The sequence below is a fragment of the Triticum urartu genome, chromosome 2A, assembly GCF_056163025.1.
Source record: "Triticum urartu cultivar PI428250 chromosome 2A, HENAU_Tu73, whole genome shotgun sequence".
Classification (NCBI taxonomy): domain Eukaryota; kingdom Viridiplantae; phylum Streptophyta; class Magnoliopsida; order Poales; family Poaceae; genus Triticum; species Triticum urartu.
Window position 1 is genome coordinate 128014174 of NC_141874.1, and position 144179 is coordinate 128158352.

Below are 144179 nucleotides of genomic sequence, written 5' to 3' on the forward strand. Positions count from 1 at the left end.
ACGATACTTGCCCGAGATTCGATCGTCGGTATCCCGATACCTTGTTCAATCTCGTTGTCGGCAAGTCTCTTTACTCGTTCCATAACACATCATCCCATGATCAACTCCTTGATCACATTGTGCACATTATGATGATGTCCTACCGAGTGGGCCCAGAGATACCTCTCCGTCACACGGAGTGACAAATCCCAGTCTCGATTCGTGCCAACCCAACAGACACTTTCGGAGATACCTGTAATGTACCTTTATAGCCACCCAGTTACTTGTGACGTTTGGCACACCCAAAGCACTCCTACGGTATCCGAGAGTTGCACAATCTCATGGTCTAAGGAAATGATACTTGACATTAGAAAAGCTTTAGCATACGAACTACACGATCTTGTGCTAGGCTTAGGATTGGGTCTTGTCCATCACATCATTCTCCTAATGATGTGATCCCGTTATCAACGACATCCAATGTCCATGGTTAGGAAACCGTAACCATCTATTGATCAACGAGCTAGTCAACTAGAGGCTTACTAGGGACATGGTGTTGTCTATGTATCCACACATGTATCTGAGTTTCCTATCAATACAATTATAGCATGGATAATAAACGATTATCATGAACAAGGAAATATAATAATAATCAATTTATTATTGCCTCTAGGGCATATTTCCAATAGTCTCCCACTTGCACTAGAGTCAATAATCTAGTTCACATCGCCATGTGATTAACACTCACAGGTCACATCGCCATGTAACCAACATCCAAAGAGTTTACTAGAGTCAATAATCTAGTTCACATCACTATGTGATTAGCACTCAATGAATTCTAGGTTTGATCATGTTGCTTGTGAGAGAGGTTTTAGTCAACGGGTCTGAACCTTTCAGATCCGTGTGTGCTTTACAAATCTCTATGTCATCTCCTAGATGCAGCTACCACGCTCTATTTGGAGCTATTCCAAATAACTGTTCTACTATACTAATCTAGTTTACTACTCAGAATAATCTGGATTAGTGTCAAAGTTTGCATCAGCGTAACCCTTTACGACGAACTCTTTTACCACCTCCATAATCGAGAAAATTCCTTAGTCCACTAGTTACTAAGGATAACTTTGACCGCTGTCCTGTGATCCATTCTTGGATCACTCTTGTACCCCTTGACTGACTCATGGCAAGGCACATTTCAGGTGCGGTACACAACATAGCATACTGTAGAGCCTATGTCTTAAGCATAGGGGACGACCTTCGTCCTTTCTCTCTATTCTGCCATGGTCGAGCTTTAAGTCTTAACTTCATACCTTACAACTCAGGCAAGAACTCCTTCTTTGACTGATCCATCTTGAACACCTTCAAGATCATGTCAAGGTATGTGCTCATTTGAAAGTTCCATTAAGCGTTTTGATCTATCCTTATAGATCTTGATGCTCAATGCTCAAGCAGCTTAATCCAGGCTTTCCATTGAAAAAACACTTTCCAAATAACCCTATATGCTTTCCAGAAATTCTACGTCATTTCTGATCAACAATATGTCAACAACATATACTCATCAGAAATTCTATAGTGCTCCCACTCACTTCTTTGGAAATACAAGTTTCTCATAAACTTTGTATAAACCCAAAATCTTTGATCATCATCAAAGCATACATTCCAATTCCAAGATGCTTACTCCAGTCCTCAGAAGGATTGCTGGAGCTTTGCATACTTATTAGCATCTTTCAGGATTGACAAAACCTTCCGGTTGTATCACATACAACCTTTCCTCAAGAAAAACGTCGAGGAAACAATGTTTTGACATCCTATCTGCAAGATTTCATAAATAATGCAGTAATCGCTAATATAATTCCAACAGACTCTTAGCATCGCTACGAGTGAGAAAGTCTCATCGTAGTCAACTCCTTGAACTTGTCGGGAAACATCTTAACGACAAGTCGAGCTTTCTCAATGGTGACACTTACCATCATTGTCTGTCTTCCTTTTAAAATCCATATGTACCTAACAGCCTTACGACCATCAAGTAGCTCTTCCAAAGTCTACACTTTGTTTTCATATATGGATCCTCTCTCGGATTATATGGCCTCAAGCCATTTATCGGAATCCGGGCCCACCATCGCTTCTCCATAGCTCGTAGGTTTATTGTTGTCTAACAACATGACTTCCAAGACAGGATTACGTACCACTCTGAAGTAGCACGCATCCTTGTCATCCCACGAGGTTTGGGAGTGACTTGATCCGAAGTTTCATGATCAATATCATAAGCTTCCACTTCAAATGGTGTAGGTACCACAGGAACAACTCCCTGTGCCCTGTCACACACTAGTTGAAGAGACGGTTCAATAACCTCATCAAGCCTCCACCATCCTCCCACTCAATTCTTTCGAGAGAAACTTTTCCTCGAGAAAGGACCCGATTCTAGAAACAATCTCTTATTGTTTTCGGATCTGAGATAGGAGGTATACCCAACTGTTTTGGGTGTCCTATGAATATGCATTTATACGCTTTGGGTTCGAGCTTATCAGCTTGAAACTTTTTCACATAAGCGTCGCAGCCCCAAACTTTTAAGAAATGACAGCTTAGGTTTCTCTAAACCATAGTTCATACGGTGTCATCTCATCGGAATTACGTGGTGCCCTATTTAAAGTGAATGTGGTTGTCTCTAATGCCTAACCCATAAACTATCGTGGTAATTCGATAAGAGACATCATGGTATGCATCATATCCAATAGGGTGCAGTTATGATGTTCGGACACACCATCACACTATGGTGTTCCAGGCTGTATTAGTTTTGAAACAATATCCACAATGTCTTAATTCTGTGCCAAACTCGTAATTCAGATATTCATCTCTATGATCATATCATAGATATTTTTATCCTCTTATCACGACGATCTTCCAACTTCACACTGAAATTACTTGAACCTTTCAATAATTCAGACTCGTGATTCATCAAGTAAATATACTCATCATCTACTCAAGTCATCTGTGAAGTAAGAACATAACGATATCCACTACATGCCTCAGCACTCATTGGACTGCACACATCAAAATGTATTACTTCCAACAAGTTGCTTTCTACTTCCATTTTACTGAAACCGAGGCTTTCAGTCATCTTGCCCATGTGGTATGATTTGCATGCCTCAAGTGATTCAAAATCAAGTGAGTCCAAACGGTCCATTTGCATGGAGTTTCTTCATGCATACACACCAATAGACATGGTTTGCATGTCTCAAACTTTTCAAAAATGAGTGAGTCCAAAGATCCATCAACATGGAGCTTCTTCATGCGTTTTATACCGATATGACTTACGTGGATGTGCCACAAGTAGGTGGTACTATCATTACTATCTTTTGGCATGAACTTGTGTATCACTACGATCGAGATTCAATAAACCATTCATTTTAGGTGTAAGACTATTGAAGGTATTATTCAAATAAATAGAGTAACCATTATTCTCCTTAAATGAATAACCGTATTGCGTAGACATAATCCAATCATGTCTATGCTCAACACAAACACCAATCTCGATGGTAGAAGGAGCGTACGATATTTGATTATATCAACATTGGAAACACTTCCAACACATATCATCAGCTCACCTTTAGCTAGTCTCCGTTTATTCCGTAGCTTTTATTTCGAGTTACTAACACTTAGCAACCGAACCGGTATCTAATACCCTGGTGCTACTAGGAGTACTAGTAAAGTACACATCAACACAATGTATATCCAATATACTTCTATCGACCTCGCCAGCCTTCTCATCTACCAAGTATCTAGGGTAATTCTGCTCCAGTGGCTGTTCCCCTTATTACAGAAGCACTCAGTCTCGGGTTTGGGTTCAACCTTGGGTTTCTTCACTAGAGCAGCAGCTGAATTGCCGTTTCATGAAGTATCCCTTTGTTCCCTTGCCCTTCTTGAAACTAGTGGTTTCACCAACCATCAACAATTGATGCTCCTTCTTGATTTCTACTTTGGTGTAAAACATCGCGAATATCTCAAAGATCATCATATATGTCCCTGATATATTATAGTTCATCACGAAGCTCTAGCAGCTTGGTGGTAATGACTTCGGAGAAACATCACTGTCTCATCTGGAAGATCAACTCCTACTTGATTTGAATGATTGTTGTACTCAGACAATCTGAGCACAAGCTCAACAATTGAGCTTTTCTCCTTAGTTTGCAGGCTAAGAAAATCATCGGAGGTCTTATACCTCTTGACGTGGGCACGAGCCTGAAATCCCAATTTCAGCCCTCGAAACATCTCATATGTTTCGCGACGTTTCGAAACCGTCTATGGTGCCTCAACTCTAAACCGTTTAACTTTACGCACTGAACTATCATGTAGTCATCAAAACGTGTATGTCAGATGTTCACAACATCCACAGACAACGTTCGAGGTTCAGCACACTGAGCGGTGCATTAAGGACATAAGCCTTCTATGAAGCAATGAGGACAATCCTCAGTTTACGGACCTAGTCCGCATAATAGCTACTATCAACTTTCAACTAATTTTTCTCTAGGAACATATCTAAACAGTAGAACTATAGCGTGAGCTACGACATAATTTGCAAAATCCTTTTGACTATGTTCAGGATAATTAAGTTCATCTTATGAACTCCCACTCAGATAGACATCCCTCTAGTCATCTAAGTGATTACATGATCCGAGTCAACTAGGCCGTGTCCGATCATCACGTGAGACGGACTAGTCAACATCGGTGAACATCTTCATGTTGATCGTATCTGCCATACGACTCATGCTCGACCTTTCGGTCTTCTGTGTTCCGAGGCCATGTCTGTACATGCTAGGCTCGTCAAGTTAACCTAAGTGTTTTGCATGTGTTCCGAGGCCATGTCTGTACATGCTAGGCTCATCAACACCCGTTGTATATGAACGTATGAATCTAACACCCGATCATCACGTGGTGCTTCGAAACTACGAACTGTCACAACGGTGCACAGTTAGGGGGAACACTTTCTTGAAATTTTAATGAGGGATCATCTTATTTACTACCGTCGTTCTAAGCAAATAAGATGTATAAACATGATAAACATCACATGCAATCAAATAGTGACATGATATGGCCAATATCATATTGCTCCTTTTGATCTCCATCTTCGGGGCTCCATGATCATCATCGTCACCGGCATGACACCATGATCTCCATCATCATGATCTCCATCATCGTGTCTTCATGAAGTTGTCACATCATCTATTACTTCTACTACTACAGCTAACGGTTAGCAATAAAAGTAAAGTAATTACATGACGTTTAAGTTGACACGCAGGTCATAAATAAATAAAGACAACTCCTATGGCTCCTGTCGGTTGTCATATTCATCGACATGCAAGTCGTGATTCCTATTACAAGAACATGGTCAATCTCATACATCACATATATCATTCATCACATCCTTTGGACATATCACATCACATAGCATACCCTGCAAAAACAAGTTAGACGTCCTCTAATTGTTGTTTGCATGTTTTACGTGGCTGCTATGGGTTTCTAGCAAGAACGTTTCTTACCTACGCAAAGACCACAACGTGATATGCCAATTGCTATTTACCCTTCATAAGGACCCTTTTCATCGAATCCGATCCGACTAAAGTGGGAGAGACAGACACCCGCTAGCCACCTTATGCAACTAGTGCATGTCAGTCGGTGGAACCAGTCTCACGTAAGAGTACGTGTAAGGTCGGTCCGGGCCGCTTCATCCCACGATGCCGCCGAATCAAGATAAGACTAGTAACGGCAAGCATATTGAACAAAATCAACGCCCACAACTACTTTGTGTTCTACTCGTGCATAGAATCTACGCAATAGACCTAGCTCATGATGCCACTGTTGGGGAACGTAGCAGAAATTCAAAATTTTCTTACGTGTCATCAAGATCTATCTATGGAGAGACTAGCAACGAGGGGAAGGAGAGTGCATCTACATACCCTTGTAGATCGCTAAGCGGAAGCGTTCAAGTGAACGGGGTTGATGGAGTCGTACTCGTCGTGATCCAAATCATCGGAGATCCTAGTGCCGAACGGACGGCACCTCCGCGTTCAACACACGTGCAGCCCGGTGACGTCTCCCACGCCTTGATCCAGCAAGGAGAGAGGGAGAGGTTGAGGAAGACTCCATCCAGCAGCAGCACAACGGCGTGGTGGTGATGGAGGAGTGTGGCAATCCTGCAGGGCTTCGCCAAGCACCACAGAAGAGGAGGGAGAGAGAGATGCAGGGCTGCACCAACGAGAGATCGAATCGCGTGTTGTGGGCAGCCCTATGCCTCAATATATATAGGGAAGGGGAGGGGTTGCGCCCCCTCTAGGGTTCCCACCCCTAGGGGGGCGGCAGCCCTAGATGGGGAGCAAGGGGGCGGCCAAGAGGGGATGGGTGAGGGAGGCGCACCAATATGGGCCCTAAGGCCCATATCCCATTAGGGTTTGCCCCTCTCCATCTCTTAGGCACATGGGCCTTAGTGGGGCTGGTGCCCTTGGCTCATGTAGGCCAAGGAACACTCCCTACAGCCCATGTGGCCCCCCCGGGGCTGGTGGCCCCACTTGGTGGACCCCCGGGACCCTCCCGGTGGTCCCGGTACGTTACCGATAAACCCCGAAACTCTTCCGGTGACCAAAACAGGACTTCCCATATATAAATCTTTACCTCCGGACCATTTCGGAACTCCTCGTGACGTCCGGGATCTCATCCGGGACTCCGAACAACATTCGGTAACCACATACAAACTTCCTTTACAACCCTAGCGTCATCGAACCTTAAGTGTGTAGACCCTACGGGTTCGGGAGACATGCAGACATGACCGAGACGTTCTCCGGTCAATAACCAACAGCTGGATCTGGATACCCATGCTGGCTCCCACATGCTCCACGATGATCTCATCGGATGAACCACGATGTCAAGGACTTAATCAATCCCGTATACAATTCCCTTTGTCTATCGGTACGATGCTTGCCCGAGATTCGATCGGCGGTATCCCGATACCTTGTTCAATCTCGTTACCGGCAAGTCTCTTTACTCGTTCCGTAACACATCATCCCGTGATCAACTCCTTGATCACATTGTGCACATTATGATGATGTCCTACCGAGTGGGCCCAGAGATACCTCTCTGTTTACACGGAGTGACAAATCCCAGTCTCGATTCATGCCAACCCAACAGACACTTTCGGAGATACCTGTAATGTACCTTTATAGCCACCCAGTTATGTTGTGACGTTTGGCACACCCAAAGCACTCCTACGGTATCCGGGAGTTGCACAATCTCATGGTCTAAGGAAATGATACTTGACATTAGAAAAGCTTTAGCATACGAACTACACGATCTTGTGCTAGGCTTAGGATTGGGTCTTGTCCATCACATCATTCTCCTAATGATGTGATCCCGTTATCAACGACATCCAATGTCCATGGTTAGGAAACCGTAACCATCTATTGATCAACGAGCTAGTCAACTAGAGGCTTACTAGGGACATGGTGTTGTCTATGTATCCACACATGTATCTGAGTTTCCTATCAATACAATTATAGCATGGATAATAAACGATTATCATGAACAAGGAAATATAATAATAATCAATTTATTATTGCCTCTAGGGCATATTTCCAACAGGTTTCTCCATAGATAGATCTTGGTGACACGTAGGAAAATTTTGAATTTCTGCTACGTTCCCCAACAGTGGCATCATGAGCTAGGTCTATGCGTAGTTACTATGCACGAGTAGAATACAAAGTAGTTGTGGGCGTCGATATTGTCAATTATCTTGACGTTACTAGTCTTATCTTGATTCGGCGGCATCGTGGGATGAAGCGGCCCGGACCAACCTTACACGTACGCTTACGTGAGACCGGTTCCACCGACTGACATGCACTAGTTGCATAAGGTGGCTGTCGGGTGTCTGTCTCTCCCACTTTAGTCGGATCGGATTCGATGAAAAGGGTCCTTATGAAGGGTAAATAGCAATTGGCATATCACGTTGTGGTTTTTGCGTAGGTAAGAAACGTTCTTGCTAGAAACCCATAGCAGCCACGTAAAACATGCAAACAACAATTAGAGGATGTCTAACTTGTTTTTGCAGGGTATGCTATGTGATGTGATATGGCCAAGAAGAATGTGATGAATGATATGTGATGTATGAGATTGATCATGTTCTTGTAATAGGAATCACGACTTGCATGTCGATGAGTATGACAACCGGCAGGAGCCATAGGAGTTGTCTTTATTTATTGTATGACCTGCGTGTCATTGAACAACGCCATGTAATTACTTTACTTTATTGCTAACCGTTAGCTGTAGTAGTAGAAGTAATAGTTGGAGAGACAACTTCATGAAGACACGATGATGGAGATCATGGTGTCATGCCGGTGACAACGATGATCCTGGAGCCCCGAAGATGGAGATCAAAAGGAGCAAAATGATATTGGCAGTATCATGTCACTTTTTGATTGCATGTGATGTTTATCATGTTTTTGCATCTTATTTGCTTAGAACGACGGTAGTAAATAAGATGATCCTTCATTAAAATTTCAAGAAAGTGTTCCCCCTAACTGTGCACCGTTGCGGAAGTTCGTCGTTTCGAAGCACCACGTGATGATCGGGTGTGATAGATTCTTATGTTCGAATACAACGGGTGTTGACGAGCCTAGCATGTACAGACATGGCCTTGGAACACATGCGAAACACTTAGGTTGACTTGACGAGCCTAGCATGTACAGACATGGCCTCGGAACACAGAAGACCGAAATGTCGAACATGAGTCGTATAGAAGATACGATCAACATGAAGATGTTCACCGATGTTGACTAGTCCGTCTCACGTGATGATCGGACACGGCCTAGTTGACTCGGATCATGTAATCACTTAGATGACTAGAGGGATGTCTATCTGAGTGGGAGTTCATAAGATGAACTTAATTATCCTGAACATAGTCAAAAGGTCTTCGCAAATTATGTCGTAGCTCGCGCTTCAGTTCTACTGTTTAGATATGTTCCTAGAGAAAATTTAGTTGAAAGTTGATAGTAGCAATTATGCGGACTAGGTCCGTAAACTGAGGATTGTCCTCATTGCTTCATAGAAGGCTTATGTCCTTAATGCACCGCTCAGTGTGCTGAACCTCGAACGTCGTCTGTGGATGTTGCGAACATCTGACATACACATTTTGATAACTACGTGATAGTTCAGTTAAACGGTTTAGAGTTGAGGCACCGAAGACGTTTTGAAACGTCGCGAAACATATGAGATGTTTCGAGGGATGAAATTGGGATTTCAGGCTCATGCCCACGTCAAGAGGTATAAGACCTCCGACGAATTTTCTTAGCCTGCAAACTAAGGGAGAAAAGCTCAATTGTTGAGCTTGTGCTCAGATTGTCTGAGTACAACAATCATTTGAATCGAGTGGGAGTTGATCTTCCAGATGAGATAGTGATGTTTCTCCGAAGTCATTACCACCAAGCTGCTAGAGCTTCGTGATGAACTATAATATATCAGGGACATATATGATGATCCTTGAGATATTCGCGATGTTTGACACCCCAAAAGTAGAAATCAAGAAGGAGCATCAATTGTTGATGGTTGGTGAAACCACTACTTTCAAGAAGGGCAAGGGCAAAAAGGGATACTTCATGAAACGACAAATCAACTGCTGCTCTAGTGAAGAAACCCAAAGTTGAACCCAAGCTCGAGACTGAGTGCTTCTGTAATAAGGGGAACAGTCACTGAAGCAGAACCACCCTAGATACTTGGTAGATGAGAAGGCTGGCAAGGTCGATAGAAGTATATTGGATATGCATTATAATGTGTACTTTACTAGTACTCCTAGTAGCACCAGGGTATTAGATACCGGTTCGGTTGCTAAGTGTTAGTAACTCGAAACAAAAGGCTACGGAATAAACGGAGACTAGCTAAAAGGTGAGATGACGATATGTGTTGGAAGTATTTCCAAGGTTGATCAAATATCGTACGCTCCCTCTACCATCGAGATTGGTATTAAAACCTAAATAATTGTTATTTGGTGTTTGCGTTGAGCATAGACATGATTGGATTATGTCTATCGCGATATGGTTATTCATTTAAGGAGAATAATGGTTACTCTGTTTATTTGAATAATACCATCCCAATCGTAGTGATACACATTTTCATGCCAAAGGTATAAGATAGTAATGATAGTACCACACAAATGTGGCACTGCAATTTGAGTCATATTGATATAAAACGCATGAAGAAGCTCCATGTTGATGGATCTTTGGGCTCACTCGTTTTGAAAAGTTTGAGACATGTGAACCATGTCTATTGGTGTATATGCATGAAGAAACTCCGTGCAAATGGACCGTTTGGACTCACTTGATTTTGAATCACTTGAGACATGCAAATCATACCACATGGGCAAGATGACTGAAAGCCTCGTTTTTAGTAAAATGGAACTAGAAAGCAACTTGTTGGAAGTAATACATTTTGATGTGTGCAGTCCAATGAGTGCTGAGGCGTGTAGTGGATATCGTTATGTTCTTACTTCACAGATGATTTGAGTAGATGTTGAGTATATTTACTTGATGAATCACGAGTCTGAATTATTGAAAGGTTCAAGTAATTTCAGGGTGAAGTTGAAAGATCGTCGTGACAAGAGGATAAAAGATCTATGATATGATCATAGAGATGAATATCTGAATTACGAGTTTGACACAGAATTAAGACATTGTGGAAATTGTTTCACAACTAATACATCCTGGAACACCATAGTGTGATGGTGTGTCCGAACATCATAACTGCACCCTATTGGATATGATGCATACCATGATGTCTCTTATCGAATTACCACGATAGTTTATGGGTTAGGCATTAGAGACAACCACATTCACTTTAAATAGGGCACCATGTAATTTCGATGAGATGACACCGTATGAACTATGGTTTAGAGAAACCTAAGCTGTCATTTCTTAAAAGTTTGGGGCTGCGACGCTTATGTGAAACAGTTTCAGGCTGATAAGCTCGAACCCAAAGCGGATAAATGCATCTTCATAGGACACCCAAAACAGTTGGGTATACCTCCTGTCTCAGATCCGAAAGCAATAAGGGATTGTTTCTAGAATCGGGTCCTTCCTCGAGGAAAAGTTTCTCTCGAAAGAATTGAGTGGGAGGATGGTGGAGACTTGATGAGGTTATTGAACCGTCTCTTCAACTAGTGTGTGGCAGGGCACATGGAGTTGTTCCTGTGGCACCTACACCAATTGAAGTGGAAGCTTATGATAGTGATCATGAAATTTTAGATCAAGTCACTACCAAACCTCGTGGGATGACAAGGATGCGTACTACTTCAGAGTGGTACGTAATCCTGTCTTGGAAGTCATGTTGCTAGACAACAATGAACCTACGAGCTATGGAGAAGCGATGGTGGGCCTGGATTCCAGAATGACTCGAGGCCATATAATCCGAGAGAGGATCCATATATGAAAACAAAGTGTAGACTTTGGAAGAACTACTTGATGGTCGTAAGACTGTTAGGTACATATGGATTTTAAAAGGAAGACGGACAATGATGGTAAGTATCACCATTAGGAAAGCTCGACTTGTCGTTAAGATGTTTTCCGACAAGTTCAAGGAGTTGACTACGATGAGACTTTCTCACTCGTAGCGATGCTAAGAGTCTGTTGGAATTATATTAGCGATTACTGCATTATTTATGAAATCTTGCAGATAGGATGTCAAAACATTGTTTCCTCGACGATTTTCTTGAGGAAAGGTTGTATGTGATACAACCGGAAGGTTTTGTCAATCCTGAAAGATGCTAATAAGCATGCAAAGCTCCAGCAATCCTTCTAAGGACTGGAGTAAGCATCTTGGAGTTGGAGTGTATGCTTTGATGAGATGATCAAAGATTTTGGGTGTATACAAAGTTTATGAGAAACTTGTATTTCCAAAGAAGTGATTGGGAGCACTATAGAATTTCTGATGAATATATGTTGTTGACATGTTGTTGATCAGAAATGACATAGAATTTCTGGAAAGCATATAGGGTTATTTGGAAAGTGTTTTTCAGTGGAAAGCCTGGATTAAGCTACTTGAACATTGAGCATCAAGATCTATAAGGATAGACCAAAACGCTTAATGGTACTTTCAAATGAGCACATACCTTGACATGATTTTGAAGGAGTTCAAAATGGATCGGCAAAGAAGGAGTTCTTGGCTGTGTTATAAGGTGTGAACATTGAGTAAGACTCGAAACCTGACCGCGGCAGAATAGAGAGAAAGGACGAAGGTCGTCCCCTATGCTTTAGACGTAGGCTCTACAGTATGCTATGTTGTGTATCGCACCTGAAGTGTGCCTTGCCATGAGTCAGTCAAGGGGTACAAGAGTGATCCAAGAATGGATCACAGGACAACGGTCAAAGTTATCCTTAGTAACTGGTGGACTAAGGAATTTTCTCGATTATGGAGGTGGTAAAAGAATTCTTCGTACAAGGTTACACCGATGCAAACTTTGACACTAATCCAGATTATTCTGAGTAGTAAACTGGATTCGTATAGTGGAACAGTTATTTGGAATAGCTCCAAATAGAACGTGGTAGCTGCATCTGGGAGATGACATAGAGATTTGTAAAGCACACACGGATCTGAAAGATTCAGACCCGTTGACTATAACATCTCTCACAAGCATAACATGATCAAACCCAGAACTCATCGAGTGTTAATCACATGGTAATGTGAACTAGATTATTGACTCTAGTAAACTCTTTGGGTGTTAGTCACATGGGGATGTGACCTTGAGTGTTAGTCACATAGCGATGTGAACTGGATTATTGACTCTAGTGCAAGTGGGAGACTGTTGGAAATATGCCCTGGAGGCAATAATAAATTAGTTATTATTATATTTCCTTGTTCATGATAATTGTTTATTATCCATGCTAGAATTGTATTGATAGGAAACTCAGATACATGTGTGGATACATAGACAACACCATGTCCCTAGTAAGCCTCTAGTTTGACTAGCTCGTTGATCAATAGATGGTTACGGTTTCCTGACCATGGACATTGGATGTCATTGATAACGGGATCACATCATTAGAAGAATGATGTGATGGACAAGACCCAATCCTAAGCCTAGCACAAGATCATGTAGTTCGTATGCTAAAGCTTTTCTAAATGTCAAGTATCATTTCCTTAGACCATGAGATTGTGCAACTCCCGGATACCGTAGGAGTGCTTTGGGTGTGCCAAACGTCACAACGTAACTGGGTGGCTATAAAGGTACACTATAGGTATCTCCGAAAGTGTCTGTTGGGTTGGCACGAATCGAGACTGGGATTTGTCACTCCGTGTAAACGGAGAGGTATCTCTGGGCCCACTCGGTAGGACATCATCATAATGTGCACAATGTGATCAAGGAGTTGATCACGGGATGATGTGTTACGGAACGAGTAAAGAGACTTGCCGGTAACGAGATTGAACAAGGTATCAGGATACCGACGATCGAATCTCGGGCAAGCATCATACCAATAGACAAAGGGAATTGTATACGGGATTGATTAAGTCCTTGACATCGTGGTTCATCCGATGAGATCATCGTGGAGCATGTGGGAGCCAGCATGGGTATCCAGATCCCGCTGTTGGTTATTGATCGGAGAGGTGTCTCGGTCATGTCTGCATGTTTCCTGAACCCGTAGGGTCTACACACTTAAGGTTCGATGACGCTAGGGTTATAGGGAAAGTATGAACATGGTTATCGAATGTTGTTCGGAGTCTCGGATGAGATCCCGGACGTCACTTGGAGTTCCGGAATGGTCCGGAGGTAAAGATTTATATATGGGAAGTCCTGTTTTGGTCGTAGGAAAAGTTTCGGGTTTTATCGGTAATGTACCGGGACCACCGGGAGGGTCCCGGTGGTCCACCAAGTGGGGCCACCAGCCCCGGAGGGCTGCATGGGCCAAGTGTGGGAGGGGACCATCCCCAGGTGGGCTGGTGTGCCCCCCCCCCACCAAGGCCCAAGGCGCAAGGGAGAGTGGAAGGGGGCAAACCCTAGGCTCAGATGGGCCTAAGGCCCACCTAGTGGTGCGCCCCCCTCTCTCCCCCCTTGGCCGCCCCCCTAGATGGGATCTAGGGCTGGCCGCCACCCCTAGGGGTGGAAACCTAGGTGGGGGCACAGCCCCTCCCCTCCCCCTATATATACTTGAGGTTTTGGGCTGCCAAAGACACGATTGAATCTCCCTGTTGGTGCAGCCCTACCCCTCTTCCTCCTCGTCTCTCGTAGTGCTTGGCGAAGCCCTGCTGGAGTCCCGCGCTCCTCCACCACCACCACGCCGTTGTGCTGCTGTTGGATGGAGTCTTCCCCAACCTCTCCTTCTCCCCTTGCTGGATCAAGGCGTAGGAGACGTCACCGGGCTGTACGTGCGTTGAACACGGAGGTGCCGTCTGTTCGGCACTAGGATCATCGGTGATTTGGATCACGACGAGTACGAATCCATCAACCCCGTTCACTTGAACGCTTTCGCTTAGCGATCTACAAGGGTATGTAGATGCACTCTCCTTCCCCTCGTTGCTGGTTTCTCCATAGATAGATCTTGGTGACACGTAGGAAAATTTTGAATTTCTGCTACGTTCCCCAACAACTGGGTCCCTTAAACCATCATATATGTCGGATAAAACCATCATATATGTTGGATATGTTCAGCACCTCTCATAACAAGCTCATATGTAGGGCAGGTATGGGGACATCCAGACATGTTCGCCATGTCATACCCGGTCCACGTTAGGCCACCTCAACTTCACAAAAATGTGTCCATATTCGCATCCCGAGCCAAAATCTAGCTAATCCACTTTCATTCCACTCCCCCCCCACACACACCACCCCACCCCACTTTGCTCCTCTTTGACGATCTCTAGCCTTCTTCGACATGGCCGGCAGTCGGATACTTTTGATCCATCGACTGGGAACTCGTCCCATGCGGGGATGAGGAGTTAGCCAGCCGACTGACTCTCCCCGGGTCCCAGGAGGAAATCCAAGACCCGACGTTAGAGTCTCTCTAGTGGGAATCCATTGTACCCGTGCAAGTAGGGCTTGGATCCAACGGCGCTGACGGCTTGAGACGCGTGACCGCGGCGAAACCGTAGGCTGCGAGAATCGGGTGGAGGGACCACCATGCCCAACCGGACTGCCCCGGGCTGGCAGCGCAACCCATTCGGTGGAGCCTCGTCTCCACTACGTCGGGCTATGAGTCTAAGGTCAACACCGCCAGACAACACCACCACAGATGCGTCGAGTAGAGTAGTGTCTGCCGTGCGAGGAAGAAGTTGACTCACATCACGGAGGCTGTGATGCGCTGTGTTGAACAAGACCAAGGATGCCCTTCACGCGTGCCCGCATCCTGGCGAAGCGGCAAGTCTGGACGACGCGTGCCCTCGCAAAGGATTAAACCCTGGCAGTATGTGCCCTTGTCTCACTGTCCCCAAAAAGAGGAGGAGGATGTCGGTGATGGATCGGACAACTCCAGCAATGAGCATATTCAGCTCGACCCATATTGCCTCTTCGATCGCTATTTCCGCAACAAAGACGGCAAGGGCAAGGATGGTCGTGGGTGAATTTACTCCATAGCCATATTTTATAGCTAGTAGAACATGCCAATTTTTGGTAGTCAAGCCTATATGTTGCTATGTGTATTGACCTAGATGAATTATGTTTGTTGTTTTAATGTTGCATGATTGTAAGGGGTTCGAAATTTGCTAAATGAGGAAGACAGTTGTGGATGCAGACATTTTAGGGGATGATCCGGCGCGCTGTCCGTGGATGCTTAAGGGCCGGATTCGTGAATTGTGGTTGTAGACAATTTAATGGCATCTCTAACTGAAGTTTAAAAGGGCTTAACTTCTAAAAAAACGTTTTCGGGGAGTTAAGCTGTATTTTGTTGAACTCTCAACACCTTTAACTCCTTAAATATTTAAGAAGAATTGTTTATTCTCTTCTAAGTTTAAGGAGTCAAAACAAACTCTCGGCAAAATATTCCCTCTCTTGTGCAAGGCAGCCTCCCTCCCCCCTCTCTCTTGCTTGATCGTCTCCACTCCTCCGCTGCCTCCTCCTCCTAACGTTCCTTGCCTCCGACGACCACCTTGCATGTCGTCCGGCACCCCACATGGCCCTTCTCTCGAGGCAATGGCAATCGGCCATCGGGGTGAAGAAAGGAAAGCCAGAGCCGAAAGAAAAAGTCAGACTAAGACAACCCATGAAAATCTTGTTGAAGACATTGTCTCTGGGATGAGGTGTCATGAGGGCGTTTATCCCTTCCTGAAGGCTTGTCGCAGAAGAAGTCAACCTAGTCGTACGTGTTACATTCATATATTGTAATGGTTCTGTAATAGTTGTTTTTCTATGTACTCCCTCCGTTTTTATTTACTTCGCAAATTAGTTTTGTCTTAGGTCAAACTTTCTAAACTTTGAGCAAGTTTATACAAAAATAAATAACATCCACAATACCGAATCAATACCATTAGAATCATCATTCAACATTTTTTATTATATTTATTTATTTATTTATTTATTTATTGCAAAAGTTTAGATTATTTTCAATAAATTTGGTAAATATAAAGTTTGACTTAGGTCAAAACTAATATGCAGAGTAAATAAAAATGAGGAGTACTCCGCATATTGATGATTTTGGCCCTGTCGCCTGACATCAACATTAACAAGCATGGTTGTGTGAATAAATTGATGTAGAAGCCATGGTTTCCACCTTCTTTTCGGGGGGAAAAGCCCATGAAAATCGTTAGCTTATATAGCATCTCTCTTTACAACCAGAGATGCTAACCAAGTGCAACCTCCAAGCTGCATTTCTTCCCTATGGTGACAACTTTGTTCATTTCGAGCCCGTCTCTCTTGTCCTGTGGTTTCCGTCGCCTCTCTTTTGTTTCACTTCTGGCACTAGCAAATGCGCCTCGGCTTGAGCATAATGCGTATGCTGCAACCTCGCACGGCAATAATTGGCGATGCCATACATCTTATGATCCAAGCAAAGTTTAAGAAACCAACTGACATTTTTCCTTCCGAGCTTCGGTCCCCGTCGCTGTCTATCCATACCGAGCAAAATTTGCGTCGCATCTGCTGCCTTTCACGGAGCATTTAAGCGCCTTTGCCCAAACTTTTCCCCGTCTGCTTTTTCCTCCGAGGAAAAGAGGCGATGAGAAGGGCTAACAATGAAGCCTAGATGCAGTGGGTCAGTTACAGGTGACATCTCACTACTGTAATGCTCACTCCATGTTCGTAAACAGGCAGTGTTTTAGATATCAGCAGTCCTCTACCTGTACATTGGACTGTTTTAGCAAAAAATTCTACGAAATTTAACATTATGAATTTATGATACGTACTAGACACATCTCACCAATCTTACTACTGTAGTACTGTAGCATTCTTTTGGATAGGTAGTCGTCTGTTTACATATACGAAATCAGTGACTGGCATGTGTTCGAGATAGCCAGGACAGAGATTTGATGGCACGGGTGCCAGATTGCTCTCCGTCTCCGAACTGATTGCAGAATCCTTGCTCGAAAGTTGAATGAGATCTGGCGCGATCTTCTCTTCACAGATCGAGCATCACTTATCCTTGTGTCGCGGAAAGATAAGAGGCATTGATCGCCTGTCGTGACGAAAGTGGCGTGGTGTTGCTGCTAAGTTGGAGGATTAGGGATCGATTCTCGTGCCACTACACGTGATGAGTGGAGATTGTTAGCTATGCCTCTCGTGGGATGGCTTGCTGTGATTTGCTTCAGCTGCTTTGGTGACAGGTTTCATCTGTTTTGATACCGCCGGGTTATGCAAAATGAGAAGAATTAACAAGACGTGGAAAGAGGAGACATATTCTCAGCTCGAACCAAGCCCGTGGCTCAACTTTCCGCGGGAGCTATATATATATCACCCGTACCGATTCATTTTTTTTAATACGGTATAATCAAAATCGCTCACATACACGAGCATACACTCGTCCATATGAACGCACACACGCATACCTTACCTCTATAAGCACCTCCTAGAGACTGAGCCGTCATAGTATCTTGAGATTGACGAAATTCCCACCAACACCTTGTAGTCAACGGAACGTCACATCATCGGAAAGCGTGAAATAAATTCAGGAAAATGCAAGCACTAATGTCAAGTCTAGGACTTGAACTCTGATGGGCTGAGAATACCATTGTCCTACTAACCATCTAACCCCAGGTTGGTTCACTACCGGTTCCTAACTAGGCCGCGTCTCTGGCGTCCGCGCGTATATTTTTAATGTACATTTTTGTAATATCATGCAATGTAAATTAACGCTATCAACGTTTTAAAAAAGTCCAAACATTTTTTGTACATTGCGGTAACATTCTTTAAAAAAGGAATATATGAGTGTTAAATTTCTTGGAAATATGATTTAAAGAAAAATAATAATGACAAAACAAAGAAATACGAACTAAACCTTAAGATAATTGGGCCGTCCCAACTGGCCACTACGTTCCAACTCGCGTTAGGCGATATATAATTGGGCCGTCCCAACTTTTTCCTCTTACTTATTTTGCTTTTCTGTGTCGGTTTTCAACTGTTTTCTTTTGGGTTTTGGTGTTCTGGGTTTCTTCACCGGTTTCTTAGGGTTTACACATGATTAACAGTTTCTCCAAATACATTTTTAACATTTTTTGACTATGTGTCAAACATATTTCAAGTACAGCTTAGACCTTTTAAAACTATGAGAATATTTTTGTAGATTGCATAGACATTTTTGAAAAAAGTCATGATATAACTTTTTTAATGTAACATACATTTTTTGGAATCACACAAACTTTTTTACATTGTATATTTTTTTAGAAAATATCACGTATATTTGTTTTAAAAACTGGCGAACATTTTTAAAATGTCACAAACATTGTTTTAACGCTGCCATCATTTTTTGAACATCCTAACAATTTTTTTACAGTTTATTAACATTTTTAAAATTTGTTTTTATTTATATTTTTGGAATATAGGTGTTTTAAATTTCTTTGAAATATGATCAAAAGAAAAAAATGAATGAGAAAAAATGGGCAGGCCCAACTGGACACTACGTTCCAACTCGCGTGGCGATATATAGACACGCGTCGAACTATTTGTTCCTGGGTAATGTCCGAAATGACAGGCATGGCTCGTTGACTTTCATAGGGGTGTTTTTTCTTTCTCAACACTCTGTTTGAACTAAGGTTGTGTCAGTTTATTCAATTAAAAATGTTCTTATAGTTAAGCTAAATAAAAGTTGTTTCATTTTTCGTGTTCATTCCACCACTTGTCTTCGGGCATTGCTTAATTGAGGTTGGCATATATAGTTAGCATAGCACGATGTGTCTCCCACAATAATTGTCAATAAGATTAGTCAAGCACCACCTAATTTGGTTATTTATTTACATAGTTCTATAAGTGCATGTGTTAGCAATCCATAAACCTACGTAATGTTTTTTTCATCAGTGTGTTGTCTTCAGTTACGCTATCTTAGCACCACAATTTCATCTAGGATGACAAGGCATTCATTTCCCGCGAATACCAGTGCTTTCTAGAAAAGTGACCCTCGCAAGAAGCAATGGCTTGACAATAGTCATGTTTCCTATGATCATCACCGAAATTGCATACTTATGGTCAAATTGAATAGGTTTTTACTGAGTTTTTTTTAAAAAAAATCTATGTGTTTAATGTGATTCATTAGCGAAGGGGGGAGGGGGTCACCCTATATTTTTAGAAACGACTAGGGCCACATTTCGAACAAATGAATTTAAGAGGAATTTCATATGAATGAAAGTACATGGAATTTTTTCCTACGACATACTCTGGGTTGTAGGACTACTTGTGAAAATTCGTTCAAGACTCTTTCCTTTCCTTCACATTTTGGAAGAATCTAAACATTTGCTTAATGTTTTTAACCAGTGTTTGTCTGCAAGTATGTTATCTTATAAAATAGCACCACAACTTCTACGATGACGATGCATTCATTTCCAGCCAATATCAATGTTGTGCAAAAAGTGACTTTCGCAAGAAACAATGGTTAACAATAACCATGTCTCCTATAATCATCCCTAGAATTGCATACTTATGGTCAAAATGATAGGCTTTCGCCGAGTTTTCTTAAATAAATTCCATATGTGATACGTCCATTTTGCATCATGCTTTTATATCGGTATTTATTGCATCATAGGCTGTTATTACACATTATGTCATAATACTTATGACTATTCTCTCTTATTTTACAAGGTTTACATAAAGAGGGAGAATGCCGGCAGCTAGGATTCTGGGCTGGAAAAGGAGCAAATATTAGAGACCTATTCTGCACAGCTCCAAAAGTCCTGAAACTTCACGGAAGACGTTTTCAGAATATATAATAAATATTGGGCGCAAGAAGTTCACCAGGGGGCCACACCCTGCCCACGAGGGTGGGGCGCGCCCTACCACCCTGGGCGCGCCCCCTACCTCGTGGGCCCCCTGGTGGCCCTCCGGTGGCCATCTTCTACTATATGAAGTCTTTCGATGGGAAAAAATTATAAGCCATCTTCTCGGACGAAACTCCGCCGCCACGAGGCAGAACCTTGGCAGAACCAATCTAGGGCTCTGGCGGAGCTGTTCTGCCGGGGTAACTTCCCTCCGGGAGGGGGAAATCATCGCCATCGTCATTACCAACGCTCCTCTCATCGGGAGAGGGCAATCTCCATCAACATCTTCATCAGCACCATCTCCTCTCAAAACCCTAGTTCATCTCTTGTATCCAATTCTTGTCTCCAAGTCCGGGATTCGTACTAGTAGGTTGCTAGTAGTGTTAATTACTCCTTGTAGTTCATGCTAGTTGGTTTATTTGGTGGAAAGTTACGTTTGTTCCTAAGGACATGAGAGAAGTCTTGCTATTAGTAGTCATGTGAATTTGGTATTCGTTCGATATTTTGATGAGATGTATGTTGTCTCTCCTCTAGTGGTGTTATGTGAACATCGACTACATAACACTTCACCATTTTTTGGGCCTAGAGGAAGGCATTGGGAAGTAATAAGTAGATGATGGGTTGCTAGTGACAGAAGCTTAAACCCTAGTTTATGCATTGCTTCGTAAGGGGCTGATTTGGATCCATATGTTTCATGCTATGGTTAGGTTTACCTTAATACTTTTGTTGTAGTTGCGGATGCTTGCAATAGAGGTTAATCATAAGTGGGATGTTTGTCCAAGTAAGGACAGTACCCAAGCACCGGTCCACCCACATACCAAATTATCAAAGTACCGAACGCGAATCATATGAATGTGATGAAAACTAGCTTGACGATATTCCCATGTGTCCTCGGGAGCGCTTTTCTCTATATAAGAGTTTGTCCAGGCTTGTCCTTTGCTACAAAAAGGATTGGGCCACCTTGCTGCACTTTATTTACTTTTGTTACTTGTTGCTCGTTACAAATTATCCTATCACAAAACTATCTGTTACCACTTATTTCAGTACTTGCAGAGAATACCTTCCTGGAAACCGCTTATCATTTCCTTCTGCTCCTTGTTGGGTTCGACACTCTTACTTATCGAAAGGACTACGATAGATCCCCTATACTTGTGGGTCATCAAGACTCTTTTCTGGCGCTGTTGCCGGGGAGTGAAGCGCCTTTGGTAGGTGGAATTTGGTAAGAAAACATTTATATAGTGTGCTGAAATTTACTGTCACTTGTTACTATGGAAAGTAATCCTCTGAGAGGCTTGTTTGGGGTATCTTCACCCTGACCAGTAGAGTAAAGAGTTGCTCCTCAACCTACTGAAAATGAAAATGAAAATGTCTGCTTTGAAATTCCTTCGGGTATGATAGAAAAACTGCTAGATAATCATTTTGCAGGAGACAGAACAATGCATCCTGATAAACACCTAATATATGTGGATAAAGTTTGTGGATTATTTCAGCTTGCAGGTGTACCCGGAGATGTTGTTAAGAAGAAGGTCTTCCCTTTATCTTTGAAGGAAGATGCATTGACATGGTATAGGCTATGTGATGATACGGGGTCATGGAACTACAAATGATTGAAATTGGAATTTCATCAGAAGTTTTATCATATGCATCTTGTTCATCGTGATCGCAATTATATATATAATTTTTGGCCTCGCGAAGGAGAAAGCATCGCTCAAGCTTGGGGGAGGCTTAAATCAATGTTATATTCATGCCCCAATCATGAGCTCTCAAGAGAAATGATCGCACCATGCTCGATACTTCTTGTGTTGGCTCTTTTATTAAGAAGACTATTGAATTCAAATGGGATTTATTGGAAAGAATTAAACGCAACTCTGAAGATTGGGACCTCGACGAAGGTAAGGAGTCAGGTATGCCACCTAAGTTTGATTGTGTTAAATCTTTTATGGATACCGATGTTTTCCGTAAATTTAGCACTAAATATGGACTTGACTATGAGATAGTAGCTTCTTTCTGTGAATCTTTTGCTACTTATGTTGATCTCCTCAAGGAGAAGTGGTTTAAATATCATCCTCCCATAGAAGTAAAAGTAGTTGCACCTATTAAAGTTGAAGAAAAGACTATCACTTATAATGATCCTATTGTTCCTACTTCTTATGTTGAGAAACCACCTTTCCTTGTTAGGATAAAGGATCATGCTAAAGCTTCAACTGTGGTTCGTAAAAGCAACACTAAAACTTGTACACCTTCTGAGCAAATCAAAGTTGAACCTGATATTGTTATTGTTAAATATCTCTTGTCTGATAATATTGATGGGAATGTTATTCATTTCCTTGATGAGACTGCTAGAATTACTAAACCTTGTGCTAAAGATAAAAACAGACATGTGGTAGGCATGCCTGTTATTTCTGTTGAAATAGGAGATCATTGTTATCATGGCTTATGTGATATCGGTGCTAGTGCTAGTGCAATACCTTACGCCTTATACAAAGAAATTATGCATGATATTGCACCTGCTGAGATTGAAGATATTGATGTCACAATTAAACTTTCCAATAGAGATACCATTTCACCTATGGGAATTGTTAGAGATGTTGAAGTCTTGTGTGAGAAAACTAAATATCCTGCTGATTTTCTTGTTCTTGGTTCCCCACAAGATAGCTTTTGTCCCATTATATTTGGTAGACCATTCTTAAACACTGTTAATGCTAATATAGATTGTAAAAAGGTTGTTGTTACTATCAGTTTAGATGATATGTCTCATGAATTTAATTTCTCTAAATTTAGTAGACAACACCGTGAAGAAGAATTACCTAGTAAGGATGAAATTATTGCTCTTGCTTCTATTGCCATACGTTCTAGTGATCCTTTAGAACAATATTTGCTAGACCATGAAAATGATATGTTTATAAATGAAAGAAGAGAAATAAATGAAGTATTATTTAAACAGGAACCTATTCTGAAACACAATTTGCCTGTTGAAATCCTAGGGGATTGTGACGCCCCCGATTCAATCGTACACTAATCATACACGCAAACGTGTACGATCAAGATCAGGGACTCACGGGAAGATATCACAACACAACTCTACAAATAAAATAAGTCATACAAGCATCATATTACAAGCCAGGGGCCTCAAGGGCTCGAATACAAGAGCTCAATCATAGACGAGTCAGCGGAAGCAACAATATCTGAGTACAGACATAAGTTAAACAAGTTTGCCTTAAGAAGACTAGCACAAACTGGGATACAGATCGAAAGAGGCGCAGGCCTCCTGCCTGGGATCCTCCTAAACTACTCCTGGTCGTCGTCAGCGGGCTACACGTAGTAGTAGGCACCTCCCGAGTAGTAGTAGTCGTCGTCGACGGTGGTGTCTGGCTCCTGGGCTCCAACGTATGGTCGCAGCAATCGAGTATAGAAATGGGGGAAAGAGGGAGCAAGGCAACCGTGAGTACTCATCCAAAGTACTCGCAAGCAAGGAGCTACACTACATATGTATGCATTGGTATCAAATGGAATAAGGGTATCATATGTGGGCTGAACTGCAGAAAGCTGGAATAAGAGGGGGATAACTAGTCCTGTCGAAGACTACGCTTCTGGTAACCTCCATCTTGTAGCAGAAGAAGAGAGTAGATGGTAAGTTCACCAAGTAACATCGCATAGCATAATCCTACTCGATGATCCTCTCCTCGTCGCCCTGTTAGAGAGCGATCACCGAGTTGTATCTGGCACTTGAAAGGGTGTGTTTTATTAAGTAACCAGTTCTAGTTGTCATAAGGTCAAGGTACAACTCCAAGTCATCCTATTACCGAAGATCACGGCTATTCGAATAGATTAACTTCCCTGTAGGGGTGCACCACATTTCCCAACACGCTCGATCCCCTTTGTCCGGACACACTTTTCTGGGTCATGCCCGGCCTCGGAAGATCAACACGTCGCAGCCCTACCTAGGCACAATAGAGAGGTCAGCACGCTGGTCTAAATCCTATGGCGCAGGGGTCTGGGCCCATCGCCCATTGCACACCTGCACGTTGCGTACGCGGCAGGTGAGCAGACCTAGCCTCCCTTATACAAGAGTAGGCGTTCCAGTCCAACCCAGCGCGCGCCGCTCAGTCGCTAACGTCACGAAGGCTTCGGCTGATACCACGACGTCGAGTGCCCATAACTGTCCCCGCGTAGATGGTTAGTGCGTATAGGCCATTAGCCAGACTCAGATCAAATACCAAGATCTCGTTAAACGTGTTATTTTGAAATAACCGTGAACGCCGACCAGGGCTAGGCCCACCTCTCTCCTAGGTGGTCTCAACCTGCCCTGTCGCTTCGCCACAAAGATCCACACAGAGGGCTGTCAGGAAAGTATGTCCTTCCAGCCCCCAATTCGTGAATCAACCGCGGGTACTCCTCGAGCCGACCCGTCTTTAGTCATCACATGTATCATGTATAAAGTATGTAGTATATACCCGTGATCACCTCCCGAGTGATCACGGCCCGATAGTATAGCATGGCAGACGGACAAGAATGTAGGGCCACTGATGATAAACTAGCATCCTATACTAAGCATTTAGGATTGCAGGTAAGGTATCAACAGCTATAGCAACAATGACAGGCTATGCATCAGAATAGGATTAACGGAAAGCAGTAACATGCTACACTACTCTAATGCAAGCAGTAGAGAGAAGAGTAGGCGATATCTGGTGATCAAAAGGGGGGGCTTGCCTGGTTGCTCTGGCAAGAGAGAGGGGTCGTCAATCCCGTAGTCGTACTGGGTAGCTGCGGCGTTGGCCTCGGTGTCTAGCGAGAGAAGAGGGGGAAGAAACAATAAATATTAAGCAAACATATACATAACGATGCATGACATGACAATGAGCAGTGCTAGGTGTGCCCTAAGGCGGTAGGAGGTGATACCGATGAAGGTGGGGAAACATCTGAGAAAGTATTCCCGGTGTTTCGCGTTTGCGGACAGATGGACCGGAGGGGGAAAGTTGCGTGTTTGCTATGCTAGGGATGTGTGGAGGACGAAGTTTTTCCATCCGAGCTACGGTTTATTTTATATAAAAATTTAAAATGATTTTCTAATTTCAGGATTTAATTTAATTCAAAATTAAATTTGCATTTAAATGCTATGGGTACACAGGAAGTGTACCCACATTGTGTCTAAGGGGCTGACAGGTGGGGCCCTGGTCAAATGTCCAGTCAGCGTTTGATTGGACCTTTGACTGGTCAAAAGGGGCCCATGGGACCCGCATGTCATTTACTGGGTTATCCCAGTCAGCGGTTTGACTGGTCAATAGGACCAGTGGGACCCATGTGTCATTGATACATGTTTTACTAAACAACATTTGATTAACTAATCTGGTTGATTAGGTTATTAAGCAGGTTAATTAAGTTAACTAATTAAATTACTAATTAATTAACAATTATTATTTGATTAATCTCTTTCATTCTTTTTTTGAGCGTGGGCCCCATATGTCATTGTCTAGTTTATTAATTGGTTTGTTTTTAAAGCAGGGTTAGTTTAGCGGGTGGGCCCCCGACGTTAGTGAATGTTTAAGGGGGATTAGTGACTAACGACAGCACGTCACCAGATTAGCATCGGCGACGAGCTACAGAATGGCAGCGGCATAGGAGCTCGCCGAAAACGGCGTACGGGAGCCGTTCGCGGCGCGGATGGGTCCATTCGAATACCTACACGACGGTGCATCGCATGGTGGTGGTGGCACAGCCGGGGGTAGCCAGTGTCGACCGATACGACGATGGCCGATGGCAACAGAAGGCGGCCGAGACGGGAAGCAGCGGGCCATGGCACGCACGCGCGTGAGCGTGGCCCGGCGTGGCTGATTGCGTGTGCGCGCGCGGTCCAGGGATGGGTGAGCGTGGCTCGGCCGCGGTGATCGGGCGGAGAAAGGGGCGGGTCGAGAGGGGTCCTCACCCATGCAGTAGGGGAACGGGCAGCGTGGCTCGGAGAAGCGGCGCGAGGAGGGGACGGGGACGATGCAGTCCGGCGGGGAGGCGGCGCCGACGAGGTAGCGGGCGAGCCGGCGAATGGCAGCGAGGGTGATCCGGTGGCGGCGACATCGAGCGGCGACGGGGTGGGGGCGCCGAGCGCTGGGCGCTAGTCGGGAGGAGGTGAGGATGGGGCGGCGTCGATGTGGCGGTGGGGCGCCCGCATGAGGTGGGGCGGTCCGACGACGGTGTCGGGGGCGAGCGGCATGTGCCGCGGCCTCGTCTGGGTCGTGCCCCGATCTCGATCTAGATCGGGGGGCGGAGGGGGGGCGAGGTGAGTGGGGGGCGAAGTGGGGGCAACACGGGGGGTTAGGGTTACGGGAGTGGGGGTTATGGGGGAAGTGGGAGGCCGGTTGGGCCAGCCAGGCGGCCTGGTGGCTTGCTGGGCCGAAGCCCAATGAGGGGGGGGGTTCCTTTTATCTCTTTTTTTGGCATTTTGTTTGTCTTAATTTTTCCTTTTGTGTTTTATTTTTAGTTTCTCTCTATTTTAGTTTTTATAATTATGATCTTAGTTCCTAAAATAGTATCACTACTTATTATTCTAATGCCACTATATCTTGGGCACCCAAAAGAATTAGTTTAATATTTTATACTTTAAAAAAAGGCATGTAATTATTGGTTTTGGCTGATGTTCTATTTAACTTGGAGTATTTAAAAATTTCATAACAATGTGGTTTCACCACCATAACCATCCATGATTTATTTGCTACAATTTGAACATTTTAGATTTGACGGTTGAAAACTTTTATTGTTAGCTTGATTTTGATTTTGAATTTGAATCGGTTTCGAACTAACGCGAGATTAGCAACAGTAATCGAGGTGTCGTGACATCATTAGCAGAGGATCACTGTAGCTTAATTATCCGGGCGTCACAATTCTCCTCCACTACAAGAACTCTCGTCCCGAGATTTAAGAGGTGGAACAAGGGGAAAAGGTCTAATTACGAAATTCTAACGGATCTTCTTGGTCTTGGTTGTGATCCTCGAAGAGGTCGATCCATTACGTTGATGTCTTCATTTCTCTGTTGCAGGCCATCATGATGAAGTCGGCATCCTTTCTTCGGGAACTCCATCGTACTTACGAAAGAATAAAGGGGTGGGTATCCCAGGAGAATGGACCTCCACAAGGTTGACTATCTGGTCTATAACATCGGGGAAGGTGGCGGAAAGTAACTCTCGAATTGGAACTTAAGAAAACACCGAGAGCAAGTAAGACGGTGCAATAAGAAGTTTCGAGAGGATAGGCAATCGTTCATTGCCTGAAACAAAACATGATAGGGTTCATAGCAATGGGAATAAGTATTGTGTCTGATAACAGAATTGGTGATCTTTCGGAAGGTGGCTCATGGCTTTCGTACGATGCCACACGCGAGGAATAACCTTAAGAACAGGGGGTGTATAGGAGAGTCAGGTTTCGATCCTATGGAACTGTGGGTTATGGGCCCACCATGTGGGTTAAAAGTAGGAAGGTGGTGATGTCTTGCACGATCATGTTAGTAAGGCATGTCAGAGGGTAGCCTGTCAGTTATATGTCAGCAACAACGTCGGTACCAAGAGCGAGGGACAAACAGAACCATTTTCCTGCTCATTCAAACGAGGCGGACCAATAGGCAAAGTTCTCGTCCATCGTTGGTTACCGGAATGTCATCAACAATAGTAACAGGGTCTTACTGACAGAGTTGTACACCGATGTGTTTGCACAAGCAGGGAATTATTACTGCTTAAATCATATAGATCATAGAAAGGGTTTAAACAAACCAATGGAAAGGGAAAAGTGTCTATCAGATTAAACAGAACAATGGAAAGGAAAATGTGTTTAAACACATATTTCAAGGGTATATCCTTCCCAAGGACAAGCAGAGCATGATATCCATGACATGATACAAAGTAGAAAACTCTTTAGGTAAGGTGAGAGAAATTTCATGATATTACCCATACAGCGGTGTTTGGATAATTGAGCAGGAAACATTTAGCATTGGGCTTCAAATGTTCTTGTTGAAAATCGGAGTACCACAGACATGCTTCGAGATAGCATTGACATGGTCTTCAAGCAAAGGTTGGACTTGGATATACAAAGGATTCATCAGTAACAACTTATAGAATAAGTCTTACAATTTCCTCATGGAAGAATGGTTAGCCTTGCTAAAATGGAAACTATAACAATAGGTCCTCCGGCTAGTTGTGCTAGGCATGACATCACCTTATTGGGTCATATAAAGACCAATGTTATAACTCTTGGAAATATGTCCCAACCATCATATCTGACCGAGATTCCATTCCGATTGGTGTCTGGATACCTCAGACTCAGTATGCCTGAGAAGAAAAGGTGCAACACAAATTGATGAGATGACATTGTAAGATTCTCGGGAAATGAACTATGTAAGCAAGTTCCAAAACAAGAGTTCATCAGTAAACCAACAAGAGGATGAGGAGGTGGCTGATGGAATTAGCGACAATTCATCGAGATTTCTAAAAAGATAGGTCTCCACAATTATGTGATCAAGGAGGTAACAGTTGTCATATCAAACGATATAACGATGTATGCTGGAGGAGAAAAAAATACTTAATTAAACAATGGTTGAAAGGTGCACCCAAAATATGGGTTGGGTTGCACGTTCAATGTTAGAATGGTGACGGCGAGAAGCATCACTGTATCAAGAATTTCATAAGAGGTGGTGAAACTCTCACGATATTCTTGACATAAAAGATGGTAATACTTCCAAGGTAAAGAAGAACAAATGCAAGGTAGCAAGGATCTCAAGGTATAACACAAAACACGAACAAGTTTGTGTTGAACGGAAGGCAATAAAGTGGTTGATGATAACACGAATCATCGAGGGGCAAGGATGGTATTGCCCATCAAGAATTCGATATATATCTTGGAAGAGCTTAGGATGTTGATGATGATCCCGACACAGTTGTCGAGAGATTTCATGAAGATGTAATCGGTCGGCGATGCCATCAAGTCCAATGATGATGAAGCGAAAAGTTATGGGAACCAGGGGTATGACATGAACTCGAACTCAAGTTTGTTGTTCAAGGAGAAATGGTATGATGAGGAAGATCGACATAAGATTAGGTCATCGTCGAAAATTGTGCTCCGAGAAGAAGGACCAGGTCGCACAGTTAAGATCGGCACGACAAGGATATAGCCAACCAGGCTAGGAATGACTTGAAGGATTATTAAACTCATAAACAACGAAAATTACTTAGGGTTATCGAATCGGAATGCGGAATCGGTTCGCATATCGATGTCCTCGATTGACGACAACCCAGAACCCAGGAAAATTGGAATCAGTGAGAAATAATCAATTGATGAAGAACCCGTAAGATGTAACACAATTCTTAGATATTCTCGAGATACCAGAGGGTAATACTCGACGGTAGATCAAAGTAGAGGTTGGACTAGGGTATTGACTTGCAAAAGACAAGTGCTATAACTTGTTTGAGAAATGGTAGTTAAAGGAGAACATGGCCGGAACCACGATTGTAAAAGGCCGGATCCTAGATATAAGATGAACTTATACCAAGGGAATATTTAATTGAAGAGAAGCTTTAATGATACGATCTACATCGTGTCCATGGGCATGAACACAAGTTCAAGGTCGACTCTCACTTCTCCAATGCATAACCTTTCATTCACTTCTCATTTTCGAAGAGGTTGTAATGTTGAATTTTTATCTAGCAAAATACCACAAGAGTATGACTCGTGAAAGCTTTCGAGTTAACACATATTAAGGAAGGCATAGGTTCAACCCAGCGGGGCATCATGGAAACATATACCACAAACTTTCAGGAGTAATTAAGACAAGCTTGAAAGTAGAGCATGGTTGTCAAAGCAGAGGATACAATTTACCAAAGGTATTATGTATCAGGGAAAGAACTTCTCGAGGTCTTTGTATACGAAGGACACTGTTAGATGATAATTCAACAAAGGATCTAACGGTCCATAATAGAGCTGATGTGAGCATCGGCACACAACCAGAGGAAGGAACAATGCGACGGCATTGATCATAGAAACAACTGACTAATTCAAAGCTCAAATGCAAAGGAATTATGATTTCCCATTCAAGGGATCAAAAGCAAACGCTCTGATTAAGGATGGATAAGTTGAGTAGGTTTAGGGGTACAATCGATGGCAATTTGATTGCTTGAGATCCAGCTCATCTTTAAAATAACATCTGAGGTAGAAGGATGAATTATAGGATCTGATTGAGGATTGCGAGCATTCGCAACATATTGAATCAATGGACTCAAAATGGTAGTGACAAATGCTGCCAATAAGATTACTATACTTATGGGATTAACCATAATGTAAGTAAGCAAGAATTTCAAGAGCAAAAGGCTCCTGAGGATTTGCAGAAGATCGAATGGTATTTTGAAGACTTTTGTGAAACACATGAACAACTGGGGATGAGCGGATACTCGACAAGTGCGAGGATTTATCCGTAGGAGTATTAACGCAGAAAAGAGCTGCAAAGCGGTGGGCACAAAGGATTCTCGGATTATCAGTGAATTTTTTAGGGTATCAAGTAATAACAAGGGCAACTGGGAACGGATGCATGAACTACAAGTGTAAGCAGTTATCTATCAGGATTTATCGGTGGTCAGGGATAGCAAAAGTGGTGGGCACAAAGTCTCGAGAGAAAATCAAAGAGTGTCTTCAGAATCTTCTGGTGAAGCAAGCGATCGTTTGGACCGAGGGGCTCTTCGGAAGAAAGTATTTACGAGAACCTAGAGTTAGAGTTAGCAAATCATTTAACCCGAATAGGAGAGAGATCAGAGTCCCAGAGTAAAGATCAAGGAGTAAAAGATCCTAATACCACCCAAATGGCGACGTGGGCCCATAAGACACACAGCCATGTTAGTAAAAAGTTTTGCAATGTCTAGACTCGACTTCGGCCAAGGAGTGTGGAAGGGGAATTCATACAGGTAGTCGGCTCTGATACCAACTTGTGACGCCCCCGATTCAATCGTACACTAATCATACACGCAAACATGTACGATCAAGATCAGGGACTCACGGGAAGATATCACAACACAACTCTACAAATAAAATAAGTCATACAAGCATCATATTACAAGCCAGGGGCCTCAAGGGCTCGAATACAAGAGCTCAATCATAGACGAGTCAGCGGAAGCAACAATATCTGAGTACAGACATAAGTTAAACAAGTTTGCCTTAAGAAGACTAGCACAAACTGGGATACAGATCGAAAGAGGCGCAGGCCTCCTGCCTGGGATCCTCCTAAACTACTCCTGGTCGTCGTCAGCAGGCTACACGTACTAGTAGGCACCTCCCGAGTAGTAGTAGTCATCGTCGACAGTGGTGTCTGGCTCCTGGGCTCCAACGTCTGGTCGCAGCAACCGAGTATAGAAAGGGAGGAAAGAGGGAGCAAGGCAACCGTGAGTACTCATCCAAAGTACTCACAAGCAAGGAGCTACACTACATATGTATGCATTGGTATCAAATGGAATAAGGGTATCATATGTGGGCTGAACTGCAGAAAGCCGGAATAAGAGGAGGATAACTAGTCCTGTCGAAGACTACGCTTCTGGTAACCTCCATCTTGCAGCAGAAGAAGAGAGTAGATGGTAAGTTCACCAAGTAACATCGCATAGCATAATCCTACTCGATGATCCTCTCCTCGTCGCCCTGTTAGAGAGCGATCACCGAGTTGTATCTGGCACTTGAAAGGGTGTGTTTTATTAAGTAACCAGTTCTAGTTGTCATAAGGTCAAGGTACAACTCCAAGTCGTCCTGTTACCGAAGATCATGGCTATTCGAATAGATTAACTTCCCTGCAGGGGTGCACCACATTTCCCAACACGCTCGATCCCTTTTGTCCGGACACACTTTTCTGGGTCATGCCCGACCTCGGAAGATCAACACGTCGCAGCCCTACCTAGGCACAACAGAGAGGTCAACACGCCGGTCTAAATCCTATGGCACAGGGGTCTGGGCCCATCGCCCATTGCACACCTGCACGTTGCATACGCGGCCGATGAGCAGACCTAGCCTCCCTTATACAAGAGTAAGTGTTCCAGTCCAACCCAGCGCGCGCCGCTCAGTCGCTGATGTTACGAAGGCTTCGGCTGATACCACGACGTCGAGTGCCCATAACTATCCCTGCATAGATGGTTAGTGCATATAGGCCATTAGCCAGACTCAGATCAAATACCAAGATCTCGTTAAACGTGTTATTTTGAAATAACCGCGAACGCCGACCAGGGCCAGGCCCACCTCTCTCCTAGGTGGTCACAACCTACCCTGTCGCTTCGCCACAAAGATCCACACAGAGGGCTGACGGGAAAGTATGTCCTTCCAGCCCCCAATTCGTGAATCAACCGCAGGTACTCCTCGAGCCGACCCGTCTTTAGTAATCACATGTATCATGTATAAAGTATGTAGTATAACCTGTGATCACCTCCCGAGTGATCACGGCCCGATAGTATAGCATGGCAGACGGACAAGAATGTAGGGCCACTGATGATAAACTAGCATCCTATACTAAGCATTTAGGATTGCAGGTAAGGTATCAACAGCTGTAGCAACAATGACAGACTATGCATCAGAATAGGATTAACGGAAAGCAATAACATGCTACACTACTCTAATGCAAGCAGTAGAGAGAAGAGTAGGCGATATCTGGTGATCAAAGGGGGGGCTTGCCTGGTTGCTCTGGCAAGAGAGAGGGGTTGTCAATCCCGTAGTCGTACTGGGTAGTTGCGGCGGCGGTCTCGATGTCTAGCGAGAGAAGAGGGGGAAGAAACAATAAATATTAAGCAAACATATGCATAACGATGCATGACATGACAATGAGCGGTGCTAGGTGTGCCCTAACGCGGTAGGAGGTGATACCGATGAAGGGGGGAAACATCCGGGAAAGTATTCCCGGTGTTTCGCGTTTGCGAACAGATGGACCGGAGGTGGAAAGTTGCGTGTTTGCTATGCTAGGGATGTGTGGCGGACGAACGGGCTGCGTATCCGGATTCGTCTCGTTGTTCTGAGCAACTTTCATGTACAAAGTTTTTCCATCCGAGCTACGGTTTATTTTATATAAAAATTTAAAGATTTAAAATGATTTTCTAATTTCAGGATTTAATTTAATTCAAAATTAAATTTGCATTTAAATGCTATGGGTACACAGGAAGTGTACCCAGATTGTGTCTAAGGGGCTGACAGGTGGGGCCCTGGTCAAATGTCCAGTCAGCGTTTGACTAGACCGTTGATTGGTCAAAAGGGGCCCATGGGACCCGCATGTCATTTACTGGGTTATCCCAGTCAGCAGTTTGACTGGTCAATAGGACCAGTGGGACCCATGTGTCATTGATACATGTTTTACTAAACAACATTTGATTAACTAATCTGGTTGATTAGGTTATTAAGCAGGTTAATTAAGTTAACTAATTAAATTACTAATTAATTAATTAACAATTATTATTTAATTAATCTCTTTCTTTCTTTTTTTGAGCGTGGGCCCCATATGTCATAGTACAGATTATTAATTGGTTTGTTTTTAAAGCAGGGTTAGTTTAGCGGGTGGGCCCCCGGTGTTAGTGAATGTTTAAGGGGGATTAGTGACTAACGACAGCACGCCACCAGATTAGCGTCGGCGACGAGCTACAGAATGGCAGCGACATAGGAGCTCGCCGGAAACGGCGTACAAGAGCCGTTCGTGGCGCGGATGGGTCCATTCGAACACCTACACGACGGTGCATCGCATGGTGGTGGTGGCACAGCCGGGGTGGCCAGTGTCGACCGATACGACGACGGCCGACGGCAACAGAAGGCGGACGAGACGGGAAGCAGCGGGCCAGGGCACGCATGCGCGTGAGCGTGGCCCGGCGTGGCTGATTGCGTGTGCGCGCGCGGTCCAGGGATGGGTGAGCGTGGCTCGGCTGCGGTGATCGGGCGGGTCGAGAGGGTTCCTCACCCACGCAGTAGGGGAACGGGCAGCGTGGCTCGGAGAAGCGGCGTGAGGAGGGGACGGGGACGATGCAGTCCGGCAAGGAGGCGGCGCCGGCGAGGTAGCGGGTGAGCCGGCGAATGGCAACGAGGGCGATCCGATGGTGGCGGCATCGAGCGACGACGGGGTGCGGGCGCCGAGCGCTGGGCGCTAGTCGGGAGAAGGTGAGGACGGGGCGGCGTTGGTGTGGCGGTGGGGCGCCCGCGTGAGGTGGGGCGGTCCGACGACGGTGTCGGGGGCGAGCGGCATGCGCCGCGGCCTCGTATGGGTCGTGCCCCCGATCTCGATCTAGATCGGGGGGCAGAGGGGGGGCGAGGTGAGTGGGGGCGGATGGGGAGCGAGGTGAGTGGGGGGGGCGAAGTGGGGGCGACACGGGGGGTTAGGGTTACGGGAGTGGGGGTTATGGGGGGAGTGGGAGGCCGGTTGGGCCGGCCACGCGGCCTGGTGGCTTGCTGGGCTGAAGCCCAATGAGGGGGGGTTCCTTTTATCTCTTTTTTTGGCATTTCGTTTGTCTTAATTTTTCCTTTTGTGTTTTATTTTTAGTTTCTCTCTATTTTTGTTTTTATAATTATGATCTTAGTTCCTAAAATAGTATCACTACTTATTATTCTAATGCCACTATATCTTGGGCACCCAAAAGAATTAGTTTAATATTTTATACTTTAAAAAAGGAATGTAATTATTGGTTTTGGCTGATGTTCTATTTAACTTGGAGTATTTAAAAATTTCATAACAATGTGGTTTCACCACCATAACCATCCATGATTTATTTGCTACAATTTGAACATTTTAGATTTGACGGTTGAAAACTTTTATTGTTAGCTTGATTTTGATTTTGAATTTGAATCGGTTTCGAACTAACGCGAGATTAGCAACATCATTAGCAGAGGATCACTATAGCTTAATTATCCAGGCATCACAGGGATCCTCCTCCACCCAAGGGTGATCCCGTGTTTGAGCTTAAACAGTTGCCTGATACTCTTAAATATGCTTATCTTGATGAGAAAAAAGATATATCCTGTTATTATTAGTGCTAACCTTTCAGAGCGTGAGGAAGAGAGATTATTGAAAACTCTGAAGAAGCACCATGCTGCTATTGGGTATACTCTTGATGATCTTAAGGGCATTAGTCCCACTCTATGTTAACATAAAATAAATTTGGAAGAAGATGCTAAACCAGTCCGTGATCATCAACGACGGCTGAATCCTAAAATGAAAGAAGTGGTAAGAAAGGAAATACTAAAGCTCCTTGAGGCAGGTATAATCTATCCCGTTGCTGATAGTCAGTGGGTAAGTCTTGTCCGTTGTGTCCCTAAGAAGGGAGGTATTACTGTCGTTCCTAATGATAAAGATGAATTGATTCCTCAAAGAATTATTACAGGTTATAGGATGGTAATTGATTTCCGCAAACTAAATAAGACCACTAAAAATGATCATTACCCCTTACCTTTTATCGATCAAATGCTAGAAAGATTATCCAAACATACACATTTTTGTTTTCTAGATGGTTATTCTGGTTTCTCTCAAATACCTGTGTCAGCCAAGGATCAATCAAAGACTACTTTTACTTGTCCGTCTGGTACTTTTGCTTATAGACGTATGCCTTTTGGTTTATGTAATGCACATGCTACCTTTCAAAGATGCATGATGGCTATATTCTCTGACTTTTGTGAAAAGATTTGTGAGGTTTTCATGGATGATTTCTCCGTCTATGGATCTTCTTTTGATAATTGCTTGAGCAACCTTGATCGAGTTTTGCAGAGATGTGAAGAAACTAATCTTGTCTTGAATTGGGAAAAGTGTCACTTTATGGTTAATGAAGGTATTGTCTTGGGGCATAAAATTTCTGAAAGAGGTATTGAAGTTGATAAAGCCAAGGTTGATGCTATTGAAAAGATGCCATGTCCCAAGGACATAAAAGGTATAAGAAGTTTCCTTGGTCATGCTGGTTTTTATAGGAGGTTCATTAAGGACTTCTCAAAAAATTCTTGACCCCTGACTAATTTATTACAAAAAGATATACCATTTGTCTTTGATGATGATTGTGTAGAAGCATTTGAAATACTTAAGAAAGCATTGATATCTGCACCTATTGTTCATCCACATGATTGGAATTTACCCTTTGAAATTATGTGTGATGCTAGTTATTATGTTGTAGGTGTTGTTCTAGGGCAAAGAGTTGATAAGAAATTAAATGTTATTCAATATGCTAGTAAAACCCTAGACAATGCTCAAAGAAATGATGATACTACTGAAAAAGAATTCTTAGCAGTTGTATTTGCTTGTGATAAGTTCAGACCTTATATTGTTGATTCTAAAGTAACTATTCACACTAATCATGCTGCTATTAAATATCTTATGGAAAAGAAAGATGCTAAACCTAGACTTATTAGATGGGTTCTCTTGCTACAAGAATTTGACTTACATATTGTTGATAGAAAGGGAGCTGAGAACCCCGTTGCAGACAACTTGTCTAGGTTAGAAAATGTGCTTGATGACCCACTACCTATTGATGATAGCTTTCCTGATGAGCAATTAAATATGATAAATGCTTCTCATACTGCTCCATGGTATGCTGATTATGCTAATTACATTGTTGCCAAATTCATACCACCTAGTTTCACATACCAGCAAAAGAAAAAGTTCTTCTATGATTTGAGGCATTACTTTTGGGATGACCCACATCTTTATAAAGAAGGAGTAGATGGTGTTATTAGATGTTGTGTACCTGAGCATGAACAGGGACAGATCCTACGCAAGTGTCACTCCAAAGCTTATGGAGGACACCATGCTGGAGATAGAACTGCACATAAGGTATTGCAATCTGGTTTTTATTGGCCTACTCCCTTCAAGGATGCCCGTAAGTTTGTCTTATCTTGTGATGAATGTCAAAGAATTGGTAATATTAGTAGACGTTAAGAAATGCCTATGAACTATTCACTCGTTATTGAACCATTTGATGTTTGGGGCTTTGACTATATGGGACCTTTTCCTACCTCTAATGGATATACACATATTTTAGTTGCTGTTGATTACATTACTAAGTGGGTAGAAGCTATTCCAACTAGTAGTGCTGATCATAACACCTCTATTAAAATGCTTAAAGAAGTTATTTTTCCAAGATTTGGAGTCCCTAGATATTTAATGACTGATGGTGGTTCACATTTTATTCATGGTGCTTTTCGTAAAATGCTTGCTAAGTATGATGTTAATCATAGAATTGCATCCCCTTATCACCCACAATCTAGTGGTCAAGTAGAATTGAGCAATAGAGAACTCAAATTAATTTTTCAAAAGACTGTCAATAGGTCTAGAAAGAATTGGTCCAAGAAACTTGATGATGCATTATGGGCCTATAGAACTGCATATAAAAATCCTATGGGTATGTCTCCGTATAAAATGGTCTATGGAAAAGCATGTCACTTACCTCTCGAACTAGAACACAAGGCATATTGGGCTATTAAAGAGCTCAATTATGATTTTAAACTTGCCGGTGAGAAGAGGTTATTTGATATTAGCTCACTCGATGAATGGAGAACCCAAGCCTACGAAAATGCCTAGTTGTTTAAAAAAAGTTAAAAGATGGCATGATAAAAGGATACAAAAGTGGGAGTTTAATGTAGGTGATTATGTATTGCTATACAACTCTCGTTTAAGATTTTTTGCAGGAAAACTTCTCTCTAAATGGGAAGGTCCTTACGTTATTGAGGAGGTCTATCGTTCTGGTGCCATAAAAATCAACAACTGCGAAGGCACAAATCCGAAGGTGGTGAATGGTCAAAGAATCAAACATTATATCTCAGGTAATCCCATAAATGTTGAAACCAATGTTATTGAAACCGTAACCCTGGAGGAATACATAAGGGACACTTTTCGGAACGTTTCAGACTCCGAAAAGGAATAGGTATGTGGTACGGTAAGTAAACCGACTCCAAAACAGTTCTAAAGGCAATATTTCTCCGTTTTGGAATATTTAGAAAAATAGAAAAATAAGAAGCAGTCCGGGAAGGACACGAGGGCTCCACGAGGGTGGAGGGCGCGCCCCCTACCTCGCGGGCACCTCGTGCGCTTTCCGGACTCCGTTTTCTTACACGATACGTATTTTGGTCGGTAAAAATTCATTATATAATCTCTCGGGGGTTTTGACTCCTGTATTACGCAAATATCTCTTGTCTTTGTTTCGAGCTGTTTTCTGTCAGGGTTGTCAAGGCCAGGCACTATGTCGTCTCCCTCCTCCTCCAACCATGAGGCAACGATGCTTGGCTAATGAAGATAGAGCTGAAGAGGGAAGAACACATGGAGATCAACAAGGATGAAGGGATCAAGAAAGCCACAGAGGACCAAGCTCCGGCAACAGAAGACATCCTTCAACTTGATCACAATCTTCTTACCCCAACTGAGATCAAAGCTTTCAAGATGATTGAGCTAGCTCGTATACAAAATAAGTATCTCACACGTGAAAATATTTTGTTGAAGGAGCATATCATCGCACTCAAAGGCATTATCCGCAAGTTAGAAGACCTCCTACACTCGATGTGCGACTATCCAGCATCAACAACTCCACCTTCTCCACCAACAAAGAAGAATTGAGCATCTGGTATGGGCACTCCCCTTGTCAACTGCCAAGCTTGGGGGAGTGCCCCGGTATCGTATCACCATCACTTTTATCTTTACCGTTTTTCTTAGTTCGATCCTTTTGGTAATATCTTGATCTAGTAGAATAAAGTTTATGGCATGATCTAGTTTTGAGTTTTGCTTTATGATCCCTCTATGTAATCGAGTCTGTGAGCTATATATAATAAAGATTAGTGTTGAGTCAAGGGCTTGATTATTTTGCCATGATCCTAAGTGAATAAAATAAAAGAGAAATAAATATATAAAAAGGAAACAAAGAGATCATATTGATCTTATGGAAAGTAATGAGCTCACATAGAAAAAGTATGATGAATAAAAATTGTTGAGAGTTGACAAACATAGTTTTGGTCATCGTTACAATTAATAGGAAGTAATAAAGAAAGAGAGGTCTTCACATATAAATATACTATCTTGGGCATCTTTTATGATTGTGAGCACTCATTAAAATATGACATGCTAGAGAGTTGAAGTTGGATAAGGAAGACAACGTAATGGGTTATGTTCTCTTACATATGAGATAAATTATATTGTCATGGATCATCCAACATGGTTGAGCTTGCCTTTCCCTCTCATGCTAGCCAAATTCATCGCACCAAGTAGAGATACTACTTATGCTTCCAAATACCCTTAAACTAGTTTTGCCATAAGAGTCCACCATACCTACCTATGGATTGAGTAAGATCCTCCAAGTAAGTTGTCATCGGTGCAAGCAATAAAAACTGCTCTCTAAATATGTATGACTTATTAGTGTGGGAGAAAATAAGCTTTATATGATCGTGTGATATGGAAGAAATAAAAGCGACAGGCTGCATAATAAAGGTCCATATCACAAGTGGCAATATAAAGTGACGTTCTTTAGCATTAAGATTTTGTGCATCCAACCATAAAAGCGCATGACAACATCTGCTTCCCTCTGCGAAGGGCCTGTCTTTTACTTTTATCTCCTACCTTGCATAAGAGTCATGGTGATCTTCACCCTTCCTTTTCACATTTTATCCTTTGGCAAGCACAGTATGTTGGAAAGATCCTGGTATATATGGCTAATCGAATGTGAGTTTTCATGAACTATTATTGTTGACATTACCCTTGAGGTAAAACGTTGGGAGGCAAAACTATAAACCCCTTTCTTTCTCTATGTTCGATTAAAACTCCATACCCATAAGTATTGCGTGAGTGTCAGCAATTGTGAAAGACTTGTTGGGGAACATAGTAATTCCAAAAAAATTCCTACGCACACGCAAGATCATGGTGATGCATAGCAACAAGAGGGGAGAGTGTAGTCTACGTACCCTCGTAGACCGATAGCGGAAGCGTTATGACAACGCGGTTGATTTAGTCGTACGTCTTCACGGCCCGACCGATCAAGCACCGAAACTACGGCACCTCCGAGTTTTAGCACACGTTCAGCTCAATGACGATCCCCGGACTCCGATCCAGCAAAGTGTCGGGGAAGAGTTCCGTCGGCACGACGGCGTGGTCACGATCTTGATGTTCTACCATCGTAGGGATTCGCCTAAGCACTGCTACAATATTATCGAGGAGTATGGTGGAAGGGGGCACCGCACACGGCTAAGAAAACGATCATGAGGATCAACTTGTGTGTCTAGAGGTGCCCCCTGCCCCCGTATATAAAGGAGCAAGGGGAGGAAGCCGGCCGGCCCTAGGGCGCTCCAAGGAGGAGTCCTCCTCCTAGTAGGAGTAGGACTCCCCTCTTTCCTACTCCTACTAGGAGGGGGAAAGGAAGGGGGAGAGGGAGAAGGAAAGGCCCCCCCTCTCCTAGTCCAATTCGGACCAGAGGGGGAGGGGGCGCGCGGCCCACCCTGGCCGCCCCTCTCTCTCTCCACTAAGGCCCATAAGGCCCATTACTTCTCCCAGGGGGGTTCCGGTAACCCTCCGGCAATCCGGTTCTCTCCGAAACCACCCGGAACACTTCCGGTGTCCGAATATAGCCGTCCAATATATCAATCTTTATTTCTCGACCATTTCGAGACTCCTCGTCATGTCCATGATCACATCCGGGACTCCGAACTAACTTCGGTACATCAAAACTCATAAACTCATAATATAATTGTCATCAAAACCTTAAGCGTGCGGACCCTATGTGAAGGAAATATGCCCTAGAGGCAATAATAAAGTTATTATTTATTTCCTTATATCATGATAAATGTTTATTATTCATGCTAGAATTGTATTAACCGGAAACATAATACATGTGTGAATACATAGACAAAGATAGTGTCACTAGTATGCCTCTACTTGACTAGCTCATTAATCAAAGATGGTTATGTTTCCTAACCATAGACAAAATAGTTGTTATTTGATTAATGGGATCACATCATTAGTTGAATGATCTGATTGACATGACCCATTCCATTAGCTTAGCACCCGATCGTTTAGTATGTTGCTATTGCTTTCTTCATAACTTATACATGTTCCTATGACTATGAGATTATGCAACTCCCGTTTACCGGAGGAACACTTTGGGTGCTACCAAACGTCACAACGTAACTGGGTGATTATAAAGGAGTACTACAGGTGTCTCCAAAGGTAGATGTTGGGTTGGCGTATTTCGAGATTAGGATTTGTCACTCCGATTGTCGGAGAGGTATCTCTGGGCCCTCTCCGTAATGCACATCACATAAGCCTTGCAAGCATTACAACTAATATGTTAGTTGTGAGATGATGTATTACGGAACGAGTAAAGAGACTTGCCGGTAACGAGATTGAACTAGGTATTGGATACCGACGATCGAATCTCGGGCAAGTAACATACCGATGACAAAGGGAACAACGTATGTTGTTATGCGGTCTGACCGATAAAGATCTTCATAGAATATGTAGGAGCCAATATGGGCATCCAGGTCCCGCTATTGGTTATTGACCGGAGATGTGTCTCGGTCATGTCTACATTGTTCTCGAACCGTAGGGTCCGCACGCTTAACGTTACGATGACAGTTATTATGAGTTTATGCATTTTGATGTACCAAAGTTAGTTCGGAGTCCCGGATGTGATCACGGACATGACGAGGAGTCTCGAAATGGTCAAGACATAAAGATTGATATATTGGACGGCTATATTCGGGCACCGGAAGCGTTTCGGGTGATTTCGGAGAAAACCGGAGTGCCGGAGGGGTTACCGGAACCCCCCGGGGAAGTAATGGGCCTTATTGGGCCTAAGGGGAGAGAGAGGGCAGCAGCCCAAGAGGTGGTGCGCCCCCCCTCAAGGGAGTCCGAATTGGACTAGGAGGGGAGGGCGCGGTCCCCCTTTCCCTCTCCCTCTCCCTCTCTTTCCTTCCCCCCAAGTCTCCTAGTTGGACTAGGAAAGGGGAGTCCTACTCCCACTAGGAGGAGGACTCCCCCTCCCTTGGCGCGCCCCATAGGCCGGCCGGCCTCCCCCTTGTTCCTTTATATACGGGGGCAGGGGGGCACCCTAGAAAACACAAGTTGATCCTCGTGATCGTTCCTTAGCCGTGTGTGGTGCCCCCTGCCACCATATTCTACCTCGGTCATACCGTTGTAGTGCTTAGGCGAAGCCCTGCGTCGGTAGAACATCATCATCGTCACCACGCCGTCGTGCTGACGGAACTCATCCCCAAAGCTTTGCTGGATCGGAGCCCGGGGAGCATCATCGAGTTGTACGTGTGCTAAGAACTCGGAGGTGCCGGAGTAACGGTGCTTGGATCGGTCGGATCGGGAAGACGTACGACTACTTCCTCTACGTTGTGTCAACGCTTCCGTAGTCGGTCTGCGTGGGTACGTAGACAACACTCTCCCCTCTCGTTGCTATGCATCACCATGATCTTGCGTGTGCGTAGGAAATTTTTTGAAATTACTACGTTCCCCATCGGTGGTATCAGAGCCTAGGTTTTATGGTTTGATGTTATATGCACGAGTAGAACACAAGTGAGTTGTGGGCGATATAAGTCATACTGCCTACCAGCATGTCATACTTTGGTTCGGCGGTATTGTTGGACGAGACGACCCGGACCGACATTACGCGTACGCTTACGCGAGACCGGTTCTCCCGACGTGCTTTGCACATAGGTGGCTTGCGGGCGACAGTCTCTCCAACTTTAGTTGAACCGAGTGTGGCTACGCCCGGTCCTTGCGAAGGTTAAAACGGAGTCAAATTGACAAACTATCATTGTGGTTTTGATGCGTAGGTGAGATTGGTTCTTACTTAAGCCCATAGCAGCCACGTAAAACTTGCAACAACAAAGTAGAGGACGTCTAACTTGTTTTTGCAAGGCATGTTGTGATGTGATATGGTCAAGGCATGATGCTAAATTTTATTGTATGAGATGATCATGTTTTGTAACCGAGTTATCGACAACTGGCAGGAGCCATATGGTTGTCGCTTTATTGTATGCAATGCAATCGCGATGTAATGCTTTACTTTATCACTAAGCGGTAGCGATAGTCGTGGAAGCATAAGATTGGCGAGACGACAAAGATGCTACGATGGAGATCAAGGTGTCGCGCCGGTGACGATGGTGATCATGACGGTGCTTCGGAGATGGAGATCACAGGCACAAGATGATGATGGCCATATCATATCACTTATATTGATTGCATGTGATGTTTATATTTTATGCATCTTATCTTGCTTTGATTGACGGTAGCATTATAAGATGATCTCTGACTAAATTATCAAGAAGTGTTCTCCCTGAGTATGCACCGTTGCCAAAGTTCGTCGTGCCCAGACACCACGTGATGATCGGGTGTGATAAGCTCTACGTCCATCTACAACGGGTGCAAGCCAGTTTTTGCACACGCAGAATACTCAGGTTAAAACTTGACGAGCCTAGCATATGCAGATATGGCCTCAGAACATGGAGACCGAAAGGTCGAGCGTGAATCATATAGTAGATATGATCAACATAACGATGTTCACCATTGAAAACTACTCCATCTCACGTGATGATCGGTTATGGTTTAGTTGATTTGGATCACGTGATCACTTAGAGGATTAGAGGGATGTCTATCTAAGTGGGAGTTCTTTAAATTTGATTAATTGAACTTAAATTTATCATGAACTTAGTCCCTGATAGTATCTTGCTTGTTTATGTTGATTGTAGATAGATGGCTCGTGCTGTTGTTCCGTTGAATTTTAATGTGTTCCTTGAGAAAGCAAAGTTGAAAGATGATGGTAGCAATTACACGGACTGGGTCCGTGACTTGAGGATTATCCTCATTACTGCACAGAAGAATTACGTCCTGGAAGCACCGCTGGGTGCCAGGCCTGCTGCTGGAGCAACACCAGATGTTATGAACGTCTGGCAGAGCAAAGCTGATGACTACTCGATAGTTCAGTGTGCCATGCTTTACGGCTTAGAATCAGGACTTCAACGACGTTTTGAATTTCATGGAGCATATGAGATGTTCTAGGAGTTGAAGTTAATATTTCAAGCAAATGCCCGGATTGAGAGATGTGAAGTCTCCAATAAGTTCTATAGCTGCAAGGTGGAGGAAAACAGTTCTGTCAGTGAGCATATACTCAAAATGTCTGGGTATAATAATCACTTGATTCAATTGGGAGTTAATCTTCCAGATGATTGCGTCATTGACAGAATTCTCCAATCACTGCCACCAAGCTACAAGAGCTTCGTGATGAACTATAATATGCAAGGGATGAATAAGACTATTCCCGAGCTCTTCGCAATGCTAAAAGCTGCGGAGGTAGAAATCAAGAAGGAGCATCAAGTGTTGATGGTCAACAAGACCACTAGTTTCAAGAAAAAGGGCAAAGGGAAGAAGAAGGGGAACTTCAAAAAGAACGGCAAGCAAGTTGCTACTCAAGAGAAGAAACCCAAGTCTGGACCTAAGCCTGAAACTGAGTGCTTCTACTGCAAGCAGACTGGTCACTGGAAGCGGAACTGCCCCAAGTATTTGGCGGATAAGAAGGATGGCAAGGTGAACAAAGGTATATGTGATATACATGTTATTGATGTGTACCTTACTAGAGCTCGCAGTAGAACCTGGGTATTTGATACTGGTTCTGTTGCTAATATTTGCAACTCGAAACAGGGACTACGGATTAAGCGAACACTGGCAAAGGACGAGGTGATGATGCGCGTGGGAAATGGTTCCAAAGTCGATGTGATCGCAGTCGGCACGCTACCTCTACATCTACCTCCGGGATTAGTATTAGACCTAAATAATTGTTATTTGGTGCCAGCGTTGAGCATGAACATTATATCTGGATCTTGTTTGATGCGAGACGGTTATTCATTTAAATCAGAGAATAATGGTTGTTCTATTTATATGAGTAATATCTTTTATGGTCATGCACCTTTGAAGAGTGGTCTATTTTTGATGAATCTCGATAGTAGTGATACACATATTCATAATGTTGAAGCCAAGAGATGCAGAGTTGATAATGATAGTGCAACTTATTTGTGGCACTGCCGTTTAGGTCATATCGGTGTAAAACGCATGAAGAAACTCCATACTGATGGGCTTTTGGAACCACTTGATTATGAATCACTTGGTACTTGCGAACCGTGCCTCATGGGCAAGATGACTAAAACACCGTTCTCCGGAACTATGGAGAGAGCAACAAATTTGTTGGAAATCATACATACAGATGTATGTGGTCCGATGAATATTGAGGCTCGTGGCGGATATCGTTATTTTCTCACCTTCACAGATGATTTAAGCAGATATGGGTATATCTACTTAATGAAACATAAGTCTGAAACATTTGAAAAGTTCAAAGAATTTTAGAGTGAAGTTGAAAATCATCGTAACAAGAAAATAAAGTTTCTACGATCTGATCGTGGAGGAGAATATTTGAGTTACGAGTTTGGTGTACATTTGAAAAATTGTGGAATAGTTTCGCAACTCACGCCACCCGGAACACCACAGCGTAATGGTGTGTCCAAATGTCGTAATCGTACTTTATTAGATATGGTGCGATCTATGATGTCTCTTACAGATTTACCGCTATCGTTTTGGGGTTATGCTCTAGAGACGGCCGCATTCACGTTAAATAGGGCACCATCAAAATCCGTTGAGACGACGCCTTATGAACTATGGTTTGGCAAGAAACCAAATTGTCGTTTCTTAAAGTTTGGGGCTGCGATGCTTATGTGAAAAAGCTTCAACCTGATAAGCTCGAACCCAAATCGGAGAAATGTGTCTTCATAGGATACCCAAAGGAGACTGTTGGGTACACCTTCTATCACAGATCCGAAGGCAAGACATTCGTTGCTAAGAATGGATCCTTTCTAGAAAAGGAGTTTCTCTCGAAAAAAGTGAGTGGGAGGAAAGTAGAACTTGACGAGGTAACTGTACCTGCTCCCTTATTGGAAAGTAGTACATCACAAAAAACTGTTTCAGTGACACCTACACCAGTTAGTGAGGAAGCTAATGATGATGATCATGAAACTTTGGATCAAGATACTACTGAACTTCGTAGATCAACCAGAGTGAGATCCGCACCAGAGTGGTACGGTAATCCTGTTCTGGAAGTCATGCTACTAGATCATGATGAACCTACGAACTATGAAGAAGCGATGGTGAGCCCAGATTCCGCAAAATGGCTTGAGGCCATGAAATCTGAGATGGGATCCATGTATGAGAACAAAGTATGGACTTTGGTTGACTTGCCCGATGATCGGCAAGAAATTGAGAATAAATGGATCTTCAAGAGGAAGACGGACGCTGATAGTAGTGTTACTATCTACAACGCTAGAATTGTCGCAAAAGGTTTTTGACAAGTTCAAGGTGTTGACTACGATGAGAGTTTCTCACTCGTATCTATGCTTAAGTCTGTCCGAATCATGTTAGCAATTGTCGCATTTTATGATTATGAAATTTGGCAGATGGATGTCAAAACTGCATTCCTGAATGGATTTCTGGAAGAAGAGTTGTATATGATGCAACCAGAAGGTTTTGTCGATCCAAAGGGAGCTAACAAAGTATGCAAGCTCCAGCGATCCATTTATGGACTGGCGCAAGCCTCTCGGAGTTGGAATAAACGCTTTGATAGTGTGATCAAAGCATTTGGTTTTATACAGACTTTTGGAGAAGCCTGTATTTACAAGAAAGTGAGTGGGAGCTCTGTAGCATTTCTGATATTATATGTAGATGACATATTACTGATTGGAAATGATATAGAATTTCTGGATAGCATAAAGGGATACTTGAATAAGAGTTTTCAATGAAAGACCTCGGTGAAGCTGCTTATATATTAGGCATTAAGATCTATAGAGATAGATCAAGACGCCTAATTGGACTTTCACAAAGCACATACCTTGACAAAGTTTTGAAAAAGTTCAAAATGGATCAAGCAAAGAAAGGGTTCTTGCCTGTGTTACAAGGTGTGAAATTGAGTAAGACTCAAAGCCCGACCACTGCAGAAGATAGAGAGAAAATGAAAGATGTTCCCTATGCTTCAGCCATAGGCTCTATCATGTATGCAATGTTGTGTACCAGACCTGATGTGTGCCTTGCTATAAGTTTAGCAGGGAGGTACCAAAGTAATCCAGGAATGAATCACTGGACAGCGGTCAAGAACATCCTGAAATACCTGAAAAGGACTAAGGATATGTTTCTCATATATGGAGGTGACAAAGAGCTCATCGTAAAAGGTTATGTTGATGCAAGCTTTGACACTGATCCGGACGATTCTAAATCGCAAACCGGATACGTGTTTACATTAAACAGTGGAGCTGTCAGTTGGTGCAGTTCTAAACAAAGCGTTGTGGCAGGATCTACATGTGAAGCGGAGTACATAGCTGCTTCGGAAGCAGGAAACGAAGGAGTCTGGATGAAGGAGTTCATATCCGATCTAGGTGTCATACCTAGTGCATCGGGTCCAATGAAAATCTTTTGTGACAATACTGGTGCAATTGCCTTGGCAAAGGAATCCAGATTTCACAGGAGAACCAAGCACATCAAGAGACGCTTCAATTCCATCCGGGATCTAGTCCAGGTGGGAGACATAGAGATTTGCAAGATACATACGGATCTGAATGTTGCAGACTCGTTGACTAAGCCTCTTCCACGAGCAAAACATGATCAGCACCAAAGCTCCATGGGTGTTAGAATCATTACCGTGTAATCTAGATTATTGACTCTAGTGCAAGTGGGAGACTGAAGGAAATATGCCCTAGAGGCAATAATAATGTTATTATTTTATTTCCTTATATCATGATAAATGTTTATTATTCATGCTAGAATTGTATTATCCGGAAACATAATACTTGTGTGAATACATAGACAAAGATAGTGTCACTAGTATGCCTCTACTTGACTAGCTCATTAATCAAAGATGGTTATGTTTCCTAACCATAGACAAAATAGTTGTTATTTGATTAATGGGATCACATCATTAGTTGAATGATCTGATTGACATGACCCATTCCATTAGCTTAGCACCCGATCGTTTAGTATGTTGCTATTGTTTTCTTCATAACTTATACATGTTCCTATGACTATGAGATTATGCAACTCCCGTTTACCGGAGGAACACTTTGGGTGCTACCAAACGTCACAACGTAATTGGGTGATTATAAAGGAGTACTACAGGTGTCTCCAAAGGTAGATGTTGGGTTGGCGTATTTCGAGATTAGGATTTGTCACTCCGATTGTCGGAGAGGTATCTCTGGGCCCTCTCGGTAATGCACATCACATAAGCCTTGCAAGCATTACAACTAATATGTTAGTTGTGAGATGATGTATTACGGAACGAGTAAAGAGACTTGCTGGTAACGAGATTGAACTAGGTATTGGATACCGACGATTGAATCTCGGGCAAGTAACATACCGATGACAAAGGGAACAACGTATGTTGTTATGCGGTCTGACCAATAAAGATCTTCGTAGAATATGTAGGAGCCAATATGGGCATCCAGGTCCCGCTATTGGTTATTGACCGGAGATGTGTCTCGGTCATGTCTACATTGTTCTCGAACCGTAGGGTCCGCACGCTTAACGTTACGATGACAGTTATTATGAGTCTATGCATTTTGATGTACCGAAGTTAGTTCGGAGTCCCGGATGTGATCGCGGACATGACGAGGAGTCTCGAAATGGTCGAGACATAAAGATTGATATATTGGACGGCTATATTCGGACACCGGAAGCGTTCCGGGTGATTTCGGAGAAAACTGGAGTGCCGGAGGGGTTACCGGAACCCCCCGGGGAAGTAATGGGCCTTATTGGGCCTGAGGGGAGAGAGAGGGCAGCAGCCCAAGAGGTGGCGCCCCCCCCCCTCAAGGGAGTACGAATTGGACTAGGAGGGGAGGGCGCAGCCCCCCTTTCCCTCTCCCTCTCCCTCTCTTTCCTTCCCCCAAGTCTCCTAGTTGGACTAGGAAAGGGGAGTCCTACTCCCACTAGGAGGAGGACTCCCCCTCCCTTGGCGCGCCCCATAGGCTGGCCGGCCTCCCCCTTGTTCCTTTATATACGGGGGCAGGGGCGCACCCTAGAAAACACAAGTTGATCCTCGTGATCGTTCCTTAGCCGTGTGCGGTGCCCCCTGCCACCATATTCTACCTTGGTCATACCGTTGTAGTGCTTAGGCGAAGCCCTGCGTCGGTAGAACATCATCATCATCACCACGCCGTCGTGCTGACGGAACTCATCCCCGAAGCTTTGCTGGATCGGAGCCCGGGGAGCGTCATCGAGCTGTACGTGTGCTAAGAACTCGGAGGTGCCGGAGTAATGGTGCTTGGATCGGTTGGATCGGGAAGACGTACGACTACTTCCTCTACGTTGTGTCAACGCTTCCGTAGTCGGTCTGCGTGGGTACGTAGACAACACTCTCCCCTCTCGTTGCTATGCATGACCATGATCTTGCATGTGCGTAGGAATTTTTTTGAAATTACTACGTTCCCCATCACTATGGGTTCGAGAACAATGTAGACATGACCGAGACATGTCTCCGGTCAATAACCAATAGCGGAACTTGGATGCTCATATTGGCTCCCACATATTCTATGAAGATCTTTATCGGTCAGACCGCATAACAACATACGTTGTTCCCTTTGTCATCGGTATGTTACTTGCCCGAGATTCGATCACCGGTATCTCAATACCTAGTTCAATCTCGTTACCGGCAAGTCTCTTTACTCGTTTCGTAATACATCATCTTGCAACTAACTCATTAGTTGCAATGCTTGCAAGGCTTATGTGATGTGCATTACCGAGAGGGCCCAGAGATACCTCTCTGACAATCGGAGTGACAAATCCTAATCTCGAAATACGCCAACCCAACATTTACGTTTGGAGACACCTGTAGAGCACCTTTATAATCACCCAGTTACATTGTGACGTTTGGTAGCACACAAAGTGTTCCTCCGGCAAACGGGAGTTGCATAATCTCATAGTCATAGGAACATGTATAAGTCATGAAGAAAGCAATAGCAACATACTAAACGATCGGGTGCTAAGCTAATGGAATGGGTCATGTCAATCACATCATTCTTCCAATGATGTGATCTCATTAATCAAATAACAACTCTTTTGTTCATGGTTAGGAAACATAACCATCTTCGATTAATGAGCTAGTCAAGTAGAGGCATACTAGTGACACTCTGTTTGTCTATGTATTCACACATGTATGATGTTTCCGGTTAATACAATTCTAGAATGAATAATAAACATTTATCATGATATAAGGAAATAAATAATAACTTTATTATTGCCTCTAGGGCATATTTCCTTCAGTCTCCCACTTGCACTAGAGTCAATAATCTAGTTCACATTGCCATGTGATTCAACACTAATAGTTCACATCACCATGTGATTAACACCCATAGTTCACATCGTCATGTGACCAACACTCAAAGGGTTTACTAGAGTCAATAATCTAGTTCACATCGCTATGTGATTAACACCCAAAGAGTACTAAGGTGTGGTCATGTTTTGCTTGTGAAAGAAGTTTAGTCAACGGGTCTGTCACATACAGATCCGTAAGTATTTTGCGAATTTCTATGTCTACAATGCTCTGCACAGAGCTACTCTAGCTAATTGCTCCCACTTTCAATATGTATCTAGATCGAGACTTAGAGTCATCCAGATCTGTGTCAAAACTTGCATCGACGTAACTTTTTACGACGTACCTTTTGTCACCTCCATAATCGAGAAATATTTCCTTATTCCACTAAGGATAATTTTGACCACTGTCCAGTGATCTACTCTTAGATCACTATTGTACTCCCTTGCTTAACACAGTGTAGGGTATACAATAGATCTGGTACACAGCATGGCATACTTTATAGAACCTATGGCTGAGGCATAGGGAATGACTTTCATTCTCTTTCTATCTTCTGCCGTGGTCGGGCTTTGAGTCTTACTCAATTTCACACCTTGTAACACAGCCAAGAACTTCTTTCTTTGACTGTTCCATTTTGAACTACTTCAAAATCTTGTCAAGGTATGTACTCATTGAAAAAACTTATCAAGCATCTTGATCTATCTCTATAGATCTTGATGCTTAATATGTAAGCAGCTTCACCGAGGTCTTTCTTTTAAAAAAACTCCTTTCAAACACTCCTTTATGCTTTGCAGAATAATTCTACATTATTTCCGATCAACAATATGTCATTCACATATATTTATCAGAAATGTTGTAGTGCTCCCACTCACTTTCTTGTAAATACAGGCTTCACCGCAAGTCTGTATAAAACTATATGCTTTGATCAACTCATCAAAGCGTATATTCCAACTCTGAGATGCTTGCACCAGTCCATAGATGGATCACTGGAGCTTGCATATTTTGTTAGCACCATTAGGATTGAAAAAACCTTCTGGTTGCATCATATACAACTCTTCTTTAATAAATCCATTAAGGAATGCAGTTTTGTTTATCCATTTGCCAGATTTCATAAAATGTGGCAATTGCTAACATGATTCGAACAGACTTAAGCATAGATACGAGTGAGAAACTCTCATCGTAGTCAACACCTTGAACTTGTCGAAAACCTTTTGCGACAATTCTAGCTTTGTAGATAGTAACATTACTATCAGCGTCCGTCTTCCTCTTGTAGATCCATTTAATCTCAATGGCTCACCGATCTTTGGGCAAGTCAATCAAAGTCCATACTTTGTTCTCATACATGGATCTCATCTCAGATTTCATGGCCTCAAGCCATTTCGCGGAATCTGGGCTCATCATCGCTTCCTCATAGTTCGTAGGTTCGTCATGGTCAAGTAGAATGACCTCCAGAACAAGATTACCGTACCACTCTGGTGCGGATCTCACTCTGGTTTACCTACGAGGTTCGGTAGTAACTTGATCTAAAGTTACATGATCATCATCATTAGCTTCCTCACTAATTGGTGCAGTAGTCACAGGAACAGATTTCTGTGATGAACTACTTTCCAATAAGGGAGCAGGTACAATTACCTCATCAAGTTCTACTTTCCTCCCACTCACTTCTTTCAAGAGAAACTCCTTCTCTAGAAAGGATCCATTCTTGGTAACGAATGTCTTGCCTTCGGATCTGTGATAGAAGGTGTACCAATTGTCTCCTTTGGGTATCCTATGAAGACATATTTCTCCGATTTGGGTTTGAGCTTATCAGGATGAAACTTTTTCATATAAGCATCACAATCCCAAACTTTAAGAAACGACAACTTCGGTTTCTTGCCAAACCACAGTTCAGATTGTATCATCTCAACGGACTTAGATGGTGCCCCTTTTTAACGTGAATGCAGCTGTCTCTAATGCATGATCCCAAAAAGATATTGGTAAATCGGTAAGAGACATCATAGATTGCACTATATCTAATAAAGTACGGTTATGACGTTCGGACACACCATTATGCTGTGGTGTTCCACGTGGCATGAGTTTGTGAAACTATTCCACATTGTTTTAATTGAAGACCAAACTCGTAACTCAAATATTTTTCTCCGCGATCAGATCGTAGAAACTTTATTTTCTTGTCACGATGATTTTCCACTTCACTCTGAAATACTTTGAACTTTTCAGACTTATGTTTCATCAAGTAGATATACTCATATCTGCTTAAATCATCTGTGAAGGTCAGAAAATAATGATACTTGTCACGAGCTTTAATATTCATCAGACCACATACATCAGTATGTATGATTTCCAACAAATCTGTTGCTCGCTCCATTGTTCCGGAGAACGGAGTCTTTAGTCATCTTGCCCATAAGGCATGGTTCGCAAGCACCAAGTGATTCATAATCAAGTGATTCCAAAATCCCATCAGCATGGAGTTTCTTCATGCGCTTTACACCAATATGACCTAAACGGTAGTGCCACAAATAAGTTGCACTATCATTATTAACTTTGCATCTTTTGGTTTCAATATTATGAATATGTGTATCACTACGATCGAGATCCAATGAACCATTTTCATTGGGTGTGTAACCATATAAGGTTTTATTCATCTAAACAAAACAACAATTTATTCTCTTAGTTAAATAAATAACCGTATTGCAATAAACATGATCAAATCATATTCATGCTCAACGCAAACACCAAATAACACTTATTTAGGTTCAACACTAATCCCGAAAGTATAGGGAGTGTGCAATGATGATCATATCAATCTTGGAACCACTTCCAACACACATCGTCACTTCACCCTTAACTAGTCTCTGTTCATTCTGCAACTCCCGTTTCGAGTTACTATTCTTAGCAACTGAACCAGTATCAAATACCGAGGGGTTGCTACGAACACTAGTAAAATACACATCAATAATCTGTATATCAAATATACCTTTGTTCACTTTGCCATCCTTCTTATCCGCCAAATACTTGGGGCAGTTCCGCTTCCAGTGACCAGTCCCTTTGAAGTAGAAGCACTTAGTCTCAGGCTTAGGACCAGACTTGGGCTTCTTCACTTGAGCAGCAACGTGCTTGCCGTTCTTCTTGAAGTTCCCCTTCTTCCCTTTGCCCTTTTCTTGAAACTAGTGGTCTTGTCTACCATCAACATTTGATATTTTTCTTGATTTCTACCTTCGTTGATTTCAGCATTACGAAGAGCTTGGGAATCGTTTCCGTTATCCCTTGCATATCATAGTTCATCACGAAGTTCTACTAACTTGGTGATGGTGACTAGAGAATTCTATCAATCACTATCTTATCTGGAAGATTAACTCCCACTTGATTCAAGCGATTGTAATACCCAGACAATCTGAGTACATGCTCACTGCTTGAGCGATTCTCCTCCATCTTTTAGCTATAGAACTTGTTGGAGACTTCATATCTCTCAACTCGGGTATTTGCTTGAAATATTAACTTCAACTCCTGGAACATCTCATATGGTCCATGACGTTCAAAACGTCTTTGAAGTCCCGATTCTAAGCCGTTAAGCATGGTGCACTAAACTATCAAGTAGTCATCATATTTAGCTAGCCAAACGTTCATAACTTCTGCATCTGCTCCTGCAATAGGTCTGTCACCTAGCGGTGCATCAAGGACATAATTCTTCTGTGCAGCAATGAGGATAAACCTCAGATCACAGATCCAATCCGCATCATTGCTACTAACATCTTTCAACACAATTTTCTCTAGGAACATATCAAAATAAACACACGGAAGCAACAACGCGAGCTATTGATCTACAACATGATTTTCAAAATACTACCAGGACTAAGTTCATGATAAATTTAAGTTCAATTAATCATATTACTTAAGAACTCCCACTTAGACAGACATCTCTCTAGTCATCTAAGTGATCACGTGATCCAAATCAACTAAACCATGTCCGATCATCACGTGAGATGGAGTAGTTTTCAATTGTGAACATCACTATGTTGATCATATCTACTATATGATTCACGTTCGACCTTTCGGTCTTCGTGTTCCGAGGCCATATCTGTATATGCTAGGCTCGTCAAGTTTAACCTGAGTATTCCGCGTGTGCAACTGTTTTGCACCCGTTGTATTTGAACGTAGAGCCTATCACACCCGATCATCATGTGGTGTCTCAGCACGAAGAACTTTCACAACGGTGCATACTCAGGGAGAACACTTCTTGATAATTAGTGAGAGATCATCTTAAAATTCTACCGTCAAACTAAGCAAAATAAGATGTATAAAAGATAAACATCATATGCAATCAAAATATGTGACATGATATGGCCATCATCATCTTGCGCCTTTGATTTCCATCTCCAAAGTACTGTCATGATCTCTATCGTCACCGGCATGACACCATGATCTCCATCATCTTGATCTATATCAATGTGTCGTCACGTGGTCGTCTCGCCAACAATTGCTCTTGCAACTATTGCTATCGCATAGCGATAAAGTAAGCAATTATTGGGCGCTTGCATCTTATGCAATAGAGAGACAACCATAAGGATTTTTCCAGTTGCCTATAACTTCAACAAAACATGATCATCTCATACAACAACTTATATCTCATCACGTCTTGACCATATCACATCACAACATGCCCTGCAAAAACAAGTTAGACGTCCTCTACTTTGTTGTTGCAAGTTTTACGTGGTTGCTACGGGCTGAGCAAGAACCGTTCTTACCTACTCATCAAAACCACAACGATAGTTTGTCAAGTTAGTGTTGTTTTAACCTTCTCAAGGATCGGGCGTAGCCACACTCGGTTCAACTAAAGTTGGAGAAACTGACACCCGCCATGAAGGAAATATGCCCTAGAGGCAATAATAAAGTTATTATTTATTTCCTTATATCATGATAAATGTTTATTATTCATGCTAGAATTGTATTAACCGGAAACATAATACATGTGTGAATACATAGACAAACAGAGTGTCACTAGTATGCCTCTACTGGACTAGCTCGTTAATCAAAGATGGTTATGTTTCCTAACCACGGACAAAGAGTTTTTATTTGATTAACGTGATCACATCATTAGGTGAATGATCTGATTGACATGACCCATTCCATTAGCTTAGCACCCGATCGTTTAGTATGTTGCTATTGCTTTCTTCATGACTTATACATGTTCCTATGACTATGAGATTATGCAACTCCCGTTTGCCGGAGGAACACTTTGTGTGCTACCAAACGTCACAACGTAACTGGGTGATTATAAAGGTGCTCTACAGGTGTCTCCAAAGGTACATGTTGGGTTGGCATATTTCGAGATTAGGATTTGTCACTCCGATTGTCGGAGAGGTATCTCTGGGCTCTCTCGGTAATGCACATCACATAAGCCTTGCAAGCATTGCAACTAATGAGTTAGTTGCGAGATGATGTATTACGAAACGAGTAAAGAGACTTGCCGGTAACGAGATTGAACTAGGTATTGAGATACCGACGATCGAATCTCGGGCAAGTAACATACCGATGACAAAGGGAACAACGTATGTTGTTATGCGGTCTGACCGCTAAAGATCTTCGTAGAATATGTAGGAGCCAATATGAGCATCCAGGTTCCGCTATTGGTTATTGACCGGAGACGTGTCTCGGTCATGTCTACATTGTTCTCGAACCCGTAGGGTCCGCATGCTTAAGGTTTCGATGACAGTTATATTATGAGTTTATGAGTTTTGATGTACCGAAGTTAGTTCGGAGTCCCAGATGTGATCACAGGCATGACGAGGAGTCTCGAAATGGTCGAGACATAAAGATTGATATATTGGCCGGCTATATTTGGACACCGGAAGTGTTCCGGGTGATTTCGGAGAAAACCGGAGAGCCGGAGGGTTACCGGAACCCTACCGGGAGAAGTAATGGGCCTTATGGGCCTTAGTGGAGAGAGAGAGGAGCAGCCAGGGTGGGCCGCGCGCCTCCTCCCCCCTGGTCCGAATTGGACTAGGAGAGGGAGGGCGGCGCCCCCCTTTCCCTCTCCCTCCCCACTTCCTTCCCCCTCCTAGTAGGAGTCCTACTCCTACTAGGAGGAGGACTCCTCCTGGCGCGCCTATAGGGGCCGGCCGGCCTCCTCCCCTTGCTCCTTTATATACGGGGGCAGGGGGGCACCCCTAGACACAAGTTGATCCACGTGATCATATTCTTAGCCGTGTGCGGTGCCCCCTTCCACCATAGTCCTCGATAATATTGTAGCGGTGCTTAGGCGAAGCCCTGCGACGGTAGTACATCAAGATCGTCACCACGCCGTTGTGCTGACGGAACTCTTCCCCGACACTTTGCTGGATCGGAGTCCGGGGATCGTCATCGAGCTGAACGTGTGCTAGAACTCGGAGGTGTCGTAGTTTTGGTGCTTGATCGGTCGGGCCGTGGAGACATACGACTACATCAACCAAACGCTTCCGTTCTCGATCTACAAGGGTACGTAGATCACACTCTCCCCTCTTGTTGCTATGCATCACCATGATCTTGCGTGTGTGTAGGAATTTTTTTGAAATTACTACGTTCCCCAACAGTGGCATCCGAGCCTAGGTTTTATATGTTGATGTTATATGCACGAGTAGAACACAAGTGAGTTGTGGGCGATATAAGTCATACTGCTTACCAGCATGTCATACTTTGGTTCGGCGGTATTGTTGGACGAAGCAGCCCGGACCGACACGCGTACGCTTACGCGAGACCGGTTCTCCCGACGTGCTTTGCACATAGGTGGCTTGCGGGTGACAGTTTCTCCAACTTTAGTTGAACCGAGTGTGGCTACGCCCGGTCCTTGCGAAGGTTAAAACAGCACCAACTTGACAAACTATCGTTGTGGTTTTGATGCGTAGGTAAGATTGGTTCTTGCTTAAGCCCATAGCAGCCACGTAAAACTTGCAACAACAAAGTAGAGGACGTCTAACTTGTTTTTGCAGGGCATGTTGTGATGTGATATGGTCAAGACATGATGCTGAATTTTATTGTATGAGATGATCATGTTTTGTAACCTAGTTATCGGCAACTGGTAGGAGCCATATGGTTGTCGCTTTATTGTATGCAATGCAATCGCGCTGTAATGCTTTACTTTATCACTAAGCGGTAGCGATAGTCGTGGAAGCATAAGATTGGCAAGACGACAACGATGCTACGATGGAGATCAAGGTGTCGCGCCGGTGACGATGGTGATCACGACGGTGCTTCAAAGATGGAGATCACAAGCACAAGCTGATGATGGCCATATCATATCACTTATATTGATTGCATGTGATGTTTATCTTTTATGCATCTTATCTTGCTTAGTTTGACGGTAGCATTTTAAGATGATCTCTCACTAATTATCAAGAAGTGTTCTCCCTGAGTATGCACCGTTGCCAAAGTTCGTCGTGCCCAGACACCACGTGATGAACGGGTGTGATAAGCTCTACGTCCATCTACAACGGGTGCAAGCCAGTTTTGCACACGCGGAATACTCAGGTTAAACTTGATGAGCCTAGCATATGCAGATATGGCCTCGGAACACGGAGACCGAAAGGTCGAGCGTGAATCATATAGTAGATATGATCAACATAGTGATGTTCACCATTGAAAACTACTCCATCTCACGTGATGATCAGTTATGGTTTAGTTGATATGGATCACGTAATCACTTAGAGGATTAGAGGGATGTCTATCTAAGTGGGAGTTCTTAAGTAATATGATTAATTGAACTTAAATTTATCATGAACTTAGTCCTGGTAGTATTTTGCAAATTATGTTGTAGATCAATAGCTCGCGTTGTTGCTTCCCTGTGTTTATTTTGATATGTTCCTAGAGAAAATTGTGTTGAAAGATGTTAGTAGCAATGATGCGGATTGGATCCGTGATCTGAGGTTTATCCTCATTGCTGCACAGAAGAATTATGTCCTTGATGCACCGCTAGGTGACGGACCTATTGCAGGAGCAGATGCAGACGTTATGAACGTTTGGCTAGCTCAATATGATGACTACTTGATAGTTTAGTGCGCCATGCTTAATGGCTTAGAATCGGGACTTCAAAGACGTTTTGAACATCATGGAGCATATGAGATGTTCCAGGAGTTGAAGTTAATATTTCAAGCAAATACCCGAGTTGAGAGATATGAAGTCTCCAACAAGTTCTATAGCTAAAAGATGGAGGAGAATCGCTCAACTAGTGAGCATGTGCCCAGATTGTCTGAGTACTACAATCGCTTGAATCAAGTGGGAGTTAATCTTCCAGATAAGATAGTAATTGACAGAATTTTCTAGTCACCATCACCAAGTTAGTAGAACTTCGTGATGAACTATGATATGCAAGGGATAACGGAAACGATTGCCAAGCTCTTCGTAATGCGGAAATTGACGAAGGTAGAAATCGAGAAAAACATCAAGTGTTGATGGTAGACAAGACCACTAATTTCAAGAAAAGGGCAGAGGGAAGAAGGGGAACTTCAAGAAGAACAGCAAGCAAGTTGCTGCTCAAGTGAAGAAGCCCAAGTCTGGTCCTAAGCCTGAGACTAAGTGTTTCTACTGCAAAGGGACTGGTCACTGGAAGCGGAACTACCCCAAGTGATTGGCAGATAAGAAGGATGGCAAAGTGAACATAAGTATATTTGATATACATGTTATTGATGTGTACTTTACTAGTGTTTATAGCAACCCCTCAGTATTTGATACTAGTTCAGTTGCTAAGATTAGTAACTCGAAACGGGAGTTGCAGAATAAACAGAGACTAGTTAAGGGTGAAGTGACGATGTGTGTTGGAAGTGGTTCCAAGATTGATATGATCATCATCGCACACTCCCTATACTTTCGGGATTAGTGTTGAACCTGAATAAGTGTTATTTGGTGTTTGCGTTAAGCATGAATATGATTTGATCATGTTTATTGTAATACGGTTATTCATTTAAGTAAGAGAATAAATTGTTGTTCTCTTTACATGAATAAAACCTTATATGGTTACACACCCAATGAAAATAGTTCGTTGGATCTCGATCGTAGTGATACACATAATCATAATATTGAAACCAAAAGATGCAAAGTTAATAATGATAGTGCAACTTATTTGTAGCACTGCCGTTTAGGTTATATTGGTGTAAAGCGCATGAAGAAACTCCATGCTGATGGGATTTTGGAATCACTTGATTATGAATCACTTGATGCTTGCGAACCATGCCTCATGGGCAAGATGACTAAGACTCCGTTCTCCGGAGCGAGCAACGGACTTATTGGAAATAATACATACTGATGTATGCGGTCCGATGAGTGTTAAGGCTCACGGCAAGTATCGTTATTTTCTGAACTTCACAGATGATTTGAGCAGATATGGGTATATCTACTTGATGAAACATAAGTCTGAAACATTTGAAAAGTTCAAAGAATTTCAGAGTGAAGTGGAAAATCATCGTGACAAGAAAATAAAGTTTCTACGATCTGATCACGGAGACAAATATTTGAGTTACGAGTTTGGTCTTCAATTAAAACAATGTGGAATAGTTTCACAAACTCATGCCACATGGAACACCACAGCATAATGGTGTGTCCGAACGTCATAACCGTACTTTATTAGATATAGTGCAATCTATGATGTCTCTTACCGATCTACCACTATCGTTTTGGGGTTATGCATTAGAGACAGCTGCATTCACGTTAAAAGGGCACCATCTAAATCTGTTGAGACGACACCGTATGAACTGTGGTTTGGCAAGAAACCAAAGTTGTCGTTTCTTAAAGTTTGGGGTTGCAATGCTTATGTGAAAAAGTTTCATCCTGATAAGCTCAAACCCAAATCGGAAAAGTGTGTCTTCATAGGATACCCAAAAAGTTACTGTTGCGTACACCTTCTATCACAGATCCAAAGGCAAGACATTCGTTGCTAAGAATGGATCCTTTCTAGAGAAGGAGGTTCTCTCGAAAGAAGTGAGTGGGAGGAAAGTAGAACTTGATAAGGTAATTGTACCTTCTCCCTTATTGGAAAGTAGTTCATCACAGAAATCTGTTCCTGTGACTACTACACCAATTAGTGAGGAAGCTAATGATGATGATCATGTAACTTCAGATCAAGTTACTACCGAATCTCGTAGGTAAACCAGAGTGAGATCCGCACCAGAGTGGTACGGTAATCCTGTTCTGGAGGTCATGCTACTTGACCATGACGAACCTACGAACTATGAAGAAGCGATGGTGAGCCCAGATTCCGCAAAATGGCTTGAGGCCATGAAATCTGAGATGGGATCCATGTATGAGAACAAAGTATGGACTTTGGTTGACTTGCCCGATGATCGGCAAGCAATTGAGAATAAATGGATCTTCAAGAGGAAGACGGACGCTGATAGTAGTGTTACTATCTACAACGCTAGAATTGTCGCAAAACGTTTTCGACAAGTTCAAGGTGTTGACTACGATGAGAGTTTCTCACTCGTATCTATGCTTAAGTCTGTCCGAATCATGTTAGCAATTGCCGCATTTTATGAAATCTGGCAAATGGATAAACAAAACTGCATTCCTTAATAGATTTATTAAAGAAGAGTTGTATATGATACAACCAGAAGGTTTTGTCAATCCTAAAGGTGCTAACAAAATATGCAAGCTCCAGCGATCCATCTATGGACTGGTGCAAGCATCTCGGAGTTGGAATATACGCTTTGATAAGTTGATCAAAGCATATAGTTTTATACAGACTTGCGATGAAGCCTGTATTTACAAGAATGTGAGTGGGAGCACTACAACATTTCTGATAAGTATATGTGAATGACATATTGTTGATCGGAAATAATGTAGAATTATTCTGCAAAGCATAAAGGAGTGTTTGAAAGGAATTTTCCAAAGAAAGACCTCGGTGAAGCTGCTGACATATTGAACATCAAGATCTATAGAGATAGATCAAGACGCTTGATAAGTTTTTTTCAATGAGTACATACCTTGACAAGATTTTGAAGTAGTTCAAAATAGAACAGTCAAAGAAAGAGTTCTTGTCTGTGTTACAAGGTGTGAAATTGAGTAAGACTCAAAACCCGACCACGACAGAAGATAGAAAGAGAATGAAAGTCATTCCCTATGCCTCAGCCATAGGTTCTATAAAGTATGCCATGCTATGTACCAGATCTATTGTATACCCTACACTGATTTTGGCAAGGTAGTACAATAGTGATCTAGGAGTAGATCACTGGATAGCGGTCAAAATTATCCTTAGTGGAATAAGGATATGTTTCTCGATTATGGAGGTGACAAAAAGGTTCGTCGTAAAGGGTTACGTCGATGCAAGTTTTGACACTAATCCAGATGACGCTAAGTCTCAATCTGGATACATATTGAAAGTGGGAGCAATTAGCTAGAGTAGCTCTGTGCAGAGCATTGTTGACATAGAAATTTGCAAAATACATATGGATCTGAATGTGGCAGACCGTTGACTAAACTTCTCTCACAAGCAAAACATGATCACACCTTAGTACTCTTTGGGTGTTAATCGCATAGCGATGTGAACTAGATTACTGAATCTAGTAAACCCTTTGGGTGTTGGTCACATGAAGATGTGAACTATTAGTGTTAAATCACATGGTGATGTGAACTAGATTATTGACTCTAGTGCAAGTGGGAGACTGAAGGAAATATGCCCTAGAGGCAATAATAAAGTTATTATTTATTTCCTTATATCATGATAAATGTTTATTATTCATGCTAGAATTGTATTAACCGGAAACATAATACATGTGTGAATACATAGACAAACAGAGTGTCACTAGTATGCCTCTACTTGACTAGCTCGTTAATCAAAGATGGTTATGTTTCCTAACCATGGACAAATAGTTGTTATTTGATTAACGGGATCACATCATTAGGTGAATGATCTGATTGACATGACCCATTCCATTAGCTTAGCACCCGATCGTTTAGTATGTTGCTATTGCTTTCTTCATGACTTATACATGTTCCTATGACTATGAGATTATGCAACTCCCGTTTGCCGGAGGAACACTTTGTGTGCTACCAAACGTCACAACGTAACTGGGTGATTATAAAGGTGCTCTACAGGTGTCTCCAAAGGTACATGTTGGGTTGGCATATTTCGAGATTAGGATTTGTCACTCCGATTGTCGGAGAGGTATCTCTGGGCCCTCTCGGTAATGCACATCACATAAGCCTTGCAAGCATTGCAACTAATGAGTTAGTTGCGAGATGATGTATTACGGAATGAGTAAAGAGACTTGCCGGTAACGAGATTGAACTAGGTATTGAGATACCGACGATCGAATCTCGGGCAAGTAACATACCGATGACAAAGGGAACAACGTATGTTGTTATGCGGTCTGACCGATAAAGATCTTCATAGAATATGTAGGATCCAATATGATCATCCAGGTTCCGCTATTGGTTATTGACCGGAGACGTGTCTCGGTCATGTCTACATTGTTCTCGAACCCGTAGGGTCCGCACGCTTAAGGTTTCGATGACAGTTATATTATGAGTTTATGAGTTTTGATGTACCGAAGTTAGTTCGGAGTCTCGGATGTGATCACGGACATGACGAGGAGTCTCGAAATGGTCGAGACATAAAGATTGATATATTGGACGGCTATATTCAGACACCGGAAGTGTTCCGGGTGATTTCGGAGAAAATCGGAGAGCCGGAGGGTTACCGAAACCCTACCGGGAGAAGTAATGGGCCTTATGGGCCTTAGTGGAGAGAGAGAGGAGCAGCCAGGGTGGGCCGCGCGCCTCCTCCCCCTGGTCCGAATTGGACTAGGAGAGGGGGGGCGGCGCCCCCCTTTCCCTCTCCCTCCCCACTTCCTTCCCCCTCCTAGTAGGAGTCCTACTCCTACTAGGAGGAGGACTCCTCCTAGCGCGCCTATAGGGGCCGGCCGGCCTCCTCCCCTTGCTCCTTTATATACGGGGGCAGGGGGCACCCCTAGACACAAGTTGATCCACGTGATCATATTCTTAGCCGTGTGCGGTGCCCCCTTCCACCATAGTCCTCGATAATATTGTAGCGGTGCTTAGGCGAAGCCCTGCGACGGTAGTACATCAAGATCGTCACCACGCCGTTGTGCTGACGGAACTCTTCCCCGACACTTTGCTGGATCGGAGTCCGGGGATCGTCATCGAGCTGAACGTGTGCTAGAACTCGGAGGTGCCGTAGTTTCGGTGCTTGATCGGTCGGGCCGTGGAGACGTACGACTACATCAACCAAACGCTTCCGTTGTCGATCTACAAGGGTACGTAGATCACACTCTCCCCTCTCGTTGCTATGCATCACCATGATCTTGCGTGTGCGTAGGAATTTTTTTGAAATTACTACGTTCCCCAACACGCCAGCCACCTGTGTGCAAAGCACGTCGGTAGAACCAGTCTCGCGTAAGCGTACGCGTAATGTCGGTCCGGGTCGCTTCATCCAACAATACCGCCGAACCAAAGTATGACATGCTGGTAAGCAGTATGACTTATATCGCACACAACTCACTTGTGTTCTACTCATGCATATAACATCAACACATAAAACCTAGGCTCGGATGCCACTGTTGGGGAACGTAGTAATTTCAAAAAAATTCCTATGCACACGCAAGATCATGGTGATGCATAGCAACGAGAGGGGAGAGTGTAGTCTACGTACCCTCGTAGACCGACAGCGGAAGTGTTCTGACAACGCGGTTGATGTAGTTGTACGTCTTCACGGCCCGACCGATCAAGCACCGAAACTACGTCACCTCCGAGTTTTAGCACACGTTCAGCTTGATGACGATCCCCGGACTCCGATCCAGCAAAGTGTCGGGGAAGAGTTCCGTCAGCACGACGGCGTGGTGACGATCTTAATGTTCTACCGTCGCAGGGCTTCGCCTAAGCACTGCTACAATATTATCGAGGAGTATGGTGGAAGGGGGCACCGCACACGGCTAAGAAAACGATCACGAGGATCAACTTGTGTGTCTAGAGGTGCCCCCTGCCCCCGTATATAAAGGAGCAAGGGGAGGAAGCCGGCCGGCCCTAGGGCGCGCCAAGGAGGAGGAGTCCTCCTCCTAGTAGGAGTAGGACTCCCCTCTTTCCTACTCCTACTAGGAGGGGGAAAGGAAGGGGGAGAGGGAGAAGGAAAGGGGGGCGCCGCCCCCCCTCTCCTAGTCCAATTTGGACCAGAGGGGGAGGGGGGCGCGGCCCACCCTGGCCGCCCCTCTCTCTCTCCACTAAGGCCCATAAGGCCCATTACTTCTCCCGGGGGGGTCCGGTAACCCTCCGGCACTCCGGTTTTCTCCGAAATCACCCGGAACACTTCCGGTGTCCGAATATAGCCGTCCAATATATCAATCTTTATGTCTCGACCATTTAGAGACTCCTCGCCATGTCCGTGATCACATCCGGGACTCTGAACTAACTTCGGTACATCAAAACTCATAAACTCATAATATAACTATCATCAAAACCTTAAGCGTGCGGACCCTACGGGTTCGAGAACAATGTAGACATGACCGAGACATGTCTCCGGTCAATAACTAATAGCGGAACCTGGATGCTCATATTGGCTCCCACATATTCTACGAAGATCTTTATCGGTCAGACCGCATAACAACATACGTTGTTCCCTTTGTCATCGGTATGTTACTTGCCCGAGATTCGATCGTCGGTATCTCAATACCTAGTTCAATCTCGTTACCGGCAAGTCTCTTTACTCGTTTCATAATACATCATCTCGCAACTAACTCATTAGTTGCAATGCTTGCAAGGCTTATGTGATGTGCATTACCGAGAGGGCCCAGAGATACCTCTCCGACAATCGGAGTGACAAATCCTAATCTCGAAATACGCCAACCCAACATTTACCTTTGGAGACACCTGTAGAGCTCCTTTATAATCACCCAGTTACGTTGTGACATTTGGTAGCACACAAAGTGTTCCTCCAGCAAACGGGAGTTGCATAATCTCATAGTCATAGGAACATGTATAAGTCATGAAGAAAGCAATAGCAACATACTAAATGATCGGGTGCTAAGCTAATGGAATGGGTCATGGCAATCACATCATTCTTCTAATGATGTGATCCCGTTAATCAAATAACAACTCTTTTGTTCATGGTTAGGGAACATAACCATCTTCGATTAACGAGCTAGTCAAGTAGAGGCATACTAGTGACACTCTGTTTGTCTATGTATTCACACATGTATGATGTTTCCGGTTAATACAATTCTAGCATGAATAATAAACATTTATCATGATATAAGGAAATAAATAATAACTTTATTATTGCCTCTAGGGCATATTTCCTTCAAGACTATATGATAGTTGAGTATGTGAACTTGCTGAAAAGCTCTTATATATTGACTCTTTCCTATGTTATGATAAATTGCAATTGCTCCAATGACTGAGATTATAGTTTGTTAGTTTTCAATGAAGTTTATGATTCATACTTGAAATTGTGATTGAATTATTACTCTAGTATAAGAAATCATATGACAAGATTTATGTAAGTTGTTGTTCTAAGAATGATCATGATGCCCTCATGTCCGTATTTTATTTTTATCGACACCTCTATCTCCAAACATGTGGACATATTTTTCGATTTCGGCTTTCGCTTGAGGACAAGCGAGGTATAAGCTTGGGGGAGTTGATACGTCCATTTTGCATCATGCTTTTATATTGATATTTATTGCATCATGGGCTGTTATTACACATTATGTCACAATACTTATGCTTATTCTCTCTTATTTTACAAGGTTTACATAAAGAGGGAGAATGTCGGCAGCTGGGATTTTAGGCTGGAAAAGGAGCAAATATTAGAGACATATTCTGCACAGCTCCAAAAGTCCTGAAACTTCACGGAAGACGTTTTCAGAATATATAATAAATATTGAGCGCAAGAAGTTCACCAGGGGGGCCACACCCTGCCCACGAGGGTGGGGGCACGCCCTGGCGCGCCTCCCTACCTCGTGGGCCCCCTGGTGGCCCTCCGGTGGCCATCTTCTGCTATATGAAGTCTTTTGATGGGAAAAAATCATAGGCCATCTTCTCGGACGAAACTCCGCCGCCACGAGGCGGAACCTTGGCGGAACCAATCTAGGGCTCTGGCGGAGCTGTTCTGCCGGGGAAATTTCCCTCGGGGGGGGGGGGAATCATCGCCATTGTCATCACCAACGCTCCTCTCATCGGGAGAGGGCAATCTCCATCAACATCTTCATCAGCACCATCTCCTCTCAAAACCTTAGTTCATCTCTTGTATCCAATTCTTATCTCCAAGTCCGGGATTCGTACTAGTAGGTTGCTAGTAGTGTTAATTACTCCTTGTAGTTCATGCTAGTTGGTTTATTTGGTGGAAGATCATATGTTCAGACCCTATATGCATATTAATACCCCTTTGATTATGAACATGAATATGATTTGTGAGTAGTTACGTTTGTTCCTGAGGACATGGGAGAAGTCTTGCTATTAGTAGTCATGTGAATTTGGTATTCATTCGATATTTTGATGAGATGTATGTTGTCTCTCCTCTAGTGGTGTTATGTGAACGTCGACTACATAACACTTCACCATTGTTTGGGCCTAGAGGAAGGCATTGGGAAGTAATAAGTAGATGACGGGTTGCTAGAGTGACAGAAGCTTAAACCCTAGTTTATGCGTTGCTTCGTAAGGGGCTGATTTGGATCCATATGTTTCATGCTATGGTTAGGTTTACCTTAATACTTTTGTTGTAGCTGCGGATGCTTGCAATAGAGGTTAATCATAAGTGAGATGTTTGTCCAAGTAAGGACAGTACCCAAGCACCGGTCCACCCACATACCAAAATATCAAAGTACCGAACGCGAATCATATGAACGTGATGAAAACTAGCTTGACGATATTCTCATGTGTCCTCGGGAGCGCTTTTCTCTATATAAGAGTTTGTCCAGGCTTGTCCTTTGCTACAAAAAGGATTTGGCCACCTTGCTGCACTTTTTTTACTTTTGTTACTTGTTGCTCGTTACAAATTATCCTATCACAAAACTATCTGTTACCACTTATTTCAGTACTTGCAGAGAATACCTTCCTGGAAACCGCTTATCATTTCCTTCTGCTCCTCGTTGGGTTCGGCACTCTTACTTATCGAAAGGACTACGATAGATCCCCTATACTTGTGGGTCATCAATATGTTTAGCGTCCAAACACTCTAAAAGCTACATGTTTCCATAGTCATGTAGTAAAATGTTGGTGGTTTCATTAATGGTAATGGGTGGGTGTGGGTGTGTGTGGGGTGGGGGGGCTATATATAAAAATTGGCTAGTCCCCATCTGGGATAAATGAATTTAAGAGAATTTTCATAGGAATGAAATTACATGGAAAATTTTCCTATTATGCCCTCTGGGTCGCAGGACTAAATTTGAAAAATTATACCAGAATCTTTCCTTTCATCCGCATTTTGGAATATTCTAAACATTTGCACAAACTTTATGTTTTCACATCTTTAAGTTGAGGTCTTAACGGTCCATATGACTGTGTAATGTTTTTCTCATTGGTGTTTTTGTGCAATCATGCTCTCTTATAAAATAGTACCACGACTTCAACTGTGATGACAAGGCATTCATTTCCGGCCAATATCAATGTTCTACATAAAAGTGAGTCTCACAAGAAGCAAATGGCTTTGACGATAATCATGTTTCCTACAATTATCCATAGAATTGCATACTTATGGTTATACTGAATAGGTTTTTGTTCAGTTTTTTAAATAAAATACATGTGTTCAGCGTCCAAACACTCTAAAGCTACATGTTTGTATAGTCATGTTATAAAATGTTGGTCGTTTCATTAAAGAAAATGGGGGGGGGGGTTCCCTCTATTAACAAAAACAACTAGTCCCCATTTCACATAAATGAATTTAAGAGGATTTTCATAGGAATGAGATTACATGAAAATTTTCACTATGACGCCCTCTGGGTTGTAGGACTACCTTTGAAAATTGTACAAGAATCCTTCCTTTCCTTCGCATTTTGGAAGATTATAAACATTTGCTCAAACTTTACGTTTTCACATCTTGAAGTGCACATCTTAACAATCCATATGACTACGTAATGTTTCTTTTTTCATCAGTGTTTGTATACAGTTATGCTATCTTATGGAATAGTACCACGATTTCAACTACGATGACGAGGCATTCATTTTCTGCCAATATCAACGCTCTGCATAAATGTGACTCGCAAGAAACAATGGGTTGACGATAATAATGTTTCCTACAATCACCCCTGGAATTGCAGATTTTATGGTAAAATTGAATAGGTGTTCACTAAGTCTTTGTTTTAAAAAAATCATGTGTTTAGTGTCCAAATGCTCTAAAAGCTACATGTTCATATAGTCATGGAAAATTTTCCTATGACATCCTCTGGGTCGTAGTGCCACTTTTGAAAAATCATACAAAAATCTTCTCTTTATTTTACATTCTGGAAGAATCTAAACATCGCTCGAACTTACAAGACATGACATTTGTTTCTCCTCTTCTCTCTAAAAAATACAATCTATAAAATTCCCGTGGATCCTGTGGAGCATCCAAACAACCACGTCCATACCATTCGTGCATTTCAGATCATTTTAGGAATGTAACATGGCATCAAATTCCTACAATCCGTTCCATTTCTACTTTTTGTTTCTTGTCTTGTGTTTCAATCTTCAAATAGTCCTGGGCCTCCAGAAACCTCAGAAACGCAAACAGGTCCTTTTCCCCACAGAAAGGCCCGGACGGCACAGGGAGCGAAAGGAAAACTGCCCGAGCTAGGGTTTTTATCCCACACACGGGCCAGCCCGTATAAGTAGTCCCGTCCCCAACCCGTCGCGACCTCTCCCGCCGCCACCACCCGTGCCTCCTCTTCCTCCTCGCTCTCTCGCGCACGGGGCTCGCGTCCGAAACCCTAACCTCCCACCATGGCGGCTGAAGGCGGTGGCGTCCGGGCGCTGTCCCAGCGCGAGCAGGACATCCAGATGATGCTCGCCGCCGACGTCCACCTCGGCACCAAGAACTGCGACTTCCAGATGGAGCGCTACGTCTACAAGCGCCGCACTGACGGTACATAGCGAATCCCTTTGCGCTGTTTGCGAGCGCCGTCTTAGAAATCGTAGATCCGTCCGTGCCGTTGGTTTATCTCGGCGCACGAGAAAGCTGCTGTTAAATCCAAAGTATACTTGGATCTAGGCATGTGCATATGGTCAATAGGTTGTGGTGTAGTGCTTACTTGTTAATTATGGGCGCGTGCGATGGAATGACTTGTTGAATCATATGAGCATGCTGTGCGAAAATATTTCTTAAGTAGCCTCTCATCGATGGTGCTGCTTCGTTCAGTTTGTAGTCGCATAATGTCTGTTGAATCTTATGTAACTTGATGATTCAGTGGCTACTAGAATCTGCTGTGTCGATATGATCCTGCCACTGTCAGTTGTGATCACAATGGAGAGTCTGGAATCACTGTATTTTCAGATGGTGTCATTTAACATGTAATTCATAATTCATGAGGTTAACTTGGTGCCAACTGCTTTAGTGTAGAGTAAACAGTTTCTTTCAGCAATTTACCTTAATGAACTGCAAGTGAGCAATGCTGCCCTTTTGCGCTTCTTTTCAGGCATTTACATCATCAACCTTGGCAAGACCTGGGAGAAGCTTCAGATGGCCGCAAGGGTCATTGTTGCGATTGAAAACCCTCAGGACATCATTGTGCAATCTGCTAGGCCCTATGGACAGAGGGCTGTCCTCAAGTTTGCCCAGTACACTGGTGCTAACGCCATTGCTGGCAGGCACACTCCTGGTACATTCACCAACCAGATGCAGACTTCATTCAGTGAGCCACGCCTTCTTATCCTGACCGACCCCAGGACTGATCACCAGGTACACTTCTATTCTCTTTACTGGATTGTGTTCTGTTAGTCAAATGGGGCCATTTATGAATCATTCTGTTCAACTGTATACAGCCTATCAAGGAGTCTGCACTTGGAAACATCCCCACCATTGCCTTCTGCGACACTGACTCTCCTATGCGTTACGTTGATATTGGCATTCCTGCTAACAACAAGGGGAAGCAGAGCATTGGTTGCCTATTTTGGCTGCTCGCCAGGATGGTTCTGCAGATGCGTGGTACCATTCTCCCAGGACACAAGTGGGAAATCATGGTTAGCTTTCACATACGAAGCAGTCTGCTTGTCATTGTTTGGTTATTGGAACTAATACAATATTTTCTTCATCTAATTGTTCCTGAATGCTGTTTTCCCTTTTGTAGGTTGATCTGTTCTTCTACAGGGACCCAGAGGAAGCTAAGGAGCTTGAGGAAGATGAGGCTTTGGGTGCTCCTGAGTACGCTGCAGTTGCAGAGTACACTGCCCCAGCGGGAGATACCTGGGGTGCTGAATGGCCAGGAGCTGCAGCTCCAGCTGCTGCCGTCGAAGCCCCGGCTGGGGCTGAGTGGACTGGTGCTCCAGGTTTGAATGGAGACTTTTATTTTGTAATTGCATAATTAAATTGGAACTTTAGGAACAACCTCTAGTCTCAGTTTCAGCCCACATTTTAGATCAACCTGCTGTCCTAGTTTATTTTAGTATAAATTTTAGCTTTATATGGTCTTTGCTTGATCTGGGAATAGTAAGTTTTCAAGTTCACATTTAATTCATACCCCCTTTTTAACCCTACCCTTTTAAGATGCCATTTGCTATTCTCTACTTTCTTTTCCTGTCTCTGCCTATCAGTTTGACTATTGTTTGAAGCCTGAAATGTTCAAAATGTACTCAAATTACATTTCTGAATTTCAGCTCCTGCGGCCGATGGATGGGATGCAGTTGCAGCACCTGCCCCTACTGGCTGGGAACAGGGCAGCGCTCCCGCACCCGCAGCAGCACCAGCTGCTACTCAGAACTGGGAGTGAAGGACTTGACCCAAGGTTTATGCTACTCGGCACTGTGGAGTGAAGGAGTTCCGCCGTGGTTTACGGGTGAAGGCTGTGTTATTTGCCCCGTCAGTACTCTGTTGGTAGACGCTGGTTAAGTAGATTTAATTTTTACAGTACTGAGTTATGTTAGATGGAAATCGATTTTTGTCTTCTTGGCTCTGCAGGGGCTGGGAGTTATCACCCCAGCCTTCTGCTGCCTCTCATCGAATAGCTTTATTTGAAGTTCCATTTTGCCAGCAAGTGTATGGTCAGATTCTCTTGAAATGTTATAAAAGCCCGGATCATGTGATACTCTAGATATGTCTACTTTATTTATGAGGCTATTGCTCATAACTTGCAAGCGGTCTTATAATCGTTGCATTTCAAAGGCAGCACGAAATTGGTCGGTGCGTCTCTGTGCCTGGCTTTGGTTCTTTGCATTGGACACGAACAAACTCTAATTTTCAGTGAATGTTTGCTGTGGGACATACAATTGTGAACGTGCTGGCAACACGAATGCTTCCAACCCATAAATCTCTGACAGAAACGCTGGTTTTGCCATGCACCCCAGCCAACATGGGCTGAATAGCATCACCCTGTTTTTTAAAGTAGAATTTTAACAACAATGTTTATAGAGATACAAAACAGAGCTGGAGGAATCCCTCGTCATCTAGCAAGTGCCAAACTATACGCTTGAAAATGACAAGTTTCGCAATGCAAAGATCCTTGGCGAGAACTACCGCCTCTCACTTTCTGCAAGCTTAAATGTTTCTGGATCGTTGGTGCCCTCAAAACACAACTGCCGATGCGTCAAAAAACTATACGTTGACAACACTTCTGTTCGTAGCTTTGGCAACAACACCGACCACGCCCAACTTGACTTGCCCACCAAAGGAGGAATCCACTACCGGGCTTCTTGCAGGTCTCATGTATGATCACAGAGGTACTTGTGAATAAAAAGGTGCATCAATAGCGAGCTCTGGAACTCTTGTTCATGAATCGAGCGTCCAAACTCTAATCAAACATATTTATCCTACAATAAAGGATTGGTTGTCCGTTGAGGTTTGGCCTTGCCTTCTAGTACAACTCAGAGGAAAATGTAGGCCCCAGGATAATTTGAGCTCAGTTCTGGCCTTCTAAAGTCCTGAGACATATTGGAAGCTGAACAAAGTTATACGAAAATTTCGAATGAGTTTTACAAACTCATACACACTCATCTGCTTCGTCCATCTTGCAACGTTTGACGCAGGCGAAACGTGCCGCCACCGCCCTCCCAATTCTACACGCCAGTTTATAACGGCAGCAACAGATAAGAAGCTGAGCGCGCCACACCGTCATGTCGCTCCACTCTTCGCTTGCTGCTCCTACCGGTTTGGACCACCCTATCATTTTCCCATACATCACGTACTCCCTCAGTTTTAAAATATAAGCCTTTTAGAGATTTTTATAGGGACTACATACAGACGCACATAGACATATTTCAGAGTGTAGATTCGCTCATTTTGCTCTGTATGTAGTCCGTATTGAAATCTCTAAAAAGTGTTATAGTATTTAGGAACCGAGGAAGTAGATTTTTACCATGCAAAAAAAGGGAGTACATTTTTATAATAAATAAATAATTTTATATGAATGTTTTTGTTGTTAGATCATCCTGTTTTTTTTGAGAATTATCCTCCTGGTCATTTTTTTAGGGGTAATCTCCTGCCTCCTGGCCAATTGAGCTGCCTTTATTTTGAGCAATAGGTAATTGCCCGTGCGTTGCAACGGGGCATAAATATTCTAATGGTTCAGTACAATCATGGCAAATATATACCTTTACAATCCTCATGCACATCTTGCCAAATCATGTCTTGTTCATAAACATTTAGCTAGAAAGCAAATATAAGATGTAATGCATCCTTCGGTCTCATTTTTATATGGACAGAATATGAACGGGCAATGAAACCCCAAGATTGAGTTCTACTCCCTCTACAACAAGATATGTTTTGACACTACAATAATGTCTAAAAATATCTTATATTATGTTACATAGGGAATAGTTGCTTGTGTTTTTCGAACACCAACACATACGTAATCATATTGTCGTCTACCTCGCTTGGGAGATGAAGTGTATTGTATGTCTAATTTGCAAGTGAAACAACTGTTACCTGCACAGGAGACGTCATATTAAATTTCTTATTTACAAAAATAATGAAAGATGCATGCAATGATCACTCTAAATACATAGTAGTACAACATGATGTTATGTGGTCCAGCTTCCACCCTTGTCACCTTGCTCTTCGATGACGATCGAGCCTCTGGAGACGAAATCCCATCAGCAGTGCCCATGGCATATGATCACAATTTACAGGTTATACATTAACATATACCAACATACTGGAATGTATGGAAATCTGGACATTAGTGCATGCCTTGAATCATTGACTGTCTTGAGCTTGTACTCCTTAACTGTTTCACCACCTGAATCTGTACTTCCCCTTTATAATTTCTCATGTACAACATCAGCATGATCTGAGAAGATAAGCACTGTCCACTACCGCAGGATTGTTATTATCTGAATTCTAATTGGAGTCACATGCTCTCGCTGTCCTGTCTTGCTCTTGCAGCAGTAGCTGCTGCTGCCGCCTTTTTATTGGTGATCTCTCTGCTTTGTTACCATGCATAAGCACAATTAGAAAGCTGATGTGATGGTTGCTAATGCACGTACGCGAATGCAAGGAACTCACCTCAGTGGGTGCTACGGACATGGCGGGCGGCCGTGCCGCAGCATCTTGAGAATCATGGTCTTGAGGTGCGGTACACCGGTGAGCCCGTTCGGTCGCCCGCGTCTACAGATGAAACGTGCCCACAACGATAGGCCATAGGGATAAGAAAGAGATATATGAATCACGTTTTCAGAAAATCCAAATGGATAGTGCATGTGCAGGGCCGTTGATGGGGGAGTGCGAGCAGCCTAGAGATTTCTTTCCTTCATTTCCGCAGATCTCGACAATTTCTTCCTGCATGCCACGTGCGGTCTCCGCGATTATCTTCCGTACATGCATCTGATTGCTTCCTTCTGATTTGTTTACCGATTGGTGGAAAAAAGAAAGGAAATTGATGACCTCCATTGAGTTTATTGCATTACCAAAGAGGATATTCATTTTTTTGTGCAATCAAGGAGGATATTCATTACCGTACCATACATGTACTGATCACGTTTGTATTACAAAACAAAAGATTGGTTACCATACATGAATTATTTGGTTGCCAAAAATATAGCAGGTCCATCCAGCCAGATGTGAATAAAACCGGCAAATAGGGAACCAACAGAAAGAAAACCGGTGGAGGGAGGAAAGAAAATCGGTGGTGGGGTGGAGCCGTGGGGGTCGTACGAAAGGATGGACGAAGGGTGGGCGACGTAAGAGGGGAGAGGGAACCTTACGTTTCTTTTAGACTAGTTAAATGCCCGTGCATTGCTACGGGCAACAATGCAAAGTGTGTGCATTCGTTATTCTACTTTATTCGCTATGTGCAATAATTCAAAGTCAATGTAAAATATGTGTACATCTGTTATGTTATTTTGTACATATGTTTAGTTTATATTTACCTCGTAGCTATATATGCAAACATATCTCATTTGTCCCCTCCCTCTTAGCCATTATGTGCACCCATCCTGTAAAAATGCCCCACGTACATGCTGAGCATGGTTTCTATAGCACTACTATTAACTGATGGTCACGTCTTTGTCTCCCTACCTACCATCCCTCATCAACAAATGGAAACTCCGATGACATTTAGCAAATGAAAACGCTTGACACGCAAGGGAACGACAACCAACTACATTTATATGGAAAACCATCCTTCATCAATAAATAATAATAATAGGGCATCTTCAACAGTGACTCTCAAACCGTCCACATCTTTCAGGACCGAGCGGTCCGGACGCATTTTACCATCAATGCAGTACCCCATCCACCCATGGACCGGTCCGGACATTCGACTTCCCGCGAACCGAAACCCAACCGGGGGGGGGGGGGGGCTTTGCGGGCGTCCGGACCGCTTTCGCCTATAGGGGTACATTAATTATCCTTCAAAAAATAACACAATGCACGATTGCAGCATGGCTTCCAAAAAAATGGATGTGGCATTTTCTTTAGGGCTGGAATCGACAATGCATATAGGGAGTAAAAAATATATGCACCTACAAATTGGAATTTCTCTTAAAAACCAATATACCTAATATTAAGGAACGGAAGGAGAATATAATTAAGTGCAAACAAATGCAACCATTCTCGTCGCATTCAGTGCAAACTACTTTGGTAATCATTCATCAACCGGGTACAACAATGCAGACTTCAAACATATACTCAGCGATTTTGAAAGAAGAAGAAAAAAAACATATACCCAGGAAAGTGCACACACCTTAATTAATATAAAGGGTGTTTTCACATAAACTTGTTCGACCCTCGTAATTTATTTTTGTTATCCTTCCTGATGCAATGCAGCAATGTGCCATGATGATTTCCAAACCTGACTACTAATCATGCATAAGCTTTGTGCTGCTCTAGCATTATATGCACTAAGCAGAGATGCAATTAGCTGTTCATAACAAGAATTATCTTATTCGTTAATATAAAAAACTAAGAAATGACTGCTGCTAGGACTCAAGTCAGTGGAAAATCTGCACAAACAAGACATCAATCTCTTTGGTTCTATTGCTCTTAACAAGTGTACAACAAATGCTTTATACAAAAAAAATCTACATCGTAAAGAGATCTCTCAGAGAAGGGAATGTACGAGTAGCAAAGCATTCTGATTCACATCCAGCACAATCAAGGAATTAACAAAGAGCAAAAACATATGTCCAGGAGTCGCAGACAATGGTGATTTGGTCATACACATGATTAAAAATTAATCTTCCTCTGAACCGGGTGAGGGACTGTAGTACGAACAATGGGGACTGAGATTGATCGACGATGTGGAGAGACAACGTGATAGCCAGGAGTCACAGACAGTGAAGGACTTGATGACGATGGCCGCTCTCCATGCGTACACCGCTATGAGTTCCACTGCCGCGTCCTGCAGCTCGCAATCATGCCTCCCCGCGCCCTCTCCTCGTCATTGCATAATTACACCGTCCTAGCTTGTTCCTTGAACGTCCAAACAGAAATTGCAACCAATCCAGAGCTGCAAGATGTGCGGGATTCACCGGGGCGTGGCGAGCGCGATATACACGAGCCAAGAAACTCGATCGTGCGTCTGATGGTGGTAGAATTATCTTGGGTTCTCACGTAGGTATGCACACATGGAAGGCAGGAAGGGCCACGTGATTGATGGAATCAATCTCAGTCATTCCGTATGGAATGTGTGATTAATGCGAGATCATGGGAGGAGCGAAAACTTTGGTAGAAGAGAAACAGAAATGGAAGGAGGTGAGAAACGGAAGGACAGATTTATGTCTCCTTCCATTGCTACGGACGATTTTTATAGACATGATTTGCAGCAAAAATTAGGGCAGTTTCCATAAACTATTTATTAGGTGCCAAAAATAGGTGGGCGTGAGGTTACGAAGGGTGGGGAGGTGCGGACGAAAACAACGGGACGCGTCTAGCGAGCAGCCATGCGCTCGCTAGCGGTCCCGAGTGGCCTCCTATATATGGTAAGTTTCTGTCCCCATCTAATCCCAAAAAGGAAAAGAAGGGAAAGGACAACCCCCACTGTACAAAAAGCATCAGGTCCCAGCGCCCACTTCAGTCCTGAACTCACATGATTTTCCCCTCTTCCCTTTCTCTTCCTTTGACCTGGTCTCACCAATCACATGACGCGCACCAACCCATCTCCTACTGCTTCGCTCACCATCTTTCCCACGAAAAAACAGTCAGGAACACGCCATGGGAGCCTTCCCTATCTATAGAGTTGTCATGGAAGATCTGTCAAGGTGAAGACCAAGAAGATCTGATCTATGCAGTTTTTGCAGGGGAAAAGAGAAGGAAAACTTGAAAAAGCAAGGTGACATGTTTCTCTTCTTCACCTTGAATTCAACTTCTCCAATCCTGCTTCATGCTGACTACAACTGATCCAAAAATAGTTCATCCAAACTTGTGCAAAAAACACACATAAAACCCCAGGAACACACAAACATTGAATTGCATATTGTGAAACTTTTGTTTTGGCTGCGGACCAACAATTTCAGGTAACCCAGCCAACTTTTATTTCATATTGTGCAACTCACACAGAGACACTGGAAACAAATGAACATCCTGCTGGGTCATATGTTGGTTTGTTGCACATAGTCTACTAGATAGATCTATAATGCAGTAATGTTTTAGTTCAAAAGGCAAACAATGGCTAAAAGAACTAAAAAAAGACAGAGTAGCAGATTGCTTCTTGGTGATCACTTCTTCTGTGCAAAATTTTCTTGTTAGAAGCTCATCCATCCAGCTCCTGGCTGGCAGACAAAAACAAAACAAAAAGATGTGCTAGTGCTTGTAAGATTGTTGAGGAATGATAAAACAAAAACTTCATGAGAAGACATGGGACCCCATGTTGTATGTCATCTTGGCCAAAATTGAAAGAATCCCCTTTGTGAAACTATGAAAAATGTATGTGGCGGCAAGCCTGACAACATATTGGAATTAGATAGGTTTGTGGTGTGCAGCTTACGGCTCGCTTATGTCAACTTAAAAAAGAATGTGCAACTGGCATAAGTAGTTTGGATTTTTTTTACTTGAATAAAAGTACTTGTGTGCAACTGGAATAGAAAATGTGTGAAAAGCTTGAAAACAGAAAAAATACAATAAAACAGCAAAAAACAGTGCCCATCTTGTGTGTTATTTGTTCAACTTGTGGATGCAACTGATTAGACCCATGTGTGCATACGAGAGAATTTACTTGGATGTTTAGTTTGATAAAAAATTGCAACTGATTAGACTCATACTGATTTGTTTATTTGTTTCCTCTTCCACTACATTTGAGAGAAAAAGTCATAAGTATTTGTGCAACTACCATGGGTTGTTGTGCCACACTGGTATGCCTAGTTGTGCAACTGCCATAACAAACATGTGCGAGTAAAAAGATGGGAGATGTATTCAAAAACACAAAGAAGGGAAGCAAAAAGGGTCTACTCACTTGTAGCTTGCCAAACACACCACACGCCTTCAAGTCCATCTGAATGACTATGACGATTAAATTGCTATCCCATACCATTGGTTGGATGGGGGAAATTACTTACATGCATGTCTAATTCAAATAATTAGTACATGAAACCTTTTAGGTCTGTCTAACTGGAATAGTGAATTTTAAAATATGACAACTAGTATCAAATTCATGTGCAACTATGCCTTATATGGATGCCAACTACTATAAGGTTCATGTGCAACTATGAACTGTAGGGGTTCCAACTTGAATCAGTTTCGTGTATGAAAGAAACTTACATGATATTTGGAGCCAACTGCTATGAGGTTCCTGTGCAACTACAACAGCTAGAGATGCCAACAAAAAATATGACTATGGAAAAACAAGATAATTAAACTGCCAACTAAGTATGGCCATATTGTGCAACTTCCTCATGCTCATATCCAACTAGGAATACTAAAATGGCCAACTAGTACTACAAAAATGACCAAACTGAATAAATTGCAGGAACTGAAATTGGATGTTATGCGTCTCTCTTACCGATGTCCTGCTATTTCAAGCACTAGTTATGCAAACCTACTACTGATACATAATCATGTACAGAAAAATGGGTAAAGAAATCAAAATATTAGCAATGGTTTGTGTGAATTACCCACAAACAGCCTCTGTATGAACCTTCTATATAATTTAACTACAATCACTAGAGGAATTTAGATACAGCCACGAAAAAACGAGAACAAAATCATGTAGCATACAACAAAATGCAAAAACTCATCATCGGCAGCAGGCGTATCATATAATCGGCAAAATGCCATTGATTATTCAATTAACAACGAGAGAAAACCAACTGATCATCTGTGTGGTACGCAACTAAAAAAAGTGTGTGCAATTTGACAGCAATACAAGCCAACTGAGCATGTGCAAAAAATACACCTCATACGAAACATGCTTTGTGCAGTGTAGTTGACTTCCTAGAGGTTCATGTGCAACTACAGAACCTGACTCGCCAACTATGTACTGCTCTGAGTGAAACTTCACCAGACATGTCTGAAAAAACAACTAAAATTGGACACCTAAAGAAAAACGACTAGCCACGCATTCAATCCCCTGACGACTAGCACTTCGCCGGAGTCCCGTGCAAACAGAGAAACGAAGCATTGCCCACCCCCTGTGACCCACTCCTGCCGCAACCCCGAGCAACTGTTGTCGCCGGCGCCGTGCACGGTTCCTCACAGTCGTCGCCACGCGAAGCATCAACTCTGCATCCTCCCACCACCCCCTCTGCATCCTACCTCAGTGCGCACAACAACTCTGCATCCTCATGCCGCGCCAACTGAGCATATGTTTGGGCAACTAGTCCTGCCAACTAAACATCAATGTGTGTGCAACTAGACTACATTGCTGGCCAACTAAACATATGTGTGTGCAACCAGTCCTGCCAACTAAACATCAATGTGTGTGTAACTAGACTACATTGCATGCCAACTGAGGATGTGTGTGTGCAATTAGTCCTGCCAACTTAAACATCAATGTGTGTGTAACTAGACTACATTGCATGCCAACTGAGGATGTGTGTGTGCAATTAGTCCTGCCAACTTAAACATCAATGTGTGTGTGTATGCAACTAGACTACATTGCAGGCCAACTGAGCATACATGTGTGCAACTATTCCTGCCAACTAAACATCAATGTGTGTGCAAGTAGACTACATTACAGGCCAACTGAGCATATGTGTGTGTGCAAGAACACCCCAGAATGCATGAACATGCTTTTATGCAAATGTAGTCAATTTCCCTGCTGTTCTTGTGCAACTATATAATCTAACTAGCCAACTATATAATGCTCTCCGTGCAGCTACCTAGATCTGTCGAGTAAATACATAGGGGAGAGGGTGTCGGAAACCGCAGATGCGGACGCGAAACGCCAGATTTGGGTCCTAGGTCGTCCTCCATGTAGGAGCTCGGAGGCATGACGCCAAAAGCCCATGTTATCTAAAGAAGCTGAAAATGAGACAACCGCAAGTACATCGAAAGAGCCTGAACCCTTGAGGAGTCGTTGGTAATCCAGAACACTGAACCTAGACCATATGGTAAACCTGCACTTATACTTATAACAAACAGGAGACATCTGTAGTCCTCTCGCGGTAATTGCTATGAGCATATCTACTCACCTACGGTCATCCCAAAACCAAACTTCTAGTTCTTTTTTGAAGTCAATCTATGTCACAAACTACAAGTTCAGAAGATGGTAATCCAAAAATATCAGGACATTCATTGCTGGGAGGAAACATTCTTATCAGAACAATCATATACTACAACTCATATTTAATCGGAGCTGCTCATACCTCTGCTCCCCCAAGTACGCAGCAACGGCACCTAGACAACACTGTAATCGGCCGTCGGCGTAGGGGACCAAGGGAAACAGGCCCTCCCGGGTGCGGCGTGCGTCGCTAGGAGGAGGCAGCAGGAGGGGGACGGCCGGGCCCGTGCTAGGCGCGGCGCGCGTCGCCGGGAGCAGGCAACTGGAGGAGGCGGCCGGGGGTGTACTTGGCGCAGCGCGTGGCGCAGGAAGGCGGCTGGAGGAGCGCGACGGCCGAGCGCATAGCCGGGAGGAGGAGCGCGGTGGCCCTTCCCCATCGGGGCGGCGTCGGCTGGGCGACCCCTGCTCCAGCTCATAGAAAGAGGAGGGAGGAGGCGGTGGCGCTGCTGGTCTAGCTCCCCGCTTGATCTGCTCTCCAGGCTTGTCCGGTCCGCCGCCCACCTCGACCTCCCGGGCTCCTGCTTCACGGGATTTGGTGGACGAGGAAAAGAGGATAAGGGAAGGCTTTTTTTCTCCGAGAGAAAGTAGCGAGGCGAGGATAGTGCGTGGGCTCCGACAAGATAACACCTGCCCTGCGGGCCGAAGGATTCGACGCATCGAGCGGTCTCGGTGCGGCCGCTCGGCTCGATCAAATAGTGGCCGGCTGCTTTTTAGATTTCAGGAAAACAACGACGTAAGAGGGGAAACGGAATCTTATGATTCTTTTAGGTAGTAGAGAAGAGATAGTAGAGAAGTAGAGAAGATTCCAAAATTGAGCTGGCTACGATCCGGTCGGGGTCTCACAGGCACGAGAGGGCGCAAAACCGGGCCGGGCCATCATCCTGCCTTACCTCCCAGCCTGGGCCTGCCGTGGGCGCAAACCCGAGCCAGAGCCCGATTAAGTGGAAGCCGCGTGCCCGCATCGGTACTCCCTAATAACTTCTTCCCCTTTCCACCTTGTCGGCGAACACCCACCACAATCCCCACGCCCGAGGCTTCCTCCCGCGGCGAAACCCTAGCGACCGGAGCGCTCGGCGGCGGCAGCCATGGCGGACGACGATTACAATGAAGTTGACATGGGGTTCGCCTCTCTCTCTATCACACACACACACACACTCTCTCTCTCTCTCTCCCTCTCCCTCTCCCTCTCGCGATCACCGTAATCTAGGCTAGGGTTTGGACAGAGTAGCGTCTTCGTTAGGACGAACCTGTTGCCATCGTTTCTCGATAGCATTCGGGTTGCAGAAGCTTGGCCCTTGATGATTGATTTGGCGCTCCGCACGAAAGTAGTGGTGAGAATCAGTCCCTAGGTATGGTTCGTTGGGTTTCGGAAGCGCCTGGTGCTGATTTTGAGTTCGCACTGGTTCTCACGCATAATAGGCTCGTGTGATTGTCAATTGACAGTGCAATATTTTGTCTTCAAGTTGACTAGGACATGATTGTAGGCTTTGTTCCCCATCTGATTTGGAAATTGTGCCCCTGAATTGCGGGTATACAACTTTTCAAGGCGGTAAATGTTTGAGTTAAAGATTAGTTGTTGATGCTCCCATCGAAGTTAGCAGCAGCTGTAAGGTCTTGCTTCTAATTGGGATAAAAATTTCAGCTCAGCCTTCCATTTGTGATTTGGTGGTGAAGAATTAATGCATTAGTTGGTCAGGTACTCAAGCCTATCTTTTCAGGGTGCCACTGTGATTATGTGACACTATCTGCCTAATTGTTTAAACAAAAAGATATGGATGCTTAACTTTAGTAGAATTACCATTTATATACAATTCGTACTTCACTTCCTTTGGGGTCAATATAGATCCTTATATTTCTCTTCTCATGCCACTGTACCTATCAGAGTTTATTTCATTGAATGAATTTTTGAGTTACAATTCCTCATTTCTTATGCAGGTATGAGGATGAGCCTCCAGAAGCTGATATTGAGGTGCAGATCTGTCACTATTTCATATACTGCTGGTATTCTTTAGAGGAAGAGCTTGTAGCTTCATATAAGTATTACTGGTGCATTACTGTTAAATAGGAAGGGGTTGAAGAAGATCCTGAGAACAATGAGGATGCCCCTGATGATGTGGTAGGGGGTGAGGGTGAAGAAAAGGAACAGGAAAAGACTGCCCGTCCACGCAATACAACAAAATATATGACCAAGTATGAGCGGGCACGCATCCTTGGCACACGTGCTTTGCAGATAAGGTATACTTATATCTGGGTACACATTCCTGTTAATGTGTTCATTTAATGAAGTAATTGACCCATTGATTTTTGTAGCATGAATGCCCCAGTTATGGTTGAGCTTGAGGGCGAAACTGATCCTCTTGAGGTAAAGTCGTATATTTTTTTGCTTACATATACTTTTAATGTCGGCTTCCAGTTAGACGATAGCCTTGGCTGTTTGCTTTCATTCTTTAGTTCCACTTGTCTTGTTGTACTTCTCTTTCTAGAAAAATTCTGATAGTATATTTAGATGGAAATTTACTTTTAAAGTAGAGATTGATTGCCTTGATACTGTGGAATTAGTCGTGTGCCAGGTATAAGAACGACCATGCTTATTTATGAATCTACTTTATATGGAGCTATATAAACTTATGAATAGGCTTTGCAATGAGAAGATTGACATTCTGATGTGGTGATCTAGGAATCTACTTCCTCTGTCCGGAAATAAGTGTTGCTCAAACGAATGTATCTATATGTATTTCAGTGCTAGATACATCCGTTTGAGCAACACTTATTTCTGGACGGAGGAGTACTTTATATTGAACTACTCCGTGCTAACTAATGAATATCCAACATTGTTGGAAATATTTATATTTATGAATTTGTTAACGTAGATATGTTTGATTGTTAAATACTCCGTCCCATAATATAAGAACATTTTTGACACTAAATGTTCTTATATTATGGGACGGAGGGAGTAATTGATAGTGTATAGTCTCTTAGGATCACGGGTCAGCAATGCAACCAGTTACTGATGTGTTTTCATTGTTCTACTGAATTATTGGGATTCTTGCTTTGTAATATTGCATCTAATTAGGCACTTGTTAGTTTGAAGTTCCAATATGCCAGTACAAGGAAATGTTCTTATGTGCAATTATGAAAATGTTCTTGCTGTATTAGTCTACCTTGTGAGTATGTGTTTTCCTTATAAAGCATAGCGCTAGACATAACAGAAGTTAATAAGCGTTTCTGTTTGTCTACTGAATTTGGTTTAGTCATTGTACCTATGTACATGTAGCTACTAGCTAGTTAGGATTCTTATTTACTCCAGTTGTATGAACAGGTATTGTAAGCAGTAAACCACTAAATTACACCATTTTATACCAAAAGGATGTCCTTGTTAATCACCTATGGTTCTACCCCTTTCTCTGAAACCACATTCTACAATATGTGTTCTGTTTTGTCAGAACAAAAAGAATCTGAATAGTTTTAGGTAAGAGCAGAAAAACCATGAAACGGTCGATATTTTGAGAAGTAATAATGCTCTTGCAAAGGGTAATTGAAATGAAATTCGTCCTCGTCTGTCAATAGTCCATTACAAACACTACCCAGATGGTTTTTGCTCCCATTTACTGTGGAACATAGTATACCATCGCACTCATTTCTACTCCCTCCGTCCCATAATATAAGAGCGTTTTCGACACTAGTGTAGTGTCAAAAACGCTCTTGTATTATGGGATTGAGGGAGTAGTTACTAAATTGCCTGCTCCGCTGATCTTTGTGTCTTTGTGCATCTTCAGATTGCCATGAAAGAACTGAGAGCACGCAAGATCCCCTTCACGATTAGGCGGTACTTACCTGATGGAAGGTGAGATTTAAAGGAAAATCCAATGATCACCTTTCTTGCTGGCTATTATGTACTATAGCCTCATTTTTTACTTTATTTTGAAATAGCTACGAGGACTGGGGAGTCGACGAGCTCATTGTGGAGGACTCGTGGAAGCGTCAGGTTGGCGGGGACTAAAGCTGGTAGACTGTTTGAATGGAAGGCTCTGTGCTGTAACAAAACCTTGCCCTAGTAGCTATATGCAATGCTTAGCACTGAACTGCTGTGACAATGTTATGTTACCGTAACATGTGTGGGCTATGTCTGCCCATTGTGTTGTGCTACTACTGTAAACCAATTGCGTGGTTGCGTTAGTTTGCTTGGACCATTGCTTGCATGCAGCTACAAGTTGCTAATGAATACCCTACTCTAACCTCCTTTTGTGAGCGTGGTGCAGGACATTCTGCCGATTATTTCGTGTTCGCATTTTGTAGTAGATGACTTGAATAGATCAATTGTTTTGTAGTCGTAGTCCATATTGAAATATTTTAGGAACGGAGATGTCTTGAATAGATCAACCAGAGTGCTAGGGTTGGGAACAGAGAAATACAAGCGCGTCCATTCAAACCTTAATACGAACTCTCAAAAGAAAAAAACCTCATACGATTCTTTGGATAAAATCCAACTTATATATGCTGGGTGTTTGGATAAAATCCTTCTCTCAGCAAAACAATGCAAGTTTGTTCTCAGGGCTGCACAAAGCATCAAAATCCAATTTCCCATTTTACAGATCCTTAGCTAGTTTACTACCAGCATCTCGAATGATCGATGCCGGCGTTGGCACATGCAGCGTGTCCTTCACAGTATGCAGTGTGCTGCGAATGCCGCGCGCGTCGCTCATCAGAGCAGCGACCTGAACCGGTCGCCCTCGGTCTGCACGCGGTCCCGGGTGATCTCGGCGACGCTCCGGCAGCCGCAGAGCGCCATGGCCAGCTCCAGCTCCCTGTTGAGCATCTCGATCACGTGCTTCGCCCCCGCCTGGCCCCTCGCCGCCAGCCCGTACAGCACCGGCCTCCCCACCATGACTGCCCGTGCCCCCAGCGCCAGCGCCTTGAGCACGTCGGTCCCCCGCCGGACTCCGCCGTCCACCAGCACCGGGACCGCCCCCGCCACCGCCTTCACTACCTACACACACACACACACGAAGCACCGCCTTTAGAATGTGTGTTATGATGCTGCACACACACACACACACACACACACACACACCCTTTGAACAAAATGGAAGACGACGGGCATTGGTGCGGTGAACCTCTTCGAGGGCGGATATGGTGGCCGGCGCGTAGTCGAGCTGCCGAGCGCCGTGGTTGGACACGATGATGCCGGCTGCCCCGGCCTCCACTGCTTTCCTGGCTGTTTGTTCCCCATGGTGTTCAACATTTCATGTATAAAAGATGAAAGATATGATCAACAAATTTATCCTCTGAAATGACTGAAGATACCGAACAGCGTTTACCGACTTACCGTCCTCGGCGGTCACGATGCCCTTCAGTAGAATGGGCAGGCTGGTTATGGATTTCAGCCACTCCACGTCCTACACACAGGGTTACCGGAGAGAGAATGTCAGAATTCACGTTCCAACTTCCATTATGCTCCTGAAGGATTGGCTCCTTGTTTCGGACATCAGTGCAGCAGCAGCAGCCAAGTACTGGAGCAATTCAAGGTTACTGTCTCCCTATATGTAAGGCACGTTCTCTACTGATAGGCAACCCTGTTCTTGCCAGAGGGCTTTGAATGTATAGCGTGCCTCTAGATGGGTCATGCAGAATGGCAGAATTGTCCTTGAAATTACTGTTGAACATACTTATGGAGTACTGGCGCACATGCTGTAGGATCTAAAGCTTTAATTTGCATATGGGTGCTGATTTTGCTGTACCTTCCATGATAAAGACGGGTCCAGCGTGTCGCGCACGTACTTCTCAAGCTTCGACCCGTCCGTCTGCAGATGAGAAATATGAGCCTTTCAGAAAGAAAAATGAATCCATGTAGTGTCCGAATGTCATAAACTATTTTGTTCATCTGTCCAGCACGGACAAATTATCCTCGAATAAACATGCTCAAGGTAAGATATTCCATCAAGCAGGCATTGACTCACCGTATCGAGATCATCTATTGGCATCAAACCTTCGAGGTTTGCATTCGCAGGAGCAACCATTCTGCATGAACAATAAGATCAGCAAACCAAACATAAGAATTCTGTGCCATGGTGTCTGTTTATGACATTCAAAGGCCATATAAATATCTTTTAGGTACGATTTCAGGCATGAGACATTTGTAGGCTTATCAAATTTTAACCTCAGTGAATCGAGTTATATCATATTATTAAGTTGGTATTCTCTAACAAAGAATATTATTAAGATGGTACTAACATCACCAGATTTCCTATAAGAGGGAAATTCCCATATGGTTATTTTGGTGGGTTCAAACTATAACATTGCAGATTGATCAGGTATTTGAGCTATTAAAAGTATATGCAAACTTTAAAGTCCTAACGAATAAACTCTATCTTTAAATAGAAGCATATTATCTTGTCATGTGGTTTGCCGCAAAAAATAGGGTAGTATATGTAGAAGGAAAATAACAAATTGTTGTACAAAATATTTAAAACTTTGAAGATAAAATTGTACTTATTTCTGATATCTGCTTCACGTCGACCGAGCATAGGAGTGTCAACTGTCAAAACAATTGCCTTGAACCCATGACTCTCAGCCCGTTGTACCAATGTTGCTGAAATATCTCTGTTCTTAAACACCTAAAATGTTTGTACATAAAACAAAATCTGAGATCACATTATCACGAAAGGAATTATATTGAGCTTGAAGTCTAGATGTCATACATATAACTGGTAAAAACGAATGGCATTACAACTGGAGGCAACTTCTTCGATTTTGCAACTGGCTGAGAAGGATAGCACCTGTACTTGACAAAAATGAACATATATAGCAACTGACAGATGAAATAAAACACGATTGAAAGATCATGAATTGTCAGTTGACACCAACCATTAAGGTATTACATGCTGCTGCAGCTCTTGCTGTAGCCACCTCCCCTGAAATTAGCATTGAAACAAGAGATGTAGAGATATTACAAAGTTTAGATGTCATATTTTTGACATTCTAAAATAAGTTTTGAACTATGAGACCTTCTGGATTTGCCAATTTGTGTGATCCTGTTGGTGCAACAATTATGGGCGAGGGCATGTCATATCCCAATAAGTTTATTGACATGTCTATGTTGCTGACATCTACAAGAACCCGAGGTCGCAACCTGCAGAATACACATCGAGAAAATCTTCAAGTCCAAACTCTTCAGGTCAATGAAGATTTTACCTGGAAGAGGCAGTATAGGAACAGTACAAAATTCTTCCATATGCTGCAATGTTGTCCCTCAATGTGTGTTCATCCTCCGCTCCTCCATTGATATAATCATAGTGCATCTTTGGCAGTGCTTTCTTGGCGAGTTCTTGATACTCACGAATATTGACTGGTAGATTATTCTCCATTTCTTCTATATAGAATGTTTAGAGGTCATTCAGCTGATGCAAATATCTGAATTTTAACCATACATCGGTTCAGATCTTTCTTTACATATGACCAACTGTCCAACTAGATGCCTATTTTTCAGTACTTTAGTGCCAAATCATTACATCTTTTACACATATACAGAGCTCTAAATTGAAGTCTCTATATACGTCCGAAAGAACTATAAAATACAGTACTGGCCACCTTTCAGAGCTGCCCTTTTCTTTTTTAGTAGACAACCTATTGCTTGTGTTCCTTGATCTTTGAGCCAATTTGTTTTTTCTCGAACACGCGTTTTATATTAGAAAAGAACGCCAAGATTGGTGCAAAGTTTACATGCGTAAACCGGGAGAACCAGAAAGAACCAAAAAAACCAACATAAGCCTAAAAGGTATGAAAGAAGAAAGCCAAAGCCCTACTGCTACCACTGTCTATTGTAGGACTGGAGGCCGAGCGTGCAGAGGCAAGCTCCTCAAGGCCACGGCCCCTGCCATCTTCCATTGGTCAACCTCGGGCAGAATTATTTTTAGCATTTTTTTTCTTGTTTCGATTCCTATTGATTCGTCAAATCCAAAAAGGTCTGATTGCTGATTGAAGTTGAATTTATAAGAAAATTATTTTCTTCTAAGATTATGCTATGAAGCATAGAAGAAAATCAGCCTATTGCATTTGAAAAAAATAGCCAGGCCTTTTATGATGATGCAGCTGTACTAATAAAACATGTTTGTAAACTGAAATATCTGAATCATGCTGCAAATACCATTTATGGAGTAAAGTGCCGTTAGACAAACATTTGCAGTGCCAAACTTGATTTATTCAATTTGGTACAAAAGCTTACTGACAATCTAATCATGTAGCTTCTCTAAAGAAGATAATCCGATCACAACGGACTCAGCCAAGATGGTTAAAATTCTTATTCTGCAGATTTTATAGAAAGGTACATATACAGAAGTAATGCAACAAGAGTACAGTTCCGAAGAAACTCGAGGCACAAAATTTGATTTAATATCCATTCAGGTGTAAAAACTTGCCAATAATTGAGCACTATAACTTATCAACAATTTCTATAATATAACTTCATTGTTTTTAAGTTAGGAGTTACATAGAGAAGTTTTTACTGCGAGAATGCGTATCATAACTCATTTTTGTTCAGTCTCCTCGAAACAGGCTTCAGCCCAGCTTTATATATAAAGCCTAAACGGCCGAACCGATACAAAGTGGTGCGGATTTTTGTTGGGCCTCAGGGTAGATGCAAATTGAAGGGGCAAAACAGTGAGTTTCTACTGTTGGTCACTGACAACTGCAGGGAATCGAAGAGTACAATGCAGATCAAAATGGCTCCAGATCAAACTATTCAAGTACAAAGTCCTTTGAAAGTGTAACTGCATACCTGATGCGAGCCAGCCTATCGATAAAAAGTACTCGAGTACTCCTCTACTACGTTCCAAAAATGGATAGATTGTGCTACGGCTTAGCACCAGTTCATACAAACATTCAACACTTAAAACCACTAAGCACATTCAGAAGTTCACTACCCAGGCGCAAAAACACGCATCTACATTCAAATAAAGGCTGGGCCAATCCAGATGATGCACGTCTTCGGGACTACAAAGCGTTTGTTCATGATCGGAGGAGCAAATCTCAAACAGTCCGCTCTGATCAACCGCAATAACCAGTGAGAAACCTTGTGAGGCCCAAGGTCGAACACTTGACCTGCTGCTTACTGGAACATCATAGGAAGGAGGTGTCCTACTGAGCTTAAAGATAAGGCCCCGGGACTGGGTCTGGCGAGACGGGGGACAAATTAAGAAGAAAACAGCGGGAGGACATACAATCGCCACTGGATCTCCGACGCAACTTCAATCATTTCACTGCACCACACAGTCGGGGATCATTCAAGATCCACAGTAACACGGCGGTCTCATCTGCCAGGCCCCCCACGGGGTCTCGCAGAGCAGCCGGTCAGCCGGAGATCGACAGCAAATCGAGAGCGGGACGGCCGTAGGAGACAGCGAATTGAAGGAGGGGATCGTGCGTGGAGGTGGAGCAGCAGGCAGGCACCATACCTGTAGTAGCGATTGAGGACTCGGGAGGATGGGCAGGTACCGGAGATGTCGGGGAGGATGAAATCAAGAAGGGGAGACTGATTGCTATGCTAGCTGCTGGCTGGGAAGGGAAGGATAGTGGATGATCGAGTGAGTGTGATGATGTCAGAAGACAGGTAAGGACAAGAAGAGGGTGATGTTGGAGTGCGGATTTTTGGAGGCCGAGCTCCAGTGAGCTCGGTATTTTAAAAAAAATCAAAAAGCGTATTTAAAAGTTCTAAAAAAATCTGAAAAAATACCATGAAAACCTATATGTATTCCGCAAGAACGTGTCAAATTTCGTCGAAAAATGTTGTGATTCGTAGGCTGTACAAAAATAACAAATTTCTGGCCCAATAACAAAAATAAAAGGCCCATTAAAAATATGCATTTGTCTTTTTCCTGTACGCCACATGTAAACGTATAATACTGTGAAAATTTGCATATACATAGTATACATGTGTATGTGTGTTCAAAAAATAAATTTGGAATTTTTCGCGCTTAAAAAAATAAAAATTGAAAACGAGCTCACTGGAGCTCGGCCTCCGTTGGCATTTTCCGGTGATGTTGGCCCTACACTGGTGAGAACGAAAATTGCAGTCCCGCTCGTGCAATTTCATCTCATCAGTGTCAACTTCAAGTAACTCTGCATTTTTTTAAAAGAAGTATGCTTGTATTCAAACCACAAAATAATACAAAGTCTTTGATCCATACAAGCATACCGTATCACATGCACAAATAACCAGAATAATAAAGAGCATCCTAAAACAACAAGTAAAACAGTAAAACACGAGAGGGCCGCTTGCCCGCCCTGCCTTCCCCCAGCGGCGTCGCCATGCTCAGCGCGTGTTGGCTGCGCCTCGTCCGCCGCCGGAGTCCAGGATGCCGACTGGGCTGTTTGGCTGTTGCTACAATTGTGGCAAAGACGATGGTCACATCTCGGCGGAGTGCAGGAACCCCAGTTTCTGTGTTCGGTGCCGGGGGGAAGGTCACATCTCGCGGGGCTGCACCCGCCCCCGCAGCCTGTCTCCGATGGAGCAGCCGCCGCGCCCCCCGTCGGCCCTCCGTCCTAGGGCTTCTCCTGCTGCTGTGGCGTCGGCCGTTTCGCCCCCAGCCTCGCCGCGGCGCTCTGCTTCAGCTCTGCCGCCGCCCCCTCCAGGCCCTCCGCCACCAGGTGCCATCAGGCTTTGGATGGACGTTGTGCGGGCGTCGTCCGCGTCGGCGGCACGTGTGACGCCGGTGATCTCGGGTCAGGGTGTAGGATCGAAAGTATGTCTAGAGGGGGGGGGTGATTAGACTACTTGACCAAATAAAACTTATCCTTTTCCCAATTTTAGTTCTTGGCAGATTTTAGCAACTTTGGACAAGTCAAGCAATCTTAACACAATTCAAACAAGCATGCAAAGAGTATATGAGCAGTGGAAAGTAAAGCATGCAACTTGCAAGAATGTAAAGGGAAGGGTTTGGAGGATTCAAACGCAATAGGAGACACAGATGTTTTGTCGTGGTTCCGATAGGTGGTGATATCGTACATCCACGTTGATGGAGACTTCAACCCACGAAGGGTAACGGCTGCGCGAGTCCACGGAGGGCTCCACCCACGAATGGTCCACGAAGAAGCAACCTTGTCTATTCCACCATGGCCGTCGCCCACGAAGGACTTGCCTCACTAGGATAGATCTTCACGAAGTAGGCGATCTCCTTGCCCTTACAAACTCCTTTGTTCAACTCCACAATCTTGTCGAAGGCTCCCAAGTGACACCTAGCCAATCTAGGAGACACCAATCTCCAAGAAGTAACAAATGGTGTGTTGATGATGAACTCCTTGCTCTTGTGCTTCAAATGATAGTGTCCCCAACACTCAACTCACTCTCACAGGATATGGATTTGGTGGAAAGAAGATTTGAGTGGAAAGCAACTTGGGAAGGCTAGAGATCAAGATTCATATGGTAAGAATGGCATATCTTGGCCTCAACACAAGCGTAGGTGGTTCTCTCTCAGAAAAGGTAAGTTGGAAGTGTAGGTTCGTTCTGATGGCTCTCTCTATGAATGAAGAGGAGGTGGAGGGGTATATATAGCCTCCACACAAAATCTAACCGTTACACACAACTTGCCAATCTCGGTGGGACCGAATTGATAAACTTGGTTGGACCGGTTCAGCAAATCTAGTGACCGTTAGGATTTTCGGTGGGACCGACATGCAACTCGGTAGGACCAATATGGTTAGGGTTAGGGCATAACGTAATCTCAGTGAGACCGATTACACAAACTCGGTGAGACCGATTTTGGTAATAAGCTAACCAGAGAGTTGGTCAGGTAAACTCGGTGGGACCGATTCGCTCATTTTGGTGAGAGCGAAATGTTACGAAAGGGAAACAGAGAGTTTACATTGCAATCACCGTGGGACCGATCGCTCATCTCGGTGGGACCGAAACGTTATGAAGGGAAACAGAGAGATTACAATCCCATCTCAGTGAGACCGAGATCCCTATCGGTGAGACCGATTTGCCTAGGATTTGTGGCAGTGGCTATGACATCTAAACTCGGTGGCGCCGGATAGAAAGAATCAGTGGGGCTGAGTTTGACTTTTGGTTTAGGTCATATGTGGATGTGAGAAAGTAGTTGAGGGCTTTGGAGCATATTACTGAGCACTTTGAGCAAGAGCCTCATTAAGCAACACCTCATCCCTCCTTAATAGTATTGCCTTTTCCTATAGACTCAATATGATCTTGGATTACTAAAATAGAAAATGTAGAGTCTTGAGCTTTGAGCTTGAGCCAATCCTTTTGTCCTTAGCATTTTGAGGGGTCCACTTTTCTCATTCATGCCATGTCAATTATTGAGCTTTCCTGAAATATTAATCTTGAAATAGCATTAGCTCAATGAGCTATATGTTGTTAGGAATTACCAAAACCACCTAGGAATAGTTGCACTTTCAATCTCCCCCTTTTTGGTAATTGATGACAACATATAGATCAAAGCTTCGATAAATGATAATAAGAGTGAAAAACATTGTCGCTTTGAGAAGTATGTGAAAAGCAAGAGCTCCCCGTAAATTTGTGCATAGTTTAAGATTTGCTTTGGACTGCAAATGCATAATGAGTTAGGATCATGGGTTACTCTTCCATGTCACATACATCTTGGTGGAGCGCTCAAAATGATAATAATTAAATACATGCACTCATCACCAAGCAAAGTGAATGATCATATGGGGATATAAAAGGATAATGTCATCCAACAAGCACTAAGGTAGCATATGATCAAACACATGATCATCCAAGTATCACACAAAAGCATAAAGTATCTTAAACAAGCAAATAACAAAGTTCAACCACCAAAAAAAACAAGAGAGAAAAAAGAGCAACACTCTCTCTCTCGAAGCCTATGATCTATACATTTTCTCCCCCTTTGGCAACAAGTTACCAAAAAGTTCATGAAAAATGCATAGTGCTAGATCGACTCTCAGGCTTGGTCTTCAGGTGGTGGTGTAGATAAAACTCCAAGAACGAAGGCATCAGTTGATGTAGATGGAGCTGGTGGAGTGGGTGCTGGAGTTGGTGGCACTGAAGCTGTAGCTGGTGCAGATGAAGTTGCTCTGGTGTCTGTAACTGGCACTGTAGCAGATCTCTGTCCTCTAGGCACTCTAGCAAAAGCATCAGTGGTAGACTTGCCCTTCTTCTCCTACACTTCATTCTGAAGTTGCTCAACAATTGACTGTATCTCAGTGACCTTCACACCTAAATTATAGAACTTCTCCTCCATGATCCTCTCTAAGCTCTCCTGGTTTTGAGTCAGGGTGGCCAATCCCTTCTCAATCCTCAGAGTGCAGGCAATCAAGTAGCCAAGATGATCTTGCTTGCTCTTCAGAAGATACTGAGATGCCTCATCAATGGTTGGCATCTTTGCAGCCTTTTCAGTCCTTGCCTTCTCCCTCTTTGCTTGTGCTTGCATAGAAGATGGTTCATTCTCATCCATTACCACAATGTTGTCCTCAAAGTCTGGGTAGATGGGCATATGATCCTTGTCCAAGAGATATGTGCCAGTGGCCCATCTTGGAGTTGATTGTCTCCTGGATCTGTGGGGCATACCCACAACTTCTCTTCTGATCTGCAGCTGTTCTCTTTATAGTTTCCACAATTAGGCTCATGACTTTGAACTTTTGAGGCACATCAAATATGTGAAGCAGGTTAATTGCATGGCCTCTGATCATCTTGTGATCACCTAACTTTGGCAATAGAGTGTGCCTGAGGATCCAGTTGATTGTTGGCAAACCTGACAGAAGGTAATGTACTGATCCAAATTTGTGCGTCTCAAGAGCAGCATCTGGGATCTCTCTATACATATGTGCCATGGTGTTGTGATCCTTCTTCTTCTTGGCATAGACATCCAAGTCATCTTCATTCTCCTTAGGAGCATTGATCAATTTTGCCCATTCTTCAACCGTTGACTGGTACCTAGTACCTTCAGACATCCAGACAATTCTTCCATCTGGGTAGAAATGAGCTGTGGAGTAGAACTGCATAATAAGCTCATCATTCCACTTTGTGAGCTTCTGCCCAACAAAGTCCTCTACTCCACAAGACTTGAAACTATCATAGACTCCAGGATAGTGTTCTTCATTTTCCCTGATGTACTCCCAGTCCACCCATCTCATACCACAGACTATAGGCTTCTTGTCAAGCAACACTGTCTCATAGAAGTCCTGCTGTTTCTTTGTATGGAACCTGTACTCCACAGCAGTTCTTCTCCTAACTGCATAGGGATCAGTCAATCTCCACTGTCTGAGTCCTGCATCCTTCCTGAGCTTCATGTCCTCAGCTACTGGATGAGCATCATTGTGATATGGAATTTTGGGCTTCAACTTCCTCAAGACATGTGACTCATCATCATCTTCTGCTATAGCAGCTTCAGGCACTGGGGCCTTGTTCTTCTCTGCAGCTGGGATATTCCTTGTACTCCTCTTGGGTGCAGCTTTGGGTTTTGGAGCAGCTGCCTTGGGAGCTTCTTTGGGCTTAGATGGAGCAACCCCTGATCTTATAGCATCTCCCATAAGCTTTTGAGCTTTAGGTGCTGGTGCAGCAACCTCTTCCTCTTCATCTTCCATCATTGAGGGCTTCCCAATTACTCTGGCCATGGTCTTCTTGACCCTTTTTTTTCTTTTCTTCTCCGCCACAACCTGTTCTTTGGGTGCAGATCCCAAAGTTCTTGAGTGGATGTTCTGGCCTTTGACATACACTACAAAAAAAGACACATCCATGACATTTTGGGCCGAACGAATTTTTTTCTGTCATACATATGACACTTCTATGACGATAATTGTGACAAAACCCGGTATCATCATAGATGTGGTGGGCTCCTACTTCTATGACAGAAAATCATGACAGAAAATGGGCTTTTCGTCCTGGGCTGGCCGGAGACGCAGCTGCATGACATTCTTTGGGCCGTCCATAACGGAAAAAACCGTGGTAGAAGCGAGGGGAGGAAATTTTTGGGGAGTTCCCGGTTACGGTGGGAGGTCGGGGGCCGAGCGATGCGCGTTTCTCTCGTACATGTATGCGCGTGTGTGCGAGGCGTTGGCTCTAACTGAACCCGAGCGAGGCGTTGGGCTCTAACTGAACCCGAACGATTGCACTACAGGCTACGCGTTACTGAACCCGATCGATCGATGGCTGTTAACTGAACCCGATCGAGCGATTCCTTCGCTACTGCTGCTAACTGAAGCCGATCGATTGGATGAACAGTGAGCGTTGCGGGTGGGGGGGGTTGGATGTACAGTGAGCGGTGGCGTTGCCTCTGGATGAACAGGACCCCGTGGTGTGGAGGGCTGGATGAACAGTAGACGATGGAGGGGTGCCCGTGGAGGGGTGGTTGAACAGGACCCCGTGGTGTGGAGAGCTGGATGAACAGTAGACGGTGGAGGGGTGGTTGAACAGTAGCCGGTAGAGTAGCGCGCGGTGGAGGCTAGATAAACAGGAGCCCGTGGAGGCTGGAGGAGGTCGACGGTGGAGATGAACAGTATCCCGTGGAGTCCCGTTTTGCGGTACGCCACACCCCTCCCGATGAACAGGACCCCGTTTCGACAGTAGGAGGTCCGTTTCATCCGTTTTGCGGTACGCTACACCCCTCCTGATCAACAGGACCCCCGTTTCGATCGTAGGAGGTCCATTTCGTCCGTTTTGCGGTACGCCACACCCCTCCCGATCAACAGGACCCCGTTTCGACCGTAGGAGGTCCGTTTCCTCTGTTTTGCGGCATGCCACACCCCTCCCGATCAACAGGACCCCGTTCCGAACGTAGGAGGTCCGTTTCCTCCATTTTGCGGTACGTCAGGCCTCGTTTCCATCGCCTGTTCCGTCCAAGCCCTCCCGATGAACACGACCACGCATTCCGTTCCGACCCAGCCGGTTGGCTCCCATGCGTTCCTTTGTCTCTCGATGAACACGACGCATTCCGTTGCCTCCCCATGAACATGACGCATTCCATTGCCTTCCCATGAAAACGACGACGATGCTGTTTCTCCGTTCTGACCCAGCCATGTACACGAGCCCTGGCCGTACGTATGCGCGAGTAGGCGGTCGAGACCCCGCCCGTATGTACACATACGTGGCCGTATTTTCTTTCTTGCACCCTGGCCGCTGTACGTACGTGTACATGCTACATGCGCGCCTCTACTACGACACGTACGCGCCTCTACTACGACACGTGCGCGCCTCTACATCCACCAGTATATATGTACGTACACGTTCGCGATCAGAATGACAACGCTACGTACACTTCGACCAGGTGGGTCCCGACTGTCAGGCACTTCCTTGCATGCGAAGATGTAGCTGGTGGGTCCCAGTAGTCAGGGGGGCGAATCATTTTTTTTGCCCGGACGCACACTTTGCGTGCGAAGATGTAGCTGGCGGGTCCCAGCAGTCAGGGGGGCGAATCATTTTTTTGCCCAGACGCACTTCCTTGCGTGCGAAGATGTAGCTGGTGGGTCCCAGTAGTCAGGGGGAAACATTTTTTTCATGAAATATGGTGGCCCGTCCGGTGGGTCCCCGCTGTCAGGTGGAGGAATCATTATTTTGCGCGTAATAAGGAGGCACTTCCTTGCTGCGGCCGTGGACCCAGCTGTCAGCCTCTCCACGTACAGTCCACGTCCGATGGAAGTCGTTCCTTGACCACGTTGACCACGCTGCGCCGAGAGCACCACGACGGTGGACGACGACGAGGACTAGGAAGGGGACGACTCGGAGCCGGGGAAGACGCAGCAGTGGTTGCCCACGCGAAGAGCAGTACGAGGGTTCATTGGTTCGGCTGTGGTGTGAGGCTGCTATCACTGCAGAATAGCAGGGGGTGTGGGTGAGTAGAGGGATGGCCTGGCTAGCGGTGGGAGTAGTAGGGGGCGGTGAGGCCTCCGCGGCATCACAGCTGGCCACAGGAGGAGGAGCACGCGGCACGACCGGCGCTGGTTTGGGCGGCTGGAGCAAGAAGACCAGAGGTTGAAGAAGCACTACGGCCGTTGGATGAACATCGTATGGTAACAGGAGATAGAATCGTTCATATTGACTAAGTTGACAAAGCCCTCCGTCCCGTTAATTTGGTAGGCCCACAAGTCAGCCTCCTACTATGCTAGGTTCCAGCTAGCAGGGGGAATATTCATTTTTTTTGTGCGTAATAAGGAGGCACTTCCTTGCGTGTGAAGATAGCTGGTGGGTCCGACATGTCAACAGGGGGCACGTTATTTTCGTGAAATACAGAGGCCCTTCTGGTGGGTCCCAGATGTCAGGTGAAGGAATCATTATTTTGCGCGTAATAAGGAGGCATTTCCTTGTGTGCGGCCATGGACCCAGCTGTCAGCCTCTCCACGCACAGTCTACTTCCGATGGTGTCGTTCGTTGATCACGTTGACCACGCCGCACCGAGCGCATCCAAGGTGGTGGACGACGGCGAGGCCCCGGACAGCAACGAGCCGAAGATGGGAAGACGCGGGAGTAGAGTCACAGACGGAGAGATGTACGAGGGTTAACTGGTTCTAGTGCGGTGTGGTTTGGCAGTAGGTGGAGAAGAACAGGAGGTGTGGAGGGGTGGAGGGATGGCCTGGCCAATGGTGGAGTAGCGCTTCATAGCGAAGCGTGCTAAGCAGAGCTGCTAGCAGCAGGAGGCGGGAGGTGGTCCCGGCGACGTTGGAGGAAGAAGACGAGAGATTGAAGATGGATGCCGGTCGTTGGATGTAAATCCAATGGCTAACATGTCAGAATCATTTGTTGACTAAATTGACAACGACTTGCATTAGCTTCGACCCATTGGCCCACATTTCAGCCTCCAAAAATGTGGCACGTATTCAACCCATTTTTTTCATAATTTACAGTATTTTTTTTGCGCGGTAGAATTTACAGTCAATTTGATTTTTTTTTTGAATTACAGTCATTAGCTGAGCTGGGTGAACAAATAATGTAGCGTCCATGCGGCCCATTTATTTTATTTCCTAAAAAATTACAGGCCATTTTCACATTCTCGAAATACACGATTTTGCTGGGCTGATTCTAATTATAATGTTGGGTTGGGCCAGCAATGTTATCAAAAAATAAAAAGGGGCTGAGCATTTTGTTATAAATATATTTAAAGAATAAGTGATATTATTACATTCGTCCTTAAAGCTTACCAAGCTTTTGTACACAATCACTAGGATTTTCGTACCAAAACAATCCAGGATTTTATTTGTTAAGAAATTATTTTTATAAGTTAATAAGATGTGGGATATTGTTTTCTTACATATGTAAGTATCTGTTAAATATATGATGACAATAAAAATAATATATAATAACATATAAAATAATTTAAATATATATAATATAGTTAGAAGGGAAACATAAGTTGGATCTAGCGTTCCTATTCTTATATAGAAAAATAGAACAAACCTCTGTGTTTTCTTCAAAAAAATACATAAATTGGGCTGCCAAAAATAAAACCTCGGATGGGAGGTCCATAGGCCGGTCGATACATGGCCTATGGACCTCCCATCCGAGGTCGTGAGCTGCGCATGTTAAAATTGACAGCCTAGACGGGGCAGCCCAAAACCACGTCCAACACTTGCCAAAACTTCGTCCCTCGTTTTCTCTGTGTTTCGCACACTCGACATTGTGTGGGCATTTTGACTGTGCATCATATGAAGATGTGCTATGCATGAATGTTGATCAGCATGATGTTAACTGGCTGGCAGTTCCATTTTCGACCATGAATAAAACTTCCAATATGATGTTAACCCTGTTTGAAAAGGCCGTGTTAATATAAATGCTTTGCATTTGAAAGTTGTAGTTTCTTATCTAAAACTGAACTTGCAGTTTCTTATCTGAAACTGAAACTTGCAGTTTCTTCTCTGAGAATCACATTGTCTGCACTTTTATACTCATATGAAACTACATTTTTTAAGTGCTAAAAATAAATCTCTAGAATTCATAAAATACTTCATATGCTCAATACTGCAAATCTGAAATTCAAAAGACATTCATATCTGAAAGTACTCTCAAAATACACAACACAAAACACAATTCACAACCTGCAAATACTGACAACCCTAAGCTCCTCCTGACAATTCACAACCTGCCCGACTATTGGGCTGGGGGGCAACCCCCTCCTATTCCTCGGCGGCAGACAACCGCCCCGTGAGACGATGTGAACAGCGAGGGAGACGATGGCGGGGAAGCGTCGTCGGGCCAACTGCTTTTCTCCTCTTGCAGTTGGGTTCGGTCGACGAAGACTCCACCGGCTCACTCTGGCAGGACACCCTCACAAACGGCACCCTGTAGATGCTCGATCCTTCAATCTCTGGTGGATGCTCCATCTGGGATCGATACTCCCACCACCGCTCCCTCACAATCAGATTCGGTGAATCTGTTTGCTCCATGGCCCAGAGGAGCAGCTCTATGTACTCCGTCGCGACTCCCTCCGGGAGTATCCCACCTTTTCGCTCTGTTACAGATATTTGGCCATGGATGTCGCCGTCGCCGCTAGTTGGTCCTTGTTGTCAAACCAAGACTGTATCTCCAACATCCTAGCTAGCTTCACAGGGTCGCCGTCTGCGATCCTCACGTATCGGTTGTACTCCTCCATCGATCTACTTCTCCACAGCACCTTCACTCGCCGGCGGTGGTTTTTGAATGAAAGAGGAGAGGAGCAGCGTTGGTTTTGGATTAGAACGGGAGAGGAGCGACGCTGGTTTTGGACTGGAACATGAGAGGAGGGGCGGTGGTTTTGGAATGGAAGAGGAGAGGAGCGGCGCTGCATTTAGATTGGAACAGGAGAGGAGCGGCGGTGGTTTAAGAGGAGAAGATAATTAAATCACCACATATTAGTCCCATTTTATTAGTCCTGCTGTAATTAAATCACCACATATTACACTGATTCCACTGCTTGTTGCGTACGCTGATTGGGAGAAATAAATACCCAGTCGTAGCATGCACTAGGGATGTGCGCGTGAGGCTTGCATGTGGCTGCATGCGGAGGGAGGCGAGACGATTCAATTAATTAATGCCACTCCTACTCGTCCTCGCACGTCCTTCAATACTACGGCGGTTCACTCCTAGTCGTCCCGTCCATTCACATTACGGCAGTTCCACTAATCCTAATCATCCTCCCAAATCCATGGCGTCCCAAATCTCCACGATCGGCGGTGAGTACAAGGTTAGAACCATTACCGGCGATGAGTTCGACGTCATCTACACCCATTCTTCCGCGACGGTGAAAGGATGCCTTTCTCGCTTCAGACGCATGTTCGAAGACTCAGATGATGAGTGGGTCGCTGGACTAGATGTTGAGTACACCACAGTCCCGGGACCAGAGAAGGATCTAAAGGACGAAGAGAGGAAGAAGCCCGCCGTGATCCAGGTTTGCGTGCATGACTTATGCTTGGTCTACCACATATGCCATGCCGACGTTAAGTGCCAGGATTTTAAGGACTTCCTCAAGAGCAACCTAGTCAAATTCGTTACTGTAGACTTTGGTAACGACAAAGACATCCTGCGTCGGATAGGCCTCGTTGTAGGCAACACCTTCGACCTCCAGAAGAATCGGCTGGTGTCCTCTCGTCAGCCTTTAATGCTGACCCTGGCAGGAGCCATGGTTCATCCTTCATACGGTAAACTGGATAAACCTCCATACACGTTTCATCGTTATGCATGGCAGCGGAATGTACTAGATATAGACCACATCCACTACGCTACAATGGATGGCTACCTTTGCTTCAATATCTACAAGGGTTGGATGAAGAGCAACAGCCAAGTGTGCGGTTCAAGCAAAGAAGTATCGACCAAGAGGAAGAGGGACAAGGACGAAGTCGAGGACATGGACGAGGACTCCGAGTAAGGTGGCAGTGTCGTTGCTCATGGTGGTTCTAATGCAGTGTCTACCAGAATAGTTGCAAAGTTTAATTTCAGGTGTGCTTAATTTAATTTGAGGGGTGTGTTGTGCTGAGCCCCCAGCAGAACTATGTTACGTTTCTTCTCGTTACCTTAACTCTTCAGTATGTACATATTAGTATTTCTTTCATTTCATCTTTTAGTTGGTATAGTACTACCACTCGTTTCTTCACATTATATACGTACAATATATATGGCCAACATCATATAGCCAGCAGTTTAGTTGTCAAAGAATTTCAGGGTGCTTAGTTTTGTCAAAGAATTCCAGGATGCTTAGAGGGTGCTTGGATCCAAGGGACTTATTTTAGTCTGACTAAAAATAGTCTCTTTAGGAGGCTAAAGTTCCAAGCACCCCTGACTAAAGAGGGGCTAAAACTAGTCTTGAGACTAAATTTTTTTTAGTCAGGGGTACCCCTACTAAAATGTGGATTAGTCCTCTCTCTACTCATTTAACTCCTCTCCTTTAACACAGGTGAGTTCTGGATTGGAGGGTTTGGAGGATAATAAATGCTCATTAACTTGATTTTAGCCTTTTTAGTATTTGGATCCAAGCATGGGTGAGGCTAGCATGTTTTAGTCCCACTACTTTTAGTCATGGGACTAAAACGTATCCAAGCACCCTCTTAGTTTTATTTGAGGGGTGGGTTGTGCTGGACACCATTATTGTGACTAGCCTTTTTAATAGTACAACATGCATAATTTGGCGACGAGCACTCTCTATATGTACCACCTTTTTTTAATTTCAAGTTTTGCTCCATGGCGCAATCCATCGATACTACTGCTGTACAAAAGTATACATTTTTAAAAGGCTAGAGGGAGGGGCAGTCTAGCTTGGTCGGTTTCACGAGAGGCGAGGGCCTTTGTGATTTGACGGCTCATTACTGCTGGAAGGCAGGGCCTTGTGATTTGACTGCTCGTATAAATGCGCCGACGACCTGATCGAGGAGGAGCAAAGAACCGTGCGATATACTCAAGTTTTCCATTGGAGTAGTACTGCGACAGAGGAGCACGAAACACGGCAGCCCAGTGCCATATGGCGATAAAAAATGATCTAATTTGCTAGTCATCTCATTGTTAGCATTGTTCTATTCATTCCCTCAAAAAAACATTGTTCTATTCATGCCTCACAGAGAACGTGACACGTGCGGCAAAACACCCGAAGCAAAAGATGAAACACAGGAGCAAAAGAAGAAGGAAGATTATCACCCCAAATGATCTAATTCGCCGTGGAGTCCTAACTGCTTCTTCATCGCCTCCACGACCTCCATATCCTTGCGCGTCTCCTCCGCCATCTTCTTCATTATGTCCATGACGCGGGATTTCTTGACGCGATCCTTCATCATCTGTTCCATGGCCGCATTACGTACCTTGACAGCAGCCGGGTGCTCGATGCGGAGCTTCGCCAACTCCTCCTTCTGTTCCATGATGAGGGCCTGCAGCATCTTCATCGAGGAACTACTATTCTCATGCAGCCTCTTCCAGCTAGCGTTCTTCTCCTTCAACAGGTCGATCTCATGGCAGAGCTTCGCCTTGTCCTCCTAAAGTCGCAGGATTTCGCCGGTCGCCTTCTTCTCCGAGGCAATGCTCTTCTTCAGCAGCATCACCAAGCCGGCGGTCAACTCCCCATGCTGATTGAGCTCAGCGGGCATGTCGTCGAGGCTCTCCTTCAGCAACTCCATCAAGCCTTGGATGCACTCCTTCTGCTTATTGAGGTGCTTATTGAGCTGATCGGGCATGCCGTTGAGGGATAACGACTCCAGCTCCGCCGGCTTGGCATGTTTGCCTCCGCGGCTAGGGCGCTCCTGGGAGCCATCGCCTGCCCGTGAGAGATCTTTCGAGGTCTCTGCGTGGCGGCGAGCCCTCTCTTTTTTTCCCGCAGCCTTGGTTGCCGCTCCCTTGTAACAAGTAGTTCTCGACCTAGAGCTCTGCTCACCGGGCATGGCAACGACGGACGAAGAAGAAGCACTTATGAGGAGGAAAGGTAGAGTAATTTTCGGTTAGGTAGTTCCCATTTTTATAACCTAAGTACCAGCACTAGTACTAATACCTGCATAGTGGGAACACGTTCAGGTTTGGTACGTACTAGTAGGTGTGAGCAGGCTTTCAAATGTGATGGGAACAAGGTAAAGATTAATTGATGGTTTTGGTTTCAAGGCCCGAAACGGCTCCCGATGAGTTTAGCGGAACATAAATTTCAAGTACTACACTGCTCAAATGCGTAAATATTATGTTACTGTCAAAAATTGGCACACAATACGAAGGAGACCAATGGAAGTACTACTAGCAACCCACGGTTTAACTACTCGCATGCGCGTAGTGGAGTAATAATGTCTTTCTTCCGCCCTCACGTCCACTCAATTTGCATGCGCTGTATTAATTGACCATCAATAAAGTGAACGACTTTACACGCGTCAAATTATCACATGGGGTGGATCTTGGTACAAAATTGCGTCCGCCCGTGTACCCGCGTGTGCGTGCGAAGGAATGAGTGCGTGCGTGGCGTGCGTGCACAGCTTCGCTTCGTGCATGTACCGCCAGTATGGCTCAGGGAGGACGAGTATATTCTTCTAGAACTAGCAGCATGTCACTGTGATCAATCCACGCAAGGAGGTCGCGACAACCCCTCCACATGTGCCACGTGGCTTCATGAACTGTAAGAGAGACACCGTGTAGCGTGCCATTGGTATTCTAATTTACGTGTTTTGCACATACTCGAAGTACTAGTAAGGTACACGTGCATTGCACACATCAGATTTTGCAACCAAATTATGAATAAATACCACACTATAGCATGTAAGCTCCGAGTCATATATGCCTGATGTAGCCCTTCGTTTAATTCTTATAGTTCATCTCATTCAAAATCAATTAGTTTTTATAAAAAAGCTAAGAACGCGGGAATAGGAAAAACATGGGATTATAGTGGAATGTCGTCTTGAATCCTACAGGATTATACGAGTGTTTGTTTGTGCATAGAAAAAAACACAGAATTCTTTCAAAGAGGTTTGAGTGGATGAGATGTTTCCTATGAAATCTAGTGCAAATGAATCATATGGAAAAATTCCTATGGTTTACAATCCTACGAATCAAACAACCAAGATAGGAAAAATTCCTAATGATTAGAATCCTCCAAAATTCCTTTGAGAATCCTTTGAATCAAAGAAGCCCTTAATCTATTTTATGATTCATGGAATTGTGCGTTGTAAAGCATAAAGTAAAAAAAATAATGGCAATTCAACTAGAAAAAAAGTTTGGGCAGTTATGATACGGAAGATTCTAGAACAAAAGAGAACCACTGTTGTTTTGAGGTTTGTGCATTATGCTTAAGTTCAACCATGGAGTCTGCTAGATTGTACATGTGGCAAAATCCGGTGGAGGGCTAGAAGATGGTGCGAGGGGCCGAGTGGAGGGAGACTATGAAGGAATGCACAAGTGCGAGATCGATATTTAGAGAGAGGGGGCGAACACGTGCGCTGTTGCGCGCAGTGGCGGAGCCATGAAAAATAAATGAGCTAGGGGGCCAAGCATTGCTACTCCTTTACGAGGAGGGTCAATTCATGAACTTAAACCATTTTTAGCAGCAATTGTCTAATGATCACATTCATATTAGCCTCGATATATAGTGATGTTAGGGGGGAGGGGGGCAGGGCTCTTACTGCCCCCTGTCTTCGCCATTGTGCACGCGTCTGAGAGATGAAGTGGAAGGCATGGATGATGAGAGGGGGACGTTGGATATATAATTATTGTGGGTGTATTAGCTATATATATGTTAATCCTATATAGAGAGGTATAGATTGATCGATGTGGACGTGGGAAAGAGGGTGAGACCTCACTGGATATATCGATTGATCGGTTTGTGTGGAAAACTATGAAAGACCTAGCTATATACACACATACATAGAGGAACATCGATCGTTGCGCATGCACGCGTGAGAGATAAAAAATGCCCGATATGATGGAGAGGGGGATGTGTGTGGGTGTGTGCCTTCATGGGAGACTGACCTGAAGAAAAAGATTGCATGCATGCGATGGATAATGCCAACTGGTAGTGTGTGTGCATGCATGCATGAGAGAAAGTTAGTGGTACAATTATAAAGAGAAGACTACTATGTGGGTGTAAAAGAATAGGTGAGGTCATAATCAATGTAAAGTTGAATTCAAATATTTGAATAAGAGATCCTAATGTTTGAAACCCATGCATGCATGAATATAACGGAGATCTGCGCGGTGTGGTTTGGAAATGAGCATGTTGTAATGTATACACATTGAACAAGGTCAGACTGATTTGAATTTGAGATACCGATGGCAGACATCATTTGGCCACGTCGCATCCGTGCATGGACACACTATTCTAATTGGAGATGATGGGCGGCTTTCGCATCACATATCTATATCTATACCCCTATATATATTATATATTATAATTTTTTTATATTGTGTGCGGGTAACTTTAACTTTGAAATATGGTCGTTGGATGAGGCGAATCCGATGGTCCAAAGATGGCAAATTTGAGCACTACTGGCCGTTGGATATCATCTAGATTCCACCAGATTTCGCCACATGTATAATCTAGAAGACTCCATGGCTGAACTTAAGCATAATGCACAAACATCAAAACACAAGCACTTCTTATTTGTTCTAGAATCTTCCGTATCAGAATTGCCCAAATGTTTTTCTACATGATTTGTTTTTTACTTTATGTCTTACGACGCACAATTCCATGAATCTTAAAATAGATTAGCTTTCTTATAAAAACTAGATGATTTTGAATGAAATGAACTATAAGAATTAAACGAACATCTACATCATGCATATATGACTCAAAGCTTGCATGCTATAATGTGGTATTTATTCATAATTTGGTTGCCAAATCTCATGTGTGCAATGCACGTGTACCTTACTCTAGTCTAAATGGTGTTTGTGTGTGTTGTGCGTGTTGAGGTGCAAATTGTATTTTTTTTGGGTATACATTAAGCTTGTTCTTCCGAAATTTCAAGCCGCGCCTTGTTATGCCGAAAATTCAAGCTAGCGTCTCTGTCTATCGTGCTGCGAAACTCCCGCCTCTTCAACCCGCGCCTTGTTAGCCCAAAATATTTAAGATATATCTTTGTCTCGTTGTGCTCCGACAACTCCCTCCATCTCAACCCGTGCCTTGCTATTCCAAAATTACAACACGCGCGAAAACTCCCACCTCCTGTGAAACCCCAACACGCGAAATGCCCGTGGTACCCCTGAACCGAAAGAACCGCCTCAAATCGGTGGGGGTACTTTCGTAACTTACCCCACATTTCAGACAAGCGCGTCTCTAAGCCATGGTTCCCCACTGCCATCCCATCCGCCCACCCATTCGTACACCGAGGCCGCGAAAACCCGTGATGAAACCCCACACCCTGCTCCGTCCGCCACCCAGCCGAAGCCTCTTCCCCGACGACGTCGTCCACATCAACACCTCGACGTCCCTCATCCACCGTACCGGATGAGGATCCGTCGTCGATCTCATCGTCCCGCCGGTTCAGCCACCCCGTCCTCCACCTCCAAGGAGCTGCCCCGATGTTCCCCTCATCTTTCGCGCCACCTCCATTCCCACACCGCCGTCTTCACCTGCAGCACCAGAAGAGCATCACCATCACCGTTTCCTCAGATGAAGCTGCGGCCTAATCGGCGCCACCAAAGAGGTTGTACACTAATCGCCGCATTTTCTTCTTGATTCGATCTCACGGTGCTGCCGGCGCTCGGTCCCGAGCCGACACGATGCGACTTCATCCACGACGGCGTTGCCGGCCACTTCCTCCACGGCGTCGCTCCCTCGGCGGCGACGTCCACATCAGTAGGAGCTGCTTCTGCTTTAGCTCTCGCTCGTGCTGCTGCTCTGCTCTTGCTCTCGGTCCCCTGCCCGGTCTACTCTTGCTATTGCTCTTGCTCGCGCTGCTGCTCTCGCTCTTGCTCTTGCTTGCGATGCTGCTCCGATTTAGCCACACTTTAGTCGACCGAATCGACTTTTGGGTCAGTCGATTTTCAGGGGGTGGGGGGAGGGGGCTCGCCGGGGTGAAGGAAGAACCAGCCGCAGCGGGGAGGGGGGCTCGCGGGAGAGGTACCCCATTATCTATCTTAGGGTTCAGGATGGGGGTGATGGTCGCCGACGTTGGCGGGGCGGTGGCATGGAGATCGCCGGAGAAAAAGCTCAGCACGGGGGGGGGGGGGGGGCTAGAGGGATGGCCGGGGCGGCGGCGGACCGGCGGTGTGGAGTGTTTTCGGGGCGGGCGGGGCGGCGCACCACGGGCCGCAGGCGGCGGGGTGGGGGGGTGCTGTTTGGCCGGTGGTGGCTGGCGGCTCAGGGGGGTGGAGGTTGAAGATGAACCACAGGCCCTTGATTTCGTATCCAACGGCTGCAAAATCGACTGACCAGAGATGAAAAAGTCAGTCGACCGACGTGTAGCCTCACCTTGCTAGTGCATTCAGTTTCGACATCAAAATTCAGTTTCGATAGTTAAGTTCAATTTCGACAGTTAAGTTCAGTTTCGACAGTTAAGTTCAGTTTCGACAGTTAAATTCAGTTTCGACAGTTAAGTTCAGAGATGAGCGGCCGATGTATTTTACATCTAGCACTTTGTGGTTATGTATTTTACGTCATGTATTGGAGATGCTATTAGAATTCCACTCAGGTTAACGTTGTTCGTTGTCTCTCTTGTCCTGCTTCAGCCTCAGCGTCGTACAACTCACCGGAGCTGCTCCAACGATGAAACCCTCCATCACAGCGGAGAAGTACCTCGGGCTCCATCTCCAGATGCCTAAGATCTTCTTCCCCTCCTCTGACAGCCAAGTCAGCCGGAGCATCCTCACCGGCCAACCCCCAATCACACTGAGATTGACATGGCTTCGCCAAAGAGGTTGTACACTTGTTGCATCTCTTTTTTACTCTACATGTTATATATATTGTCCACTGAGCACTCGTAGTAACGGGAAATACGATTATTTTATCCTACTATATGACAAGCAGTGAGGTACCAGGTAACTTAGCTATCCGTGATGGACTCTCTTGAATGCCATCATTATTTATCTCTGCACGTTTGAGCTATGCATTTGTCGATGGGCCTGGGAGTTGAGCTAGTATGGCAGTGGCCTGGGTCCAAAGTAATAGAAGTAGCACAAAAACATTTTTTTAGTGTAGGATTTTCCTTGCTCAAGCCTGCCTACTAGAATCGCCAGTGCTTGAAAGGAAAAGTGAATGAAAAACATCGAAATTGGAAAGTTTCCTATGGTACTACTTTTCATGAATTTGGTGCAAAGGAATGGAGCAAAGGAAAACTGTAGGATTTGTTCCTTTAGTGTCTCCTTGAAAGAAAAACCGTAGGAATTCTAATTTCCACTTCTCCTCCTTTTCATATTCCTATTCATCAAGCACAAGACTAAGAGATAGTAGCATAATAGCATTATAACCGTACATTTTCTTGTGGTTTGATTTAATCTCACCATGCTTTTTTGCATCCTATGATCTTCCAATTGTTGTGAATCAAACACCCAGATTGGCAGAAATCATGTGTTTTTAAATTCTCTGTTTTGCACGTGCATTCCTATCCTATTCCTGTCTATTTCCTATCCCTGCATTGTTAGAATCCTCAAATTCAAACAGGCCCTTACTCAATTACTTTTGTTACAGATATGTGTCAAAGAAAAGCTTGTGTGGTTTGTCCTGCTCCTGCGGCGCTGTGTTCCACCCCAGCTCAGCTGCTCCAATGATGGAAGGGTTCACCACAGCAGGGACCCGCTCTCCAGACTGTCTTTCGCCGCCTCAGATCTTCTTCCCCGCCGCCGGCAGCCACGGCAACTGGATTACCATCATCAACTGAGCAGATGACCTTGAGGACTACACGGGTCCGCAAGAGAGGTCGCACTCTTCCGTGTCTGCTTACGTTATGCGTCGCTTAATATGATGACATGCTACATTATCGTCGTGTTCACCTATTAGACTCCGAGTCAGGTCCAAACTAATGCTGAAACTTGAGTTTTTAAATGGTTGTAGGGTACATATTGGGGCAGCAATCAGTACTATCTGTCTACTATCTGGTTAATCTCCGGTGTCTACTATGAGTTTCATGTTGGGTGCAAACAAACATTAAAGGATCCATTATCTGTATTTTTTAACTAAAGCTATTATCTGCCTGCTATCATTGGTTTTGGGTCTATCCACAGTTTTCTACCATCACTCTGGATTTGTGCATGCACTCCTTACATAATCTCACTATGTTTTATTCCTATGCATGCCAGTTATTGTACACAATGGAATTGATCATGTAGAGCAAAAGAGACGAGCCTTGCGTGGCAATAAAATTTCATGCAGACGTCGTTCCATGGTGGGCGCAAAGGCAGCCCCCCGTCCACCCATTTCGGATCGTAATCAAGAGGAAGATAACTGTTCTGAGGGGGATTCAGAAGGAGAAGACCACTCCTATTTACCCCATGAGGTATTCACTCTAACTTGGCATGTTGATGTTGGTAATATTATGCATATGGTGCCTTGCATTGCTTACTGTATACATTAAAGATGTCATCTGCTTAGTTTAGACATGCTTTGTGTCAATGCCATCTGTTTAGTTTCTTTATCGTATATGTGAATCATGCAATGCCATCTCGTCTAGCCAGGCATCATATATGTGAATTTTGCAATGCCACCCTGGTTAGCCAGTCATCTTATATGTGAATTATATCATGCCATCATTTTTTTATTACGTGTTAAATTTGTCAACAATTTTAGTACATTCAATTACTCTTCCTGTGCATCAGCCATTCGGCACGGTCATGGAAAAATCTAGAGTGGAAACAAGGTCTTCAGAGCAGACAATGCTATCTGACGAAGCGCATGTCTTGCTGGTTACTGATAGCTCCTCGGAGGAGGATTCAGAGACAGATGACCAGTCATATCCCCCCCGAGGTGCATGCCCTAACTTGGCAGGGTTATGTTGCTCATATCGTGCGTATGATATCTTGCATTGCTATGTCATTTGCTTAGTTTAGACATGCTTTGTGTGAATGCCACCTGTTTAGTGTCTAATTACCATATATGTGAATTATGCAATGCCATCTTGTTGCAAGACATTATATATGTGAATTATGCAATGTTATCTTGTTGCAAGGCATTATGTATGTGAATTATGCAATGACATGCTTTTTAGGCAAGCGTCATATATGTGAATTATATCATGCCGTCCTTTTTTTGTATTTCTCATTGCTTTTGTCGATAATGTTTGTATATTCAACTACTCTTCCTGTGCATCAGCTATTTGAATTGGTGATGGAGAAATCTGGAGTGAAAACAAGGTCTTCAGAGCAGACAATGCTACCTGATGAAGCAGATATCTTGCTGGTTACAGATAACTCTTCAGAGGAGGATTCAGAGGCAGATGACCAGTCCTATTATCCCCTTGAGGTGTATGCTCAAACTTGGCAGGGTTATATTACTCATATAATGCATATGTTGTATTGCAATGCTTAGTTTTTACATCATATACACAATATTGAATGCCATCTCCTTAGTTGACACATCATATATGCGATTGCCCTCTGCTCACTTCCTTAGTATATAAATCATATATTTGAATTATGTCATGCCATGATGTTTACATAGACAGCATGTACCTGAATTATGGCATGCCAACCCATTTTCTAAAGACATTATATAGTTATATCATCTCATCCTGTTTACATAGTCATCATATTTTAAATTATGTCATTCTATCCGTGAATTATATCATGCCATCATGTTTCCATCGACGACATGTTTGTGATTTATGGCATGCCAACCACTTTAATAGACACATCGTATAGTTATATCATGTCATCCTGTTTACATAGTCATCATATTTTTAAGTATGTCATTCTATCCTGTTTAGTTAGCCATCATACATGTGAAATTGTGTCATGCTATCCTGTTTAATTAGCCATCATATATGTGAAATTATGTCCTGCTATTCTGTTTGCTTAGACAACATAAATGTGAATTATTTCATGCCCTGTTTTCTTCCCTACTATCCATTGCACCTGTCTATCTTACAATGTCTGTACATTCAATTACTTTTCTTGTTTATCAGCCATTTCAATTGGAGGGAGTGATGGCAGTATCTGTGGGAGTAAAAACACGGTCTTCAGAAAAGATCGTGCTACATGTCGATGCAGATAGAACCAGGGTTGTACTTACCCAAGAACCAGCCCCACCACACATAACCCACACTCATGCAGATTGTACCCCTACCCAGTTGGACAGAGAACCAGCTACACCCCTTCTAACCCTAACCCCAGCAGATAGACACCCACTTCCCGTTGACACAACACCATCTCCACCACAGAGCACCCAAACACGAGTAGTTAGTAAGGCAACTGCAGTGCCCAAATCACGAGGACCACCACTCCGAACCCGAAGTCAACGCTTAAAGCAGAAGAAGAATTGTTCTCAGGTCAGGTTCCGTAGCTATGGTTCATACTACTTTGCTCTTGCATCACTATATTTACTGATACCAACTAATTTCAAATTTGAAGGATGCAATTGAAACTCCAATGGCGCAACAGGTATGTTTTAAACCTGTTTCTTCAACATGTTTGGCTGTTTGCTGTTGTAACTTTCTCTATGTTGATTTCAGTTTCAATTGAATAAACAGTTATGTTCTCATGCCATGCACATTACAAGTGTTGTTATTGCTGTGTAGTTTCCCACACTTGTATTCTGTCTATGCTGCTTTGTCTTAAATAGATATGATTCGAACTATATCTATCTTGATTTGGCAACATAAACTAGAATGATATAGACCATACAGTGACCATACTACATAGATATATGTTTGTTTCATGCTGTTATCCTATCCACCTTACTACTGAACTGGTTTACCAAAATGAGTTTCATATACTACATTGTAAACCTGAGATGTGTTTGTTTGTTTCTCTTTTAGAACGCGGATAAAATATTGGAGAAGAGTACCCTGTTATGCAATGGTAAAGGAAGTAATGCAGATAAGGTTCAAGATAGTGAGACATCCTTGTTGGTCTCCAAGAAAGCTGATAAAAACTATATTGAAGACACTGAGACAACCCCAAAGTCCTGTCTTGATGTAGTGTTTGAGTTACTGGCTACCACTGCTGGCACCAGCTCTTCAAACTCGTTGCCTGAATCAGTTCGGCTTCTTGAGTCTCAACTTCAAGTTGAAAGACATCGATCAGATGTTATGCGATAGGAAGCCGAAGGACTGAGGAAGTCCCTGCAGATTCAGATGCATACTTTCTGGTGCAACAGCAAACGCTGGAGGACTTAAGCGCCAAACAAGAGAAAGTTAATAAGCTTGCTAAGCATCTTGCCAGCATTATGGGTACCCAGGATATTGTTTCTTGAGCTCTTCTGAAGTTGTTTCAGTTCTGGACTTGTTTTGCTGCGACGTTTATATGCTGCTGTGTTCCCTATATTTGCACTGGTGGCGAACTTTGATGCCTAGTGGATGTAATATGTGTAATAGCCGTGGTAGCCTAGTGTAAGTTGCTTGCTTATTTATTTCCTTGTTGTCTTGTTTATTTGTTTGCTTGTAGTCAGTGCAATTCTTTTTCTGCGGTTTGCTAGTGGCTGCAATAACCTATTTTTTAAAACTAGGCCACAATAACCATGGGCTAATATTTACTATAGTGACACTAGGCCTCCTACGGGCCGTAGAAATAGTGGGCCTTCTACGGGCCGTATAAACAGTGGGCCTTCTACGGGCCGTAGAAATAGTGGGCCTTCTATGGGTCGTAGAAACAATGGGCCTTCTACGGGCCATAGAAACAATGGGCCTTCTACGGGCCGTATAATCAATGGGCCTTATATGGGCCGTATGATCGATTGGCCAAACATGGGCCAAACAAACCGCATTCTGGCCGTAAACGGGCTAGAGTTGGAATCGTCCGTTCATGGGCCGACCATAACGGGCCATCGTTAATAGGCCGTATTTGATGACGCTATGAAAACGGCCCAACGTATTAACGGACCACGAACGGGCCAACTATAACCACGGGCTGAATTTGGCCCACAAGCAGAAAATGACAGTAACGGGCCGTAAGTAAACGAATGCTGGGAAATAGCCCAAGAATAAATGGGCTCTGAGAAGGCCGAAAGATAACATGGGCTGGAAATGGCCCAACGGAATAACGGGCCGTTAATGGGTATAAAGTGATACACTGTTCTTTACGGGCCAGTTTCACCACGGGCCGTTAATGGGTGTAAAGTGATACACTGTTCATTACGGGCCAGTTTCACCACGGGCCGTTAATAGGCCAAGAGTTACATAGGGCCTCATATGGGCTAAAAGACGTCATGGGCCATACATGGGCCAGAAGTGAAAACGGGCTGGAATCATATTGGATGGCCCAGATGACGCTACTGGGCCTAATTCGATTAGGGCGTAACAGGCCTTGGGTTAGCGAGATGTAAATGGGCTATATGCGAACAGGCCGTTAACAGGCTTTCCATGGGCCGGCCCACCACCTTTTGACCAAGTGAAACGGGCCGGCCTTTTCACAGGAATGGGCCTCTGTTGGGCCGTGCCACGTGTCGACGTATCATAGGCGCCTTCTGTCCAATGAGTGGATGACATCTGTCCTAGCGATGAGCTGACACGTGTTTCCTCCAGCCAATGATGATTTTACACGTGGAAAATCCCCATTGGTCGGGGCTGTTAACGGGTTATTGGATCCAAAACCCGACCCGATAGCTTAACAGCGTTCCGTTATGGTGGATGCCACGTGTCGGTCACCCTTGACGAAAGCACTTCTGTGACGCGCGATTTATCGTCATGGAAGTGGACACTTCCGTGATGATAATTTTGGTAATGTCATGGAACACTTCTACCATAGCACATGTATGACTATCTTGACTCTGTCATAAAATCGTCATGGATGTACATGCATGACAGAAAACGCGACCTACTATGACAAACACGTATCATCACGGAAGTGTATTTTTTTTGTACTGATAGGAACTCTCTTGGCAGGAACCTTTGTCTTCATTCCTGGCTTAGCGACAGCAACTGTGCCATATTCCTTTTTCAGAACTTTCCTCTTTGAGGTGGCCTCTTCCTCAACAACCACATAGTCCTCATCCTCAGAATCTGAGGTTCTCTTCTATCTGGCCCTGGTGGCTGCCTTAGGCAAGTTGCTGGGTGTACTCCTGCTTCCCTCATCATAGCTGCTAGAGGGACTATTGCCCTCACTCATGTGAACTTGCTCCTCAGACTTGTTCTGACTGTCACTCTGATCTGACATGATGCAAACATTGACAGCAGACCCTGTGAATAGATTATAGATGAGGTAGAGTAGATGAGCATCATAAAGTACAGAGGTTTTTGCAAAAGAATGGGTTAAAAACTTAGTTTTAGTTTTCCACGAAAAGCATTTCGGATCTACCGATTTGAAGACTCGGTGATACCGAAGCAGCTTTTGGAACCTAAACTAGTGAACTCGGTCAGACCGAGTCATAGTTCGGTGGCACCGAGACTGCTAGGGTTTCACAAAGAATTGAACTCGGTCACACCGATTTGAAATTCTCGGTCAGACCGAGAATCACATGTGCAATGGCCTTAGCCAAATCAGTGGAACCGATTTCAACAACTCGGTTGGTCCGAGATGATTTCGGCGGAAACCTAACCCTAAATTTTCAATCCACAACTAAACTATGGAGTGATTTCGCTGGATAGAGCGATCTCAATCGTGGCAAGATACATGGCAAAACAATGTGCTAGGAATCAGAGTGAGATTAGCACAAGGATCAAGTCCATACCCTAAGTGCGGCGATGGACCTGCTACGGCGGCAACGATGGAGACGATTTCCGTTGACGGCGGCGGAGACCAGTGGCGGGAGGCAGCTGGCGATGAGGAGGACGATCCGAAGACCCAGGGAGGCAGAGCAGGCTGAGCGCGGGCGAAGGGGTTCGGAGAATTTTCCAAATTTTGGCGTGGGGATATATATAGCCTGACCCTGTCGGTGTGACCGAGTGGAACAACTCGGTGGCACCGAGATGCAGAACTGCAAGCAGTTACTGCAACTCGGTGTGACCGAAAAGTTCAAATCGGTTGCACCGAGATTGAAAACCTAGATCGACTTAGTGATCTCGGTATGACCAAAATGGATGAATCGGTCAGACCGAAACGCACAAAGAAGTTTTGGAAGTTTAAGTCTATGACGAAACGGGGACTCCGAGTGCTCCTCACACAGAGTGGTTCGAATCTGACTTGATCAAACTTTGTGATGTAGCATGAATAGAGTTTGAGACAAGAAAAGCATAGATAGCTAGAGAAGGTTCTTAGGCATTCTTGTCCTCCACTTGGCAAAAGAAAAAGGAACCAAACAATCAAAACAACAAGTGGATGTCCTCGAATGAGTAAATTATGCAACCAACATGCTCACACAATAAAATGGCAAATGAAATATGTGGCAAAGCATGCACAACCAATTCTAGCATCTATCAAGCAATTGGCGATGACTAGGTCATCTATATATGAGTATATTGACTTAGGAATCAAATGAGAACATTTGATCATGGGTCATACTCATCGTTTAAGCACAAGTGGGGTTACCACTTTTACATAAAGCGTTGTTGTGTTCACACCATTAGAGTTGCTTTAGCTCAATTCTTAGAGTAAAGCTCCCCCTAGATGTGAGACCCCCCCCTAAGAGGGATGAACTAACCTTGGGTTTTGTCGATGATGACTTCATGTAGGTGTTGAAGATGTGGATGCTCAATGTTGATGTAGATCATTTGGAGCAATCCTTTGGAGTGAGTTGCACTTTCAATACCTACACGGGTTAGTCCCACAAGTAACAAACAAGGATATCCATAGACATAGAGTGATGCACACACAATATGATGTCTATGAAAGCATTAGGTTACCTTGTCCCTTGTCTTACCAACAAGAGGGTTTGTGACTCCTTGAACTTGTGCAAGATGTGGAAGTTGATTGCACTTGTTCTTGCCAAAATGATAAGAGCGAAGTATGTTGGCGGAGTCACCCTCAAGAATTCTCTAGTTCTTCTTCTTCGAGATCCACATCATCTTGATGGGAATCCTTGGAGTTGTAGTCGTACTTGATGAAGTAGAACTTGATGTAGTCTTGGGAACCCACTTGACCAAGGCCTTGGGTGCTTCTTCAAATGCATCAATTTCCTCTTGAAGCTTATCCTTGCCTTTTTGCTCGTGGTCTTGTGGTGGAAGATCATCTTGAGCTTGTGTCCCTTTGAAGGAAGTAGGATCATACTTCTTTTGTTGAGGAACAAACTTCTTCTTGGGGTATTGATCTTCTTCACACTCAACTCCATTGGCATTGAACTTTCGTTCAAAACCAACACCTTGGTTCTTCCGGTGCCTTCCTTGCTTGCGTACGATTTCCTCGAATTGCTTACTCCCGGCAAGGCTCTTGTAAACACCTTTCTCTATAATTCCCTTCAATAAGCTATTTTCTTGCTCAAGTGTAACTTGGCTAAGAGAATCATTAGTGGAATCAAGAGAACTACTAGAAGCAACAACATTGGATTTAGCATGATTATTGTTACTACTAGAGGAAGAATCTTTCTTGTTCTTGTTACTAGACTTGACTTGAGGCATGTAAGTGGATAAGAGTAAATGCTTGGCAATGTAAGAAGAACTTTTCTTGCGAAGATCATCATTGATTGCTTTTAAGAACTCATGCTCTTGCTCAAGGTTGAGCTTTTCAAAACGTAATTTCTCATGAGTCCTTAAAAGTTCTCGATGATCTCCTAAGATAGTTTCATGAGCTAACTTAAGAGTGTTTAGTTCTTTAGTTAGAAACTCAACCTTCTCCTTATCATTGTCATTCGTTTTATCTTGATTAGCATGATTAATTGACATTTCATCATAGTATTCATCACTAGAGTTGTCAACAAGAAATCATCATCACCTAACAAGTCATCTTCATCACTATTGAAATCAACATACTCAGGGTGTGATACCTTTGGGCCTTTAGCCATGAAGCATCTTCCAAGTCCTTCATCTGGTGAATCAAATATGTCGTAGGAGTTGGTTGACACAAGTGCTAGACCGGCAACACCTTCATCTTGAGTATATTCGGAGTCGGAGTGATAGCTTCTCTCGGAGTGATTGTCGGAGTCGGAGCCGGATACCCATTCACCAACATGAGCTTGATGTCTTCGTTTTGTGTAGCTCCTTGATGACTTGTCCTTCCTTTCCAAATCCTTGCTTCTCCGGATGTTCTTCGTTCATAACGATCATCTCTACTCCTTCTCTCTCTTGATGGTGATTCTTCTCTTCTACTTCTTCTTTTTGGGGAATCTTCTCTTCTCTTGTAGGGTGCCGTACACTCATTGGAATAGTGTTCGGGTCTTCCATTGACTTCCGTTGGCTTGAGATCTTTGTAATTGGGCATCATTTGGATCAATGTGCATACGGTATCATATTTTCCGTCCAAAGCTCTTAGGATCTTCTTGATGATGAATTTGTCGGTCATCTCTTCACTTCCTAAGCCGGCGATCTCATTTGTGATAAGAGCAAGCCTAGAGTACATTTCAACGACACCTTCACCATCCTTCATTTTGAACTTGTCAAGCTGACTTTGAAGCACATCCAACTTGGATTCTTCGACGGAGTCAGTACCTTCGTGCATATCAATCAAAGTATCCCAAATTTCCTTTGCATTCTCAAGACGGCTGATTTTGTTGAATTCTTCGGGGCACAATCCGTTGAAGAGGATATCACAAGCTTGAGCATTGTATTGCAGCATCTTCAACTCTTCCGCGGTAGCTTCACGGTTTGATTCTCTCCCATCAAAGAATTCACCTTGCAAGCCAATACACACAATAGCCCATACGGCGGGGTTATGTCCAAGAATATGCATTTTCATCTTATGCTTCCAACTAGCAAAATTAGTACCATCAAAGTAAGGACCTCTACGGTGGTAATTTCCCTCGCTAGACGCCATACTCTCCTAGGTTGTGAAACCAAGGCTATGACTACCAAAAGCTATGGAAATCAAAGCAAATGGAGACCCAAGCTCTGATACCACTTGTAGGATTGAAAGTATGTCTAGAGGGGGGGGGGGTGATTAGACTACTTGACCAAATAAAACTTATCCTTTTCCAATTTTAGTTCTTGGCAGATTTTAGCAACTTTGGACAAGTCAAGCAATCTTAACACAAGTCAAGCAAGCATGCAAAGAGTATATGAGCAGCGAAAAGTAAAGCATGCAACTTGCAAGAATGTAAAGGGAAGGGTATGGAGGATTCAAACGCAATATGAGACACGTATGTCTTGTTGTTGTTCCGATAGGTGGTCCTATCGTACATCCATGTTGATGGAGACTTCAACCCATGAAGGGTAATGGCTGCGCGAGTCCACGAAGGGCTCCACCCACGAAGGGTCCACGAAGAAGCAACCTTGTCTATTCCACCATGTCCGTCGCCCACGAAGGACTTGCCTCACTAGGGTAGATCTTCATGAAGAGGGCGATCTCCTTGCCCTTACAAACTCCTTGGTTCAACTCCACAATCTTGTCAGAGGCTCCCAAGTGACACCTAGCCAATCTAGGAGACACCACTCTCCAAGAAGTAACAAATGGTGTGTTGATGATGAACTCCTTGCTCTTGTGCTTCAAATGATAGTCTCCCCAACACTCAACTCACTCTCACAGGATATGGATTTGGTGGAAAGAAGATTTGAGTGGAAAGCAACTTGGGAAGGCTAGAGGTCAAGATTCATATGGTAAGAATGGAATATCTTGGCCTCAACACAAGTGTAGGTGGTTCTCTCTCAGAAAAGGTAAGTTGGAAGTGTAGGTTCGTTTTGATGGTTCTCTCTACGAATGAAGAGGAGGTGGAGGGGTATATATATAGCCTCCACACAAAATCTAACCGTTACACACAACTTGCCAATCTCGGTGGGACCGAATTGATAAACTCGGTTGGACCGATTCAGCAAATCTAGTGACCGTTAGGATTTTCGGTGGGACCGACATGCAACTCGGTAGAACCGATATGGTTAGGGTTAGGGCATAACGTAATCTCGATGAGACCGATTACACAAACTTGGTGAGACCGATTTTGGTAATAAGCTAACCAGAGAGTTGGTCAGGTAAACTAGGTGGGACCGATTCACTCATTTCGGTGAAACCGAAATGTTACTAAAGGGAAACAGAGAGTTTACATTGCAATCTCAGTGGGACCGAAACGTTACGAAGGGAAACAGAGAGATTACAATCCCATCTCGATGAGACCGAGATCCCTATCGGTGAGACCGATTTGCCTAGGGTTTGTGGCAGTGGCTATGACATCTGAACTCGGTGGCGCCGGATAGAAAGAATCGGTGGGGCCGAGTTTGACTTTTGGTTTAGGTCATATGTGGATGTGAGAAAGTACTTGAGGGCTTCGGAGCTTATTACTAAGCACTTTGAGCAAGAGCCTCATTAAGCAACACCTCATCCCTCCTTGATAGTATTGGCTTTTCCTATAGACTCAATGTGATCTTGGATCACTAAAATAGAAAATGTAGAGTCTTGAGCTTTGAGCTTGAGCCAATCCTTTTGTCCTTAGCATTTTGAGGGGTCCACTTTTCTCATCCATGCCATGCCAATCATTGAGCTTTCCTGAAATATTAATCTTGAAATAGCATTAGCTCAATGAGCTATATGTTGTTAGGAATTACCGAAACCACCTAGGGATAGTTGCACTTTGATAGGGGCATGGCCCGGAGTTCTCAGTCCCGTTCGACCCGGCAGGCATGGCCTCGGGGCACTTGGAGCACCCTCAGGTGGATCCGGTGGAGGCATGTTTCTTGGAGGCTTCGGAGGACATCTGGATGATGGAGGTGGAGCTCACCCATGCGGTGCTCGTGACCGTCACCGACACCTGCCCCATGGTGGATTTGGTGTCTGCGGTGGAGGTGCTTCACCGTGAGTTTGATATTGGCCCGGCGGACATGTCGATTCGTGCATACTACCCTGAGGATTTCCTCGTGCTCTGCAAGGATGGGGCACTCCGGGAGCGCATAGTGTGCACTGGCAAGTCGTCTGCCTCCTGGTTTGACCTAAAGCTTTGATCGTGGATCCGGCAAGCTGTAGGATCGAAAGTATGTCTAGAGGGGGGGTGATTAGACTACTTGACCAAATAAAAATCTAGCATTTTCCCAATTTTATGTCTTGGCAGATTTTTAACAATTTAGCACAAGTCAAGCAATCAACCTACACATGCAAGTCTAAGAGTATATCAACGGAAGGTAAAACATTGCACATGAAGGTAAAGGGAGGAGTTTGGAGGGAGCAAACGCAATGTAGACACGGAGAATTTGGCGTGGTTCCGATAGGTGGTGCTATCGTACATCCACGTTGATGGAGACTTCAACCCACGAAGGGTAACGGTTGCGCGAGTCCATGGAGGGCTCCACCCATGAAGGGTCCACGAAGAAGCAACCTTGTCTATCCCACCATGGCCATCGCCCACAAAGGACTTGCCTCACTAGGGTAGATCTTCATGAAGTAGGCGATCTCCTTGCCCGTACAAACTCCTTGGTTCAACTCCACAATCTTGACGGAGGCTCCCAAGTGACACCTAACCAATCAAGGAGACACCACTCTCCAAAAGGTAATAGACGATGTGTTGATGATGAACTCCTTGCTCTTGTGCTTCAAATGATAGTCTCCCCAACACTCAACTCTCTCTCACATATTTGGATTTGGTGGAAAGATGATTTGAGTGGAAAGCAACTTGGGGAAGGCTAGAGATCAAGATTCAAATGGTTGGAATGGAATATCTTGGTCTCAACACATGAGTAGGTGGTTCTCTCTCAGAAAATGAATGCTTAAGTGTAGCCATGTTCTGATGGATCTCCCCCATAATGAAGGAAGGGTGGAGGGGTATATATGGCCTCCACACAAAATCTTACTGTTACAAACAATTCACCAAACTCAGTGGGACCAGATTAGAAAACTCGGTCGAACCGATTCAGTTCAAAATGTGAACATTGGGCTTTTCGGTGGGACCGACATGTCAACTCGGTGGGACCGATTTCATTAGGGTTAGGGCATAACGTAATCTCGGTGCAATCGATTACACAAACTCGGTGGGACCAGTTTTGGTAATAAGCTAACCAGAGAGTTGGTCAGGTAAACTCGGTGGGACCGAATCGCTCATTTCGGTGAGACCGAAACGTTATGAAAGGGAAACAGAGAGTTTGCATTGCGAACTCAGTGGGACCGATCACTCATCTCGGTTGGACCGAAACGTTACGAAGGGAAACAGAGAGTTTGCAATCCCATCTTGGTGAGACCGAGATCCCTATCGGTGAGACCGAGGTGACTAGGGTTTGTGGCAGTGGCTATGTCAAGTGAACTCGGTGGCGCCGGATAGAACATTTCCGTGGGGCCGAGTTTGATTTTTGGTTTGGGACATATGTGGATATGAGAAAGTGGTTGAGGGTTTTTGGAGCATATCACTAAGCATTTTGAGCAAGCAAGCCATTAACCAACACCTCATCCCATTTTAATTGTATTGGCTTTTCCTATGGACTCAATGTGATCTTGGATCACTAAAAGTAAAATGTAGAGTCTTGAGCTTAAGCCAATATGTGTCCTTAGCATTTTGAGGGGCCCACATTCCTAATCCATGCCATGCCAATCATTGAACTTTTTGAAATGATCATCTTGAAATGGTATTAGTTCAATGAGCTATATGTTGTTAGTAATTACCAAAACCACCCAGGGATAGTTGCACTTCCACAAGCGCAGGCCACAGCGGCGCAATTGCCATTCCTGGTTTCTGTCTCACTTCGCGGAGTTCCGGCGCATCCGTGGAGCCAGAGGACTGCGGTGGTTGAGGGAGTCCTGGATTAGGGGGTATCCGGACAGCCGGACTATATCCTTTGGCCGGACTATTGGACTATGAAGATACAAGATTGAAGACTTTGTCCCGTGTTCGGATGGGACTCTCCTTGGCGTGGAAGGCAAGCTTGGCAATACGGATATGTAGATCTCCTTCCTTATAACCGACTCTGTGTAACCCTAGCCCCCTCCGGTGTCTATATAAACCAGAGGGTTTTAGTCTGTAGGACAACATACAATCATACCATAGGCTAGCTTCTAGGGTTTAGCCTCTCTGATCTCGTGGTAGATCAACTCTTGTACTACTCATATTATCAAGAACAATCAAGTAGGACGTAGGGTTTTACCTCCATCAAGAGGGCCTGAACCTGGGTAAACATCGTGTCCCATGCCTCCTGTTACCATCTGCCTAGACGCACAGTTCGGGACCCCCTACCCGAGATCCGCCGGTTTTGGCACCGACATTGGTGCTTTCATTGAGAGTTCCTCTATGTCGTCATCATTAGGCTTGATGGCTCCTTCAATCATCGATAGCGATGCAGTCCAGGGTGAGACTTTTCTCCCCGGACGAATCTTTGTATTCGGCAGCTTCGCACTGCGGGCCAACTCGCTTGGCCATCTGGAGCAGATCGAGAGTTACGCCCCTGGCCACCAGGTCAGGTTTGGAAGCTTAAACTACACGGCCGACATCCGCGGAGACTTGATCTTCGATGGATTCGTGCCCCTGCCGAGTGCGCCGCACGGTCACGATGAGCATGATTTAGCTCTACCATCGGAAAGTGTTGAGGAGACCACACTGGCAACCGCTCCGACCCTCAATTCAGAGCCAATTGCGCCATCCATGGACAGGTGGATAGACCCCGCCACGGAGGCCGCATTCTCAGCGGCGATTGAGCCGAGTATAGACCTTACCCTTCACGAGAGCCGTGACGCCAAACTATCGGATTCTTCCCCGGCTACGTACTCTGAACCGCCTACGCCCGTGCCTATTGAATCCGACTGGGCGCCGATCATAGAGTTCACCTCCACGGATATGTTTCAGCACTCGCCCTTCGGCGACATACTGAACTCATTAAGGTCTCTCTCCTTGTCAGGAGAGTCCCGGTCGAACTATGTCCGACAGGATTGGGATGCGGATGACGAAGAAATTCGCCGCCCACCCACCACCCACTTAGTAGCCACTATCGACGATTTGACCGACATGCTCGACTTCGACTCCGAAGACATCGACGGTATGGACGACGATGCAGGAGACGAACAGGAACCACTGCCCACAGGGCACTGGACGCCCACTATATCATATGATGTATACATGGTGGACACACCCAAAGAAAACGACGACAAGGAACGGAAGGACGCAGCGAAGGATTGTTCCCTCGAGAAGCAGTCAAAGCGGCAGTGTAAGCGCCGCTCCAAATCCCGCCTCGATAGAAACATCGATCATATAGACCCAGCGATAGAGCAGGGTGAGCCAGCAGACGACAAACACGGCATTGAACCATCGTCCGACCACGGCAACACGGAGAATCAAACCGAACAAACCGACTCCGACGAAGATAACAGTCTGGATGACATCACACCGGACAGGCACCCGGAGCAACAGAATACCCATCAAAGGCTTGTTGCCACTGCGAGGAGTCTGAAAAAGCAGAAGCAAAGGCTCAGGGCTGCACAAGACACACTCAGAATTAGATGGAGTGAAGTACTCAACACTGCAGCAAAGTACGGCGGTAGTCGCCACACAAAGAGCTACCCGAAGCGAAAGCTGCTACCTGAATTCGATGAGGAGGCCTTAGATCCCCCGCAATCAAAAAACAAAACAGCCATCCGGTCGGATAGACGACCTCGTGGCCAACATAGAGCGGCAAACAACGCCGCACACAAGCCAGTACGTGATCCACGTGAGGGCTCGCATCAAAAGGACGGCGCAACCAGATCCATCTACGGGCCAAGCAAGCGCGCTCCAGCACACAATGCAACACAACAAAAATCCGAACACCACGGTACACCCAAATACAGGGGTGCCGCACACCCCCTATGTTTCACCGATGAGGTGCTGGACCATGAATTTCCAGAGGGATTCAAACCCGTAAACATAGAGGCATACGACGGAACGACAGACCCTGGGGTCTAGATTGAGGACTACATCCTCCATATCCACATGGCTCGAGGAGACAATCTCCACGCCATCAAGTACTTACCCCTCAAGCTCAAAGGGCCAGCTCAGCACTGGCTTAAAAGCCTCCTCGAAAACTCCATTGGAAGCTGGGAAGAGCTCGAAGACGCTTTTCAGGCAAATTTTCAAGGGACCTATGTCCGACCACCGGATGCAAACGATTTAAGTCATATAACTCAATAGCCCGGAGAGTCAGCCCGAAAGCTTTGGAACAGGTTTCTCACTAAAAAGAACCAAATAGTCGACTATCCAGACGCTGAAGCCTTAGCAGCTTTCAAGCACAGCATTCGAGACGAATGGCTTGCCAGACACCTCGGCCAAGAAAAGCCGAGAACAATGACAGCATTAACAAGCCTCATGACCCGCTTCTGCGCGGGCGAGGACAGCTGGTTAGCCCGATGCAGCACCAGTGACCCAAGTACATCCGAAGTCAGGGACGGAAACGGGAAGCCACGATGCAGCAAAAATAAGCGCTGGAATAAAGAAGACAGCCCGAAGAGCACGGCGGTAAACGCTGGATTCAGAAGCTCTCGGACAGGTCAGCAAAAGCTGCCCTCCAAAGGCAACAGAGACGAACTGTCCAGCCTAAACAAGATTCTGGACAAAATATGTCAGATCCACAGCACCCCCGATAAACCTACAAATCATACCCATAGAGAATGTTCGGTCTTCAAGCAGTCCGGCAAGCTCAACACCGAACACAAGAGGCAGGATACACCAAGCGAAGACGAGGATGAGCCTCGCAAGCAAAGCACTGGGGAACAGAAGAAATTCCCACCAGAAGTCAAAACGGTAAACGTGTTACACGTGATGAAGGGGAGAAACAAAGCGGCACTCCTAGAGACACATGCCCCAGGGCCTATCACCGCGGAGTTTTGCCACCAGTCGTCCAAACCAATCACCTTTAATCATCGGGATTACTCGGCAAGTATCCGGCATGCAGGATGGGCTGCCTTGGTGTTAACGGATACCACTTTGCACGAGTCCTGGTGGACGACGACAGTAGTTTAAACCTGATATATCAGGACACAGTCCGCAAAATGGGGATAGACCCAACAAAAATCAGGCATAGCAATACTACCTTTAAAGGAGTAACGCCAGGCCCAGAAGCCCATTGTATGGGCTCCCTGCTACTAGAGGTTATATTCGGCTTTCCCGATAACTTCCGCAGCAAAAAGTTAACCTTCCACATCGCTCCGTTCCAAAGTGGCTATCAAGCACTACTCGGACGCGAAGCTTTCGCTCGCTTTAACGCAATACCGCATTACGCTTCTCTCATAATTAAGATGCCCGGTCCATGTGGCATCATTATAGTAAATGGAAATATTGAGCGCTCCATGCGCGCGGAAGACCGTGCGGCTGCCTTGGCAGCCGCACACTAAATGGCCTCACCAACTAGAGCATCTGACATGTCGTTAAGACCACGGATGCGGTTAGACGAGTCCGGTGCAGCTATATGTAATTGATACAGGTTTGATGGCTATACCCCTATAACAATACAAGGGGCTCAACGCGCGTAAACAAGTGGCAATTAGGCTCAACTTTACTCATCTTGAACTGTACATGGTTTATTTAGTATAACCTACCTTTTGCACGACAACTTTTCAACTAAGTTCCTCTCTTTTTCAAATGACCATTGTCGGTGTCAAAATCGGCGGATCTCGGGTAGGGGGTCCCGAACTGTGCGTCTAAGGCGGATGGTAACAGGAGGCAGGGGACACGATGTTTTACCCAGGTTCGGGCCCTCTTGATGGAGGTAAAACCCTACGTCCTGCTTGATTTATTCTTGATGATATGAGTATTACAAGAGTTGATCTACCATGAGATCGGAGAGGCTAAACCCTAGAAGCTAGCCTATGGTATGATTGTATGTATATGATCTATCGACTAGCCTGGCCTCGGTTTATATAATGCACCAGAGGCCTAGGATAACAGGAGTCCTAGCCGAATACGCCAGTGGGGAGGAGTCCTTGTCTTGATCACCAAGTCTTGTGGAATCTTCCATGTATGCGGCAGTTGTCCGAACTGGCCCATGAGTATACGGCCATGGGGGTCCTCGGCCCAATCTAACAGATCGAGAGACGACGTGGTGAGTACCCCCTAGTCCAGGACACCGTCATTAGCCCCCTGAACCGGTCTTCAAGTTAGGGACGCTCCTCGATTCTTCTGAACTGTTCTTCATCTTCGGTTGTCGGTCTTGAAAACTGGTTCAATAAATCTTCTCATCTTCGATCTTTAGGATCGCCAAAATGCATTCGACGAGTTTACACATCGGGTATCCGAGGAGCCCCTTTAAGTTTCCGGCCTTTATCAATGCCTTGTTATTTTTATGCCACACCTCGGGTTTGAAGTTTTTCCTGGGAGGCAGTGTCCTCTTGCTTCCGAGCCCTAACGCCAGACTGTATTCGAGGTATCTTTTGCAGCCGAGCACCAATGCCGGACTGCTTCCGAGCTCCAACGGCGAAATGTATCCGAGCTCCAATGCCGGACTGTGTCCAAGCTCCAACACCGGACTATATCCAAGATGTCATAGATCATCTTTGTCCAAAAAAGTTAAAGGAGTTTAGCCGAGCTTAATGCTGGAAATGCCCTCTATGGAGCCAGCCACTAGCGCCCGAGCTTTATGCCGGACTGCTTCCGAGGTGGTGCACCACCCCGACCGTGGGCCATTTTTTTGTCAATATTTTTGATTGGTGCAATTTATTCTCTGTCGAGATATATAGCCAGTAACCTTCAACGTGTGCATCATTTAAAACCCGAGATGCACTTGAAGGATGATGTAAGACCACTGATCCCAGTAGCCGTTGAGACTCAGGTTGATTTGCAAAATCGGCCTGAGGATCAAGTCCTAGCTCGGCAGAATACTTCGGGATACAAAAAGCGGAGTGCTCAGTCCTCGAGACTCAGGTTGGGTGCGGCCGACCAACCTGAGGATCAAAATCTCCTCAGAAACTATATTGCACTTAAAATTTTCTGCATTGGATAGGCAACGCAGTAGCCCCCGAGACACTGGTCAGGTGGCAACACCAGATCAGGGGATCGATGTGCCCCTTTAATATTTGTAAATAATAAGCCCAAAGCCCAGTAGCCCCCGAGCCTTAATGCGGGCACGGGTGGCCGAATTAAGGATCGATATCGATAGTAAAATCACAAATTATGTGTAATGACTCTATGTATCCAAGTACTTTACGTCATTAATGCTCGGATCCGCATTGTACAAAACTTTTGGTGACCGACCATCGACCTCCACCTCCTCGGCCAGTAGCCGAGGAGTGTTTGTCCTACTTTACAAAGCCTTTATGAGGGCAAAGATTTATGATAAACAAGGCAATCTGGCCATATGGTTTTATAAACAAAGGTACGCAGAGAGATATGTTATGTTACTGTTTAACATAAGAAATGTCTTCCAAAGAAAATAGTCCCGCTATCGGTTCCTTTCTTTGGGCTGTCATGCTAAGCATGATCATGAAACCTCAGCTCTAATGTAAGGGCAAAATATTGAGGATTTAGTTTGGGAGGCCAGTTACTAGCCCCCGGTAGTGTTCGGCGACAATCGAGGTCAAGCCGTGAACACTTCGGCCAATGTTATGAATGGCCCGTCATTTAACACAGTCATTGGATCACCGACCAGTTTACGCTTATTGTGACAGTCAGTTTTCGGCTTTCTCCACTGAGGTGCTTAACCATGTGAGCTGGAAGCACAATCGCAGTGGTTCTCCCTTTGCACACCTAGCCAAACAAAGCAGAACGTAGGAGGCAAGCACAAGAGCCGGGCAACCCAACTATTGACTGAAGACACAATTCGAAACCGATGCATATATAGCAATATCCGAGAATGTTTTTGCCGAATCTCTAAAGGTGTCTGGCGTTGCACTGCAAGACTTGTGCTGAAAACACACAAATAGTTTAAAAAGTGCCAAAAGCTTGGAAAACCAAAAAACGTCATTAAAAACTTGACGTCTGAACAAGATCAAGTGTTCGGTGCCAATCCGAAAATTGGTCTTAGAAAAAAGGAGTGCTCCTGTCGTGCTTTAACATGACACATCCTATCTCAAGACTTCAAGCAGGTCAGCCTATGGCTTCAACCTCCTATCCCGAAGGCGGAGTACTTCTCGTTAGGCCACTTTAGCAAACTAAACTCTAGCGACCTTGAGAGAGAAATTAGGCTCCCCGGCTAGTGACCACACACTCGTGTCGAAAAAAGGAGTGATGAATAATAATAGTAATAAAAACTTTGCAACAACTAAGAAGAAGAACACTTATTATAAAACGGCTCATATAAATTTAAGAGCCCCCAAGTGACTTGGGTAAAAGAATTTTATGTATAATGATTGTATGTACCGAAGTACTAATATCATATCTTTGTTCACCCTAACTTTAAACGCGTCTTAATCGACCGTCGGCTTCTCCCTCTTCGGTCAAGGACCGTAAAGTGTTATGTACTCCACCTGTCAAGAATATCGACAGTGTTTCCGATGACCAGGCAACCGGGCCATAAGGCTGTAACAGACAAAGCGCGCTCAAGGAACTTATGCTATATTACAGACGAAGTGTAAGAAGCATCTTCGAAGAAAATAGTACCCCCACCGATACCTTTCTTCGGTGCTCATTATTACTATGAGACTTGTGCAATAGATTTTTTGTACTCATGAGTTTCGTTGTGTGCCAACCATGATTGAAAACAATAAGAGCGCTAGCTTTCGGCTTCACCCAGTCTGAGGTCAGAGCTCGGAGGACCTGGTCGTGACAATTGCAGAGGTGCTCCCTTTACTCCCTAGCCGAACAATCGGGAACGTAGGGGTAAGCACAGGAGCCAGGCAACCCAGTTTGCAAATCGCTTAAGTCAATATGGTGCATATTGTGGCGTAATACACGAACAAGGAACAAAGCCGTACGAGTATAATCATATGCAAGAGGAAAAGCTTCATAAAGGAAGCCCCCAAATAAACGGGGTATTTGAATTTGTGCGTCACAAACAAAGTTTGGACAAGGAAATTTTTTACAAGCAACTTTTTTCCAAAAAAGTATAATGCTTGGTCGAACCGAACACAAGTTAAAAATTTAAAACTTTGAGCATGAAGGCAACTTAGCTGGTTAATGTGTTCGGTACTGATGGCGCAGCCAGAGCTTGATGCGGGACAAGGTTCCATCCCCCAAGCCGGTCCCAAGGTGGCGGAGCAAAGAGCTCGGCACTCCAAAGTGGTGACATAGCACGGTTAATGCGGGCCGGCAGAGTGATGCCGAAGTCCCTGGCATGGGGTAATGAAGTGTAGACGAAGCCCCCCGTCCAGCCGAGGTGACGTGGTATGTCAGTACACCGAGTTGACGATACTGCCCAACCCGGATCATTTTCCTGTACACAAAAAATAGTGCAAACCGGAGATAATAGTAATAATAATAATTAAAAAAAATCATTGCATAATAAATAATTTATGCAAAGTGAGTAATAAAAGAAATATGGCCTGGCGCCGAAGTCAATGTCGATGCAGGGCGCCGGCGTGATGCGGTAAAGGCGTGGCAACGCCTGAATTCACAGGTCGGTCCGAGTTCCGGATGCGGCATTCGTCGGACCATGTACGGAAACTGACCGAACCACCATGCGACCTCGTTAATGCGGCCATCATTTGATAGACCTGTGTACATATGATGAACAAACCAGCGTAATAATTTCTTGGGAAAAATGAACCCGAACAAGCAAAAAATACTAGGGTTAATAGCACCTGGTTTATTTGTTGTAGTAATACGAAGAAAGGTGATTCTGAAAATTGGGACTCAATCCGCACATTGCCTGATGGGCGATAAAGTGACGGTATGGCGATGCTGGCAAAGGTTGGCTCGCCGAGGCAAAACGCTCGGTCCAGCTAACGTGACGGAGCTGGTCGGCTAGTGACGCCGAAGTCTCCGGAGTAGGTTGATGAAGAGATGGCGAAGCCCCCGGTCCAGCCGAGATGTCGAAGCCTCGATGTCAGCCGATGATTCGAAGTAGGTCGGCGTGATGGACACCAGCTTGAAGAAGCAATAGTGCGGCCCTGCCGATGCAGGTCGTGACGTGGTCGATGTCGGCTTGATAAAGTGACCGTGCGGCGATACCAGTATGCCCGCTCCGTGTAATTCGTGGGGCGGCGATGTTGGTGATGATTTATCCTTCGCGATGCTGGACTCTTGTTCAACTTGCCGAGATGATGATCCGAAGAAGTTGAGCTTGGCTCAACAAAGTGACGACGTGTCTAGCGCAGATCGGCAGCCTTGGAGCAATATTGCCGGACTAGTTTGACACCATCATGATGATGAAGATGACCTCAGGGGAGGCTTAAAAATTTACGGACACGTGTTTAAAAACAACGCACAATACCCTAGAAGAGAATTCCTCTAAAAAGGTTGTCCAATATCACGTTCATAAAGAAACATGAATTCGGGTCGGATCCATATTCGCGCAGAAAATGGATCCGAAAATTGGTCCACTCATTGGAAGGTTCCCGGAGTTTGAACCGTCGGATCGAGCTGAAATTTGGAGGGGTGGTAGATATGGGAATTCCACAGTAGATGAACGGTTGGATCTTCCAAAGGACCTCCGAGCTGGGCTCTGGAGACCACACCCTAAACTCGTCCAGATTCTTGTCCAGATTTGACAGGGCTCCGGTATATCGTGGATTGTCGGAGATTCCTCCATCGGAACTCGACAAAATTTTGCATGACTGTTGTAGACGTAATTCCGCACTATTCCACTGAAGAAATCGTCAAACCGACGCTCGAGGAGGTGGTGACGGTGAATACAAGTTCGCTGACCATAAAAACAGCACGGCCGCCCAAGGGCAATGTTGACGTTGAGCCCTTGAGCTCCATGGATGACTCCTCTATAATCATGATAGAGATCGGAGTTGATGTTTGAAGAAGGCCCGCGTACGAACATGACGATCGGAGATGGAGCCAAGGTGACCAGTCGAGCTGGCGACGAAGATGCCGGTGTCGCAGTTGACCTGCGGGCGAGCCATCGATCCTTTTGCCGATCACACAGCGGAACTCTCAATGAAAGCACCAATGTCGGTGTCAAAACTGGCGGATCTCGGGTAGGGGGTCTCAAACTATGCGTCTAAGGCGGATGATAACAGGAGGCAGGGGACACGATGTTTTACCCAGGTTCGGGCCCTCTTGATGGAGGTAAAACCCTACGTGCTCCTTGATTTATTCTTGATGATATAAGTATTACAAGAGTTGATCTACCATGAGATCGGAGAGGCTAAACCCTAGAAGCTAGCCTATGGTATGATTGTATGTATATGATCTATCGACTAGTCTGGCATCGGTTTATGTAATGCACCAGAGGCCTAGGATAACAGAAGTCCTAGCCGAATACGCCGGTGGGGAGGAGTCCTTGTCTTGATCACCATGTCTTGTGGAATATTTCATGTATGCGGCAGTTGTCCGAACTGGCCCATGAGTATACGGCCATGGGGGTCCTTGGCCCAATCTAACAGATCGGGAGATGACGTGGTGAGTACCCCCTAGTCCAGGACACCATCAACCATCGTGCTACACCCGTCCAGGATACGGCACAACGGAGACACAGGCGCAGACGTGCAGCAGGGACCCGTTCCAAGGATTCTTTTTAGATTAAGATCCTGCGTAAACCTTTTTTACTGTCTCTTGTTGATGAACATCTCCCGGATTCTCAGTACAATTGAGAAGGATGCTGACGTATTGGCATGTGACCACGTCAGAATATTGCACGTACCTGGACACCAGGGGCTTCTAACAAAGGGCACTCTTTAGCCCGGTTTACATCATAAAGACCGAATACCTTAGGGAGTGTTCGGCGTCGCGAGTTTGGCCTTATATGCATCAGCTCCGAATCATGTCTTTGGTCAAATGTTGGGTTTGCCCGGCTCCTGTGTTTTGCTGCCTTACGTTCCACTCTATCGGCTAGGGCGGCACCAGGAGAACTACTGCGATTGTGCCCTGGTTCATCCGGACGAGCACCTCAGTAGAGAAAGCCAAAAACTGACTGTCATGATATAGCGTGAGACTGGTCAACCACTCGATGACCTAGCGGAATCTTAAGGATTCCTCCGCCTTAACGAAGGGCCGTTTCTCGGCCAGGCATGTACGCGCCCCGAATTCAGATTAGTGCGGAGCCACCAGGGGCTATATAGTAGCCCCACTGTCAAACTCCTCTGGCTAAGTGAAAGTGTTAAAGCATTATAGTCCGATTGCCTAGTTCGCTACGCTATCACCTCCTTAATGGACCAAGACGTTGGATCAAGTGTGAACATGCGTCTTCTGCAAGCACCCCTGCATTATATGCGTGGGGGATGAAGCCGACGACTGCCATCTTTCAGGTTATATATATATATATATATACATAAACGTCCGCATAGGAGGCATCATAGTACTTTTGGGAAAAAGTATAAATACAGCCTTGATAAACTCAATAAAACATTGTTTTTACAATGGGAATACATGTCACTCAAACATAATATTCTTCGAGCACTGAGCCTCTATCGAAAGAGCGCCTTCAAGAACTTCTTCAAAGTAGTGCTCGGCAGCCACTCAGCCTATGGCCAAGCTCTGTGCCGCAACAGTGGTGGCATCCATCTCCACCCACTATGTTTTGGCACGGGCAAGGGCCATCCGCGAGCCTTCTATGCACGCCGACCTCTTTACAGCATCGATGTGTGGCACAACACCAAGGAATTGTTGCAGTAAGCTAAAGTAGCTATTTAGCCTTGGCCCTCTCGGGCACAGATGATCCACAACGGACCTCATGGCAAGTCCGGATAATCTATGGAGCTTGGCCCACTCGGCCATTTGCTCATTCAATAGCAGCGGACGGGCTGGAGCATGGAAGTGTGACCAAAATAGTTTTTCCACTTCGTGATCTTTCCGATCCTTGAAGTACTCGGCCGCATCAGCAGCAGTTGCAGCCATATCCACGTAGGCATCCGCAGAACTGCATAGCCGGTCCAGAGGTGCATACTTTGGATCCCCAAACTTAGTCCGCAACAAGAAGGGCTTCCCAGATACAATATCCGCAGCTTGATGCGGCTCCTCCTTCGTCGCTCTAATTTTGGAGCGGGCTTCCTTGGCAGCCACCCGGGCCTTTTCCAGGTCCGTCGCCTTCGCCCGGCCTTCTTCTTCAAGAAGCTGGTAACGGTCAGCAACATCTTTCAACTCTACAGCCATCTTGGCTATTTTTTCTTTGCTCTCGCAATGCGTGGCCTGTTCGGCCCTTAACTCTTCGGCCGCCTTTAAAGCGGCCACATTACTACTCCTTGCTTGCTCCTTGGCTCGGGCAAGCTCCGTCCGAAGGGTCTCCACGGTGGCAGCTCCATCTGCAGTCACAACATATTAAAGATACTGGCATCATGCTGCTCTTATTATGTGACAATCACCAGAAAAATCACCTACCCTGTGCCTCGTCAAGCCGCTTGTTAACAAGCACGATGTCGGCATCTGCCACATCCAGTTGCCGCCTTAGTTCGGCAAACTCATCAGTCCGGCTAGCCACCGGAGCTTCAACCACCTGCACATGAAGGCGGTCTGGTTATTACCTGGGACTATGATCCTCTGTTTGCCGCCGTTTTTGACGACAACCAGAGTCTCAGGGGCTACTATCTACACAGGGCACATCTAAAAATGTGCGGTAGTGTCAACAATGTACATCATTTTGTGTACCTCAAAACCCGTCAGTAGACTCATAAAGGCTTCATGCAACCCGCTTTCGGTGGACGAAATCCTTTCAATCACCGTACCCATCAACGTGCGGTGCTCTTCTGAGATAGCCGCTTGCTCTAGCAGATCCCTTAGTACGTCCGACCGCACACCAGACGGTGCCGGACTCTTTTGATTGCTCTCTTCAAGAGCCGGATACTGAGGACTTCAGGTGGCCATAGGATTACCTTCTGGCCTTGCCGGATTAGGAGAAACCCTCCGCGACGACACCTTGGGGTCGCCCGCCTCGTGAGGCGGTGTGGCAGGGGGAGGCGTTTCACTCTCCATCATCTCTAGAAGAAGATCCCCTAAAGACGAGCTCTGCTGAGAAGGGCTGAGATCCGAACTGCAAGATAAATGCTTCGATTATTTTCCTCAAAAGTAAAGCGAGATATTTTCATTATTAAGTACCCTTTTACTTACAGCTCGGTGGAGGTCTGATCCCCTTGAGGGCATAGTGTGGCCAGGGTATCCCCCAGGGCGGGACCCTCCGGCGGAGATTTCTTCCCCCGTTTGGAGACCATTGTCTCCGGGTCCTCAGAGGCGGTTCTCTTCCTTCCCTGGGGAGAGGAAGTTTCAGTTCCTCCTCCCTGGCTAACCTCCTTCGCGGAGGCGCTAGCCTCCTTGTTCCCCCCTTTATCTTCTCTTGAGGGTGCTTGATAAGGCGCGATCTCCAGCATCCTGGTTAGCACGGGATTTGGTGAAGTCTCAGGGAGGGGGGCCGGACACCTGATCAACTTTGCCTTCGCTATCCAATCCTGGTCAAAGAGCGGCTTTTTTAGGGCGATGTTGCGATAAATAAACGAACAATGTGTTCGGATGCGGGGCTACTTACTTGGGTATCCGGGCGATTGCAGCTCAGACCTGTATCCTTAGTGATGTCCGGACACATTATTTGTGGTCCAAAGAACAATTTGTACATCTCTTCGTGCGTCATGCCGAGGAAATGTTGAATAGCTCGCGGTCCTTCCGGGTTGAATTCCCACATGCGAAGGGGCCGGCGTTTGCAAGGCTGGACTTGACGAACTAGCATAACTTGCACTACCATAACCAGACTGAAATCTCTCTCAAAGAGATCTCAGATACGGCTTTGCAGTATTGGCACGTCCTTGGCTGGACCCCCAGCTCAGCCCCCTGCTAATCCATGACATCAGTTGCGGTGGGGGGCCAGAGCGAAAGGTGGGGGCAGCTACCCACTTGGCACTTCAGGGAGCTGTGATGTAGAACCACTCCCGCTGCCACAATCCGGACACCTCTGGGTAGCAACCCTCAGGCCATGGAGCGTCAGTGATTTTTCTTATTGAAGCGCCTCCGCATGCTACGTGCTGCCCCTCGATCATCTTCGGCTTCATATCAAAGGTCTTGAGCCACAGGCCGAAGTGAGGGGTAATGCGGAGGAAGGCCTCACATACAACAATAAATGTTGAGATGTGAAGAAGGGAATCTGGGGCCAGATCGTGAAAATCTAGCCCGTAATAGAACATAAGACCCCGAACAAAGGGATCCAGAGCGAGTCCTAGTCCTTGGAGGAAGTGGGAGACGAACACGACGCTCTCGTTGGGTTCAGGAGTAGGGACGGCCTGCCCTCGGGCAGGCAACCGATGCGAAATTTCAGCGGTCAGATATCTGGCCTCTCTAAACTTCTTGATGTCCTCCTCCGTGACGGAGGAAGGCATCCACTGACCTTGAGGGTTGGATCCGGACATAGTTGAAGGTCCGAAGCACCTGACCTGCGTTTTGGGTGTTAGAACTCGATGCGGGGGAAGGATTTGATTGAGCACGAGAGGGAAAAAAGAAAAAGCGTTGTCCCCTTTATAAAGAGGGTGAATATCAAGCGTCCTCCTCGTAGCCGTTTGGGACTTGCCTAAGATCTAGGAGTCCTACCAATAGGCACGGTTGGGTTACCCATGTATGTATTGATGAGAATCCCGTAATAAATGGGACACGATCTCTGCTTCGACAAGACGTGCCAAGGAAACCGCCTTGCGAAACACGCTGAGATTGGTTATGAAAAATGGTTCGAATAAAGACCTGGCTATGGTGTGATGTCACGCTGCAGGGTACGTCAGCAGATTAGATTTGTGGAAGTATTATTCTCTCTACGATGGTATGTGGAACTTGTTTTGCAGAGCCGGACACGATCCTCATGTTCAAAATCTTCTATGAAGTATTCGGAGGAGGAACCCGCCTTGCAATGCCGAAGACGATCTGCGCGCGGACTCATCGTCATTGAAGCCTGGTTCAGGGGCTACTGAGGGAGTCCTGGATTAGGGGGTATCCGGACAGCCGGACTATATCCTTTGGCCGGACTATTGGACTATGAAGATACAAGATTGAAGACTTCGTCACGTGTCCGGATGGGACTCTCCTTGGCGTGGAAGGCAAGCTTGGCAATACGGATATGTAGATCTCCTTCCTTGTAACCGACTCTGTGTAACCCTAGCCCCCTCCGGTGTCTATATAAACCAGAGGTTTTTAGTCCGTAGGACAACATACAATCATACCATAGGCTAGCTTCTAGGGTTTAGCCTCTCTGATCTCATGGTAGATCAACTCTTGTACTACTCATATTATCAAGAACAATCAAGCAAGACGTAGGGTTTTACCTCCATCAAGAGGGCCCGAACCTGGGTAAACATCGTGTCTCGTGCCTCCTGTTACCATCCGCCTAGATGCACAGTTCGGGACCCCCTACCCGAGATCCGCCGGTTTTGACACCGAAAGTGGTGATCTTGCGTGGCCTGGGATTTGAGGTGGGTGTGGACTACAGCATTGCGCGCCGCCTTGACATGGCCGACTTCAGAGTCTGGCTAAGAACGGACCGCCCAAGTTCGATCCCGCGACGCCGACTACTCTTCATCGACGAGCCAAGGTGAACACTCTGGGTGGGTGTGGCAGACCGCCGTGTGTCAACTGGACGGTGTGCTACCACATTATGGTATCCCATTGAGATCAGCGTTCTAATAGAGCCGACTTTGGTGGATTCTGACGAGGTGGATGCTCAGCCGCCGCCGCCGTTGCCGCCCATAGGTGATGATGATTGGCAGCCTTGCGAAGGTGGGGGCCGGTCTGCAAATGGTGGGGCTCGGGGTAATGGGGGATCCGGTGGTTTAGGCGCTGGTGGAGCTGCGGCAAGCACGGCCGGGTCCTCGACGGCGTCGCCGCCGATGGGCAGGCAGGCACAAATTCAAAATGCTCAGGCTCCGGCTGGTTCCAGCATCCGCCAGCACATCAGCAGCAGCTGCATGGCTGTGGTCACGGGATCAGGGTTGCTAACTCGGGCCAGCCTGGTCGGAGAGGAGCGCTGCGACCGACTGTTTGTTGGTGGCCACGTGCTGCCAGGGGAGGAGGTTGGTCAGGAAGATAGGGTGGAAAGTGCGTCCAGCCAGAGAACACCTTGTCTGCTTGTGGAGTCTTGTGTGGCTCCTCGGTCGATGCTGCATGCGACAGGACCCGTTGCCTCCCCTGCATCTGTGCAACCTTCTAGATGGCGGGCGCGGGATGGTCTTGGGGGTTTGGACCGGATCACTACAGGAGCTCAGGACGGTATGGATAGGATACCAAGTGGTGGAGTGAATCGTACCATGTCGGTTCAAGTGGGCTCCTTGATGCTGGACCTGTCTGGTCGGGAGGGACCTACCTGCGCTTGCAGGCCCACTACAAGACGAATCATGCCATGGGATCTGTTCCAAGTGAGCCTATCATAAGAGGGGATCTGCATGCAGATGGGACGCGCCCATGCATGGGCCCATGCATGTTACAACGTGGGGATCCAGTCTGTACTATGCAGGACGTGCAGATGGATGGCGCTCAGACTGAGGATGGGAACGCACAGTTAGTGGAGGTGGTGCCATGCATGCCTTTAGCCCAGGGTACGCCATGTCCCGTGCAGGCCAACGTGGAGACCCTTTGTAAGGAGATGCGGGTATCAATCTTGCCTCTCTTGGCGAGGCCGATGAGCCAGGCTTCGGCTGCGAAAGGTGGTAACCACGTGAAGAAAAGGAGAATGGAAATGGCCCCAGTCGGGAGGAGTGCTAGGATTGCAAAGCATGTGACCACCAAAAAGCAACAAGTACTCATTAGGAAGCTATGCTTGGCGCATGAGGGTGAGGTGATCTCGGAGGAAGCTCTTCGCATGTACGTGATATGTTTTCCCATCCCCTCTCGGATGTGCATATTGTGGCCGTGCTTGCTCTCTTCAGATGGGACTCGCCAGCTCTACCTCTTGCGGAGGGGGCCGCAGCTATCGTGGTCTAGATATGGAGGGATGGCATGGTGGTTTGGTAGCATTTCGAAAATGAGTGCACAACCCCTAAAAGTGATTGTGTGGAATGTGCGTGGCCTCAACGCCCCGGCTCGGAGGAGTGCAGTTTATCAAGTAGTTGTACCGGCAAACCCGACCATTATGTGCTTGCAGGAAACCAAACTGCAGGATGTATCGGTGGCGGTTGTACAACAATGCCTGGGAAATAAATTTGGGAAGTTTTTTTTACTTGCCGGCCGCGAGGACTCGTGGAGGAATCTTGGTGGACTGGGATGAATCTATCACCCAATTGTCAAACCCACACTATACAAATAATACACTTACGACGATTGTCAAGACACCAGGTGAGCAGGAGTGGTGGCTCACGTGTGTCTATGGCCCTCAGGAGGAGAGGGAGAAGGTGGAATTCTTGCAGGAGCTTGTGGATATTAGGGACCTACATGCGGGGTTGTGGCTACTAGCAAGGGATTTCAACTTGTTGGTAAATCAAGAGGACAAGAGCAATGCTTCGATCAACCGTAGAATGATGAGAAGATTTCGTAAGCTCAACTTGCTTGAGTTGAAGGAGTTATACCTCAATGGTCGGCGGTATACTTGGTCTAACGAAAGGCAGCATGCAACTTTAGAGAAGATAGATCATGTCTTTGTTTCGAACGAGTGGGATGAGGCGTTTCCCACATGCTTCCTTTCAGTGTTGGGGACGGCTATTTCGGATCATTGCCCACTGATGCTTGACATGAACATGGAGGTTCACATGCGTAAATGATTCAAGTTTGAGTCTTTCTGGGTAAAGACGGAGGGCTTCAGGGAAACAGTGCAAGCGGTTTCGAGCTCCGTGCCGGTGGCGTCCAATGCATACCTTACGCTGCACAACAAACTAAAAGCCACGGCTATGTCTCTTCAGAAATGGAGTGATCGATGGATTGGTAACGTGAAACTACAAATACGCATAGCACTTTAGGTGATTAACAGACTGGACATTGCCATGGATTCTTGATCGTTGTCGCCTGCAGAAGTTGAGTTACGGAAGTGCTTGAAAAGAAAATTGTTGGGCTTATGTTCTCTTGAACAGACTATCGCTAGGCAGCGGTCACATATGCTGCAATTGCGTGAGGGGGATGGTAGCACAAGGATGTTTCATCATCAAGAAAGTCATAGGCAAAGAAAGAATACTATTCGAGCTGTGCGACACAATGAAAATCTGTTCACAGGTCAAGAAGAAGTTGCAACGACAGTGGATGACTATTTTGGAGAAGCTTTTGGATCTTGTGAAGCAAGGACGCACGCACTCAACCTAGCGGCACTAGGGTTGCCGCGACTTGACCTAGCGCATCTTGAGGTACCGTTTACCATGGGTGAAGTCGAGAAGGTGATCAAGTCCATGCCTCTGGATAAAGCACCAGGGCCGGACGGGTTTACGGGGCGCTTCTATGCCACGTGTTGGCATATCATACGGGAGGATTTCATGGCAGCTATGGCATGTTTCTATAATGGAGATGTGAGAGGTATGGCGACAATCAACAAATCTCTTGTTTCCCTCCTACCCAAGAAGGATGGGGCATTGGATGTGGGAGACTTCCGGCCAATAAATCTTGTGCATGGGGCTGTTAAGATTTTCGAGAAGGTGCTTGCTTCTAAGCTTGTGGTGGAGCTGCCGAACCTGGTTGGAAATCATCAAAGTGCCTTCGCTAAAGGGAGATCGTTACATGACAATTTCATGTTAGTTCAGAGCATGGCTCGGTGCTTGCATGCTCTGAAGAACCCCGCTGTCCTCTTGGATCTTGACATCTATAAAGCGTTTGACTCAGTTCAATGGCCGTTTCTCTTGGAAGTTTTGGAGCAGTTCGGATTTGGTCCAAGATGAAGGCCATGGGTGTGTGGAATCCTAGCTACTTACACCACAAGGATAATGATAAATGGGGATCCGAGAGTCATAATATACAACTGCAAGGGCCTACGGCAAGGATAGGGCTGGAATTCAAGCCGAGCCGAGCTATCTTGGCTCGACTCGCTAGAGCTCGTTTTGTTAACGAGCTAGCTCGACTCGACTCGTTACTATAACAAGCTCAAATCCAAAATTGGCTCAACTCGTTTAGCTTGCGAGCTAGCTCGTTTAGCTTGTTAAGCTCGTTATAGATATGAACACAAAACCTTATGAATATGATAAAATATATTAGTTGGGAATGTAAAATGTACATATTAAGCATGTACGATGTTTAGAAAACAATTGTAAGTAGCTTAACTTACAATTGTCAGTGCCACCAACATGTCAGCAAGTCAGTAACATGTACAATGACCACAATTCCATATACAATGGTACATGAGCACAATAATGAGAAAGTTAATAACATGTACATGGCCCGAGAGGTTGGTTTACGTAGCACTGGCGCCCTCGCGAACAGAGGAGACAGGGGCGTCGACAGTCTGGTCTCTTTCTATTTCGCTAGGGATGGAAGGAGAGTAAACATGGTGTGCATCTCCTTGGTGTCTGAGCCTAGTGTTTTGCTGATGGGCCTTATGTTGTGCCTATGCGACTGGCCTGGGATGTAAGGTGGTACTAGGTGGCTGACTTTTATACCGACCCTAACGAGTTACACGAGTACTCGTGAACTCGGCTCGTTTAACTTGGTCTATAAATTATCTTAAAAATAAAGCTCGTCTCGACTCGTTATTCTTTGAGTTCGAATCGATTCGAGCCGAGTCACGAGCTACTCGTTTAGCTCGCGAGCTTCGAGCTTTTTTTCCAGCCCTAGGCAAGGAGATCCCATATCGCTGATGCTCTTCATCCTCACCATGGAGCCACTCCAAAGGTTGTTTGAATGGGCCACCGATAGAGGGTTTTTGCGGCCCTTGGCAACAAAAGGAATGGAGAAAAGGCTCTCATTTTTCGCGGATGATGTAGTCTTGTTTACCAAGCCAGAGATGATGGATCTTGCTATTTGCAAAAGCATCTTTGATCTTTTTTGTGAGGCATCGGGCTTGCACATAAACATGAGAAAATTAGTTGCGCTACCGATACGGTGTTCGGACCAATGCATAGCTATGGCGAGTGAGGAACTCAGTTGCCCGGTGGGATCATTCCCGGTGCGATATCTTGGGCTGGCCTTATCCATAAGGAAGCAATCAACGACGCAACTACAGTATCTTGTGGATCAGATGGTGAATCGATTGCCGAGGTGGAAGGCTTCTCTTATGCCTAAAAGTGGTAGGATTACGTTGGTGCAATCTGTCCTATGTGCTATGCCCATACATGCGATGATGGCATTGGATCTTCCTATCAAAACGGTCACAACCATGAACAAGGTGTGCCGAGGGTTTTGTGGTGTCGGAAAGCGGAAGCAAGCGGTGGAAACTGTGCGGTCGCATGGGATGTTGTGTGTGCCCCGAAATGGGCTGGAGGCCTAGGGCTGCCCAACCTGAGATGGATGAATGTGGCAATGCAAGCCAGATGGCAGTGGTTACAAAGAACAAACAATAGTAGACCATGGAGTGAGTTTCAAATCAAAGTGCCAGACGACTTGATGAGAGTCTTTCAAGCGGCAACAAGGTGCACGCCACACAATGGATTGAACACGCTTTTCTGGGAAGATCGGTGGCTGGACGGGAGGCGAATACAGGAGATTGCCCTGGCCATCTATGGCATGATACCGCGCCGTGTTAGACGAACGAGCCTGCTTGGCCAGGTGGTGGCCAACGGGTCATGGGCTGACTACATCAGCCCCAATCTGAGCATGGATGCATTACATGAGTTCTTGCAGCTTTGGCAGAGGGTGCAGACTTGGGAACCGACAGAGAACGTCCCGAACAGATTACCATGGTCATGGGAGGCAAATAGGTTTCACTAGTGGCTTCTCTCAAGATAGCATGTATTACGGTGGGTGAACAAATTACTGCTGTGCAATTGATAGAAAAGTGCATAGTTATGAAGATATCTAAGGCAATGATCATGAATATAGGCATCATGTCCGTGTCAAGTAGATCGAAACGATTCTACATCTACTACTATTACTCCACACATCGACCGCTATCCAACATGCATCTAGAGTATTAATTTCATAAGAACAGAGTAACGCCTTAAGCAAGATGACATGATGTAGAGGGATAAACTCAAACAATATGATATAAACCCCATCTTTTTATCCTCGATGGCAACAATACAATACGTGCCTTGCTGCCCCTACTGTCACTAGGAAAGGACACCGCAAGATTGAACCCAAAGCTAAGCACTTCTCCAATTGCAAGAAAGATCAATCTAGTAGGCCAAACTAAACCGATAATTCAAAGAGACTTGCAAAGATATAAAATCATGCATATAAGAATTCAAAGAAGAACCAAATAATATTCATAGATAATCTTGTTCATAAACCCACAATTCATCGGATCTCGGAAACACACCGCAAAAGAGTATTACATCAAATAGATCTCCAAGAACATCGAGGAGAACTTTGTATTGAGAATGAAATAGAGAGAAGAACCCATCTAGCTAATAACTATGGACCCGAAGGTCTGTGGTAAACTACTCACGCTTCATCGAAGAGGCTATGGTGTTGATGTAGAAGCCCTCCGTGATTGATTCCCCCTCCGGCAGATTGCCGGAAAAGGCCCTAAGATGGGATCTCACGGGTACAGAAGGTTGCGGCGGTGGAGAAGTGGTTTCGTGGCTCTCTGTGATCGATCTAGGGTATAAGAGTATATATAGGCGAAAGAAGTATGTCGGTTGAGCTATGTGGGGCACACGAGGATGGGGGGCACACCTACCCCCCTGGGCGCGCCCTCCTGCCTCGTGGCCGCCTCGCGGAGTTCCAGACTTCAACTCCAAGTCTTTTGGTTTGCTTTCGGTCCAAGAAAGATCATCGCGAAGGTATCATTCCGTTTGGTATTCCTTTTCTGCGAAACTCTAAAATAGGAAAAACAACAGAAACTGGCACTGGGCCTTCGGTTAATAGGTTAGTCCCAAAAATAATATAAAAGAGCATATTAAAGCCCATTAAACATCCAAAACAGATAATATAATAGCATGGAACAATAAAAAATTATAGATACGTTGGAGACGTATCAATATGCACACTCGTGCATATTCGAGAAAAAAACATGAGCATAACAACAAAGCTCCCTGCTATTATAGTATCATTCAACTGATATAAAATCTTATGAGAAGACCCCTGCAACACAAACATCTGCAACCAGACCTAAGCAGGTCACCATCTTCAACCACGATATAATCGTTGCGATGCTACTCCCCATTTTCTTCGCTCCCGCGCCGAAAAGCCAAGGCACACATATGCATCCAACACACCTGCACCAGCCTTCGCCATCTATGGCCTTGAGTACCGATGTATGTGCCCCTTCCAAATGG

At 44.7% G+C, this 144179-nt stretch overlaps 3 protein-coding genes and 1 long non-coding RNA gene across 7 annotated transcripts; 3 read left to right on the plus strand and 1 right to left on the minus strand.

Annotated features, from left to right (window-relative positions):
- Window positions 1-69464: 69464 nt before the first annotated feature.
- Window positions 69465-71904, plus strand: LOC125536296 (small ribosomal subunit protein uS2y). The gene is made up of 5 exons (XM_048699487.2): window positions 69465-69744; window positions 70295-70557; window positions 70641-70838; window positions 70946-71144; window positions 71472-71904. The coding sequence occupies exons 1-5, from the start codon at window positions 69603-69605 to the stop codon at window positions 71582-71584; spliced, it is 915 nt and encodes a 304-aa protein (XP_048555444.2). The 5' UTR covers window positions 69465-69602; the 3' UTR covers window positions 71585-71904.
- A 9978-nt stretch (window positions 71905-81882) lies between these two features.
- Window positions 81883-85237, plus strand: LOC125536299 (DNA-directed RNA polymerases II, IV and V subunit 6A). Its single transcript, XM_048699492.2, has 6 exons — window positions 81883-82082; window positions 82898-82931; window positions 83028-83197; window positions 83273-83324; window positions 84739-84806; window positions 84893-85237. Exons 1-6 carry the CDS (start codon window positions 82048-82050, stop codon window positions 84960-84962), a joined length of 429 nt encoding a protein of 142 aa, XP_048555449.1. The 5' UTR covers window positions 81883-82047; the 3' UTR covers window positions 84963-85237.
- A 175-nt stretch (window positions 85238-85412) lies between these two features.
- On the minus strand, window positions 85413-90577 carry LOC125536297 (peroxisomal (S)-2-hydroxy-acid oxidase GLO4). 4 transcript variants are annotated; one of them, XM_048699489.2, is made up of 11 exons: window positions 90412-90577; window positions 88181-88328; window positions 87967-88091; window positions 87827-87873; window positions 87661-87738; window positions 87452-87576; window positions 86920-86980; window positions 86701-86763; window positions 86289-86358; window positions 86077-86177; window positions 85413-85949 (listed from the first exon to the last, which is right to left on the minus strand). In XM_048699489.2, exons 2-11 carry the CDS (start codon window positions 88324-88326, stop codon window positions 85665-85667), a joined length of 1101 nt encoding a protein of 366 aa, XP_048555446.2. In that variant the 5' UTR covers window positions 88327-88328; window positions 90412-90577; the 3' UTR covers window positions 85413-85664. The 4 variants fall into 4 exon arrangements, with proteins under 4 accessions (XP_048555446.2, XP_048555445.2, XP_048555447.2 ...); XM_048699488.2 differs by having other exon boundaries at window positions 88181-88331; window positions 90412-90568; XM_048699490.2 differs by having other exon boundaries at window positions 88181-88372; window positions 90412-90550.
- Window positions 90578-112065: 21488 nt separating this feature from the next.
- LOC147984253 (uncharacterized) lies at window positions 112066-112859 on the plus strand. Its single transcript, XR_015615041.1, has 3 exons — window positions 112066-112276; window positions 112359-112388; window positions 112766-112859. It is a non-coding gene; the product is annotated as an uncharacterized LOC147984253 (long non-coding RNA).
- The last annotated feature ends 31320 nt before the right edge of the window (window positions 112860-144179 follow it).

Coding starts and splice junctions, on each gene's coding strand:
- LOC125536296 (XM_048699487.2), top strand. CDS start 69,603: ATGGCGGCTGAAGGCGGTGGCGTCCGGGCGCTGTCCCAGCGCGAGCAG. Junction 70,839..70,945: donor GACACAAGTGGGAAATCATG/GTTAGCTTTCAC, acceptor TCCCTTTTGTAG/GTTGATCTGTTCTTCTACAG. Junction 71,145..71,471: donor TGAGTGGACTGGTGCTCCAG/GTTTGAATGGAG, acceptor TCTGAATTTCAG/CTCCTGCGGCCGATGGATGG.
- LOC125536299 (XM_048699492.2), top strand. CDS start 82,048: ATGGCGGACGACGATTACAATGAAGTTGACATGGG. Junction 82,083..82,897: donor TACAATGAAGTTGACATGGG/GTTCGCCTCTCT, acceptor TTTCTTATGCAG/GTATGAGGATGAGCCTCCAG. Junction 82,932..83,027: donor CTCCAGAAGCTGATATTGAG/GTGCAGATCTGT, acceptor ACTGTTAAATAG/GAAGGGGTTGAAGAAGATCC.
- LOC125536297 (XM_048699489.2), bottom strand. CDS start 88,326: ATGGAGAATAATCTACCAGTCAATATTCGTGAGTATCAAGAACTCGCC. Junction 87,874..87,966: donor CAAATTGGCAAATCCAGAAG/GTCTCATAGTTC, acceptor TGCTAATTTCAG/GGGAGGTGGCTACAGCAAGA. Junction 87,577..87,660: donor TTCGTTTTTACCAGTTATAT/GTATGACATCTA, acceptor CAAACATTTTAG/GTGTTTAAGAACAGAGATAT.